The sequence below is a fragment of the Ruditapes philippinarum genome, unplaced genomic scaffold (assembly GCF_026571515.1).
Source record: "Ruditapes philippinarum isolate M1 unplaced genomic scaffold, ASM2657151v2 ctg973_1_1_1_1, whole genome shotgun sequence".
In the NCBI taxonomy this organism is placed as follows: Eukaryota; Metazoa; Mollusca; class Bivalvia; order Venerida; family Veneridae; genus Ruditapes; species Ruditapes philippinarum.
Window position 1 is genome coordinate 1 of NW_026865621.1, and position 116,065 is coordinate 116,065.

A 116,065-nucleotide genomic window follows, 5' to 3' on the forward strand; every position below is an offset into this window, starting at 1 on the left:
ATTTCCTTGCATAAAGCCATATATATATATCCCTCTGTTTTGAATAGTATGAAATATGTTTCTGTCAATGCAGTACAAATGGTTTAGTTCGCAAGTCCGAAGATAACATTCAATACACAAAAATATCTTGTTCAAGCACATTTTAGTGCAACCACTTCACGTCCTGCCCCTTGCAAAGAAGATTTTTAAGTTTTTGCTATACACATTTAAGGAAAATCATTGTCCAACGGGGCTGGGCCAATTTTGACCCCAGGGCTTTTTACTATATTCATATTGGGAAAATCAATGACCCCCTGGGGCAGGGCCAATTTTGACCCTAGGGCTCTTATTTGAACAAACTTGGTAGACATCCATTAGAACATGTTTCATGCTATATATCTTAGCTCAAGCACTTTGGGTTCTTTAAAAGAAGATTTATAAGTTTTTACTATATGCATATAGCAAAAATAAATGACCCCCTGGGGCGGGGCCAACTTTGACCAAAGGGCTTTTATTTGAACAAACTTGGTAGACACCCATTAGAAGATGTTTCATGCTAAATATCTTAGCTCTAGCTCTTTGGGTTCTTTAAAAGAAGATTTTTTAAGTTTTTACTATATACATATAGGGAAAATCAATGATCCCCTGGGGCGGGGCCAATTTTGACCCTAGGGCTCTTATTTGAACAAACTTGGTAGACATCCATTAGAACATGTTTCATGCTAAATATCTTAGCTCTAGCTCTTTGGGTTCTTTAAAAGAAGGTTTATTAGTTTTTACTATATGCATATAGGGAAAATTAATGACTCCCTGGGGCGGGGCCAATTTTGACCCCAGGGCTTTTATTTGAACAAACTTGGTAGACATCCATTAGAACATGTTTCATGCTAAATATCTTAGCTCTAGCTCTTTGGGTTCTTTAAAAGAATATTTTTAAGTTTTACTGTATGCATATAGGGAAATCAATGACCCCCTGGGGCGGGGCCAATTTTGACCAAAGGGCTTTTATTTGAACAAACTTGGTAGACATCCATTAGAAGATGTTTCATGCTAAATATCTTAGCTCTAGCTCTTTGGGTTCTTTAAAAGAAGATTTTTAAGTTTTTACTATATGCTTATAGGGAAAATCAATGACCCCCCGGGGCGGGGCCAATTTTGACCCAAGGGCTTTTATTTGAACAAACTTGGTAGACACCCAATAGAACATGTTTCATGCTAAATATCTTAGCTCTAGCTTTTTGGGTTATTTAAAAGAAGAATTTTTCAAGTTTTTACTATATGCATATAGGGAAAATCAAAGACCCCCTGGGGCGGGGCCAATTTTGACCCCAGGGCTCTTATTTGAACAAACTTGGTAGACACTCACTAGAAGATGTTTCATGCCAAATATCTAAGCTCTAGCTCTTTTGGATTTTTAGAAGAAGATATTTAAAGTTTTTTCTTTCGGTTGCCATGGCAACCAGAGTTCTGCATGGAATTAAATTCTTTGAACAATTTTTAAAGGTGACCCCCAAAGGAACATTCCTGTGAAGTTTGGATGAAATTGGCTTTGTGGTTTATGAGGAGATGTCATTTAAAGTAAAAGTTTACGGACGGACGGACGGACGCCGGACGAAAAGCGATCACAAAAGCTCACCCTGTCACTTTGTGACAGGTGAGCTAAAAATAGCTCTAATTTGAATTTTATGAGCTTTTGTTCTTTATTTAACTACGGAATGAAGCTCATAAATATCAAATGTTTGCTCGGACGGACGGACGCCGGACGAAAAGCGATCACAAAAGCTCACCCTGTCACTTTGTGACAGGTGAGCTAAAAAGGGGGAAAACCTGAATTCAAATACCAACAAGTGAAAAAGAAATTTACCCACACATTTTACAGTTTTATGAAAAAAATATCAATTCAATTTAACATGCATGGTACATAGCAGAGACAAACTATAGAGATAGCTTTTTGTCTTCAAGCTGATACAAGTCAGATGCTGTTAAGTCATGGTTCTGGTTGGGAAGAGCATGAGGCATTTTAGGGGAAAATATACCTATTTTGGGCTAGGGGAAACAGCCTTTATTCGGCTGTAAAATACAGTGAAAAAAATCACTGGACTCAATAATTTAACGCTATATGGGCAAAAGTGTTAAAATCTATTTTTTGCGCTGACTAGCTGATTAGATTGAAAAAGCATGTTTATTGATAACAAGTAAGCAATGTGACATACCTAATTTGCTTTCTGCCCTTTTCTCACCAACTATCACATCCTTTATACGTTCCTAAAATTGAATTTGAATTACGTTTGAAATTCTTAAAACAAGATTGCATTTGTGAAAAATGCTATGCCACCGCATCAATACAACACTAAATAGTAATGTAGGAACAGAATATTTTTGTTTCTATACAAATGAAGATTGCCATAATGCATAGATCACTGACCTATCTAATTCTTATTATTAGAATAGTGGTTAAATCTATAGTTATTCAAATAAAAGATCAGAGTAGGCATCTATCAATGCAGTTGAGTCTAGTGAATTTGGTGGTGAAGGTCATATTTCACATGGCCAAAATTCCATGACTGTGCATCAAAGGACAACACAGTAAGACACTTTGTCAAAATCTAGGCCAGCTGATATCAAAGTTCACTTTACATCTTAATCTGTGCAAATGGTTCAAATTTCATAGCTGCACATGAAAGGACAAAAAAGTAAGTCACATCATCTGATATCAAAGTTCAATTTTACAAATAAAAATGTGCACATAGTCCAAATTTCATGGCTGTACATCAAAGAACAAGAAAGTAGGTCACTGTCCCATTGGGCAAGGCAAAATTTTATACCAAGGGTTTAATTCAAACAATCTTGATACAGGTCCACCCAAACAACATTTCATGTCAAATATCTAAGCTGTAGCTTTCTCCAATTCAGAAAACATTTGTTTAAGTTTCTGTTTTTACTATGTGTACATAATGGAAATCAATGCCCTCGGGCAGGGCCAATTTTGACCCCAGGGCTTTAATTTGAACAATCTTGGTAGAGGTTCACTACACAATGTTTCATGCAAAATATCAAGCCCTTGTCAATTTCGAGAAGATGATTTTTTAAGTTTTTACTATATACATAAAAGGAAAACCTATGACACCAGGGGCAGGGCTTATTTTGGCGCTAGAGGCAAAATTTGAACAACTTTGGAAGAGTACCTATAGATGATATCATATACCAAATATCAAAGCTTTAAGCATTGTACATTCAGACAAGAAGGTATTTTAGTTTTTACTATATATAGTGAATAGTGAATATAGTGAAAATCAATGACCCTTGAGGCGAGCCAATTTTGACCCAAGGGCTTTAATTTGAACAATCTTAATAGAGGCCTACCAGACAATGCCTTATGCAAAATATCTTTGCTCTAGGCCTTGTGGTTCTTTACAAGAAGATTTTTTTTAAATTTATTCTTATAATTCCTTTTGGTTGCCATGGCAACCAGATTTCTACATGGAATGAAATTCTTTGAACAACTTTGGAAGCCCTTCATCCAAGGATCAATCCTACAAAGTTTGGTTGAAATTGGACTAGTGGTTTTTCACAAGATGATTTTTTTAAGTTCACTCTTTAATCTATAAAACACAAAAACATACACACATACATACAAACACACACACATCGCAGATGCTGTGGTGGCATAAAAACATGCTTTCTCCTTGAAATTGCAATGCTATTATTCATGTCATTAATGATCTTAAAGATGGATATTATAAAAATAAAAAAATTTAAGAAGCAATCTAAGTAGGTAGTAAGGAGCATCCTCAATGCTTATCATTAACAAAATTGTATTGCAAAAATATTCTATGGCAGGTTAAAAAGAATTAATGTCAAATCCAGAGCAACATACATGAATAATACTTCAATCATTAAGGAACAACATTCAAATTGAAATTATTAAGTGTACTTACTTTAATCCAACTCTTCTTTTGCAATTTAGAATTTTAAGAACTTCCCAAAACAAGTAAAAATGTGAAAACAATTAATTTTTCAGTTTGATAGTAAAGTTACCTGTCTAAGATTAATGGCCTGATATGTGTCTGAAAGTGTTGTAATGTTGTCTTCTGGCTCTTTTGCATATTCCTTCATTTTTTCTTCATATGATTGTTGTGCTGCAGACACCATGTTCTTTTCGTCAACTTCCATGTCCAATTCATCTGCAAGCACATGTGTACAATTGTTGTCAATAATCAAATTTCTTCCTGATTTCTGTTGTCGTTTTTATTATACACATATGAAATATTTCATTTACATAAGTAAATTGCACTTACTACAGTGTTTCTGCCAGCTCTGATTTATGGAGTATCTTTTTTGACCCCCTGTATTAAATTTTAGGGATCATTTCAAATTCTTATAGGTCATGCCAATAAATTGAACAAAAATGTAAAGAACAACAGATAACACTTTATAAGTTTTATTTTCTAAGGCACTTTACTTCTTGCCAGAGAACAGGCATCTTCCTTTGGATTCTTTTCATTTGTTCACTGCCTGAGCAAACTCAAAGTTCTCAATATCTGGACCAAAACTTATTCTCATCAAAATATTAAGTCTGTTTGAAGACAACATGTTTCTTCCAGAGCCTTTGATGGTTATCTTGATACTGAAACCCCTTTCACCTGTGGCAGTCTTCAGTGGGGCCAAGACTGCTACCATTGCAAGCTTTACTAAATTGGGAAAAATGGTAGGATGCTGAACACTCAGAAGTTTCATGATAGACTGCAGAGTGTGACATGGATATCTTTGCTGTACAATAAGGTCCTTACACTTTTCCCACTCTAGTAAAGCTTCAGTGCCATCAATAAAAGGTTCTACCCCTGTGTCAGAATTACAAGTACCATAATAGGACACCAAGGTCTGCATCTGACTAGCTCCATACTCTTTTCTGTCTTCTAAAGATGGCAAGGAGAGACACAATACTGCCATATTTGACATAATGTTGTTTGCCTTAGCTAGAAACCTTCTTTCTATCTCTATAATCAAAACTGTGTACGAATTTTCTTAAATTGCTGTCGAAAAACTGGTGTGTCAGTGACTCTGACTCCCTTAAATTCTGTGAGTTTCTCAGGTGAAGCAACTGACATTAAATTAGACAAGTGACTACCATCATTCATCTTAAGCCATGTAAGTTGTTGCACAACACTTTCAACACTGGGTCTTACTATGGCAAGGTCAAGATTATCCTTTTGTAGGAACATGCTGAGTTGTGTAACATTTGGAATACATCCATGAGTAAATATGTACATGCAATAAATGTAAAAATGGTTATTTTTTAAAAGAACCCCTTTGCCACATTGTCATTTTTTGATTCCATTTCAGATTCAAGTAAGTTGCAAGAGAACCCCATGTTCTATATACAGCTTCTAAGGCAGCATACATTGAGAACCATCTCACACTGTGAAGCTCTTTATACTGTAACTTGAATTTCTTTAACCTTCTCCCTACTCGGAGCAGACCTCTTGAAATGATAAAAGATATCAGACAAAATTTTCTGGGAATCTTTTATGTATGCTACCTTATCAGCTGCTTGGCTGGTACACAGGGCAAGCCTATGTACTATACAGTGAACTCCTATGACATATGGTGAAACTTTTTGTTTTACCAATGCCATAAAACCATTCTTAGAACTAAAGCTCCATCAGAACCTACAGAAGACATTTTCAAACTTAACATTATGCCTGTCAAGTATTGATTGAACATTTTTGAAAATAGTATCTGCAGTTCTATCTGGAATTTGTACATTGTCTACAAAAATGTCTTTCAATGTCAAAGTTTTCAAAATTTAACTGATTTTGCATAGAGAAGTAGTTTCTTCTCCTTAGAAATATCACAGCTTTCATCCAGCATTATAGAAACATATGGACTAGAAGAAAGTGTGTCATCTAAAGAATCTTGGAGAACACTGGCCATTGCATTTCTTCAGCAGCGTAATCTGAGCTTTATGTACCAACCTTAAAAAGATGAAGAACAAAAATTACTTTGCATTTTTTAATTTTAAATTACAATTTACTGTAAGTCATAAAAATTAACCCCAAGAGAACCAACCCCATTTTCTATTTACAGCTTCTAAGGCAGCATACATTGAAAACCATCTCACACAACAGTGGGTCTTATCATGGCAAGGTCAAGATTATCCTTTTGTAGGACCATGCTGAGTTGTTATAAAAAAGTATTAATTTTGTTTTCATTGAACTGATTATATAAAATAAAACTTATAAATATTTTTGCTATTTTAATTGTTTTATTTTTCTCTTTAATTCTACCGTACACATTGTATTTATTTCTACATTCTAATTTTTGTATGTTGTTTCATTTGCACAGAAAACTAGTTACTCTTTTTTGTGAATAAAAAAATATTGTTAAATATTGTTTTTTTGGGGTTTTTTTTTTTTTTAAGTTTATTTTGTCAATTTATTCACCTGCACCCAGTTGTATAAACGTTGGTTAAATTAACCCTGGGTTAAACGCTAACCGTGGGTTAAATTTAACCAACTTTGGTTAACTAACCAATTTGGTTAGTCACTTGTATAAACCGAGATAACCAAAAGGTTAACTAACCAAAATGGTTAAAATTAACCGCTGGTTAAACTAACCAATACTAGTCCCGACATGCAATAAATTCTATATCCGGTTATGTCATTTTCGCGGAATATGTCAAAATTGACACATGGTTTACGCTTCCATTTTTATTGCAATCGAATATTTTCATAGTAGAGTTAAAATCGGTTCAAGTTTAAATGAAGATGTTAATTGTCACCACACTAATTACATATCATCATTAAACAAATGCACAAAATATAACTTTTACGTAGGATGAACTTGTTTATGACCTCGGAACTGGTGTTTAGGTATCAAGTATACCACGAATAACTTGCATGGTTGCTTTGGGCTTGTTTACAAATTAAAATGTACTGCAAATGAGCAAATATTCGCTGATATAATGTTATAAATCAAAATCATCCGTCAACTGGGACAGAAAATGGTTAGAATGTAACTAATTTCATACAAGAACCACTCAATGCAGAAGTATTGACGCATATATTTTCTATCAGATTCGTACCTAAAACGTTCGAACCCAAAATATTTTGTGTAACAGCAGATGCAATTTTTGAATGATTTTGTCCCAAACTACTCTCTGTATTTTTACTATATAATATATGAAACTTCTGTTTCAGTTACTAAATACCATATCAGTCACTTAGGGAAATCTTGTTGCATATGCCAAAGCTATGTTTCATGAAATAAGAGCTTTTAAAATACTGAAAGTTTACCATATTATAGCAAAATAAACAAAAAAATAAAAGTCTACTTATTGCTAATTACCCTCCCCCCCCCGAATACCCCCCTCCCCCCCCCAAAAAAAAAACAACAACAAAACAAACAAAATATATGAAAAACACATAAATGAAAACAAAATCATTTTTGCTTTCTTGTGACTGTATGGCTGACATCCTTTATTTTAAACATTCAACATGTTTTACCTTCAATTCTCCCTAGTCACAACACTCAAATGCAAAATTGACTTGGTTCCCAGCAGTAAATTTACTAAACAGAGGAGAAACTAAATGATAAATAATTATAAAAAAATGTCATCTTGAATTTACCATAATTAATTAATTTATGAACTATCAAAAGTGACTTTTAATTTACCTCTACTTCAATTTTGAATTATTTTTATTGATGTTGTTTAGGAATTCTAAGATCTTATATATTTATTACTTATACATGGATCTTGTAAATACAAATACTTAACACTTAATGAATGATTGGAACCTGTCACTGGCCAACATTATACTAGTCCAGTACCTTTAGGAATAGGCTATATGTCATTGAAGTAGGTAAACCAGGGTTTCAATATATATACATAATGTAATGAATAGTGTATGACTGTTACCCTAAACAATAAGTTATATATAGTTTAATAAGTGCATAGTCTATATCTGGTTAAAAATGAAAAAGTGTCCAAATATGTTTTCTAGAGTTCTATCTATTGTTAAAATATTATAATTTTGTAAAATATTTTCATCTACATTGAAAGTCTGAATAAATTATTTAATAAATAAAATACATCCTCATTGAACAATGGAATAATGGTCTAAATCTCTCTCTTCCTCCCTCTATTTACTGCTTATTTATTAACCCCCTCCCTCCCCATCTAAGAAATATCAAGAGTAACAATGGGGATGAGATATTGAATAATATCTCCACATGGCCATTTCCAAGGTATAATGCTAAATATGCTTTAATAATGCTTTTATTCATCTGAGTTCAATCATAAATATATTTACTTTCATAGTTTACATTGTGTAAAGAAGAAGTATTTTAGAGACAAAGCAGTTTAATTCAATATAATAATAATAAAAGAAATAGACAAAAGTACATGTAATTGTAGAATCAAAATGTATTTCTGTTTGAGTACACATAGAATATAAATATTAATGTTAAGAATTGCCTTTTTCCCCTTCAGTACTATATTGTGTCACATTAAATCAGACCTAAAGCAGCTTCCTATCCAAAATATTTTCAATACTTTATAAGTGAGAACAAATATCCCGTTGTTCAGTTAAATTCTGAAGAATGTGTCAGTGTGATTTTAAAATATATGAGCCTAAATTTAGTTAATCTGAGAAATATATGAGCCTTAATTTAGTTAATCTAAGAAAAGACCTTTATTGGGAAAACATTGAGGCTATTTTGGGACATTTTAAAAGTTAAAAGTTAAAAGGTTGATAAAATAACTTTATAATTTGTCATATATTGTGTGTTAATTCATGATCATGAATTTACAGCTCCTGTATAACTTTCTTTAAAAACTAAATAAAAACAGTTTGATTTTCATCAGAAGATGACATTGTTTCTTTTCCCTGCTACTAGAAATAAACAAGCCCTTTATCAACCTTTGATGAGAAGACAAATTGCCTAAGTCATCATTTTGGAAATTTTGCTGATAAAATTAGGAAAAAGCAAGTTTTTCAACAGGGAAATCTTCCTAAATTATTGAAAAAAAAATTATTGTACTCTACCAAAAAAACAACAACACACTGTGACACCTATGTCTGTAACGATACCGGAATGAACTTAATCAATAACTAACTTTATTGCATTGGATATTCCAAATTTCAGTTTGATTAGGAATTTTTTTAAAGATTGGGAAATAATAAGCATGATTATATGTTTTACAGTATTTTCATTTTGGAATCTGCTTGATAGAGCTAAAATAATTATCAATGTATCTGGAAACTATTTAATACACATTAAAAAACTTTTTGACTAATTTTACACAAGATGAGCCAAAATATTTTAAGGACACCAGCTTAGCAAAATGTACATTGTCCTAGGATTATAAGAAAAGTAAAAATTCAAGTTTTTAGTAATATTTTTTATGACAGTTGTGAACAACTGATGATTGATTTTTCTGTATCATCACCATATTTCACCATATTTCTACTGTATGACTAACGCAGTAAAGCTACAGTCTCACTTACTTCCCGCCAGAGCACAGGTAGACGTCCGGGGTGATCCGGGAACAACTGGGGTACATCCGTAAATCTGTCGGCAATGTCCTGGATGATCCGAGAACATTCGACCCCGGATAGAATAAAATATTTAATATCACTGGGGTGGTTCGGGATGATCCGGGAAGAAATGCTTTGCCAGCTTTATCCTTAGCTCTGCTCTGTAAGTGTGACCGCAACAATAATTTCATCCCAGATCATCCCGGTAACTTACCGGGATGGTCCTGGGCTCTGCCGGGAGTAAGTGAGACTGCAGCTTAAGGACTTTTTGCATATTTTGACCTCTTTTAGTATGGTGGCTGATATGTTACACTTTTGCATGTTGCGTTGTTGTTTATCGCCTTTTTTTCCTGGGCGCTACAAAACATGCCAGATTGTGGCACGTTGTCCCCATGTCTCTTGGCTTATAACAAGGGAATGGCTTCTTACTGTGTTATCGCATGGCTTAATCGAGTCGTTGTGGCCAGCAACAAAGCAGATTAAAGCCTCAATAAGCTAATCTTTCCATCTGAGCCAAGCGACAATGTGTCATGGTGCCACACACTGCGAAACAACCTGCCAATTGGCTTGTTTCGCTAGTGACATGACAATAAGATATCAAGGCCTGACGACAGAGCAATCTAGACTTTTTGGTTTAGGAATAATAATTTTTAAAAAGCAGAACAGTGCATGAAATATGGAATGAACAAAATATATTCTTTTATATGACTTCGTTCCTTTGTTTTGCCAACTTTCATATCAGATAATGGTTTTATACACAAAACACAACAAAAACACAAAAAAGTCATGCAAACTGTTTAACTGACAGTGACACAAAAAGTTAAATGCATTATCATACCTTCTTCATCATGATAAGTTCAGCAAGAGAATTTTCTAAGGTGATATATCCTGTCAGTCTGTAAATCTTTAATAATTCATGTTGTTATTGACAATTACACGAAAACGCACACATATGTGTTGATCGAAATAAAATGTACTGATCAATCACAAAGTATACAGCCTCATGTTTGTCTTTCCAGGGATCTCCCGCTGCGTACTGGTCCAGAATGACTTCGTAATTTTATTTATAATTGTCCTTCAAGTTTATCCTCAGTATTAACCTAAGCATGATCTTCATTTAATCGGTTTAAAATGACATTTTGTATCATGACTTATCCGAATTATCGACACTGACAGCTGATTTTTAAAACTGTTTATCTGAATATCGTTGCCATCTTATACAACCGATAATAGTCTATTTCGAAGCAAAAATGAACAAAAGTTGAGACGAAGCGTACAAACGGCAGCCATTTTATTTCTGGTTAACATTTGGTTAAAATTTAACCCACCTCCTATAGGTGGGTTAATTTAACCAGAAATTTACGCTGGTTAAATTTAACCAAAATTTTATACAATTGGTTAACCAAAGTTTAACCAAAAAGTTAACCAAACCATGGATTTAACCCAGTGGTTAAAGTTAACCAACGTTTATACAATTGGGTGCTGTATATCATCAACAAAATTACACCCTTGTAATTTTTGCAACAGCGATTTATGATGTTGATGTTGTAGATGTTGGCGGTATACAGATCTCATCACCCCTATAGCTGCTTCATAGTGCTTAGAAATGAAGCTAGAAGTCTGTTTTCTCATTCTTCTCCACAAGGCGTGGCCTCCACAGCGGCTCTGTGCTGATTAGAGGATAAATGTCTTACATGCGTACAATGGCGAAAATTTGTGCAACCAATTGTAAAGGGTTTGTCTTTGCCCTCACTGATGCAAATGTTGCGTGTCATTTTGTTACTTTCATACAAAAGCCATGGATATTTTTTTAGCCATTCCTGATGAAATTCACGATCATTCTTTTTTTGTACTGTATTGTTTTTCTTTAGAGGGATTTAAAGGTCATCGGCAACATTATTTTTATCTGATACTTTTTTTGGGTCATGGACAACCAAATTTTGCGTATTTTTCGTGAAGAAATTAAATTGGTCAATCTCCTCTGCTTTGGAGCAGATGACATTTTCCAGCAAACAGTTAATTCGTTCAACAAATGACGACAACAAAGTAAATAATTTTGTCTGGGCGCTTTCATTATATGCAGTATTGCATAAATGCAAGCGTCTATCAACTAGTTGAAATGGGCCAAATGCCGGACCACAGACTTGGTAAATTTCATTTCTCATGAAAATCATAGTCAAGCCCAAATATTCTGTACAATTTTATATGGAATTGACAGTTTATAGTCTATATATATGACTCGCATTGAAATCAGCGATGGTGTAATTCTAGCACCACAGTACAAGCTATAACTAAATTTCATTGTAACATGGCCGAAAATAGTGCGCAAAAAACGCGCTCTGGCAGAAACACTGCTTGTTATATAACAACATTCAATTTTACATGTGATTTATCTTAATTTTAATTATATTTGAACATTTACTATTATTATAATCAGCATGTTTTATCATTATACCCAAACAAATTAATTTCAATGGCATAGAGTAATTGTTACAAATCTGCATTTATGTTATTAAATGTCATTAAGGTATGTTCCCTTAAACTTCATTAGATTTTAAGCCATATTTAAAAAATTTTTTTTTATATACATGTACACTTCAGCCTCATTAAAACGCTCATATTGGGGTCCAATGTCTCAACACCGCGTTCTAACGAGGCTCTCATTAGAACGCTCATTGCGAAATTACCGCATTACCCCACCCACCACATGTATAAATATAACGCTGATTTTTTTGGTGTACGGACATAATCCCCTTCGGACAAAATCCCCTTCATGTATTTTGTATATCCGGACATAATCCCCTTCATGGGTGGACATAATCCCCTTCATGTGTGAAATTTTGAAGTGGACAAAATCCCCTTCATAAAATTGCTACCTAGGACAAAATCCCCCTCGGAGGAATTTTCGGTTTATAAAGTGGGTATGAGAGCGACATACTGCATTATGCTGTGTAGTAAATATCTTAATGTATAAATAAGTAGAAAATATTTCAGCAGAAAAGCACATTCAATTAGCAACATTTAAATCACATTAAAATTGCTTTGTTGAAGCATTCATAACAATCAGTCACAGTCTTTCCGAAAGACCGTCGGACCTGACCGGTAAAAAATCAGAAGGTCCGATAAAAATATATGTATTGACGGCCCAACGGTCTGGTAAAAAATTAAGGTTTTATAAAAACCTTACATTCAACATTTTGCAAAGGCCGATCATTTACCTAAATTCAAAATGTTGTCATTAGATAATGTAAGCTCTGAGGCAATGCTTGTCAACTGTTATGAATTCTCATAATGCAAACTTTTATGTAACAACGTAAGATAAAAATATCCGACAACTAGTACAATTAAAAGTCAATAAGCGGCTGCGTAAATTACATAAGCGGCCCAGATGTGAAAGGTCACCCGCTATTAGCTTGTTTACACAGTTGAAAGTGTCAGTGTATTAATTGAAACAATTTACGTCTTTAATCCACAGACTTAGAGTAATGCTAAATTACACATGTGCTCACCTGTTTTTAGCAGCCAATTACGGATATGAAAGATCGTCCAAGATGTTGACAAAAATTAAACTATACTGTGAAGGTGCCAAAATCATTGAACAATTATTAAATCTGTCAACTTAACTAAATTACCAATATATATAATTATGTTTACATACATATGCCAGACTGTTGCTGAAATTTACCCTCTCATTTTGCTAGTATATATAGTCTGTATGGAATTAAAGTTTAAATAGCAAAATCCATTGAATACATGTATAACAATATTTATGTTTATAATTTGATTGCGATGAAAAAAGATAACTTCACTTCGTTGATAATATAATTTTCTTTTTGTACACAAATTTTTTGACTGCTGACACAAATATCAAGTGACTCAAAATGCTATACCAATCAGGTTTTTTTTTTGGTCCAGTAAAATCATGTTTGGTCCAGTAAAAATTTTCAGTTTACAGGACCTACTGTCCAGTAAAACTCTGAAGTCTTTCGCATAGACTGCAGTCAAGTAGTGCAGTGATCTTGGTTTGATTAAATTATCACTCTTTCATCAATAGAAATTGTAACAATGGATAGTATGTATCAGAATTATCAACTTATACAATCAATGAAATAATTATTGGCTAATAAAAATGTTTTTCATTCAATTTAAAACAATTAAAGAAATTGCCTAATCAAATATGTGTTATGCAGTTGATAATTGACCATAATTTTAATGAAAACTTCTAAAATAAATAAAGGTTAATTATTGATACAGTGTAACTTCCGAATTCCGGAACTTCTGCAATCCGGAAACTTCTAAAAACAGAACAATTTTTTTGGTCCCGATTTTTCCCCTTCTATTTTCTATTAATAAAATACTTCTGAATTCCGGAACTTCTAAATTCTGAATTCCGGACGATATATTCGTAAAATTAGAGTCAAATCAATACAATTTTACCTCCAAAATCCGGAAATATCCAAAAGGTGTGAAATACATTGTAAATCGAGAATGTTTACCCTGCAGGAAGATTTAATCTCCCTATCGATTGTTTACCAATTAGCGGTGATCGTGTAATTTGACACACGTTAAAATCACAAACTGTGAAATGGCATATTTGAAGTGATGCGGTTAATTAGAGTAATTTACGGCGGTCAGTTAATTTGAAGTGTTTATTAGCGGATTTAATGATAATTAGTTTGGACAATGTATGCATCAAATGTCTTTAGGGATTTTATTGCATTTGATGCACTAATTAATTAACTAGCATCGGAAAATATGTAAGTTTATGCAATTAACAACATTTCTACAAACTGATAGAAATTCAAAGGGATTTGCAGTATTAAATAAAGTGTTATATATAAATGTTTTCTTTTCCTTCACATCTTTATTTTGATTAAAAGACTATTTTATATGATATTACAGTAATGGCCACATTTTCCTTGACATTTAGTGGCTTAGTCTTGTCCACATTATCCGAAACCTCTGAACTCCGGAAACCTCTGAAATCCGAACTTTTTGACAAGTCCCATGGGTGTTCGGTTTTCAGAAGTTACACTGTACATAATTATAAATAAAAAAACCAAAGTTCATTATTCATCAATTTTTAGGGATTATAATAATACATTATTCATCAATTTTTATGGAGCATAATAATACATTAGAAACCTATGAAACAAGGGGATTTTGTCCAGTCTTGCAAAAAAATGAAGGGGATTATGTCCATCCATGAAGGGGATTTTGTCCAGGTAGGTGAAGGGGATTTTGTCCGAAGGGGATTATGTCTGACATTCGATTTTTTTACTTACTGTTCAATGAATATCGACATTTTTTTTGTCTAAAACCATTCAATGATGTAAACATATATTATATTCACAAATAATACTAATTATATTTAAAAGAAACGAAAAACTTTGGAAAGAAAATTATAAATCATAAATGTAGTGTAAACAGCCATTACTGTAATGACGTTTGATTAACTAGGGGACACAACTAAAGCTGGACTGTAAATAACACTGTAATTTACAGTCCAACTTTAGTTGTGTCCCCTAGTAAATCAAATGCCAATTACTTCCTATCATGGCCGCTCTATTTACATTGCAGGATTTTAAATTGATTTTGGGCTTGTGGGTTATTTAATTTAGCGAGGTTTACATGTCAAAGATATGTGTGTGAATTTTAGTTTATTTATACTCACCACCGGTTGCCAATGTCACAGTTATGATATGAATTTGAGATTTTGGAAACAATTTGAAGACAGGTAAAACAACAAAAGAGCGGATAAAAGCTTACCTAGACATGTTTTTCACACCTTTGGCGCTCATAAATGTCCTAATAACAATTGTTTATTGTACTTGACTGTCAAATTGAGCAAGCGTTATAGCGCGCTATAAATCAAATCTAAGTCTACTTAAAAAAAAAAAAATTTTTTTGGGGAAGTTTTTTTTTTTTTTTTTTTTGGTGGGAGCCAAGGTCTATGAGCGCTATACTGGGATTAGCGTTATAATGAAGAGCGAGTTATCGAGGCTACAGTGTATACTAGAATTTTAACATATCTTACCTATTTCAAAAGGAACCCACTTTGTTATCTCAAATTCGTTTCTACCAGGAGAGCTTGATCCTTCTGAATCTTTAAAAAAAAATAAACAAATAAATATTATACAGTTTTATTAAATATTCCAAAACTGATTTGGTAAACAGTTGCAGGAGAGAGTGAAGCTCGACTAATCAAATACTGGAGGCAGTAAGGTATATAAAACTATGAAAAACAAGAGCCCGGTTTGAGCCGGGTGATGCTCCCCGAATAGGTTTTGGACGCAGAAAGAACACCTCTTGTAGTTTCAGAGTTATGTCCCTGGAAAAAGTTCAAAGTGCAATAATTCCAAAATAAGGCAAGGCAGAGTTACTGTTCTTTGCACTGCACTTCTAATCAATGTGATCTATCAACCTACAAAGTTTCTTGATGATACCTCTTATGATTTCCGAGTAATGTCCCGCACAATTTCAAAAAGTAAAAATAAACAAAGGGCAATAACTCCAGAATTAGGCAAGGCAGAGTTATGATTCTTGTGCACTGCACATCTACCCATTGAGATATATCTACCTACAAAGTTTCATGTTGATATCTCTTATAGTTTTATACAGCTATGTCCTGGACAAGATTTTTCTAAAAGGGGAGATAATTCAAAAATGAGGCTTAACAGAGTTATGGTTCTTTTGCACTGCACCTCTACTCAATGAGATCTATCTACCTACAATGTTTCATCTTGATACCTCTTATAGTTTTAGAGTTATGTTCCGGACAAAGTTCAAAGTGTTAAAATAAACAAAGGGCAATAACTCCAAAATTAGGACAAAAAGAGTTATTGTTCTTATGCACTGAACATCTTCCCATTGAGATCTATTCACCTACAAAGTTTCATGTTGATATCTCTTATAGTTTTAAAGTTATGCCCAGGACAAGATTTTTCTATAAGGGGAGATAATTAAACAAGAGGGCCATGATGGCCCTGAGGTCGCTCACCTGTATAAAGGCCCCCCCCACCCTCCCAACGTTGCAGGGCCAATTTAACCCAAGGGCTTTTATTTGCACAAACTTGGTAGACACCCATAAGAAGATGTTTCATGCTAAACATCTAAGCGCTAGCTCATTGGGCTTTTTAAAAGAAGATTTTTTTAAAGTTTTTACTATACACATATAGTTAAAAACAATGACACCCCTGGGGCCGGGCCAGTTTTGACCCCAGGGCTTTTATCTGAACAAACTTTGTAGACATTTACTAGAAGATGTTTCATGCTGAATATCTTAACTCTAGCTATTTGGGTTTTTTCAAAGAAGATTTTAAGTTTTTGCTATACACATATAAAGAAAATCAATGACCCCCGGGGCGGGGCCAATTTTGACCCCAGGGCTTTTATTTGAACAAACTTGGTAGACACCTATTAGAACATGTTTGATGCTAAATATCTTAGCTCTAACTCTTTTGGTTCTTTAAAAGAAGATTTTTTAAGTTTTTACTATATGCATATAGGAAAAATCAATGACCCCCTGGGGCGGGGCCAATTTTGACCCCAGGGCTTTTATTTGAACAAACTTGGTAGACACCTATTAGAACATGTTTGATGCTCAATATCTTAGCCATAGCTCTTTGAGTTCTTTAAAAGAAGATTTTTTAAGTTTTTACTATATGCATATAGGGAAAATCAATGACCCCCCGGGGGCGGGGCCAATTCTGACCCCAGGGCTTTTATTTGAACAAACTTGGTAGACACCCATTAGAACATGTTTCATGCTAAATATCTTAGCTCTAGCTCTTGGGGTTCTTTAAAAGAAGATTTTTTAAGTTTTTACTATATGCATATAGGGAAAATCAATGACCCCCCGGGGCGGGGCCAATTTTGACCCCAGGGCTTTTATTTGAACAAACTTGGTAGACACTCACTAGAAGATGTTTCATGCCAAATATCTAAGCTCTAGCTCTTATGGTTTTTTCAAAGAAGATATTTAAAGTTTTTTCTTTCGGTTGCCATGGCAACCAGAGTTCTGCATGGAATTTAATTCTTTGAACAATTTTTAAAGGTGACCACCAAAGGAACATTCCTGTGAAGTTTGGATGAAATTGGCTTAGTGGTTTATGAGGAGATGTCATTTAAAGTAAAAGTTTACGGACGGACGGACGACGGACGGACGACGGACGGACGCCGGACGAAAAGTGATCACAAAAGCTCACCCTGTCACTTTGTGACAGGTGAGCTAAAAACCGGGCAAAATAGAGTTATGGTTCTTTGACACTGCACTCCCCCTCAATGCCCTCTACCACTGTATGAAGTTTCAACAAATTATCTCCAAGGGTTTTCAAGTTATGCTCCGGACAAGACAACGGACGGACAGACGGAAGGACGGACAGACAGACAAGGTGCCGACTATATGCTCCCCCGAAATTTTTCGGGGAGCATAAAAATCAATTATGATATAAATATATTTCTTATGACAAGAAATTATAGTTTTAAACATCAATTCCAAATTCAAGGGGGAAAAATTCTGGAAATAGTCACCCTAGAATTAAGAACCTTGTCACACAACATGTATGCAATGATAAGAAATATATCTTTGAAGTTTGAAGTAGATACCTTGAAAAGTAAAGAAGTAATAATATTTCTTAAAGAAAATTCTACGTTCAAAGGAAGATAAATATTGCTTCAAGAGTTAAGAAACTTGTCACATAAGATCTGGTTGATGATAAGGAATATGTATTTTAAGTTTGAGGTAGATACCTTTAAAACTAAATAAGTTATCGTAAAAAATTAATTTTTTCAAGTTAAAAAAAATCTAAGTTAATGGGAAGATAATTCTTGCACTATTGGTGCTAGAGTTATGAACCTTGTCACATATGATGTGGTTAATAATAAGGAACATATATATGAATGATGAAGTTGATCCCTTAAGAAACAAGAGCCATGTCAACATGGCCATCCCCCGCCGAATGTGTTTGCTCATTGGAAGAATGTATATGTAGTACAGCAGAATAATTCCATTTTAAGGATGTAGGAGCGTTTATATTAATTTTGTAAAATGTTTTGATTGTCTTAGTATTTCTCATGCTGAGAGACTATTTCATATCATTGAAAAATATGCAAAGAAAAAGATGGGTCACCGTGATTTTTTTTTAGATATGCCATGTTTTGTCAAACTACCGTAATGGCAAGGCTTGAAAAATTGTTCAGTCCTTCATATTAGGGTATATTTATATATTTTTGACTGATTCAACTAAAATACAACAACTGGAACTGGTACAGATTTATTTCACAGCTTTATACAATAGTTTACACTATTAAACAGATTAGAGATCATAAAACTAGTAGAATGTTTGAAAAATTCATCAACAAAATTAAATAATCTGTATCTGCTATAACTATTAAAAACACTGTTTTCCGTATATGGGTAGTATTTAAAAAATCTCATTTTTTTCTTAAAAAACTATTTTTATATGCGTGTTATTAAAGTATGATGTGGACAATGACTTTACCAAAAGTTTTAAATAATCAAATTGATATGTCACCGTGGAAATTTTTTCATTATGCAGACTAAAAGAGTAGCACTTTTATTTACAAAATTTACTTATTTAAAGGTGAGACAATTTAACTTTACCATCCAAATAAGAGTTTTACTTAACATTTGGATTATATCAGTTAAAATTGTTGTTACATTTAAATATTACAACCATAACAACAGTCAAATATATGTTTCAATTTTAATTTTTGCTTCTTACAGACATAATTAAAGTATACCCCACCCACTTTTTAGCATAAAAATCACTTTTCACAAAAAAATAATCAAGACTGCTTATAGGCAGCATATTTCACTTTTAATTATGGCATGGAGAAATGATGTATATTGTAAGGCTATTTGTCCGTCTGTCAGTCTTTTTGTCTCCCTTATTGTCACACCTACCGTAAATATCTCAATAGCTAAAAAGGCCTAAAAATTCGCAACTTAGCAAAATAGTAGCTTTGATGTAGGGAGAAAGATTTTTATGCATTTAAACTATCTGTTCTTCAACTTAGCAGAAAGATGGCTAAATGTATGGCAGAAAAAAACTTATTGTACTTATATGTATGTCTATTTGCACATCAGTCTGTTTTTTGTCTTTAAGTCATACCTAAATATATTGATGGTACTGAGGCCTAAAAATACAAAACGTAGCAGAAAAATAACCCTCGAGCTAGATATTCCAGTCTGTACCTACAGTCTGTGTAAGATCCTTATAATATGCGCCCTTAACAAAGTGGAAAAAACTTTAAATAGAATATAATGATCACAGTGTTTCGACAGAATTCACTAAATGTCACATTAGACACTGACAACAAAAAATGCCCAATATCCTTCAGGAAATAAATAGTATAATCCTTGTAAGTAGATTTTGTAAATGTTCAAGAATTTCATTTACTATAAATGAGATTGATATAGTCAGCAATATCTGTAATTATTCTTTCAGATTTTGTTACTCGAACTTTACCATAAGACACCTCTGACAATAGCCTTCTCAAACCATCAGTTCCGTTACGTTTATATACAATACATAAATGGCAAAACTTGAGACCACTTCCAGCAATCAACCTTGCAATACCCTTGCTGATTACTTTCTTATCAATTATTGATTGTAAAGACGCGATGTTTCTGGAGATATTGCAGGCATATTCATATGATTGAACTGCTTTTTCTAAACTAAATGACAGTTCTGTTTTAACATTTTCATCTGAATGCACAGAATTTACCAAAGTCGGCAACGCAATAACATCTTCTTGTGCATTGTGAGCAGTATATGAATTCCCAAGTAAATTCTGCACTGATGCCCTCTGCTTGTAAGAGATCAGGATATGTTTTTTTGAAAATTTTTAACCTGTCCATAAAACCTTGTACACACTTCTGAAGGTAATGGTATTTATTGCAGTTGTACACAGCATGCAGGAGAACTTTGCAGTTAAAGGATTTGATGTTATGTCCTACTAATATTACTGGTAAACTGGAAGACTTCTGCAAGAAATCAAAGAACCTGTCTAGAGCTTCATTTATACACATGTAATCAATTGGTTTGCCTTTGTAGAACATGGACTGGCCAGCTATGGACAAACCTGTCACTTCTTTTGCCTTTTGTGACATTTTCCTTTGTGGCATTACATATGTAGAAAATGTACTGGAATCATGTACAGCTGCTATCTGAGTAATATGTGATGTTCGTTCTGAAATAGACAAAAAAAGTGATAAAAGATAAGAAATACAAATTAACAAGGGCAACATTGTCACAATATACCCCTGTCACAAAAGCTTTTCAATATAAATGAAAGACAACACAATCATGTTTAAGATTGGCTGTGTGCCAGGCTCTAAGCTCATAGATAATTTCAAACTATAAAGAATTATGTTATATTTATTAAGCTGCATACTGTCACAAACTATCAAACAATGTGTAAATTTGTTTACCTATTCTGAATAAAATAATACAAGAGCCCGGTTTGAGCCGGGTGATGCTCCCCGAATAGGTTTTGGACACAGGAAAGTACACCTCTTGTAGTTTCAGAGTTATGTCCCTGGAAAAAGTTCAAAGTGCAATAATTCCAAAATAAGGCAAGGCAGAGTTACTGTTCTTAGCACTGCACTTCTAATCAATGTGATCTATCAACCTACAAAGTTTCTTGATGACATCTCTTATGATTTCTGAGTTATGTCCCCGGAAACTTTAAAAAGTAATAATAAACAAAGGGCAATAACTCCAGAATTAGTCAAGGCAGAATTATGATTCTTGTGCACTGCACATCTACCCATTGAGATATATTTACCTACAATGTTTCATGTTGATATCTCTTATAGTTTTACAGCTATGTCCTGGACATGATATTTGTAAAAGAGGAGAAAATTAAAAAATGAGGCTTAACAGAGTTATGGTTCTTTTGCACTGCACCTCTACTCAATGAGATCTACATGTATCTACCTACAATGTTTCATCTTGATATCTTTTTTTTTTTTTTTTAATTGCGTTTATTTAAGATCGCCGCCGGAAAGCCCATATGGGCGACCGTACACTCAAGTCGGGTCATCCTAAAGCGTCCCGCCGAGATTTTTCGTCGATTTTTTTCCAGCTTTATTGGTGGAGGAAGACCCCAGGTGCCCCTCCGGGCATTATTTCAGGCACGAGCAGGCACCTGGGTAGAACCACCGACCTTCCGTAAGCCAGCTGGATGGCTTCCTCACATGAAAGATTTCGACCCGAGTGAGGATCGAACCTACAGTGGTGAGGGACCTGTGATCTCAAGTCAGCGACTTTTTTGATATCTCTTATAGTTTTAGAGTTATGAGTTATGTTCCGGACAAAGTTCAAAGTGTTAAAATTAACAAAGGGCAATAACTCCAAAATTAGGACAAAAAGAGTAATTGTTCTTATGCACTGCACATCTACTCATTGAGATCTATTCACCTACAAAGTTTCATGTTGATAACTCTTATAGTTTTAGAGTTATGCCCTGCCCCCCCCCCCCCCCCCCCCCCCCCGACAAGATTTTTCTATAAGGGGAGATAATTCAAAAATATGGCAAAATAGAGTTATGGTTCTTTGACACTGCACTCCCCTACCACTGTATGAAGTTTCAACAAATTATCTCCAAGGGTTTTCAAGTAATGCTCCGGACAAGACAACGGATGGTCAGACAGACGGACGGACAGACAGACAAGGCGCCGACTATATGCTCCCCCGAAATTTTTCGGGGAGCATAATAATGCTTGCGACAGGCTTGCATAATGTAATTTTATTCAACAATAAATTCAGTATTGAACTTATACTCATTCAATTATGCTTTATATAACAAGAAATTGTTAGGCCTACACTCTTGTCAACAGTCAAAACAGTCAACCTTAAAAGACAAATCAACAAAGTGCTACAATTCAAAACTTCTGGTACTCAGACTGTTGACTTTTTTCATATCACAAGTAATTTTGTTATATTGTATTTTGGAATGCCTACCTGAAAAACTACCATATGCCTTCCCACTCCCTCTTTTCTGCCACCCAGCATCCACACTGACTTCAATTTCATTTTTCTGTCTACATCGAAAAAAACGTAAAATCATAGCAATACTTGAAATTGATAGCTTATGTAAAACATGTTTCATAACATATAAAATCAGTGAATTCTGAAATGTAAGAAGAACAAAAGGTTTAACTTAAAATCATAGTTATGTGAGCTGCAACCTATTACTTTATTGTTTAGAAACTATACAAGAGCCATAACCATACATGGACAATGCTTATTATAATAAAAAAATGTTTTAGAGAAATCAAATTCATAAATAAATGACATAGCTGAAATTCAGTAATTTAACCTTTAATGTCAAGGTCATTTATATGTCAGTAAATTACAGTTAAATTAACATCAAGGTTTTTTCCTGAATTATGCTGTTTCTGAATATGAAGTCAATACATTCACAAATAACAAAATTATAGCCAGTTACAGCGAGAACAAGATAATTTTAAATAATTTGACCAGTCAAGGGTAATGAATGTCTGGTTTCAGTCAACTTATAGGCATTGGAGAAATTAACAGGAAGTTAACTGTGTAACAATTAATCTCTTACTCTCAAATTCAAGTTAACTTCCTGGTGCAAATACTTCTCAGTCCTGGCTTTGGCAACATCCTCTTATGCCTGTCCAGCTTCATTCTGTCTGAAAATAAAAATGTTTTTATGTTAAAACAACTATGTTGAAAAGAATAATTTGTTTATTTTCATAATTTTAATAAAGGACATAATAACATTAACTACCAATGTTATAAGTAATATATGTGCAGCTAAAATGATTCATTTCAACACTACTACTATTAAACCTGTGTAGCAGGATGGAAACAAAGGATGCTCCCCAAATTAAACACACAGGAGATTAGTAAACTGTACAAAATTATTACTCTTCATTGTGATTAATATTTGCATGTATACTTGTTTACTTATACATGTTGTATACATGTACTATAATATGGTGGTTAAGTTTCTGTAAGTGGTTGCCTGTAATAGTCTGGGCAAAATTTACAGTTAGAAATGTATAAAACTGGACTGGACAAAAATTACAGCTAAAAAATGTATAAACTTGCATATCTTTTAAAAAAATTCAGTGGATCAGATCATGATACAGTCATATTAATATGAACAGTTCCTCTTGGTAGAGTTATGTTTCCTATAAATATCCAATGAGTTCCACTGGAACTGTTCCAGTCATTGGTTGCTTCCTGAGAAGTAGCCATAAAAAACAATCTTAAATCTAAAAAGGCTTGAATGGGCATATATTTGTGTAAAAGTACTGCACTAAAAAAAGATTCTACTATGCCCAGCTCTCTTTGGTCCTAAGGAAATCTTCCTATGACTTTTTTATAATATCAAACAAGCAGATACTCTGAAAAAAATTCAGATGTTATTGGTAGCATAAAAGCAATGTAAGTATTTAACATCCACATAAGTCAACAAAAACTAAGTTACATTTCATACAGTACATGTACCTACCTCCTAACAAGCAAGGAATGGTTGACAGGTGGAATGTTTAATGCAGATAAAATACTGTTTATCTGTCTAACACCAACTCCAGAATGTGCCATAGCTGAAAAAATGAAAAATAAAAATTGTATAATTATGTACTAAATTAAACAACTGAAATAACACTAAGCAATTAATAAATTGGGTATTTTAAACTAAATGGTACTTTGAATAATAATGACAGCTTTGCTTTTTTTTATTCTATAACAAGGCCTGTGCGACAAGGTTTGCATAAGGTTAATACATATTTATTATTATCTTGATTAATTAAATGAATAGTCAATACTAATAATAGCCCATTTTCAAACATGGCAAATGTGCACTAACCATTGATTAATGCCACAGTCTTATGATAAATTTGGAGTGTATGGGCTACATCATCATGATTCCTGAATATTGTCTTAAAGACGCCATGTGATATAAACATGTGTATGCAAAAATCATTCTGGTGGGGGGAAAAAAACCACAACAACTATGCTGTTGACTAGACTGTACATGTAGCACTGGCTTCATTTAGGCAGGGCTATTTTCACAGGTTAGGGAAGCTGGCCTTCCATTTATTTTGGGGTAAATAAAAAAGTATATAATGGTATTTTTAAAAGGAGAACAAAAAACTTTTTATTTATTACAAAGAAATAACATTGTTTATTTTATTTTTATTTAAATAAGGCCAAAAAAATAGAGTTCGTTATTACACTCCCAGGCATTAGGTGAATTCCCCAGAGCTAGAGTCACAGTACCTGTGCTCGACCAGCCTGATGCTTGACCAATACTTCTATTTGTGTACGCTTTATGCATTTAAGTGGAAAAACCCTGGGAGTTTGTGTGTGCTTTTTGTACCTGACCTGTAACCTTTACACCATGTACAAGTACCCCAAGTTTGGTAGAAGATTGGCCATTTTGCAGACAATATTAAATAGTACAAAAATACATTTCTAGCACTAGCAGTAACACTGAAATAATGATAATTTAGGACAAATGTGGACAATACATTGTTAAATTGCCTTTACTCTTATGATTCCAATTGATTTCCATAGGAAAGGTGCCCAAAATTCATCAAAACCCTGCTTTCCATAAAAGACAGGGGCTATGAACTGATGAACATGTAAACAAATATGGCAGCTGTACGGAAACAAATCGGGAAGACGCCACAAGAAGCGTAGACCATTTGAGCCGAAACCAACATAATGCGTTTGTGACCAGCATGGATCAAGACCAGCCTGCGCATCCACACAGACTGATCAGGATCCATGCGTTTGGCTTACCAACTCTATTACAAGTAGAGAAACTGATAGCGAACAACATGGATCCTGATCAGACTGCACAGATGCACAGGCTGGTCTGGATCCATGCTGGTCGCAAGCCCGTTATGTTTGTTTTGTCGTGTCACGGCTCATTTGTATATTACACACTTAACTATGTTTGCAGAGTGACTTTAGTAAGAAAAATATGAAAATAAGTAATCTCAAACAACCCAGTATATGTTAATTCCAAAACTCTTATAAACACTTTATTTGTCAATGTAAAGCATTTCCTTCATATCATATTTGCTCTCATATTTACATCTACATGTATAGACGGAAACAAGACAACTCACCCCCAGACGATTCACCCCCAAAAAACCAAGACAACTCAACCCTCAAGACAGTTAACCCCCAAAAATAGATAAGACAATGCGCCCCTCATGTTTATTGTTACAAAAATCAAAAAGTCATTTCTTTTGGAGGAAATAAAGATATTTATTTTTATTTAATAGACTTGATATTTTTATTGTTTATATAATGCAAACATGTACAACTGTCTGAAGGAATAATTTAATTATCCATTATCTTAAAGTGCTGAAAAACATATTGTTTATTCTACATCCACTCTTTCAACACCTTGCTTTATAATCAATTAAGGATGAAAAAAAAAAGTGTTAAGGGATAAAGGGCTATTAAAAGTATACAAACATCCACTCAAAATGTCATATTTCACAAGAAAGCATGTCTTGAATGGCTTCTCAAAAAAATTTAATTGGTCGCGCGTGCACAAAATTTATTTGTAGATAATGTGTCATACTCATCCAATGAGTTGTTAGAATGAAAGAGATTAAAGAGCAAATGATTATCACATGTTAATATCTTTGATATGTCATCTTATATTAATATAGTTGTTTGATAGCACTTAAACAAAATTAAGCCGCGTCATGACAAAACCAACATAATGGGTTTGCGACCAGCATGGATCTAGACCAGCCTGCGCATCCGCGCAGTCTGATCAGGATCCATGCTGTTCGCTTACCAACTCTATTACATGTAAAGAAGCTGATAGCGAACAGCATGGATCTTGATCAGACTGCGCGGATGCGCAGGCTGATCTGGATCCATGCTGGTCGCAAACCCATTATGTTGGTTTTGTCGTGACACGGCTCAAATTAAGACAAATTTATGGTGAATTTGTAATTTTTACAGTTTTTATGTAAAATAATATGTAAAAATATTAACACATAGTAACAAATATTATTTTGAAGTAATAAATTATAATAATTAATTTAAATATGACTAAATATTTTATGAATTTTAATTAAAATTATGTAAAGAAACACAAGAAATTTGTTTATTGCATATTCTAATTTTAAGATAACTTTCATCAAAATTTAAATTAAAGAAATGGGGGGTGAATTGTCTGTGTCATTTTTCCAATAATGTGGGTCGAAATGTCTGGTGGGTGAATTGTCTTTGATACCTGAAAAATATAGTGGTTTTCTACCCTATATACAACTCTGTGGTAAATTGTATCCTGACCTGTGTAATTTAAGCTTCAGCTTATTGTGAGTTTTAAAAGGGCTAGCTTTTGTCACAAAAATATTAAAAATTTAGAATGAATATTAAAATAACCATTGCAAACCAGTTCTATGAAGTAAAGGGTTAATTGATAAAATACAGTTATTTTGAAATATAATTTTCAAAAACACAACTTACCAATTGCAAGCTTTGTGTTCATGTCGTAGACTTTCCCATGCTTACGACCAGTGTGCACACGTTTGACTTTGCCGCACTTCTGACAAGCGATGTCAAGTAGACTGGCAAGCCCAAAGTTCTTACTGTTTACTGTGTTTTCCAGATATAAAGGGCTGGCACAGGCAAAACATGACTTTAAACCTTCAGATAATGTGTCAAGTTCCACAATTCTCCTTCCAGTTTTCCAGGCTTCCTCTGTTGTAAAATACTCGTATTCCACCATGTCCACATCTATCAACTTTTCCTGAACCCTAAAGTCCGATGGCTATGTATAATTGTGATCATAAGATCTTCTTTCGACTATCGGCACATGTTCTAAACATGGTGTTACCTGCTTAAGATTACGTTTATGAAATCTTCCGCATTTCTTTCGAGAGGTATTTCGTACTTCGTCTAAAGTAGCCAGAAACAAGGAAGTCAATGTAGACAGGCGCATGTTTGGGTATTATTATTTTAAAACAAAGCGCCACGGTGATGCATGTACCGTATATCGTTATTTGTTGTCGTAAAAAAAATTCAATTGATAGGAACATTTATCTCTTCAAATTTAAATGGGTATCACACCTGAATAATTAAAACATACTTGCCTGTCTAATATTATCGGTAGAATATCTTACACATTAAAAAAATGGTTTACGACATTGTTACTGAACTACCGTAATTTGTAAACGCTCCTACATCCTTAAGAGGTCCTTTGGTAATGAAAACTGATGGCTATAGTGATTACAGATTTGAAACCTATGTGAATACTGATGGCTGAAAATAACAAGAGCGATCAGTAATCACATGTGTCGCCTCATGATGGCCAATTTCATGTTGGGACAAATTTTGTGACAGAGGGACAGACAGATGGACAGTGCACAACTAGACTTGGTACTGATCATTCCTGTAAAGTTTGGATAAAATTGCACCAGTAGTTTATGAGGAGTAGTCCGGACAAGCTTTTGCGCATCTGGCAACACACAGAAAAAAACACCTTTTTATCAAAGGGCCATAACTCGGCCAAAAATCATTCAACTGGAAAACCTGTGCAATACGCACAAGGACTTGAGCTACAGATCAATCCCGTAAAGTTTCATTGAAATTGCTTTAGTGGTATAAGAGAAGTAGTCCGGACAAACTTTAAAATTAAAAATTATTAAAGGGCCATAACTCTGACAAAAATCATTGAACCAGAAAATGCTGACAATATGCACAACTAGACTTGGTACTGATCATTCCTGTAAAGTTTGAATGAAATTGCACCAGTAGTTTATGAGGAGTAGTCCGGACAAGTTTTGTGACGGACGGACGGACGGACAGACAGACGGACGGACAGACAGACGACGGAGAAGTGATCCCTATACGTCGCCACTACTCCGTAGAGGCGACACAACAAAGGGCAATAACTGAAAAACTAGAACTATCGCTAAATGTGATTAATACCCCCACAAGTCTGCTTCGGAAATGAGGATGTTACTAGTCACAGAATACCTTGTAAAAGAATTGAAACATAGAGTTATGGTTGTGGGCAATTAAAGATAATTGTGGTTCATGTATGTTGCATTTCCTTTCAATGTGGTTGGCCATTGATGAAGTTAAATTGAATTACTCTGTAATAAGTCCAGAAAGACAAAGAAAAAGAACAAAGGGCAATAACTCTATAAATACTGAAGATAGAGTTATAGTTCTTGTGCACTGCACTTCCTCTTATTGTGCTTGACCATTGTATGAAGTTGTTTTGAATTCCAACCAGTACGTTTTAAGTTATGCTCCGGACAAGGAAAAGTATCAAAGGGCAGTAACTCTGTATTTTGTCAAAATGGAGTTATGGCTCTTGTGCACTGCACTTCCTTTGAATGTCCTTGACAACTGTATGAAGTTGTACTGAATTCCAAACAGTAGTTTTCAAGTTATGCTCTGGACAAGGAAAAGTAACAAAGGGCAATAACTCTGTAATTAGTCAAGATGGAGTTATGGTTCTTATGCACTGCACTTCCTCTCAATGAGCTTGACCATTGTATGAAGTTATAATGAATTCCAACAATAAGTCTTCAAGTTATGGTCCGGACAAAAGAAAGCAATGGAAAAGTAACAAAGGGCAATAACTCTGTAATTAGTCAAGATGGAGTTATGGTTCTTGTGCACTGCACTTCCCCTTATTGTGCTTGACCATTGTATGAAGTTGTTTTGAATTCCAACCAGTAGATTTAAAGTCATGCTCTGGACAAGGAAAAGAAACAAAGGGCAGTAACTCTGTAAAAAGTCAAAATGGAGTTATGGTTCTTGTGCACTGCACTTCCTCTCAATGTGCTGGACCACTGTATGAAGTTATAATGAATTCCAACAATTAGTCTTCAAGTTATGGTCCGGACAAAAGAAAGCAATGGAAAAGTAATAAAGGGCAATAACTCTGTAATTACTTTAGATAGAGTTATGGTTCTTATGCACTGCACTTCCTCTCAATGTGCTTGACCATTGTATGTAGTTATATTGAATTCCAACCATTAGTCTTCAAGTTATGCTTCGGGCAAAAAAAAGAAGGCAATTGAAAAGGAACAAAGGGCAATAACTCTGTAATTACTTTAGATAGAGTTATGGTTCTTGTGCACTGCACTTCCCCTTATTGTGTTTGACAATTGTATGAAGTTGTTTTGAATTCCAACCAGTAGTTTTCAAGTTATGCCACGGACAAGAAAAAGTAACAAAGGGCAATAACTCTGTAATTAGTCAAGATAGAGTTATGTTTCTTACGCACTGCACTTCCTCTCAATGTGCTTGACCATTGTATGTAGTTATATTGAATTCCAACCATTAGTCTTCAAGTTATGCTCCGGACAAGGAAAATGCAACGGACAAAAAAAAAAGCAATGGAAAAGCAACAAGAGCTGTCCGTAAGACAGCGCGCTCGACTTTTTTAGTGCTTGCCTATAATACAAAACATTGACAGTTAAGGGCCATAATTCAAATAAAATCTTTGACAGAATTACCTTCTCCTGGACATGTTTGGGAATCATGATTGTAAACAAGTATTCCAACTTTCAAATTAATATCTCAAACAGTTCAGTCAAAAAGTGGACTGGTACTAAAAACTTAACCAAGATTCTAAGTCGATAAAAGGCCTTAATTTTTAAAACAAATCCTTGACAGAGTTACCTTCTCTTGCGTACAGATGGGGGTAATGATGTGAAATAGCATTAAAAGTTTCAAAGCAATATCTCAAAGGGTTAAGGCAATAAGTGGATTTTACCCATATTCAATGTATTTTCTAAGTCAAAAAGGGGCATAATTCTGTCAAAAACCTTGACAGAGTTATGTCCTCTTGTCTGTTGATGAAGGTCGTGATGGTAAACAAGTATGGTCAGTTTCAAAGCAATACCTCCAATGGTTTTGAAATAAAGTGAGGTGGTACAAAAAACTTAACCAAGCTCAATACACTTTCTAAGTCAAAAAAGGGCCATAATTCTGTCAAAAACCTTGACAGAGTTATGTACTCTTGTCTGTAGATGGAGGTTATGATGGTGAACAAGTATGGTAAGTTTCAAAGCCATACTTGTAATACTTCTGAAATAAAGTGGGGTGGTACGAAAAACTTAACCAAGGTGTGACGCCAACGCCGACGCCGACGCCGACGCCGACGCCGGGGCGAGTAGGATAGCTCCCCTTTTCATAGAAAAGTCGAGCTAACAAAGGGCAATAACTCTGTAATTACTTTAGATAGAGTTATGGTTCTTGTGCACTGCACTTCCCCTTATTGTGTTTGACAATTGTATGAAGTTGTTTTGAATTCCAACCAGTAGTTTTCAAGTTATGCCCCGGACAAGGAAAAGTAACAAAGGGCAATAACTCTGTAATTAGTCAAGATAGAGTTATGGTTCTTGTGCACTGCACTTCCTCTCAATGTGCTTGACCATTGTATGTAGTTATATTGAATTCCAACCATTAGTTTTCAAGTTATGCCCCGGACAAGGAAAATGCAACGGACGTCTGGACCGACCGACCGCCCGACCGACCACCGGGTGACTCCTATATACCCCCCCAAACTTTGTTTTTGGGGGTATAATAATGCAGGGTAGGTTATCATTCTTGTGTGCTGCATCCCTCCTCAGTAAAATCTATCCACCTATGAAGTTTCAAGTTGATACCTCAAATACTTTTTGAGAAAAAAATTGAATTGAAAAATTAAGTATGAAAAATAACAAAGGGCAATAACTCAAAAATTATAAAAGGTAGAGTTATCATTCTTGTGCACTGCACACCTCCTGAGTGAGATCTATGCACCTATGAAGTTTCATTTTGATATCTCAAAGGCTTTTTGAGTTATGCTTTGGACAAAAATTAATTTTGAAAAATAACAAAGGGCAATAACTCAAAAATTATGCATGGTAGAGTTATCATTCTTGTGCACTGCACTCCTCCTCAATGAGATCCATCCACCTATGAAGTTTCAAGTTGATACCTCAAATACTTTTTGAGATAAGCTCTGGACAAAATAGTATGAAAAAGAACAAAGGGCAATAACTCAAAAATTGTATAGGGAAGAGTTATCATTCTTGTGCACAACATTCCTCCTCAATAAGATCTATCCACCTATGACATTTCATGTTGATATGTCAAACACTTTTTTTGAGTTATGCTCCACTCAGGTGAAAAATTAAGTATGAAAAATAACAGAGGGCAATAACTCAAAAATTATGAAAGGTAGAGTTATCATTCTTGTGCACTGCACACCTCCTGAGTGAGATCTATGCACCTATGAAGTTTCATGTTGATATCTCATAGGCTTTTGGAGTTATGCTCTGGACAAAAATCAATTTTGAAAAATAACAAAGGGCAATAACTCAAAAATTTATGCAGGGTAGAGTTATCGTTCTTGTGCACTGCACTCCTCCTCAATGAGGTCTATCCACCTATGAAGTTTCAAGTTGATAACTCAAATACTTTTAGAGATATGCTCCGGACAAAAATGTCGGACGAAAGGACGGACGGAAGGTCGGACGGACGGAGACTATTTCTATATCCCCCGCCGCCTTTTCGGCGGGGGATAATAAGGAAGTAACAGTAAAAAATAATATTTTTAAGGAAAACTCTAAGTTCAAGGGGAGATAAATCTCAAAATATTGGTGCTAGAGTTATGAACCTCGTCACATAAGATGTGGTTGATGATAAGGAACATATATTTGAAGTATGAAGTTGATCCCTTCAGATATAAAGAAGTAACATTAAAAATAATATTTTTTAAGGAAAATTCTTAGTTCAAAGGAGATAAATCTGAAGATATTGATACTAGAGTTATGAACCTTACCCTATAAGATGTGGTTGATGATTATGAACATATATTTGAAGTTTGAAGTTGATACCATAAGAAATGAAAAAGTTATAGAGAAAAGTATTTTACTGCACCAAAAATTTAATCTGAAATCTGGACGCTGACGCCAGGGCAAGTAGGACAGCTCTCAATATACTTCGTATTGTTGAGCTAAATAAACAACTTAATCTAATCATTATCAATTCAAGAAATTTTGCACAATCACTCATATGAAAGTCAGCAATGCAATGCATAAAAAAACTAGAAATGTGTCCATAGGATACCGGTGCCCACACTCTCCACCGATTTTTTCAATATTTTTCGGGCTAAATGTGTCATAAGTTGAAAAATAAATATCTTCTGCTAAGTCAAGGGCAATAACTCTGGAAATACTAAATAAATCAAGCAAAACCCCAGGTGCACCACTACACATGCTGACAACACTTCCTGTTAAGTTAAATGACTCTAGGTTAAATACTTTTTGAGCTATGCACAAGTGAAACCCCAGGTGCACAACTTCACATGCTGAGCAACATTCTTGTAAAGTTTCGTGACTGTTGGTCAAAAACTTTTAGCTATGTACGACACAAGTTGAAACTTGCAAATGTTTACTAAGTCAAGGCCAATAACTCTAACAAAAAATAATAAATCCACAAGTGAAACCCCAGGTGCACAACTTCACATGCTGAACAACATTCCTGTAAAGTTTCATGACTAAGTCAAATACTTTTTGAGCTGTGTGCAACACAAGTTGAAAATTGCTAATTTTTACTAGGTCAAGGGCCAAAACTCTACAAATATTAAATAAATCCACATTATGTTTCTAGGTCAATTTTTTTTTTTCAAACATGAGCCCAAGTTGAAAACTGAAATTATTTTATTAAGTAAAGGGCAAATACTACAAATCCTGAATAAATCCACAAGAAAATCCCAAGGTGCATAAGTACACATGCTGACCAACATTCTTGTAAACTTTCAGGCCTACAGGTCATAAACTTTTGAGTTACGTGCAGAATTGGGAAGTCATTTTGAGTAGATTTTCAAGTTTAAATTGATAATATTGCGAGGTTAGGTAATATTTAAATTACGTAAGCTTCTTGCTTAGTTAACAATATGATAAAGATAATTAAGTATTACTATTATTAAGTAACACCATGGATAATTACCATAATTATTGTTCCATTTTCACTTACATTTATTGAGGTCAATAACACATGTGTACATGTATAATTTTAGAAATCATAACACGGGAGGAGATATTTACACTGAATGTCATGCCTTAATACCTCACAAATAGTTATTAAAATACCTGTTTCAACGAAGCACACCGATAATTGTATTCATCTTCACTTCTTTGTTTTGAAATACGCATTTATTTTACAAATTTCTCAATTTTCTTGAGCATGTCGTCCTTTTTTGTCATACTTCCGGTTTAGTTCTGTTTATAATCTCAACTCGAGGTCAGATTGATACAGATGTTTTCTGAGGCAAAGTTGTTGAATGGACTGATTGATATGGATTATTTAATAATTTGAATCGTATATTTGTTCTCAGAATGAAATATTATGACAAACTTCGTTCATCAGTAAGACCGGTGTACACAATGTTGAAATATATGATTTTTCCAGCATAACGGAAGGATGTAAAAGTAATATCCGTACTGTAAATTAAACTTTTATCTTAATCAGCTAATTTTTGCGAGGAAAATACAACATTTTTTGTTCACTTTCGTTTCTTTGTGCAATATCTTACACAATAAAATGTGCAAGTTTATGTCAAGAACTGAAATATTTTACATTGTATTTCGGAAATGACACAGTCTCCTTACTGATGGTGTTACGAAATTAATGGAAGAATCCATTATTGAATGGGGAAATCAACTTCACTGTGGCTCTCAAATTTGTGTTATTCTGCTTGAATTAACATTCACATTCAACAACATTTTCATCTTTAATAGAAAAATCCTCATAACAATGTCTGTTGAGACAAAAAATACAAGATACACTTTCTCAATTTATCCCTAAAAAGAAAGTGTATATACCCTTGCAATAAAAAAAACCCCTTTAACCCCCATAACAGAGACCAATTTTCAACTCTAGACCATAATTTGAATACACTTGGTAGAAACCAACAAGCTAATACCTTGTGAGAAATATCTAAGCTCTAGCCCTTTCCATTTTGCAGTATAAGCCCTTTTAAGTTTTTTTCTTTTAGTTGCCATAGCAACCAGAGTTAAGCATGGAATGGCATTCTTTGAACAATCTTGATAGAGCTTCATACAAAGAGTATTCCTGCCAAGTTTCATTAATATTGGCCAAGTGGTATTATAGAAGATGTCGATTGAATAAAATGTGGACAGACCCTGGACGCATTTGATTGGCCATCCTAAAAGCTCACCTGCACTATGTGCAAGGTAAGCTAAAAAACAACAAGAGAAACCCCAGGTGCACATCTTCACATGCTGAGCAACATTGCTGTAAAGATTTATGACTCAAGGTCGAATACTTTTTGAGCTACATGAACACAAGTTTAAAATTGCAAATCTTTACTAAGTCAAGGGCAATTTCTCTGACAAACAGAATAAATCAACAAGGCAAACCCCAGGTGCACAACTTCACATGCTGAGCAGCATTCCTGTAGAGTTTCATGACTAGGTCAAATACTTTTTGAGCTATGTGCGACACGAGTTGAAAATTGCAAATTTTAAGCAATAACTCCACAAATACTAAAAACATCCATAAGAAAATACCCAGGTGCACAACTACACATGCTGAGCAACATTCCTGTAACAAGAGCCACCGCCGGGCGGGGGCAACGCTCGACTTTTTCCTTTTTCTAAAAGCAAACACAGAAAGGTTGGAACATATCTTAACGTTTCCTTTTTATAAATTTAGTCGGTCTGTCTTCTCACATTAGTTTTGTTTATCTATTTTGTGTGTATATATATATATATATATATATATATATATATATATATATATATATATATATATATATAAAAAAAGTATGTTTTGGGAAATGCAGAGTACAAAGTTCGTTAATTTTTATACGTTTATTTCTGTTTTTTTATACATGAGATCCACACAAGGAATCGAACTTCTTTTTTTGTAAATTTCACTTGTGAATGGAGGGAAATTCAGTGTAAACAGAAATAAACGTATAAAAATTAACGAACTTTGTACTCTGCATTTCCCAAAACATACTTTTTTTATACATGAGATCCACACAAGGAATCGAACTTCTTTTTTTATATATATATATATATATATGAAACACGCAATTCTATAAATAGAAACACGCAATTCTATAAATAGTAACACACAATTCTATAAATAGTAACACGCAATTCTGTAAATAGAAACACGCAATTCTATAAATAGAAACACGCAATTCTATTCTAAAAATAGTAACACGCAATTCTATAAAAAGAAAAAAGCAATTCTATAAAAAGAAACACGCAATTCTAAAAATAGTAACACGCAATTCTATAAATAGCAACACGCACTTCTATAAAAAGAAAAAAGCAATTCTATAAATAGAAACTCGCAATTCTAACAAGAGCTGTCGGTAGGACAGCAACGCTCGACTATTCTTAGTGCTTGATAGTAAAAAAAAATGCTTGATACAGTTACCTTCTCCTGTTTACAGGTTGGGGTCATGATGGTGAACAAGTGTGCAAAGTTTCAAAGCCATATGTCAATGGACTTTGAAAATATTTGAGGTATAACAGAAACTTTAACATAAATTCTAAGTCGAAAAAGGGGCATAATTCTGTCAAATGCTTGATAGAGTTACCTCCTCATGTCTACAGGTTGGGGTCATGATGGTGAACAAGTGTGCAAAGTTTCAAAGCCATATATCTATGGACTTTGAAAATATTTGAACTATGACAAAAACTTTAACATAAATTCTAAGTCGAAAAAGGGGCATTATTCTGTCAAAATGTTTGATAGAGTTACCTCCTCCTGTCTACAGGTTGGGGTCATGATGGTGAACAAGTGTGCAAAGTTTCAAAGCCATATGTCAATGGACTTTGAAAATATTTGAACTATTACAAAAACTTTAACATAAGTGGTTACGCCGACGCCGACACCGACGCCGACGCCAACGCTCGGGTGACTACAATAGCTCTACTTATTCTTATAGAATAGTCGAGCTAAAAATAGTAACACGCAATTCTATAAATAGCAACACGGACTTCTATAAATAGTAACACGCAATTCTATAAATAGCAACATGCAATTCTAAAAATAGAAACACGTAATTCTAAAAATAGAAACACGTAATTCTAAAAATAGTATCACGCAATTCTATAAATATTAACAAGCAATTCTAAAAATAGAAACACGCAATTCTAAAAATAGAAACACACAATTCTATAAATAGATACACGTTGTTGTTGTTGTTGATGATGATCATGATGATGATGATGATGATAGATATCTATGTATATATATATACACACACACACCAATAAATATATAATTATGGTCATTTAATGCACAAATCTAAGAAAATTCAATAATTTAACCTTCAAGGTCAAAGTCATTAAAGAGCCCAAGTAAATTTGGGTTTGATAAACAACAAGGTCTGGTCCTTAAGAATGTTCTGTTATAATATTACGTTGATCCCTTCAATAATAGCAAAGTTACTTTCATGTTATAGCCAAAACAATGAAAATTTCAATAATTTGACCTTCAAAGACAATGTAATTGATGAGTGAAGGTCAAGGTCTATCGGGTTATTTTAAAGAGTTATCCTTGAAGATTATTATGTTCAAGTTTGAAGACAATCCATTCAAAAATAACAAAGTGACAGCCAATAATAGCCAAAAAATGAAAATTTCAATAATTTGACCTTCAAAGTCAAGGTCATTTATGAGTGAAGGTCAAGGTCTGTCTGGTTATTTTTAAGGGATATCCTTGAAGATTATTATGTTCAAGTTTGAAGACAATCCATTCAAAAATAACAAAGTTACAGCCAATAACAGCATGAACATGCAAAATTTGGAAATTTAATCTTGAAGGTCAAGGTCATTTATGGATGAAGGTCAAGGTTAGTGTGATCTACTGAAAGGTCTTGTCCCAAGGGTTGTTGTGGCCAAGTATGAAGACAATACACCAAGAAATAAAAAAAGTTATGATCCAGGTACAAGTTTGCGGACTGGAACGGCAACGGCAACGCCGACCTGACTATAACAATACCTCCACTTTTTTTTTCAAAAAAAAAGTCGAGCTAAAAATTCATGACTCTAGGTCAAATACTTTTTTAGCTAATGTGCAACACAAAACGTTAACGGACGGACAGATGGAAGGACAAGGGTAAATCTAAATGGGGGCACAAAAAGACATTGCCATGTCATTGTCAATTATTTGCCCTTAATCAGACACTTTTCAAATTAAAGGACAAGTTACTTGAACAAGAGGCCAATTACCTCAACTTTCTTTTTTTAGTTTTAACTCTTTTTGCAAAAATGCAAAATTTTATATAATTTTTTTATGTAGTTTTCATTCTGCTATATGTTTTTATGATATTCTAGAATGCAACTTTAATTTAGCAAGAGCCACCGCTGGCCAGAGGCACTTTTTACTGTTTATAACAGCAAACAAATAAATGGTTTCAACTAATCTTTTTAAAACATTATATATACATTTTTTTCTTTTATTTTATAGTCATTTAAGTTTCAGTCAATTATAGCAAAATCCGTGAAAATTCAAATATTTCACCTTGAAGGTCAAGGTCTTAAATGAAACAAGGTCACTTTGAGTTTGACATAGTTGAAGGTCTTACCCTCCACCCTCCCTATTGATAGCCAATTAGTCATGTGGCCAGGTTATTGTGACTGACTCTGGACCTAGTGATTATGATGGCCCTTATATCACTCACTTATTATTAAGGCTCAATCTTTATTTCATGGATATTTGGACTGGAATAATATCCTCTAGAGTTTAAAAAGGTTTGTCCATATTTGGGCTGTGTGACCTAGTTTTTGACTCTATGTGATCCATATTCGAAATTGACCATGAAATCATTATAACAACATTTCTAACCAATGTCATGGAAAACTGGACTGAAACAGTAGTCTTTAGTGTGTTAACATAGATTTTTTTTCCATAATTGGGCTTTGTGACCCACTTTTTGACACTAGGTAAACCATACTCAAACTTGACCTGAAATCATAATAACAATCTTTCTGACGAGTTTCCAGGAATTTGCACTGTAACAATAGCATCTAGTGTGTTCAGAAGGATTTTCAATATTTTGACTATGAGACCTAGATTTTGACACCAGATGACCCATATTTGAACATGACCTAGAAATCACCAAAACAACCTTTCTGTTTGAATCAAAATTATAGCCTCTAAAATGTTAACAAGGTTTTTCCATATTTGGGCTGTGTGACCTTGTTTTTGACCCCAGGTGACCCATATTCAAATTCGACCTAGAGATAATCATAACTTTTCTGACCTATTTCCAAAATATTTGGACTTGAAGAGTAGCCCCTAAAGTGTTAACAAGGTTTTTCCATATTTGGACAGTGTGATCTTGTTTTTGACCCACAGAGAACCATATCTGAACTTGACCTAGAAATCATCCAACCAACATATCTGACCAATTTACGGGATATTTGGATCAAAACAATAGCCATTAGGGTGTTAACAAGATTTTTCTATTTTTAGCTCCTGTGACTTTGTTTTTCATCTGAGATGACCCAATTGTTCCAACTCATCAAAGAAATTACTTAGACAAACATCCTGACCAAGTTAGGTGACAATAGAGGCAAAAATGTGACAACTAGAGTGCTAACAAACTAAATATGGACTGACGATGAAAGACAGACATTCAACAATCCTAAAAACTGACCCTTAGCTATCTCAAGACAAGAGCGACCAGTAATCACATGTGTCGCCTCATGATGGCCAATTTCATGTTGGGACAAATTTTGTGACAGAAGGACAGACAGACGGACAGTGCACAACTAGACTTGGTACTGATCATTCCTGTAAAGTTTGGATGAAATTGCACCAGTAGTTTATGAGGAGTAGTCCGGACAAGCTTTTGTATATCTGGCAACGGACTGACAGACAGACGGACAACGGAGAAGTGATCCCTATATGTCGCAATACTCCGTAGAGGCGACACAAAAATGTCCTAAAAATTATAATCAGTGTTAAGTATTGGGGACAACAATGACGACAGCAACACAACTAAGACATGACTGTAAAATACATCTAATTTTTCTTTAAAAAAAGTTGAGAAAAGAATTTTTTTTATTCAAATTGCATAAAACAAAATGTGTTTTCAATTTACAGTACCTGATTCTTCAAACACATTTCGAAAGTCCATCATATCAGGAATCATTTTTATTGATACGGGTTCATTGACCTCTGCTGACATCAGTTCTGTAATTCTATTTAGACTATTTGTTGTTGTTTCCTGTTTAGCCACAGATAGTACTGATCTTATTCCGTCCACAGATGAACACTTGAGTGGAATACTTGTTTCTTCTTCTTCACTTGATGCCTCATTAGTGGTAGCTGTATAAAAAATATAAACTAACTTCAAGTCAAACAGAATCATTTCTGTTACTATTATATAATTATATAATCAGATACAAAGACCATAGTTCTTTATAAGAATTGGTTCAAAATAAAAGAATTCTTACTTGATAAAAATTTTGGTATTTACTGTATAACATAGCTGTATTTAACTTTAAAATCAGAGGTTTTTTTCCCTTATATAAGTGGTACCGAATAACAGACCCATTCACAATCACGAACGTTCTTTCAAAAATTTTCAAAATGGGTCCAGTGGACTCGTTCACAATTCTGCAAAATTCACATTCTACATAAATTAAGCTTTTAATTCCCTCTTTTTCCTAATTTTTCTACCATTAGTGATTAAAATCTCAAATTTGTCTCTGCGTTGATGTATTGTTTAAAATTAAAACCTCATCTTACTGCCAATATTCAAATTGAAAGCTGAGTTGCTTCCTATTTGATTTACAGATATTTTTTTTATTATTATTCAATATCCAAAATGGCAACTATATGTTAAACCAGGGTCTTTCAATTAGATAAAACCCAAATTAATGGGAATTTTGCAGCAGTAATTTTGATAATTTAAACTTTGTGGACAAAGATCTTTCAAGCTGAATGAATTAAAATAAGTCTTTCAGTCTTATGGGTACCGAATAATGAAAGACATTTTGCAGTCAAATGTTTAGAACATATTCTGATCAAGTTGTACATTGCAAACATATCTGATATAAATATGAGGTAAACATCCTGTTATAGTGTACTAACAGATGAAAAATGCTCTCAAAGAGTTGTAAATTCTTTGTGAAATATCTAAAAAAAGAATCATTTGGGTAAATTTTTATTCTTAAGAAAAAAATTCACAATTTTTTTTTCACAATTGTTAGGGTACCAGACCCATTTACAATTTAAGGAAAAAAAAAAACATTGAAGATTTTTAAATACTATCTTTTCATCTAAGCATTAACTTATTTTGAAAACATAAAAAAATCATTTATGATTCAAAATCATCATTATATACATTGTGTAAATCATAATGTCCTTAAAATGTGGTCAAATAATTTCATAATTATCCCTACAAAGCAAACATCTTTCTTGCGAGAGATCATGAGCACAAATCATTACATATATATCTCTGAAATGCAAACATCTCACTAAATGCTACCTTTAAACTATAATTAATTCTTCATTTTCACAAGTTGTTAGCAATTAAACTCAAAAACTAAACGAAGCAGAAGAAAACTGAACTGCAATGAAATATATGAATGTATATTGTAAAACACTATTTTTGAAATGATCGTTTTATGTAAAAAATCTGCAAGCATTCATAAATTCTTATCTAATGCCATATTTATCTATTTTTTACTCACTTTGTTTCTTAAACTAGAGGTAGTGGAGGACAAAGAGAAACCACAGGTTACCACCTAATACTAGTTAAAATAATTTATTACAGTCTACAAGCTTTGATCAAATATGACTCACCTTGTTCTTGTTTAAACTTGATACCTTTTTGATTCAACTCGTTCAGCATATCTTTCAATTCCACAAGAGTTTCTAAAAAAAAAAAGGATTGTAATTATATACTTTTATGTATTGTTCACAAAAGGTTTAAAAAGTCATCACACACTTAAATAAGACAAGAGCAATCAGTGATCACATGACTGTGTCTTCAGTTCTCATGATAGCTGTAACTCGGCCAAAAATCATACAACCTGAAAAATCGTGTAAGTCCTTAAGCTACCCATCAATCCTGTAAAGTTTAATTAAAATTGAATTAATGGAATAAGAGAGTCTGAACAAATTATTTAAAATTAAAATCATCAAAGGGCCATTACTCAAGACAACAAGAACCTGTTGATGCTCCCAGAGGTTTTGGACACAGGAGAGTATAAAACAAGAGCACCGCTAGACAGAGCATTATATGCCCGAAAGTGGTTTTTTTTCTTCTTTTTTCTTTTTTAGTTAGGATGAAGCATTTGTAAGACATGAGAATTAAATAAAGTATTACCTCCTTCAAATAGCAATCGTCCTATGAAGTTTGAATATTGTGGGCCAAATGGAACTTAAGTTATGCTCTGGAAACCAAATTGATAACGGACGTACTCACAAAGACTTTTCCTTTGATCTTTTTGGCCATTTTTAGTCACAAAAGGCTTTAAAAAGACACACAAGTAAAAATGGAATGAATAGGATCAAAGAGAATTTACTGTTACCCATTTTTCTCCAAGTCACCCAAGTATTTCTGGGTTTGTTCGAACAGATGGACATAGCCTTTTACTATATCCCCCTTTTTTCATTGAAAAGGCAGGGGACAAAAAGTCTATGAGATGGAGCTAATCAAACACCATTGGCTACAAGGAGAGTCTGACAATTTAGTAAACTAATTTTGATTGGTCTTCGTTTGGTCGGCACTAAAACATTATTCATTTCATTAATCAATACAAACATCGTGTGATGTAAGAACTGCTGCCCTGACAAACAATCAAAGGTACTGTCAATGTACATTGTCTTTGCACCTGTCGACACTTTGTTTTGCACGTGGATATATTGAGAAGGGTAAATCTTTATAGTGACTCTGTAAGTTTATATTCTTCATCAACAAAGGGAGATGTTTGATTTGCTGAACATAACTTTCCTTTACATCGGCCAATGATTAAAAAACTGAACATTATTATTGAACATCCATTGCAACATATAAATTGGATTCATTTTGAAAGTTTTTTCTGTAAACATTATGTCTTTGTTTCTTTACCAACAAGTTCTAAAAATGAGCCTGCATCACCACTAACAGATCTCTCGAAAAACTTTTTTTAGTTACTCAACCAGAAATCGAGTTGATTTTTATGTACAATTTTTGCAACCATTTTTGTTCAACTTACGGCCGCTTAAATATATACGGTACTCAGTAATACAGTCAAACTTGTATAAAGCGACCGTATTAGGGAAACACCCAAAACGGTCGCTCAATGAAACTGTCTCTTAAGACAAAGCATCATATACTTGAACTGTGTCCAAAGAACAAGGATGCCCCCACTGACAACATATATATGGAATATAGTGAAAAAATCAACAAAGGGCCATAATTCAATTAAATTTGGTTGCAGCAAAAATTCCTTCCTTTATTTCCATCTACACATTAAGGTTGTTCATCCCTGGAAGTTTAAGCAAAATCTGCCATCCGGTTTAAGACGAGTTGCGTTCACCAAATTTCTTTATGGTATATAGTGAAAAAATTAACAAAGGACCATAATTCTGTTAAATTTTGTCGCGGAAAAAATTCCTTCATTTACTAGCATCTACACCTTAAGGTTGTTCATCCCTGGAAGTTTAGGCAAAATCTGCCATCTGGTTAAAGAGGAGTTGCATTCACAAAATTTCTATATGGTATATAGTGAAAAAGTCAACAAAGGGCCATAATTCTGTTAAATTTGGTCGCAGCAAAAAATCCTTTCGTTACTTCCATCAACACATTAAGGTTGTTCATTCCTAGAAGTTTAAGCAAAATCTGCCATCCCGTTTAAGAGGAGTTGCGTTCACAAAATTTCAATATGGTATATAGTGAAAAAATCAACAAATGGCCATAATTTTGTTAAATTTGGTTGAAGCAAAAATTCCTTCCTTTACAACCATCTACACATTAAGGTTGTTCATCCCTGGAAGTTTAAGCAAAATCTGCCATCCCGTTTAAGAGGAGTTGAGTTCACAAGATTTCGGGACGTACGGACTTCATTTATGTAAATGTTGAATAATTTGTACTCTCCGATAATCTAAATGGATGCTTATGTAAACTAGAAATGTGTCATCATGCCACGGATGCCCCCGCATGCAGCCAAAATTTCAGATGGTGCATTAATTTTTTTTTTCATTTTAAGTTCAAAGCCCTTAAAACTTTTCAATGTTAACACAAACCATTTTCATACAATGTTCAAGGCACTGAAATTATTCAGTCTTAACCTTTTAACAAGATTGCATTTGAGAAAAATGCTATGCCACCGCATTAATACAACTCTAAATAGTAGTGTAGGAACATATTTTTTTTGTTTCTATACAATTGAAGATTGTCATAATGCATATCTAATTCTTATTATCAGATTAGTGGTTAAATCTATTGTTAACTCAATAAAAGATCAGAGTAGGAATATATCAATGCACTTGAGTCTAGTGAATTTGGTGGTGAAGGTCATATTTCACACAGCCTAAAATTTCATGACTGCATCAAAGGACAACATGTAATACACTTTGTCAAAATCTAGGTCAGCTGATATCAAAGTTCACTTTTAATTTTGACACTAGAGGCAAAATTTGAACAACTTTGGTAGAGTACCTATAGATGATATCATTTAACAAATATTAAAGCTCTAAGCCTTGTACCTTCACACAATAAGATTTTTTTTATTTTTTACCATATGTATATATTGAAAATCAATGACCCCGGGGCGGGGGCAATTTTGACCCCAGGGCTATTATTTGAACATTCTTGCTAGAGGTTCACTTCACAATGTTTCATGCAAAGTATCTAACCTCTAGCATTTGTCAATTGCTAGAAGAATTTTTTTTAAAGTTTTTACTATAAGTTTTTACTATGTAAATATGAGGAAAATCAATGACCCCCGGGGTCGGGCCGATTTTGACCCCAGGGCTATAATTTGAACAATCTGGGTAGAGGTCTATCAGACAATGCCTTATTCAAAATATCTAAGCTCTAGGCCTTTTGGGTCTTTACAAGAAGGTATTTTAAATTTTTACTATATGTACATATAGTGAAAATCCATGACCCCCGGGGCAGGGCTGATTTTGACCCCAGGGTTATAATTTGAACAATATTGGTATAGGTCTACCAGACAATGCCTTATGCAAAATATCTAAGCTCTAGGCCTATGGGTCTTTACAAAAAGGAATTTTAAGTTTTTACTATATGTACATATAGTGAAAATCAATGACCCCCGGGGCGGGGCAGATTTTGACCCCAGGGCTATAATTTGAACAATCTTGGTAGAGGTCTACCAGACAATGCCTTATGCAAAATATCTAAGCTCTAGGCCTTTTGGGTCTTTACAAGAAGATTTTCTAAATTTATTCTTATAATTCCTTTTGGTTGCCATGGCAACCAGATTTCTGCATGGAATTAAATTCTTTGAACAATTTTGGAAGCCCTTCACCCAAGGATCAATCCTGCCAAGTTTGGTTGAAATTGGACTAGTGGTTTTTCACAAGAAGATTTTTTAAGTTCACTATATAATCTATATAACACACACACACACAAACAAACGAACAAACACACACACACACAGGTGAATCGCTATATGCCACCGCATCGCAGATGCTGCGGTGGCATAAAAATAGCATATTGCATATTTGTAGCCAAAATAATGGCTAAAAGTATGAGTGCTGAAACTGAAAGGTCAAAATTTTTCCAACATTCAGGAAAGATAAGTTTGTCTAAAATCATTGAACCACGACCAAATTCAAACTTAAACTGCTTATTCCTAAGATGTATCTATATTATTTTCAAAGTGAAAGGGACATAACTCTGCCAAAAAATCATCAAACCATGACCAAATTCCAACTTGACCTGCTCATTCCTTTGACATATCCATATGTCAAATTTAAGTTGAATATGTAACACTGTTGGGTAGATAATGAACAGAAACTGTAAATTTCATATTATTTTCAAAGTGAAAGGGGCATTACTCTGCCAAAAATCATTGAACCATGACCAAATTCGAACTTGGCCTGGGCATTCCAAAAACATATCCATATGTCAAATTTGAGTTGAATGTGTTGTACCTTTGGGGAGATAATGAACGGAAACTGAAAATTTCATATTGTTTTCAAAGTAAAAGGGGCATAACTCTGCCAAAAATCATCGAACCATGACCAAATTCAAACTTGACCTGTATTTTTTCATGACATATCTATATATCAAGTTTGAGTTGAATGTGTTGTACCTTTGGGGAGATAATGAACAGAAACTGAAAATTTCATATTATTTTCAAAGTAAAAGGGGCATAACTCTGCCAAAAATCATCGAACCATGACCAAATTCGAACTTGACCTGTATTTTCTCATGACATATCCATATGTCAAATTTGAGTTTAATGTGTGCAACCGTTCTTAAGATAATGAACGGAAACTGATGATGATGGAATGACAGAATGACGGAACAGGGTAACACTATATGCCCCGGCCATTACATGGCAGGGGCATAAAAATAACTTTCTGATATTTATTGAATCCAGAATTTTTTTTAACTTCTCCGTTGTTTTTCCTTGTCTCCAACACGAAAACCCTATTAGTGAAAATGTTTTCTGTTGTGCATTTTTTTCATTTGAAATAAACAAACTATACCTAATTGTTAGAATTAATTTAATAGCTGATCAAGTTCAAGGTGAATTCAATGCAGTCAAAATGTCAACAAGCAAAGCGTATACACCATCTCAGTAGGGGCGGAGCGTTGCATTGTTTATCCGATTTTATTGGATAATACACGTCACGGGTATACTTAACTTGGGAAATAGAGTCCTTCACACATTTATTTGTTGTGTTTTGACTGTTGACACTTGTGACATTATGAGGCAGCGTTATCTAAAAACACAATTACTTGACAGGTAAAAATTTTCGTATAATTAAAAGACGATCTCAATTATGTGACTAATTAGCGGTTGCTGGTCGCGTTGAGCAAAAGTCCCTTAATACATTAAAGATATAGAGAGAAAATGATTGAGGGGATTTATAGCAGTTGTTTAAGACAAAAGACCCTTAATACATGTGGCCGTATGGGCAAGTTAGACTGTACTTTACAAAATAACATTAATTTGCATTAAAAACCATTTTTGGTTAAAATATATACAGTTCTCAGTAATCCTTTACAAAATAAAATTAATTTGCATTAAAAATAATGTTAGGAAATACACAGATATCTATTGATTGGTAAGTAAACAATCATTACCGCTAATAAGCATTCAAGTTTTTGGCATGGATGGGGTAATGCGATAATTTAGAGGTATTTACACAATGAGTGTTATAAACAGTTCCCGGTTACAACAAAAGTTACGATTCTATAGCACTGCACTTTTTCCCAATGAGATCAATCTACTTACATAGTTTCATGTTGATATCTCTTATAGTTTCAGAGTTATGTCCCGAACAAAGTTCAAAAGTGAAACAAGAGGGCCATGATGGCCCTAAGGTCGCTCACCTGTATGTAGGCCCCCGGAGCGGAGCCAGTTTAAACCCCAGGGCTTTTATTTGAACAAACTTGGAAGACACCTATTAGAAGACGTTTCATGATGTACACACTTATAATGAAAAACAATGATCTGCCCTCTCCTACCCCCGGCAGGGCCAATTTTAACCAAGGGCTTTTATTTGAACAAACTTGGTAGACACCCATAAGAAGATGTTTCATGCTAAACATCTAAGCTGTAGCTCATTGTGTTTTTTTAAAGAAGATTTTTTAAGTTTTTACTATACACTTATAGTTAAAAACAATGATACCACTTGGGCGGGGCCAGTTTTGACCCCAGGGCTTTTATTTGAACAAACTTTGTAGACACTTACTAGAACATGTTTCATGCTTAATATCTAAACTCTAGCTATTTGGGTTTTTTCAAAGATGTTTTTTAAGTTTTTCCTATACACATATAAGGAAAATCAATGACCCCCGGGGCAGGGCCAATTTTGACCCCAGGGCTTTTATTTGAACAAACTTTGTAGACACTCACTAGAAGATGTTTCATGCTTAATATCTTAACTCTAGCTATTTAGATTTTTTCAAAGAATACTTTTTAAGTTTTTGCTATACACATATATAAGGAAAATCAATGACCCCCTGGGGCGGGGCCAATTTTGACCCCAGGGCTCTTATTTGAACAAACTTGGTAGACACCCATTAGAACAAGTTTCATGCTAAATATCTTATCTCTAGCTCTTTGAATTCTTTAAAAGAAGATTTTTTAAGTTTTTACTATATACATATAGGGAAAATCAATGACCCCCTGGGGCAGCGCCAATTTTGACCCCAGGGCTTTTATTTGAACAAACTTGGTAGACACTCATTAGAAGATGTTTCATGCTAAATATCTTAGCTCTAGCTCTTTGGGTTCTTTAAAAAAAGATTTTTTAAGTTTTTACTATATGCATATAGGGAAAATCAATGACCCCCTGGGGCGGTGCCAATTTTGACCCCAGGGCTTTTATTTGAACAATCTTGGTAGACACTCACTAGAAGATGTTTCATGCCAAATATCTAAGCTCTAGCTCTTTTGGTTCTTTAAAAGAATATTTTTTAAGTTTTTACTATATGCATATAGGGAAAATCAATGACCCCCTTGGGCGGGGCCAATTTTGACCCCAGGGCTTTTATTTGAACAAACTTGGTAGACACTCATTAGAAGATGTTTCATGCTTAATATCTTAGCTCTAGCTCTTTGGGTTCTTTAAAAGAAGATTTTTTAAGTTTTTACTATATGCATATAGGGAAAATCAATGACCCCCTGGGGCGGGGCCAATTTTGACCCCAGGGCTTTTATTTGAACAATCTTGGTAGACACTCACTAGAAGATGTTTCATGCTAAATATCTAAGCTTTAGCTCTTTGGGTTTTTTAAAAGAAGATATTTAAAGTTTTTTTCTTTTGGTTGCCATGGCAACCAGAGTTCTGCATGGAATTAAATTCTTTGAACAATTTTTAAAGGTGACCACCAAAGGAACATTCCTGTGAAGTTTGGATGAAATTGGCTTAGTGGTTTATGAGGAGATGTCATTTAAAGTAAAAGTTTACGGACGGACGACGGACGACGGACGGACGGACGGACGGACGACGGACGGACGCCGGACGAAAAGCGATCACAAAAGCTCACCCTGTCACTTTGTGACAGGTGAGCTAAAAATGAACAAAGGGGAATAACTCCAAAATTAAGCAAGGCAGAGTAACTCTTCTTGTGCACTGCACACCTTCTCAATGAGATCTTTCAACCTACAAAGTTTAATTTTGATACCTCTTGTTGTTTCATTGATTGAGTTATGTCCCAGGCAAGAAAACGGGACAAACGGATATCTGGACAGACATCCTACCGAATAGGGATAAAGGGCCATTTCTATTGTTATTTTCTTTTGTTTAATAGAGGGCCATGGCTCCTTATTCTATTGTTAAGGAATGAATTCTATAGTTCCCTTTTGTTCTGTTTACAGTTAGATGGCCCCCTATCTTTATTCAGTATTGTGCGGACAGACATCTGGACAGACGGGTAAATCAACATGTATATGCAGGAATTTACTGGATGCATTGGATCCTGCATCAGAGCCAAAACACCATTTTTGGGGAAGGGGCCTCAGCCTTTTACTTGTGGAAAATATGCATGATTTTGGCATACTTTAAGAAAAGGGGTCTCAAATTAAACACAAACTTTTAACAAGTTCTTCAAAAGAGAAAAGCAAAAAGCACTGGGAAATACTAATAAGGCAGTAAAAGACCTTAATTCAACACCATCATTTAATTTTGTTCTTAATTCTATGGGAAATGTCAAAAGACTGGGGAATTTTGAGGACAAACTGGGGAAAAAAAGAGGCTAGTTTGGTTGGGGAAGCAGCCTATATTCGGCCTCTACAAAGAAGGGTTTTTTTGCCCTGTGCATCATATACCTACAAAATACCATCCTGCAAAAAAATAAATTCTGCGTACACATGGCCTCAGAAATGTCTAAAGTAACTGTCATTTCCTCATTTTAAAATAAATTCTTAGTACCATGGGCACACAAAAATTGTTCAGAATTACTCTTGTTTCGTATTTTAACAATATCTTAAATATTTTGTTGGGGGTGAAGGTCCTGTGAATCACCAATGGGTATTTATAGTAACACATCAGTTTATTGGCTAGTTGTCTGAATTTAAAGTACCAACCGATCATTATTGAGGCCAAAATTAAAAATAGCTTTGTTTGCTGTCTCCCAACCAACCCTAGATAAACACTGCGCTCCAAATAAATTTATTTGCTCTTGCCGACCATTTTTTGTATATTTCTATTTGTCCCATCCACTGAATGCAATAAATCAATGTGTATTTACTCGAAGCATAAATGGACAGTCATGAAAACACGATCTCTAAAACACAACCTTGAGAAATCTGATTACTGCTGGGGTTAAGTCTTTACAGTTGATGGTTATTATTATTTATATTGCCTATTTTGTGCTTATTTTTTTTAAACATTGATCTCAAAATTTTTTAACAGGAACAAATTGTAATTTATGAAAAGTAAACATCTGATTTTATTGTTTCTGATATATTTCCGATTGTTTGTATTATTAAAAATATTAAAATACAGTCGACTTCGCTTATAACAAACTCAATGGGACATTAAAATACCATTCGTTATATCCGAAGTTTGCTAAAAGCGAAAAAACAACAACTTTCCTTGATTTGTGTGGGCGGGCAAATTTGCCGGGAAAAAGCCATAACTGTCACCGGTCCCCAATGATATCGCTATATTACGGCAGCGGTTATTTGATGCGGGACATTTTATTTAACAATATATTATGTACATGTATTTGAATAATTGTAGACAAAATTTTCAAATTTTATATGCATAATTTATACATTTAATTACATTTTATATATTAAATCCAAACAAAATTTTGAACCACATGAACGAATCTACATATATATGTATTAATGCATTGTTTATAAACAGCGTTTTTTTCCCCTACTTTGGGAATGGTGCCGGTACCAGACTGATTGGGAAAAAAATGCGTTATTTTAACTAAAATTGGGAATTTTTTTAATGCATTTTTTCAGCTACAAATGAGATTAGACATCATGAATAAAGATAGCTAACAGCTTCCACTGTCCAGATAGGACTATTGAGTTGTAATTTATATGAATATGTTGGATTTAAATGATTTTAGAAAAATCACTTGGCCTTGTGGGCATTTTGAACAGCCATTTTGGGAATTTAACATTGGAAATTGGGAATTTTAATGTCTATTTTCCATTGGGAATGGTACCGTTTTAGGGTAGTAGTTATATAAAGAAAAAAAACACTGATAAAGCACGGATTACAGAACTGGACACGCGAAACCTGCACAATTCGCGTATTCGCGGCGAACTCTCATGCTTTATAACGCGAGCGAATTCGCGGCAACATGAGACGGCGATTTTGCCGTGAACATTTGCCGTGATTCGCGGGGAATAATACATGTTCATTTGTATAATAAATGTAGATCTATTTATAATTGTACTCTGTGAACTTGAAACCAGATATACATGTATTAGTACGAAAATTAATTAGTAGATCTACATGAAGTTGTATCAAGAAAATCTTGTAATTTGCTAAAATGCCCTTTCTCTATTTATCTTTGATGCCAACAGCAAATAATTAAACAAGCATTTGATAGTATTGCAGGCAATACAGTAGTCCCCTACCGGTCCCTCAAAAAGTTCTTTAATTGTCATACACTCCTGTGTATTGCCATTTATAATGAATTTGAGGATGAAGTCTGTATTTGAAAATATCGACCACAAAACATAATAAAATAAGTTTGTCTATATCACAGTAATGTGTTAAGTTTCCATGCTTAGTAAGGAAATTATGTTTATACGACCTTGTCATATTATTACGATGTGGGATTTTAAAGTAAATCCTATAAGGAATGAAGAAGTTGGAGTGAAAATACCAGTTTCTCGAAAAAAATCTAAGTTCAAGGGGGACATAATTCTGGAAATAGTCTTGCTAGAGTATTTAACCTTCTCAAAAATGTCGAGTGATAATAAGAAACATATATATGAAGTTTGAAGTAGATACATTAGGAAATAAAGAAGTTATTTAAAAAAGACAACATTTTTTCCCCTAAAAAATCTAAGTTCAAGGGAGGTAATACTGATATTTTTTGTGCTAGAGTTATAAACCTTGTCACATATGATGTGGTTGATGACCAGAAACTTATATTTAAAGTTTGAAGTAAACACCTTAAGAAATAAAGAACATATAGTGAAAAAGCTGAAAAATTTAAATCAGAAATCTTGAAATTCAGGCTATTTGTTGCCATAGCAACCAGAATTTTCAACATAAGAAGAAAAGAAAAAGATGTGCATAATCTCCAGACTGCCATCTACCCATATTTCAAGTTTCATAAAAATATTTTCAGTACTTTTTGAGTTATCACTGGATCCAGTTTATGTGTTAAATTTGCCATATTTTCAGACTATTTGTTGCCATAGCAACCAGAATTTTCAACATAGGAAGAAAAAAAAAAGACGTGCATAATCTCCATACTGCCATCTATCCATATATCAAGTTTCATAAAAATATTTTCAGTACTTTTTGCGTTATCGCGGGATCCAGTTTTGTGGACGGACGGACTGACAGACTGACAGACAGACGGACAGACAGACAGACAGACGGACAGACGGACGGAGGGTAAACCTAAAGTCCCCTCCGGTTAAACCGGTAGGGGACTAATAACCACGGCGAAATCAAATAACACCGTTAAAAACTTTCAGTGAATGGCGGAATCATGACCTCAATGTATAAATGCGACGCAGTACAAGTATGCGGCAGGTAAATAGTGTACATGTACATGTTTAAAAATATTTTTTAGGGGGGATACATATTGAGTTTAAAGTAGAGATATAAATATAATATATGTGTAAAAAGATATTTAGTTACATAAAAAGATACATAATTGATACGACATTAACTTGTTCATTTTTAAATGTATCCCCATATTGAAAACGTTACATAAGACATAAATTCAAGCATGGTCAAATTACCGATGTGATAAACTAATCCTGCGTAAATATTCCCATACGACCTGGAAGAGTTATAGTGGATCACCGGGACATTTCGTTCTCTCGGGTGATCATTACTCAATTTATTACACGTCTGTAAAAAATAACACACGCAAGATTTGTCTCCTATAATTTCTGAATGGCGGATATTTGCACCCCTGTTTTAAAAATGTTAAAATATTTAATTGTTAGTTACCGAAAATTATCGCCGATTGTTGAAATTCCATAGCGCTAAAAGACACAAAAACACTCGCGCAAAAAGAAGCATCCATAAAAAAAAGGAATATAATGTTTCCATTGTTAAATAATAAATACAAAATCTACACACGAAATGACCTCTGACAAATGACTGGTTGGCTCTTCTGAAGAATCTGTGAATCTTTGATGTTTACACACCTGTAGTTGTTGCCGAATCATCAAAGAAATGCCGACACTCAATTGACTTCCACCTCTTTTTTATATATCAGAAAAAAACTGTCATTTCTTTTTGTCAAGGAATGATTACACATGTTTAATTATGCTCAAGTAAAAAAAAATGTTGGATATTGATTGTGTCAATTATTGACATATTATTAATCGTAAGTGCATTTTGATTGTGATATTTTATTTACATTTTTATGATCTTGAAGATATTGTGCAATACTTGTGTCTGCTATCAAAACAATAATGCATATGAAAGGACCACAGCTTCCAAAAAATTATTTTTTCGGTCAATTTTATGACAGAATCCCCGCTGCTACCAGAAATGTTTTATTGCATGGGCTCAGTATTTAATCTGTGACGTCAGTCATAAACAAACGAACATGTACCCCAAAGCACATTAAAATTACCACATGGTAAACTAGTGACCATATAAATGCTTTACAAATATTCATTAATTGAACAAAACAAGAGCTGTCGGTAGGACAGCAACGCTCGACTATTCTTAGTGCTTGATAGTAAAAAAAATGCTTGATACAGTTACCTCCTCCTGTTTACAGGTTGGGGTCATGATGGTGAACAAGTGTGCAAAGTTTCAAAGCCATATGTCAATGGACTTTGAAAATATTTGAACTATTACAAAAACTTTAACGTAAATTCTAAGTCGAAAAAGGGGCTTAATTCTGTCAAAATGCTTGATAGAGTTACCTCCTACTGTTTACAGATTGGGGTCATGATGTTGAACAAGTGTGCAAAGTTTCAAAGCCATATGTCAATGGACTTTGAATTTATTTGAACTATTACAAAAACTTTAACGTAAATTCTAAGTCGAAAAAGGGGCATAATTCTGTCAAAATGCTTGATAGAGTTACCTCCTCCTGTCTACAGGTTGGGGTCATGATGGTGAACAAGTGTGCAAAGTTTCAAAGCCATATGTCAATGGACTTTGAAAATATTTGAACTATTACAAAAACTTTAACGTAAATTCTACGTCGAAAAAGGGGCATAATTCTGTCAAAATGCTTGATAGAGTTACCTCCTCCTGTCTACAGGTTGGGGTCATGATGGTGAACAAGTGTGCAAAGTTTCAAAGCCATATGTCAATGGACTTTGAAAATATTTGAACTATTACAAAAACTTTAACATAAGTGGTTACGCCGACGCCGACGCTCGGGTGACTGCAATAGCTCTACTTATTCTTATCGAATAGTAGAGCTAAAAATGTTTAATCCCGTTTCCACACCTTAATTTGATACGTGCTATTATTAGTTAATTCAACTTAATTGCCGCGTGCATGCAGTACTACGTGACGTAAGGAAAATATCCTTCCCTGGTTGGTCGCTATTTATGTAAATACTTTAAATAGTAACACCCTAATTTTATGCACAGAATGCCCTCATGAATGATCACTCGTTACTTTACATATTAAATGTGTGATTTAACTCCGATTTTATTTTTGTTATCGAGGGAATTTTTTGGGTAGAATGCCCTGGCCGATTTGGCGGAAATAAAAAAAAATCTGATTTGCATCTTGCTACTCATCACCTACTCATTCATGCACCTGGCATTTTTTACTCGTGAAATTGAAGGTAAAGAATGTCTCAATTTCAGGCTGTCCAGCACCTTCTGACAAAAAATTAGGGCAAATTTTAGGGCAATTTTTAAGAAATTTTAGGGCTAAAATTAGGAATTTTAGGGTAAGTAAAAGAAATTTTAGGGCTAAAATTTGAAATTTTATAACTAAATTATGGCCCCAAAAGACCATGATATGGGCCCAACTTTGCATATTTGACACAAAAGTAAGTAACTCACAAATAATGCTCTAGTTCAGTTATAACAAACTGAAACTACATTAAAACATAACTAGAATAAAAACAATTTTAAAGTTATGAGTATCCCGGAACAACCAATTAGTTAAACTGTTATTTGCCAATAGTAAATGAAAGGAGAAATAATGCTTTAAATTTATTCTAGCTATAAATGCATAACAAATTTATCAACATTAATTCATTTTAAGGTTGGTACATTTTGAACAAATCTTGATCTTTCATAAAAAACGATAAAATGATATGATCCACTCAGGTCATTCCCGGAATATTTTAACCTAAATTCAAACAGCAGGGTATTCACCACTGAAGAATTTGTTAAAGATAAATCAGGGCTACTAACAATTGTAGAAAATTTCACAACAGAGTCAATCTATTCAATGATTCTTAACAGTTATTTTCCAGATTAAAAAAAACATACACTAAATGTTATAACATATTTACAGTACATTCATTGCATTGGTATGACTAATGTTAATGTGTACAAAAAGGGCAGCTGAAGGTGTCACTTCTTAGTATGGTAAAAGCATCCAATCATTACAGCCAGTTTACCTTACCCACTTTATAATATTACCAAATATGAAAACTTGTCTGGATCTGCCAGCTGGTATCACTTAAAAAAGATCTATTCTACAGTCATCACTTGAAAAGAACTTAAATTTGATAACAAATTAAGATTTTATTAAAAAGGTCCCCTACATAAAGTCTGATAAAATTTAGTGGAACCTTTAAATACACCTAAGACTGAGGTAAATGGTAAAACTCCGTAGCAAATAAAAGATAATTATAACTTGCTTGGAATTTTTTTTAACTCCATTTTAAACAAGTGATTATATTGATATAGTCAAAGTCGGACAATTTTTATTGTTCCATTTAAAACAAACATTTTTGATAACATCTAGCAATTAATCAAGTATAGCATTTCTGCAAGAGTTAAAAACAACTTGTGACTGCAATTTAGTCAGACATGACATCTGCTCCTGACTGACTGTGTCAAAATTCAGGTTTTTATTGAAAAATGGTTGTTACGGGATATGTTATAACAAAAGATAAAAAAATAGGAATTTCAGTGAAAAAATAGGGCATTTTTAGGAATTCCCTTTGAATTTTTCATTTTTTTTAGGAATTTTAGCCAAACTGAAAAAAATTAGGATTTTTTAGGAATTTTAGGGACGCTGGACAGCCTGCAATTTAAGTGATAAAACTTTTACTATTTTCAACAATCATAATTAGCGTATTAGACGTAATAATTAGTTACACCTGTGAATCGGTGCTAAATGTCGCTTTGCATTGTTCTAAAAATAGAATATGTGCTAAAGTAAACAATGGATTTTAATTACATTTGTATTATTATCAAAATAACAATTGGACAATTTGTTATTGTGCGTTCTTTGATGTACAGTCGAGACTGCCTTAACGACCCCCTGAATTAGACGACTCCCTGTCATATGCGACGCTATTTTTTGCCCCCGACGCAATTTACTATTAATTTAGACTGAATTAAGCGACTCCCTGTCTTACGCGACAAACGACTATGAAATCCGGGTCCCGATCCGCTTTTCAGACTGTTTTTACCGACTTTGAGACGCTACCCAGAAAATTTATACACGAAAGAGTTATCGTTCGTTATCTCGCGCGATGTTATTTGTGACGAGATTCAATTTGTTTACAAAACATGGCGGCTGAAAAAAGCAAAAAAAGAATTGTTTTAACACTTGAACAGCGTGTTAAGGCCCTAGAAATGCTGGATCGGGGTAAACCAGCGTACAAAATTGCTCAGGACTTCGGTGTTGGCAAAACGCAAATTCAAAATTTACGCAAAAGGAAGTTGGAAGTTTTATCTGACTTTGAAAACAATGTTCCTGGTGAAACAAAGAGACGTCGATATCTCACAGGAAATGAGGAAGTTAACACATTAACTTATGAATGGTTTAAAGATGCTGTTAATAAGAGAGTAAACATCACAGGGCCATTAATACAGGAGCAGGCCCTCAATTTTGCAGCAAAACAAGGAAATACGTCATTTAAGGCCTCGAAAGGTTGGCTTGAGAGTTTCATTAAGAGACATAATATTTCATTTGGGTCTATGAGTGGTGAGAGGGGCGATGTAAAGCAGTCAACAATTTCTGAATGGACAGACAAATTACCTACATTTATATGTGCAAACTATAAACCAGAAAATATTTTCAATATGGATGAAACGGGTTTATTTTTTCGTGACAGTGGACGTAAGACTTATCGATTAAAAGGTGATGATTGCGCTGGAGGGAAAAGATCAAAGGAGCGAATAACAGTGGCTTTGTGCTCTAGTTTGACCGGCGAGAAGATTAAGCCTCTTGTTATTGGTAAATCTCGTAACCCGAGGTGTTTTGGTAGAATGGACGTGAAAAGTTTGCCAGTTGATTATTTTTTTAATAAAAAAGCGTGGATGAACAGTTACATTTATGAAGAATTCCTGAAGTCACTAAACAGAACTAGAAATGTGTCATCATGCCACGGATGCCCCCGCATGCAGCCAAAATTTCAGATGTTATAATATTTAGTTCCAAAATTTGTTTGCACAAATTATTGTTTTCATTTTAAGTTCAAAGCCCTTAAAACTTTTCAACGTTTACACAAACCATTTTCATACAATGTTCAAGGCACTGAAATTATTCAGTCTTAACCTTTTTGAAAATAGCATATTTCATATTTGTAGCCAAAATAATGGCTACATACATTTCCACAAAAGTATGAGTGCTGAAACTGAAAGTTCAAATTTTTTCCAATATTCAAGAAAGATAAGTTTGTCCAAAAATCATTGAACCATGACCAAATTCAAACTTAAACTGCTTATTCCTAAGATGTATCTATATTATTATCAAAGTGAAAGGGACATAACTCTGCCAAAAAATCATCGAACCATGACCAAATTCCAACTTGACCTGCTCATTCCTTTGACATATCCATATGTCAAATTTGAGTTGAATATGTAACACTGTTGGGTAGATAATGAACAGAAACTGTAAATTTCATATTATTTTCAAAGTGAAAGGGGCATTACTCTGCCAAAAATCATTGAACCATGACCAAATTCGAAATTGGCCTGGGCATTCCAAAAACATATCCATATGTGAAATTTGAGTTGAATGTGTTGTACTGTTGGGGAGATAATAAACTGAAACTGAAAATTTCATATTATTTTCAAAGTAAAAGGAGCATAACTCTGCCAAAAATCATCAAACCATGACCAAATTCAAACTTGACCTGTATTTTCTCATGACATATCCATATGTCAAATTTGAGTTGAATGTGTTGTACCGTTGGGGAGATAATGAAGAATCTGTGAATCTTTGATGTTTACACACCTGTAGTTGTTGCCGAATCATCAAAGAAATGCCGACACTCAATTGACTTCCACCTCTTTTTTATATATCAGAAAAAAACTGTCATTTCTTTTTGTCAAGGAATGATTACACATGTTTAATTATGCTCAAGTAAAAAAAAATGTTGGATATTGATTGTGTCAATTATTGACATATTATTAATCGTAAGTGCATTTTGATTGTGATATTTTATTTACATTTTTATGATCTTGAAGATATTGTGCAATACTTGTGTCTGCTATCAAAACAATAATGCATATGAAAGGACCACAGCTTCCAAAAAATTATTTTTTCGGTCAATTTTATGACAGAATCCCCGCTGCTACCAGAAATGTTTTATTGCATGGGCTCAGTATTTAATCTGTGACGTCAGTCATAAACAAACGAACATGTACCCCAAAGCACATTAAAATTACCACATGGTAAACTAGTGACCATATAAATGCTTTACAAATATTCATTAATTGAACAAAACAAGAGCTGTCGGTAGGACAGCAACGCTCGACTATTCTTAGTGCTTGATAGTAAAAAAAATGCTTGATACAGTTACCTCCTCCTGTTTACAGGTTGGGGTCATGATGGTGAACAAGTGTGCAAAGTTTCAAAGCCATATGTCAATGGACTTTGAAAATATTTGAACTATTACAAAAACTTTAACGTAAATTCTAAGTCGAAAAAGGGGCATAATTCTGTCAAAATGCTTGATAGAGTTACCTCCTCCTGTCTACAGGTTGGGGTCATGATGGTGAACAAGTGTGCAAAGTTTCAAAGCCATATGTCAATGGACTTTGAAAATATTTGAACTATTACAAAAACTTTAACGTAAATTCTACGTCGAAAAAGGGGCATAATTCTGTCAAAATGCTTGATAGAGTTACCTCCTCCTGTCTACAGGTTGGGGTCATGATGGTGAACAAGTGTGCAAAGTTTCAAAGCCATATGTCAATGGACTTTGAAAATATTTGAACTATTACAAAAACTTTAACGTAAATTCTAAGTCGAAAAAGGGGCATAATTCTGTCAAAATGCTTGATAGAGTTACCTCCTCCTGTCTACAGGTTGGGGTCATGATGGTGAACAAGTGTGCAAAGTTTCAAAGCCATATGTCAATGGACTTTGAAAATATTTGAACTATTACAAAAACTTTAACATAAGTGGTTACGCCGACGCCGACGCTCGGGTGACTGCAATAGCTCTACTTATTCTTATCGAATAGTAGAGCTAAAAATGTTTAATCCGTTTCCACACCTTAATTTGATACGTGCTATTATTAGTTAATTCAACTTAATTGCCGCGTGCATGCAGTACTACGTGACGTAAGGAAAATATCCTTCCCTGGTTGGTCGCTATTTATGTAAATACTTTAAATAGTAACACCCTAATTTTATGCACAGAATGCCCTCATGAATGATCACTCGTTACTTTACATATTAAATGTGTGATTTAACTCCGATTTTATTTTTGTTATCGAGGGAATTTTTTGGGTAGAATGCCCTGGCCGATTTGGCGGAAATAAAAAAAAATCTGATTTGCATCTTGCTACTCATCACCTACTCATGCACCTGGCATTTTTTACTCGTGAAATTGAAGGTAAAGAATGTCTCAATTTAAGTGATAAAACTTTTACTATTTTCAACAATCATAATTAGCGTATTAGACGTAATAATTAGTTACACCTGTGAATCGGTGCTAAATGTCGCTTTGCATTGTTCTAAAAATAGAATATGTGCTAAAGTAAACAATGGATTTTAATTACATTTGTATTATTATCAAAATAACAATTGGACAATTTGTTATTGTGCGTTCTTTGATGTACAGTCGAGACTGCCTTAACGACCCCCTGAATTAGACGACTCCCTGTCATATGCGACGCTATTTTTTTGCCCCCGACGCAATTTACTATTAATTTAGACTGAATTAAGCGACTCCCTGTCTTACGCGACAAACGACTATGAAATCCGGGTCCCGATCCGCTTTTCAGACTGTTTTTTACCGACTTTGAGACGCTCCCCAGAAAATTTATACACGAAGAGTTATCGTTCGTTATTTCGCGCGATGTTATTTGTGACGAGATTTAATTTGATTACAAAACATGGCAGCTGAAAAAAGCAAAAAAAAAGGAATCGTTTTAACACTTGAACAGCGTGTTGAGGCCCTAGAAATGCTAGATGGAGGTAAACCAGCGTACAAAATTGCACAGACTATTTTGTTGGCAAAACGCAAATTCAAAATTTACGCAAAAGGAAGTTGGAAGTTTTATCTGACATTGAAAACAATGTTCCCAGTGAAACAAAGAAACGTCGATATCTCACAGGAAATGAGGAAGTTAACACATTAACTTATGAATGGTTTAAAGATGCTGTTAATAGGAGAGTAAACATCACAGGGCCATTAATACAGGAGCAGGCCCTCAATTTTGCAGCAAAACAAGGAAATACGTCCTTTAAGGCCTCGAAAGGTTGGCTTGAGAGTTTCATTAAGAGACATAATATTTCATTTGGGTCTATGAGTGGTGAGAGGGGCGATGTAAAGCAGTCAACAATTTCTGAATGGACAGACAAATTACCTACATTTATATGTGCAAACTATAAACCAGAAAATATTTTCAATATGGATGAAACGGGTTTATTTTTTCGTGACAGTGGACGTAAGACTTATCGATTAAAAGGTGATGATTGCGCTGGAGGGAAAAGATTAAAGGAGCGAATAACAGTGGCTTTGTGCTCTAGTTTGACCGGCGAGAAGATTAAGCCTCTTGTTATTGGTAAATCTCGTAACCCGAGGTGTTTTGGTAGAATGGACGTGAAAAGTTTGCCAGTTGATTATTTTTTTAATAAAAAAGCGTGGATGAACAGTTACATTTATGAAGAATTCCTGAAGTCACTAAACAGAACTAGAAATGTGTCATCATGCCACGGATGCCCCCGCATGCAGCCAAAATTTCAGATGTTATAATATTTAGTTCCAAATTTGTTTGCACAAATTATTGTTTTCATTTTAAGTTCAAAGCCCTTAAAACTTTTCAACGTTTACACAAACCATTTTCATACAATGTTCAAGGCACTGAAATTATTCAGTCTTAACCTTTTGAAAATAGCATATTTCATATTTGTAGCCAAAATAATGGCTACATACATTTCCACAAAAGTATGAGTGCTGAAACTGAAAGTTCAAATTTTTTCCAATATTCAAGAAAGATAAGTTTGTCCAAAATCATTGAACCATGACCAAATTCAAACTTAAACTGCTTATTCCTAAGATGTATCTATATTATTATCAAAGTGAAAGGGACATAACTCTGCCAAAAAATCATCGAACCATGACCAAATTCCAACTTGACCTGCTCATTCCTTTGACATATCCATATGTCAAATTTGAGTTGAATATGTAACACTGTTGGGTAGATAATGAACAGAAACTGTAAATTTCATATTATTTTCAAAGTGAAAGGGGCATTACTCTGCCAAAAATCATTGAACCATGACCAAATTCGAAATTGGCCTGGGCATTCCAAAAACATATCCATATGTGAAATTTGAGTTGAATGTGTTGTACTGTTGGGGAGATAATAAACTGAAACTGAAAATTTCATATTATTTTCAAAGTAAAAGGAGCATAACTCTGCCAAAAATCATCAAACCATGACCAAATTCAAACTTGACCTGTATTTTCTCATGACATATCCATATGTCAAATTTGAGTTGAATGTGTTGTACCGTTGGGGAGATAATGAACGGAAACTGAAAATTTCATATTATTTTCAAAGTAAAAGGGGCATAACTCTGCCAAAAATCATCGAACCATGACCAAATTCGAACTTGACCTGTATTTTCTCATGACATATCCATATGCCAAATTTGAGTTGAATATGTGCAACCGTTACTAAGATAATGAACGGAAACTGATGATGACGGAATGACAGAATGACGGAAGGAGGGAAGGACGGAATGACGGAAGGACGGAATGACGGAACAGGGTAACACTATATGCCCCGGCCATTACATGGCGGGGGCATAATAAAAATGAAAAGTCAAAACAGAAACATTTTACTATTTGTCGACAACGCACCTTCACACCCCAAGATCAACTTGAGTAATATCAAAGTACAGTTTTTGCCGGCCAATACAACGTCTGTCACACAACCAATGGATCAGGGGATAATCCAGACAGTAAAACTCAAGTTCAGAAAACGTCAGGTAGGTTTTTTTTCCGACATGAAAAATCACACACACATTATTTGAAGGCTAGGAAATCAATTTTAATTCTGCATGTAATAATTTCCTTTTTTGATTTGCAATAGAAATCTGCTTTTAATGTATAAATGCTAGTGTTGATGTCAGGTGGATAATTATTTTTGTCTTATTGTCAAATTTAATCTGCTTTTCTGTAAGGCAGCATACTTTTAAGGTATCAACATGCGTTTTAACACATTTTTCTTTGTACATTTCAGTTACAACATATGATACGCGGTATGGAGCAACATCCAGCTATGCAGGGCAGTGAGCTTCTGAAACAAATAACAATCTTAGATGCAATTTACTGGCTCAGCAATTCATGGTCAGAAGTCGAGGGAAGCACAATTGTAAAATGTTTTTTAAAAGCTGGATTCAGTTTTGATTGTGATTATACAAATAGTTCGGGCAGTGCTCTTTCTGTTACTGGTGTTGATGCCAATGACGATGAGGATGATGATGTCCCGTTAGCAGTAATGCAAATGTCGCACGAGCTTTTTGGGTGCGATTATAAAGACCTCATCAGAATTGATGAAGAATTGTTAACATGCGAAATACAAAATTCAAACTGGGATGCACCAATTGAAACTTTACTTTCACAATTTATGCCAGAAAATTGTGCTTTCTCTACCGGCATTGATAGTGAGGATGATGACAGTGATGACAATGATAATGATTCATCAGTAAATGTACCGACTTACTCTGAGGCTTGTGACTATGTTAATAAACTTAAAACCTTTGCGGTCAGTTTAGGAAATCAGACACTGGTTGATAACATTGTCAAATTTTATGATGAGCTGTGCAACTAGATCTTGAACAAACCGAAACAAACACAGATTACTGATTTCTTTGAAAAGAGAACAGTGTAATTTAATATTTTAAGTCACCATGAGATATGCATTTAGTATGAATTTTAATTAGTGTTACCAAGAGACAATAATTTTAATATGAATTTTAATTAGTGTTACCAGAAGAAAATGCATTTAATGTGAATTTTAATTAGTGTTACCAAGAGACAATGCATTTAATATAATTTCTATTAGTGTATAGATAGCTGAACTTTATCCAGTGATACATTTTATTTTTTTAACTCCCTTTAACTGTCCTTTTTAATGATCTTAAAGTAAACTGGTAACATTTTAATGTTTTCAATGGTTTTATTGTTTTATCAAATTACATTGTACTGTATTTTAAATGTTTTATCTTTTTAAATGCAATAAAAGAAATAGTTTATAGCCAATTATCACTCTTATCTTAATACCATGTATGTATTTCAATGAAATAAGTCAATACTTAGCTATACATGTACATATCCATGTACATTTTTAAACCAATGTTGGCAAATTTGGCAAGACTGTTTTAAGAGACTCCCTGTCATATGTGACCTTTTTTCTTGTTTCCCAAAGTAGGTCACTTAAAACAGTCTAGACTGTAGTACCAATTACCTTAAATTGTAATTTCAATCTCGTTTTATTGTTAACTAATTTTCACCAGCACCCGATTGCTTTGTTTTAGTATACAAAATGTATACGCTGTACATGTTCAAATGCTAAATATTTATAAATATACATGACATTTACAAGATTTTTTTAAAGTTTTCAAAATTAAAGACCACTGGAATGACCAAGTAGTACTTTCTAATACAATTATTGCTGAAGATTCGCTGTAAATTACGGCGATACATCGCGGCGATTTTTCGTGAACCGCCATGAAATTCGGCGAACTTACACGCGGCGATGTCATAGACTACACTCGCAGCATAATGCGACTTTTGCGGGTTTCGCGTGTCCAGTACTGTAATATTACAATTAAGATCCGTGATAAAAGTTACATGTGAAAGAAATCAGTTATTTTGGATTGTTTTCTATTCTCATTCAAAGCTTCATAACCAAATGCCTCAAGCTCTGAGCAACACTTGTACAGTTTTTCATCCGGCTCGCGATCTCCCAAAAATTTTCGGACAGTATCTATGGCACTAAAAAATTCACAGACAGACACTGGCTGAATTTCTTGTACGTCGCTGTCATCGCTGGACGACTGGGTGTCTTGATCTTTTGAATGTTTCATTCTGATTTGATTCACAATATCAGTTTCAGACGGATTTAATCTTGTTTCAAGTGAATTATCAACATTTACAAAATCATCTGCTGTAACATTTTCAGGCAAGGGAATGTTTTTTCGTAACTGCATCCATGAATCACGGAGTTCTGAGAGGGGCAGGTCATCGTTTACATTTTCAATGAGCTGAGCCAATGGTATGTCGTCATCAAGGTCATTTTGTTCTATGAAACCAGCTCTTTTGAAACAATTAGCAATTGTTGTAGCGGAAAGTCTGTCCCAGGCAGAACTTATAAAATCGATTCCACGCCGAATCTGAATCTGTACATCTTGCCTCTTTTCGTAACATCTGGAAAATTAAATAATTAAATTATACGAGGGTTGATCAATATATTCATGGACACTATTAATAACTTAATAATTAATCAAGATATTATAAAGATTTTTTGCTATTTAGGAGAAGAATTTAACACTATTCAAATATATTGTGATTTTTTAAAAACAAATCTCATTTTATTCATTATATGTATCGCCATAGCAACCCTATACCGTACGAACGCCGCAGCTCAAAAAAAAGTTATATTTACCATTTTGAAATACTTAAAAATTGTCCTTATTTTGGCGTGCTTCTTTAAAATATGAAAATGACGGCAACGTTCTTTTATATCGTTTATAGAACATTTAAAAAAGCAAGCGTCGCTACGATTTCTTTCGTTTGTTGGAGATGTTAATGGAGACAGGGGTGTGTCACCAGAGAGGAGCATGACGTTGTTGGAGCAGAGGGCAGTTATTAAGTTCTGTGTAAATCTTGGTATGACGCCAAAGCAAATTAAGAAAACATGGAAATTGTATCTGGAACAAAAAAGTGTCTTATTCGTTAGTTTATAAGTGACACACACACTTCTGTGAGGGTAGAGAAGAACTTCAGGATGATAAGAGATGCTGCAGACCAATCAAAACTTGTTGCGATGCGAACGTTATGCGAGTGAAATTGAAGGCAGAGTTAAAGGGACACAAGTTAACCGGGTTCCATGATTTGCAGTCCATAGCATTGTCTGTGTTGCGTTCATTTGATACTTCATTGTATAAGAACATTTCCAGTCGGTGGGTACACAGGCATGAACGATGTGTAGAAGTTGGTGCTGCATTGTTTTTGAGAAGATGTAACGCCGACGTCACGACGTAACGTAAGTTGCAAATGAGCTGCGGCGATCAGCTTTACATGTATTTCTGAAAACTGTCATTTCGGATAAAATGTATGGAATATTTATCTGAAACTTAAACATCAAATTGATAAATAATTGAATAAATGTCAAATATAATTATATTAACTTTCCTTCCCCAAAAAAACAATTTATGGAGTGTGTCCACGAATTTATTGATCAACCCTCGTACTTGCGGTTTGCATTGCATTTAGATAAGCTTTTAAACACTTATTTTGCAATTTTTTGTAACTGTTTAGTTAACATTGCATACAGAAAATCGATTTTTTGGTAATTATCGGGCATTAACAGCTTTTCATTGTAATATATTTTATAATTAGTTAGGGTGCGAAACTTACCGTAACAAGTAGGTAATTATGTTGCGTCTATACAACTGTTTAAGACATCGAATGACTCCTTGATCCATCGGCTGTAAGATAGAGGTCGCATTTCGAGGGCTCGGCGCAAGACTATTCTAACTTGTATTTTGAAAAATTTTCAGGAAATGGAAAAAATATGTTATTTTATTTTGATTTCATTTTTTGAAAAAAAAATCACAACCAATCTTATCAAAAAATAGAAATAAGTTGTGTACATGTTCATTTTTTCAAGAAAAGTGTAAAATATGCATTTTATTGCCTACATGTTAACATAGCCTAGTATTGCACTAGAAAAGCTACTTTTTCCAGAATATTTATTGTGCAAAACTATTCTATCTTGAGTTAGAATACTTTAACACTATAAAGTATGTCCCTTTGATTCCTAAATCTCGTGCAAAACTATTCTATCTTAAGATAGATTACTTTTGCAATAACTTGAAAGTTAAGAATATCTTTTATCTATCAAGTTAGAATATCATGTTTACTCGGGCGGTTCTAAGACCATAATATAAAGTATAATTTGATATTGTTACATATTTGCATAATTATCAGTGATTTATACCCTACTTAAATATATAGTTGGTACTTGTAAGTGTTAGCAACCTCATACAAACACAAAAATTGGATAATAACTTTCATTCTAGTCATATCTTTTGTGTTAATACAAATTCTTAAAAGTGAAATCTGCAGATTCTTAATATTAATCCTCATGTTGAGGCAAAAGCTTTTGTTGCAAGTTTTTTATATGCATGACTCAGGATTACTGACTGCAATGACACAAATAATGAAATGATGAACATGATTATGGTACTTTGTGCTAGAAAGCATTGTGCATGCATGCTTGGGCTGTGAATGCATCCTTGTTGATGCACAATTAAAGGACTGCTTTAACCTCCATTATAGGAATTTTAAAATCCTTTAAAGCAGCACGCCTCCAGATTAATGCTAATTTTCATGAAAAATTTGAAAATGTGTTATAGTAAAGTAAAACATTGTGAAGTGAAAAAAGAAAATAACTTTCACATTGTAAACAGTACTTACAACCCATGTTAATTACCAAAAAGAGGTCAAAATATGCTAAAATAGCCCTTAATACTGCATTAGTAATGCAATAGAACTAAGGTTGAAAAATACTGCGAAATCGGTCATAATTCGCACATAACTTGGAACTTGAAATCTTTTTACTGAATACTTTTGTTCGGTTTGGTTTTATTGACATATTTTGGTTCATCTTCAGGCATGCAGCTTTAAGTCTCTTATTATTTTAATTTAAATAGGTATTGGTAAAAAATACATGATGTTATTCAGAATTATTTACTAACACATTAGACATTTCACAAATTTAAAAGATATAAATCATAATATCATTAATTCAATTAATAGTAAAATTGTTCTGTGACTATAATTTTACAAATATAATATGATTTTGCATAAAAAAAACAAATTTTCTATTTATTCCATCCTGTTTTATCAGTTTTAATCTTTTTTTCCTGACTTTTGCCAAATAACGACATGCGCTCTCATTAATGATGTCATAAAATCATGATGTCACATAGTTCTTATTGAAAAATAATCCTGTAAACTTTTACTCATAATGTTACATTTTTGAATTGATATGACTATGTAGATAACTAGATATTTATGTGTTTTTTGTATTCAAGCACCTTTTACTCATAATGATGTGTATTTTGATGGTATTTCTATATATTTTAAGTTATATTCTTTTCATCTGCATTCAGATAGGTCTGGCTACTGTGTTACTGTTAATGATATTTTATAATTTCACTGTCCACTGAAAAGCATGTAATAAAGGTAATATTGTGAGAAATACACTTAATTATAAGTATAATGTGATATATGATTAGAGGCACTTAAATATTTGCACATATGTTAAAAATCAAACAAAATTAATGAAATACTGTAACAGAATTATTTTTTGAATATAAACATAATGTGATAAAGTAATATATATGATGATACACAGAAAAAAATCAAAATGGCTTAAAACCATTAAAAACATATGAAATAAATGTAAAATTTGTTTATTTTACATGTAAGATCATAAAATATTTCATTTTATTTGTGAACACCAGCAGTGTTATACTTTCACTTGTGGCTGTGTCAAAATATTGCATTAGGTGTTCATTTTATAAATTTCTTAGAAACTGACATTTTAAAAGTGTATTTTAATACAAAACACAAAATTTAATGATACTCTTTAGAACTTTAGAAGATATTTTAGCAGTAATTAATTGTCATAATATTGTAGTATTACTTAATTGTCATAATGTAAAAGAATGTGCTGCTTTAAATAGTAAAAACAATCCTTATTTCAAGAAATAAATCATCAAAAACAAAATATTTTTTTACTATTAGTAATAAATGTTGCTGAAGATACATAAATTCAGTGAAAGTTCTGGAAGTTTTCAAGATTAAAAATTTCAAAAATTCAACATTCATAAGCACATAACTCTGATTAAATTGTATTTCTAAATTATAAATCTAAATGTACTATAAAGTAGACTTTTGTAAATACAAAGAAAGAAAACAATTATGTACAGGCTTGAAAACTTAAATCATGCTATTTGAACTGGAATAATAAGAATCTTTAGGAATACTGATTAAAATTAGCTTCTAATTAACACTAACATTAGGATCTGACGACCACCAATTGGTTGTCATCTTGTCATAACCTTTCGAACAGCAAATCATCGGCAAGCTTTCACAATTTTGAAAGCGATGTGGTTTCTAACTTTAATGGCTGGTAAACCATTACTGAGTAGGTCATTTTCACAATTTTGAGAACAAACATTGTATCGTCCAGATAGCCGGCAGGTAAACTGGCAAAACAACAATGTCCATTAAAAATTTAGTCTTTAATTTCCAGTTTTTTTCACATGACTTCAACAAATTGTTTTCTATCAAAGATCAATAATACGGCACGTATGTTTTACTTGAACAGAACTTTGACCTAGTGACCCCAAAATCAATGGGGGTCATCAACTAGTGATGACCAATCACTATGTGAAATATGAAGACTTTGTGATACATACTTTTCAAGATAATCAGCGGAAACCATTTTGACATTTTAAGGTTCCTGTGACCTTGACCTTTGACCTAATGACCCCAAAATCAAAAGGGGTCATCTACTAGTGATGACCAATCACTATGTGAAATATGAAGACTTTGTGATACATACTTTTCAAGATAATCAGCGGAAACCATTTTGATATTTAAGGCCCATGTGACCTTGAAATTTGACCTAGTGACCCCAAAATCAATAGGGGTCATGTACTAGTGATGACCAATCACTATGTGAAATATGAAGACTTTGTGATACATACTTTTCAAGATAATCAGCGGAAACCATTTTGACATTTAAGGCCCCTGTGACCTTGACCTTTGACCTAGTGACCCCAAAATCAATAGGGGTCATCTACTAGTTATGACCAATCACTGTGTGAAATATGAAGACTTTGTGATACATACTTTTTAAGATAATCAGCGGAAACCATTTTGACATTTAAGGTCCCTGTGACCTTGACCTTTGACCTAGTGACCCCAAAATCAATAGGGGTCATCTACTAGTTATGACCAATCACTATGTGAAATATGAAGACTTTGTGATACATACTTTTCAAGATAATCAGCGGAAACCATTTTGACATTTAAGGCCCCTGTGACCTTGACCTTTGACCTAGTGACCCCAAAATCAATAGGGGTCATCTACTAGTTATGACCTATCACTGTGTGAAATATGAATACTTTATGATACATACTTTTTAAGATAATCAGCGGAAACCATTTTGACATTAAAGGTCCCTGTGACCTTGACCTTTGACTTAGTGACCCCAAAATCAATAGGGGTCATCTACTAGTTATGACCTATCACTGTGTGAAATATGAATACTTTACGATACATACTTTTAAGATAATCAGCAGAAACCATTTTGACATTTAAGGTCCCTGTGTCCTTGACCTTTGACCTAGTGACCCCAAAATCAATAGGGGTCATCTACTAGTTATGACCAATCACTATGCGAAATATGAAGACTTTGTGATAAATAGTTTTTAAGATAATCAGCGGAAACCATGTGGTCTACCGACGGACAGACAGACCTTCGAAGGGGGGCATAATAAAGTCTAAATAGCGTTTGGTCTGTTTTTGTAGGAGATGCACTGCAAGGGAGAGTGTTTGTACGGCTGCAGATGTCATGCTAATCTTGTGGAGTTCCCCGACTATGCCTCCAATAATAAATGACCAGATATTTGTGCCCAATGAACTGAGCCAGAAGCACAGAGAAATCTAGAACTGTTTACAGTCTTCACGAAAAACTTTAAAAAGCACAGGACATTCGGGCCAGTAAAATATCAAATTTTACTGGACCTGGTGATTTTTAGCCGGACCAAATACATAGATAGGTAAAAAATTGATGGAAACAGGAAAACACTTTATCATGCTTCCCTTGATAATTTTGAAAGAAGCATAATATGTCTTGTATTCTGGGCCATATGTTGACAGCTTTGAAAAATCTTTAAGGACCAAATGTTTAGGCAAAATTGACTAGAATTGAACATGAACAAAGCAATTTGCTTTAAACAAATCACTTTCACACAAAATATTTACTTAACTCAATAATCACAAAATCATAGCTAAATAATGACCATAATAAACAATGGTTTAATTTCCGTAACTGTACGGTGCGGTACGGAAAATATCCAAGAAAAAAAAATGGCGGCCTCCATTACTCAATACAATTTAGACATCTCTCGCTGTGTTTTGAACAATTAGGACAGAATTGATGGGTTTCATTTGCAAAAAAGGCAAAAAGATCAATCTTTTAGAGAACCCTGCTTCATTATTTTGATGAATTTTTCTTATAATATTTTTTCATGACAAAAAAATCTACTGGTCCGTCGGACCACCAACCTTGCAATAATCACCAGACCGATGCTAAATTTAGTGGCCTCGGGCCTCGGACTGGCGTTTATTTCGAAGACTGGTTTACAAAGTAAAGGATTGTATGTTCAGTTTGTGAGCGATGCATAACAGTCCACAAGAAAGGTTCCCCATAGATGCCCTATATAAATGAATACTGTGAACCTAAATTTATTTCCACCATAAGGACTGTGATTTAACTGTGTACTTGTTTGAAGTTTCCGAGCAACGTTTGAAGTTTTATTTTCTGGCTGTGTTACATACTGGCTATTAGTGAAGTGAAGCAGACTTTAAACTGTTGATGTATAATGATGCCTTTTGTTGTTCAGTAGTTATTTTGCAGATTATAAATGAGTATTCTAGTAATCCTGTCACATGTAGAATTGTTGAGTAAATGTTAGAATTTGTTGTTTATGTTATATGTATGTTTATCAAAAAAAACAATTCTTCTTGTATTGACAAATTGGAAGATTACACAAACTGATATAAAAAGTAAGACTTCTCAATTTTAGAATATTTATTCACATTTTTTCAAATAGTCCTATCACAAAATCAAACAAAAAGTATTTATGAATTTCAAAAAAAAATCCCTTCCTACCTACCCAACTCCAAAAAGGGTCGGGAGACAGCAAACAAAGATTATTCTTTTAAAGTGGCCTGAGCACTCGCGTTTCCAAAATATTATTTCAGGAATGCTTTATTCGGAGCACCGTTATCTATGAAAGTACTTTCAGTTTAAACAGTGATTTTTTCCCTGCATTTTACAACCGAATAAAGGCTGTTTCCCCTAGCCCTAAATAGGTATATTTTCCCCAAAAAATGCTACTATTTTTCCCCTAAAATGCCCTTTGCACATTTTTCACTAGAACCATGACTTAACGGCAGCTGACTTATATCAGCTTAAAACAGAACACTGTCTCTACAGATAGCCCCTGCATGAATCATGGATGTTAAATTGAATTGAAATTGAATATTCTAAAATATGTGTGGGTAAACCATTCTCAGTTGTTAGAATTTGATTTTCCCCTTTTTTTATTTATTGCGCTATATTTTCCCCGTCAGAAAGCCACAGGATGTTTTGAAAATTGAAACAAGATTGCATTTGAGAAAAATGCTATGCCACCGCATTAATACAACACTAAATAGTAGTGTAGGAACAGATTTTTTTTTGTTTCTTTACAATTTTGAAGATTGTCAAAAAGCATAGATCCCTGACCTATCTTATTCTTGTTATCAGATAAGTGGCTAAATCTAATGTTAACTCAATAAAAGATCAGAGTAGGAATATATCAATGCACTCGAGTCTAGTGAATTTGGTGGTGAAGCCTATTTCACACAGCCTAAATTTCATGACTACATCAAAAGGACAACACAGTAAGACACTTTGTCAAAATCTAGGTCAGCTGAAATCAAAGTTCACTTTACATCTTAAATTGTGCACAGGGTTCAAATTTCATAGCTGTACATCAAAGGACAAGAAAGTAGGTCACATCATCAAAATCTAGGTCACCTGATATCAAAGTTCAATTTTACAACTGAAACTGTGCACAACTATGTCAAAATTTCATTGCTGTAAATCAAAGGACAAGAAAGTAGGTCACTGTCCCCTTGGGCAAGGCAAAATTTTTACCCAAGGGTTTAATTCAAAACAATCTTGATACAGGCCCACCAAAAAACATTTCAAGTCAAATATCTAAGCTTTAGCTTTCTCCCATTCAGAAAACATTTGTTTTATTTTCTGTTTTTACTATGTGTACATAATGAGAATCACTGCCCCCGGGCAGGGCCAATTTTGACACCAGGGGAAAAATTTGAACAACTTTAGTAGAGGACCTATAGATGATATTATATAGCAAACATCAAGCTCTATCCCTTGTTCCTTCAGACAAAAATTTTTTTTTTTTTTACTATGGTACATATGAAAATCAATGACCCCGGGGCGGAACCAATTTTGACCCCAGGGCTATAATTTGTACAATCTTGCTAGAGGTTCCTTACACAATGTTTCATGCAAAATATCTTAACTCTAGCCTTTGTAAATTGAGAGAAAATGATTTTTTTTAATTTTTTACTATATACATATAAGGAAAACCTATGGCCCCCGGGGCGGGGCTAATTTTGACACTAGAAGCAAAATTTGAACAACTTTGGTAGAGTTCCTATAGATGATATCATTTAACAAATATTAAAGCTCTAAGCCTTGTACCTTCAGACAATAAGATTTTTTACTATATATATATAATTATATTTAAAATCAATGACCCCTGGGGCGGGGGCAATTTTGACACCAGGGCTATAATTCAACAACAATCTTGCTAGAAGTTCACTTCACAATGTTTCATGCAAAATATCTAACCTCTAGCATTTGTCAATTGCTAGAAGAAATTTTTTAAAAGTTTTTACTATAAGTTTTTACTATATACATATAAGGAAAACCAATGACCCCCCGGGCGGGGCCGATTTTGACCCCAGGGCTATAATTTGAACAATCTTGGTAAGGGTCTACCAGACAATGCCTTATGCAAAATATCTAAGCTCTAGGCCTTTTGGGTCTTTACAAGAAGGTATTTTAAGTTTTTACTATATGTACATATAGTGAAAATCAATGACCCCCGGGGCCGGGCCAATTTTGACCCCAGGGCTATAATTTGAACAATCTTGGTAGAGGTCTACCAGACAATGCCTTATGCAAAATATCTAAGCTCTAGACCTTTTCAGTCTTTACAAGAAGGTATTTTAAGTTTTTACTATATGTATATATAGTGAAAATCAATGACCCCCGGGGCGGGGCCGATTTTGACCCCAGGGCTATAATTTGAACAATCTTGGTAGAGGTCTACCAGACAATGCCTTATGCAAAATATCTAAGCTCTAGGCCTTTTGGGTCTTTACAAGAAGATTTTTTAAATTTATTCTTTTAATTCTTTTTGGTTGCCATGGCAACCAGATATGCATGGAATGAAATTCTTTGAACAACTTTGGAACCCCTTCACCCAAGGATCAATCCTGCCAAGTTTGGTTGAAATTGGACTAGTGGTTTTTCACAAGAAGATTTTTTAAGTTCACTATATAATCTATATAACACACACACACACAAACAAACAAACAAACACACACACACACACACACAGGTGAATCGCTATATGCCACCGCATCGCAGATGCTGCGGTGGCATAAAAAAATCACTGTTAAACAATGGCAAAACAGACTGACTTACAGTTTATGGGTTGGGGGTGGTTTGAAAACGAGATGATGGCGAGCCTGTCTCGTTGACTGTAACTTAAGTGTGTACATCAACCCAGCAGTTCACAAAATCGAAATGTGACAGAACATTGCAGTCTGTCTGGTTAGATACAAATGGCTAGAACTACAGGAAGAACAAATGTTTTGTAACACTTGCATATTACTTTCAGTTTAGACAATGGCAAAACAGACTGACTTACAAAGTTTTGAAACGAAAACAAGATGTAATGTTTTGTAACACTTGCATATGGCCAAGAGTTTGACAAACCCATTAACGAATTTATTAACTTTCAAAACTCAACATTAATGCGTCATTAGGACTCTTAAAATCCACACAAAGAGCCTTCAAGTCCTGAACATGTGTTCTTATTTTGCAACCGCTAATAAAGCTGTGCACGATCAAAGGAATGAAGAGACTTCCAGTAAATTTAATCATTAAGTCAACCAGTTACATACCATGTACACAATGCAATCCGTAATTGCATGTCCGAATAAGTTAAACTCGAAATCAGATCTATTTTCAACAACACATGAATGTATTTTAGTACACATTATCAGTGTAAATGGCAACTATCAACAATTGATTTTACGATTTTATAGCAAACTAATCATGTTTTTTTAAAGTTTAAACCCTTGAATAGTGTCCAGTTTTAGCAAGTATTTTCATTGCAATATTGCAGTAGGCTGGAAAAATCAGCAATGGAGTTTGACTTCCGGTTTCACTTTATGGTGACTTTATGGTTTATACATAAGTTTAATTAACATTTATTTGCTAATAAAAGTCTGTTTTCAGATTTATTCCAATCACTTATTGTATTTCTACTGAAAAATTAACAATTATCATGGAGCATCAGTATTTGACAGTCAAATTCTGTTCTCAGTTTTTGGTATTAATTGAAAATTTTACAAATTTCAGCCGGCCAAAAAGTGTTTTTAAACGGTCATTTCGGCCGGCGGCCGGCTCTTATTGAAAACCCTGAGTATAAGGGGCATTACTCTGCCAAATATCATTGAACCATGACCGAATTCGAACTTGAACTGTGCATTCCTTTGATGTATCCATTTGTCAAATTTGAGTTGAATGTGTAATACCATTGGGGAGATAAAGAACGAAAACTGAAAATTTCATCAAGGGGTATAACTCTGTCAAAAATCCCCATGACCAAATTCGAACTTGACATGTATTGTCTTATGATATATCCATATGTCAGAATCAACAGTGGCCATTTACAGCACAATGACAACCTCCCTGCCAAATCTGAGGTTACTAAGCCAGTGCATTGCTAAGTTATGTATTCTACATGCTTCAAATGTCAAAATCAATACATTGCGGACAGGCATTCTTAAACTTTTGAGCAGACAAACTTATTATAGTAAAAATTCCTATGACCTTGACCTTCGACACAGTACACTGAAAATCAATAGGGGCAATCTATTAGTCATAAACAACCTCAATACCAAATATGAAGACTGTTGACCAAAGCATTCTTAAGCAATTGAGGGGAAAAGCTTTTTTAAGTCAAGGTCCCTGTGACCTTGACCCATGACCTCAAAATCAATAAGGGTCATCTAATTGTCATGATCAACCTCCATGCCAAATATGAAGACTGTAGGTCAAAGGAATCTTAAGTTATTGGGCGTACAAGCTTTTTTAGTCAAGGCCCCTGTAACCTAACTTTTGACCCAGTGACCTTAAAATCAATAGGGGTCATCTACTAATCATGACTAACCTCCATGCCAAATATGAAGACTGTAGGTCAATGTAATCTTAAGTTATTGGGCAGACAAGCTTTTTTAAGTCAAGGCCCCTGTGACCTTGACCTTTGACCCAGTGACCTCAAAATCAATAAGTGTAATCTACTAGTCATGACTAACCTTCGTGCCAAATATGAAGACTGGGTCAAAGGAATCTTAAGTTATTGGGCAGACAAGCTTTTTTTAGTCAAGGCCCCTGTGACGATGATGGCTGAATGACGGAAGGACGGACAGACGGAACAGGATAACACTATATGCCCCGGGCATTTTATGGCGGGGGCATAAAAAACTAATGTACCTTTGTAGACATCTTCTAATGTTTTCACTTCAACACCAGATTCCCTTAGCTGTTTTAAATACTCCTCAGCATCACTTCCTGCATCGTCTTTTTTCTTATATCGTTCAATAAGCTTTTTAACTTGTTGTCTGTCCTCTTTGGCAATGTTGTTTGAAAGATGATAAAGACAATTGATAAGATCAATCCACATTGTAAGAAAATCATCTGGATCTAGAGACTGCAACGCAAGGGTAGCATAGTTTACCCTATCACTTTTTAAGCGATTGATATACATGATTTCATCTTGACTAAGGTCATCATCACAGGTAAGCAGAAGAACAGATGCCAGAAGAAAAACATCCCAGTTCTTATAGTCTGAACAAGACTCTTGTGCGTAAAGGCATATGTAAAATTTCTCATCATTATTTCTGATCAGACTTTCCTTCTTTCTTTCAAGAAATTCTGACAGGTCCTGGTCACCCAGCTTTGCCTTCAGTATCCCGCACAACACGATACGCCCTCCATGAAACAGAAGTTTTATGTAACGAACAAATCTCTCTGGTGTAATTTTGAAATATTCCTGAAATTCTAGAATAAAATGAGAGATTTGATTAACCCTTAAATATTTCAAACACAAGAAGCGCCGCAATGCGACGAAAACCAGATTTTCAACAACCAAGTTTTGATGTGACAGCAATCAATAGGTCAAAGTGCACTGAAGTTATTGTGTAGAAGCTGAAAATTATACTGTAAGCAAATGACCTTGAACTTGCTCCCAGATATCCTAGTGGCCATCCAAAGCTGCCACTCAGCAAGTTTGGTGTCAAAAAATCAAAGCAAATTCAAGTTATTGAGCAGAAACCAGAATTTCTATTTTTAGTTACAGTGACCTTGACCTTGATCACAGACACCTGGGTAGCAATCCCAAGCTGCCTCTTGATATAAGCTATCCATATACCAAGTTTGGTGTCAATATGCCAAAGCAAACTCTAAAGACTTATTGAGCGGAAATTGAATTTCTATATTTAGTAACAGTGACCTTGACCTTTATCACAGACAACACGTGGGTAGCAATCCCAAGCTGCCTCTTGATATAAGCTACCTACACACCAAGTTTGGTGTCAATAGGCCAAAACAAACTCAAGTTATTGAGCGGAAACCAAAAGTTGACGCCCGCCCGCCTGCCCGCCCGCCAACTTTGGCATTACAATAACCCGTTTTCGTTGAAAACCTGGTTAAAAAGGAAAGACATTTCAAGTTTTAAGTACATGTACAAAGAAATGGTAGATGGCAATTTTATTATTATTTAATTCAACACCAAAATAATAGTAATACAGTACTGGACACGCGAAACCCGCACAATTCGCGTAGAACCCTCATGCTTTATAACGCGAGTGAATTCGCGGCAACTTGAGATAATTCCTGCGAAATCAACTCGCGGCGATTTTGCCGTGAACATTTGCCGTGATTTGCCGTGAATAATACATGTTACTTTGTATAATAAATGTATGTTGTACTCTATGAACTTGAGACCATTAGTATTAAAATGATAGACATGTACATGTATGAAAATTAATTAGTAGATCTACATGAAGTTGTATCAAGAAAATCTTGTAATTTTTTGTAATTAAATTATTTTATTGTCGACCAATCAACTTGCATCTTGCTACTCATCACCTACTCATCTCAAGCACCTGGCATTTTTTACTCGTGAAATTAAAAGTAAAGAAAGTCTCAATTTAAGTGATAAAACATTTACAATTTTCAACAATTATAATTAGCGTATTAGACGTAATAATTAGTTACACCTGTGAATCGGTAATAAATGTCGCACTGTATTGTTCTAAAAATAGAATATATGCGAAAGTAAACAACGGATTTTAATTACATCTGTATTATTATCAAAGTAACAATTGAACAATTTGTTATTGTGCGTTCTTTGATGTTACAAGTTCCAATTACATTTTGTAATTTTAATCTCGTTTTGTTGTTAACTAATTTTCATCCAGCACCTGATTGCTTTGTTTTCAATACAAAATTTATACGCTGTTCACTGTACATGTTCAATTGCTATTTATAAATATACATGACATTCACAAAAAATTTTCAAACTTTTTACTATATGTATATAGTGAAAATTAAAGACCCCCGGGCGGGACCAAGTAGTACATTTACTTCCTAATACAAATATTGCTGTAGATTCGCCGTAAATTACTGCGATACATCGCGGCGATTTTTCGTGAACCGCCATGAAATTTGGCAAACTTGCACGTGGCAATATTTTACCGCGTAAAGTCCCGTCGCGTCATAGACTACACTTGCGGCATAACGCGACTTTTGCGGGTTTCGCGTGTCCAGTACTGTACAATGGACAAAACAGAACAATTCTAAATACTAACCCTTTGATCTTCTACTCAATTCTTTAACCTTAAATATAAAAAAATTAACATTAATTTCAATGCCAACAAGAATTTGTAACAGAGTTACCAACGTCCCCCGCCCCGGGAGTTTTATATGTAGCATAAAATTGTGCTATTTCAAAAGATTGAGGTATGGACCTCAGGACATTCAGTCCAAAATTATGATCAATGCTAGATCTGCAAATGCAACAATAAATTTATTAAAGAAATAAAATGAAACACGGAATTTAAAAATCTATCATGTTAAGCTTTGACCTCTAAGTGTGAACTTGACCTTGGAGGTAGGGGAGCAGGTGTTGTGCATGATTATTATTGTGACTATTTGTGCCAAGTTATTTCAAAATCCCTTGAACTATGAAGAAGTTCTAGATTCAACACAAAATATACCCTATAACAGACTATGTTAATTTTTGACCTCTAAGTGTGACCTTGACCTTGGAGGTAGGGATGCAGGTGTTGCGCATGACACATCCTCTTATTATAGTGACTATTTGTGCGAAGTATTTTCACAATCCTTTGATCTATGAAAAATTATAGACCCGACACAAAATATACCCTGTAACAGACTATGTAAGTATTTGACCTCCAAGTGTGACCTTGACCTTGGAGGTAGGTGACCGGTTTTTGCGCATGACACATCATCTGATTATTGTTAACAATTATGGCAAGTATTTACAAAAGTCCTTCATAATAAGAAAGTTATGGACTGGACACGACATATACCCTCAAATAGACAATGTTGACCTTGAATGAACAAGTACGACCTTGACCCTGAAGGTACGGGTCTGGTTGTTGCGCATGACACATCGTCTTATTATAACAAACATTTGTGCCAAGTTATCTCAAATTCCTTTGATAAATGACAAAGTTATGGACCGGACACGAAATATACCCTGTAACAGACTATGTTAATATTTGACCTCCAAGTGTGACCTTGACGTTGAAGGTAGGCAACTGGTTTTTGCGCATGACACATCGTCTGATTATTATGAACAATTATGGCAAGTATTTACAAAAACCCTTCATAAGATAAGAAAGTTATGGACCGGACATGAAATATACCCTGTAACAGAATATATTAATATTTGACCTCCAAGTGTGACCTTGACCTTGAAGGTAGGTGACTGGTTTTTGCGCATGACACATCGTCTGATTATTGTGAACAATTATGGCAAGTATTTACAAAATCCCTTCATAGATAAGAAAGTTATGGACCGGACACGACATATACCCTCAAATAGGCAATTTTGACCTTGAATGAGCAAGTGTGACCTTGACCCTGGAGGTAGGGGTCTGGTTGTTGCGCATGACACATCGTCTTATTATAATAAACATTTGTGCCAAGTTATTTCAAATTCCTTTCATAAATGACAAAGTTATGGACCGGACACGAAAGTGTGACGGACGTACAGACGGACGGACGTACAGACGGGAGAGACAAAGTGAGGTTTGCCGACCATATCATTATGGGGTCATCAGTTTTTTTGTTCAACATGACTATGTGAGGTTTACATTAGATGTACAGCCAGAGGTGACGTTGTGAGGAACAGATGGGACGGGGGCATTGTGAGGTTTGCCAATCATTCTTTAACAAGTTACATTGTTACAAAACCAGGTTTTCATTTCTCATGGCTTGTCTAAGGGCATGTTTGTTCTTCGCAAGGATCCATATTTGTATTCTTACATTTAAACACAAAATTGAGTGAAAATTGATTTTCTTCTTTTTTTAATTTCAACAATCATCTTGACCCAGTTGACCTTAAACACAACTTGGTGCTTTAGTTTTATGAGAGGATGTAATATATTGACTTTCATTAACATTGTTCAATCCAAAGTTAATGACCGAAAACTGAATACCTTATTTCATTCTAAGAAATAGTCACCTTGATATTGACCCGACTTATCCCAATATATGTTTAAATATAATATACCAAATTGATCAAGTCATTTTTGATATTGGATTTTCCGTTGGGAAAACCTGGTTAGAAAGTGAGGACAATGCCAATTACCTAGGCAAGTTCTATGTAGCATCTTTATTTTTGACCATTTACTAAAACATGAAACACATTAATCTTTAAACATCTTTATTCAGTTATCTTTCAGCAACAGCTGTACAGTTACTATTTACTTGAATTCACATTGAAAACATTTACAAAAGTTGTGCTAAGGTGTCAGTTTGGTTACTTCTACACTCATACATGGTATAATCACACCTGGCTAACTAAAAATCTAGACTCAGCTCATTTTTTTTAAAAATTCAGTGTTTACAAAGCATAAGTAAGAAAGACATTTTAAGATGAATTTTCTTTACGGATTGTGAATATAAAATTCTATGTTGCTAAAATGTGAATAAATGTTATTGAAGCAGTTTCTATTCAAGATTTTTTAAGGAAATACCATACTAAATTCATAAATACACTCACTATCTGACAGATAATTGAGAAAGAAAATATATACATGTATTCAAAATGAGTGCATCATTTTTGATTGGAAAAGCACAACCATCAAACTTAATGGGAAAAAGCAAACTAATACTCTAACAAGAAATCCTAAATTTGTTTGCCAAAAGCATTTTAGTTATTTATCTACCTTATAGGAATGGGCAATTTTTAGGTCATGTTACCATTTTCCAAAATGTGTTTAGAAAAAAATAACTTTTGTTTGAAGGGCCAAGACAGTGTGAATATTACTCTCTAAATCTGTTTATGGTTTCACCATTAAATTTAAGAACAAGATCTGATGGGAGGACAGTGTGATCGACTATACTTAGTGTTTGATAGTATAATACAAAAAGTCCTAAAATGGGCATAAATCACTAAAAATGCATGACAGAAATATGGTTCTTGGTATGTGACCTCATATTATCCCCCATACAGATATTTGAAAACTGAACATTGCGTCAAACACACGCTAAAAATTATATAAGCATCTTAAGTACCAGACATGGGGTAATCGTAATCGGTAATTTAATTTAATTTAATCGATTACAATTTTTTGAGTAATCACAGTAATCAGTAATCATAATTTTTTTCCTGTAATTTAATCATAATTTTACTTAATTACATGACCAATTAATCAGTAATCACAATGATTACATGTATGATTACAATACATGTTAAGCTAAAAAAAATTGCTGAACAAACATACATATAAAGGTTAACAAGAGGGCCATGATGGCCCTGAGGTCGCTCACCTGTATATAGGCCCCCCAACCCCCCCCCCCCCCCCCCCCCCCCAACGTTGCAGAGCCAATTTAACCCAGAGCTTTTATTTGCACAAACTTGGTAGACACCCATAAGAAGATGTTTCATGCTAAACATTTAAGCTCTAGCTCATTGGGCTTTTTAAAAGAAGATTTTTTTAAAGTTTTTACTATACACATATAGTTAAAAACAATGACACCCCTGGGGCAGGGCCAGTTTTGACCCCAGGGCTTTTATTTGAACAAACTTTGTAGACACTTACTAGAAGATGTTTCATGCTTAATATCTAAACTCTAGCTATTTGGGTTTTTTCAAAGAAGATTTAAAGTTTTTGCTAAACACATATAAAGAAAATCAATGACCCTCGGGCGGGGCCAATTTTGACCCCTGGGCTTGTATTTGAACAAACTTGGTAGACACCTATTAGAACATGTTTGATGCTCAATATCTTAGCCATAGCTCTTTGAGTTCTTTAAAAGAAGATTTTTTAAGTTTTTACTATATGCATATAGGGAAAATCAATGACCCCCCGGGGCGGGGCCAATTTTCACCCCAGGGCTTTTATTTGAACAAACTTGGTAGACACCCATTAGAACATGTTTCATGCTAAATATCTTAGCTCTAGCTCTTTGGGTTCTTTAAAAGAAGATTTTTTAAGTTTTTACTATATGCATAAAGGGAAAATCAATGACCCCCCGGGGCGGGGCCAATTTTGACCCCAGGGCTTTTATTTGAACAAACTTGGTAGACACACACTAGAAGATGTTTCATGCCAAATATCTAAGCTCTGGCTCTTTGAGTTCTTTAAAAGAAGATTTTTAAATTTTAACTATATGCATATAGGGAAAATCAATGACCCCCGGGGCGGGGCCAATTTTCACCCTAGGGCTTTTATTTGAACAAACTTGGTAGTCACCCATTAGAACATGTTTCATGCTAAATATCTTAGCTCTAGCTCTTTGGGTTCTTTAAAAGAAGATTTTTTAAGTTTTTACTATATGCATATAGGGAAAATCAATGACCCCCCGGGGCGGGGCCAATTTTGACCCCAGGGCTTTTATTTGAACAAACTTGGTAGACACTCACTAGAAGATGTTTCATGCCAAATATCTAAGCTCTAGCTCTTTGAGTTCTTTAAAAGAAGATTTTTTAAGTTTTTACTATATGCATATAGGGAAAATCAATGACCCCCGGGGCGGGGCCAATTTTCACCCCAGGGCTTTTATTTGAACAAACTTGGTAGACACCCATTAGAACATGTTTCATGCTAAATATCTTAGCTCTAGCTCTTTGGGTTCTTTAAAAGAAGATTTTTTTAAGTTTTTACTATATGCATATAGGGAAAATCAATGACCCCCCGGGGCGGGGCCAATTTTGACCCCAGGGCTTTTATTTGAACAAACTTGGTAGACACTCACTAGAAGATGTTTCATGCTCAATATCTAAGCTCTAGCTCTTATGGTTTTTTAAAAGAAGATATTTAAAGTTTTTTCTTTCGGTTGCCATGGCAACCAGAGTTTTGCATGGAATTAAATTCTTTGAACAATTTTTAAAGGTGACCACCAAAGGAACATTCCTGTGAAGTTTGGATGAAATTGGCTTAGTGGTTTATGAGGAGATGTCATTTAAAGTAAAAGTTTACGGACGGACGGATGGACGACGGACGGACGACGGACGCCGGACGAAAAGCGACCACAAAAGCTCACCCTGTCACTTTGTGACAGGTGAGCTAAAAAGTACCAGTGTCAATGCCTACTAATTGTCTTACGTATCACAGTCACCCAGGTCAGATTTGATGACACCTGTGTTTTAATAAGGTGATGAGAAGCTGTGAAATTATAACAATGGCCTGGATCGGTATATTATCACTTATTGAGAAGACTTTACAGGTTCAGTAAAGAGCAAGTATAAGCTGCAATTACTGACAAAAGTGAGATATGGTTATATTTTCTGTTACATTTTGGTATTGTTAAGTCCATGTAGAAGCAAAAAGTACAAAAAGATTTTCATCATATCGAAAAGAAAGCAATACACAAGCATGGCAGGAAATATGCCTGCTGTTTTTAAATACTTCATATTGCCAGAAAAAGTTCCTGATGATGGCAATGTGAGAGCTAAATGCACACTTTGCGTTTAATATATATCATGTAATCAGTAATCATAAATGTAATCTGATTACTCCTGTCAGTAATCAGTAATTTAATCAATTACAATGTCAAAATGCCAGTAAACAAATAAACAATGGAACATTTTCAAGATACAACTTGATAAATGAAAACAGTATTTGTTGTGGTGTTGTAATAAATAATCATCCTGTCAATAATTCCCGCCCCCCCCCCCCCCCTCACCCCCTTATAATTATCAGGTCACTAATTGTCTCTCCTCCATATAATCATCCTGTCACTAATTTTTTCCCCTCTGAATTATCAGGTCACTACTAGTCTCTCCTCTACATAATAATCATGTGACTAATCCCCCTCCCCTTAATCATGTCAGTAGTTGAATTATCAAATCATTAATTATTATTTTATAGTCTCCTCTCCTTATAATCATCATTTCACTTATTTTCTTTCCTCATCTTAATCATCATATTACTTAACTTCTTTTTTATTGTATCTCGTTTTCTTTTCCAAATCACTCCACCTTTATCTTTACTTTTCTTCATTACTTTCTCAATCCTTTTCTGGCCTGGAAGAGTATTGGTTCTGAAATCTTCTTCAAACAAATTGTGCAGTTCTGCTACTTCCTCATTTGACCATTTCTGACGAGTACTGTTTTGAGGCTTTTTCCTTTTTGGCCTACAATTCAGTTCTTCCTCATCAGAACTTTCCTCCTGATTAAGTTCAAGGACTTCATCGTCACTGTCATCCATTCTGCTTGCCTCCATAAGCGTGAGAACCTCGTGTGTTACATTTGATTGCTCTGGTTTCTCAAGTGATGCTTCTGCCTCAGGCCTCGCCAACGATGTTCCTTGCCCTTCGTCATCCTGGAATATATCTGAAAAGACAAAATTACTTCATTTTTTAACAAGAGCTGTCACAAGAGACAGCGAAGCTCGACTAATAAAATATTGGACGCAGTAAGGAGGACAAAACTATGAAAGAAAAATCAATTATGTATAATTATGTATTAAGTTATAGTAAAAAAATAACATTTGTTAACATAAATTCCAAGAACAAGGGGAATAATTCTAGAAATAGTCATGCTAGAGTTATGAACTTTGTCACACAACATGTGTGTAATGATAAGAAATATATATTTAAAGTAGATACCTTAAAAAGTAAAGAAGTTATAATATTTCTTAAAAAAAAAGCCTAAGTTCAAAGAGATATCAATCTGTCAATATTGCTTCAAGAGTTATGAACATTGTCACATAAAATGAAATTGATGATAAGGAATAAGTATTTGAAGTTTGAGTTAGATACCTTTAAAACTAAAAAAGTTAGAGTAAAAAATAACATTTTTTCTAGTAAAAAATCTAAGTTTATGGGGAGATAATTCTTGCAATATTGATGCTAGAGTCCTGAACCTTGTCACATAACATGTGGATGATGATAAGGCACATATATTTGAAGTATGAGGTTGATCCCTTAAGAAATAAAAAAGTTTCAGTAAAAAATAGTTTTTTTTTAAAGAAAAATTCTAAGTTCAAGGGGAGATAAATCTGAAAAAATTGGTGCTAGAGTTATGAACCTTGTAACGTAATATGGGGATGATAAAAAGGTACATATATTTGAAGTATGAGGTTGATCCCTTAAGAAATAAAAAAGTTACAGTAAAAAATAGTATTTTTTAAGAAATTCTAAGTTCAAGGGGAGATAAATCTGAAAATATTGGTGCTAGAGTTATGAACCTTGTCACATAAGATGGGGATGATGATGAGGTACATATATTTGAAGTATGAGATTGATCCCTTAAGATATAAAGAAGTTACAGTAAAAAATAGTATTTTTTAAGGAAAATTTTAAGTTCAAGGGGAGATAAATCTGAAAATATTGGTGCTAGAGTTATGAACCTTATCACATAAGATGTGGTTGATGATACGGAACATATATTTGAAGTTTGAAGTTGATACCTAAAGAAATGACAACAAAGTTATAGGGAAAAATATTTTACTGCACCAAAACTTTAATCTGAAATCTGGATGCGGACGCCGACGCGAGTAGGACAGCTCTCCATATACTTGGTATAGTCAAGCTTAAAATTAAAGCACCTAGTAGGAATGGTAAATTCTATACACCCCCCCCCCCTCCAAAAAAATTAAGGGACCCCTGAGGCAGGCCAGTACTGACCCTAGAGATTTTATTTAATAGGTCTTCTGGCGGATGCTACACACCAATAATCTAAGCTCTGGTGGTTTCTGATAAGAAGGATTTTTAAAAAGTCTTTTCTGTCTTGTTGCCATGGTAACCATAGTTCTGGATGGAATGGAATACTTTGTGCAACTTTGTTAACGTCACACACAAGAAACATCCCTGTAAAGTTCCATCATGATCTGCCTTTCAGAGATGATGTTTAAAAAATGTGACCAGTCAATAAACCAAAAGTGATCTTAAAAGTTTAACCTGAGCAAATGCTTACATGAGTAAACTACCATGTCTTTTCTACACTGCTTCCCGTAGGATGCATGAGCTTTAGTAGTCTTGAATATGCAGTGTCATGTTTCATTCAAAATAAGCTTTTTTGAATCTTTTAGAAAACAATGTTGGCAATCAAGACATTTTTTGCCTATTTCAAAATTAAAATTAAGACAGCAGGAGTGACCGCAATATTTCTCCCCAATAAAATCTTCCTACCAATTAAAGTTCAAATATATATCTAGATATGTTCCAGGCAAGAAATATGGACAATTTTAACTTGTTAACTAATAGACAGACTTTTGTCTCATTTCCTTGGGTTTACAAGGTTTCACCAGAAGGCCTACCTTCAATCTGTATGTCTTGAAGTCTTTTCCCTCTGTATTTTGAAACCAATCCGAGATCCTGTATCAGAAGGATTTTAGCAACATCAACACGCTCTAGCACATCAGATGTCTGCCGGTAATGAATTCTGTGAACATTCATGGTATGCCCCAAGTGATCCATGACCCACTGTCTTTCACCTTCTGTGGTATCCAAAACCTGAAGTCAGTCAAATAAATGGGCTTTTCAAACAATTGCAAAAGGAGAGAATATATATAACAAAATATTGCCTATGGTACTAATTCAACTCGATATTGGTTACCATATTTCATATAGAATATGTTTACATAAAAAAGCGAGTTTTATTTGTATACATGTATTACCAATGAGTGAATGTAAATAAAATACCAAATAATATACATATTCCAGATCAATTAAACTGCACTTTGTCAATTTGAAATACGTCTATTTTGTGACCAAAATCACCATGAAATTTAAGAATTGAAACCAACTGAAAACCTATGCACTTGTGAGAATAAAAAGAACAATTTGAAAAGAAATTTAGAAAATATTCTATAAAGTTTATAAACCAGACCTTGTCAATGGTGCCAACATCTTCATCTGATACTTCGGCCACCTGGTTGGACTTATCTCCCGGGTCAATGGTGCCAACATCTTCATCTGATACTTCGACATCCTTGTAAGACTTATCTTCCAGGTCAATGGTGCCAACATCTTCATCTGATACTTCGGCCTCCTGGTTGGACTTAATTCCAAGGTCAATAGTGCCAAATTCATCTTCATCTGATACTTCGGCCTCCTGGTTGGACTTATCTCCGGGGTCAATGGTGCCATCTTCATCTGATACTTCGGCCTCTTGGTTGGACTTAATTCCCGGGTCAGTTGTAACAACGTCATCCACACTTGATACTTCGGCCTCCTGGTTAGACTTATCTCCCTGGTCAATGGTGCCAACATCATCATCATCTGATACTTCAACCCCCTGGTTGATCTTCTCAAGTGCCCATTCTATGTCCTCAAAGAACAACGCTAATGTGTTGGGCTTCCTTTTTAGGCTCTCTGAAAAAAGAATGTCAACAGTATACATAAGCATTCTCTAGTACACTGTTAATACATATTTAAGTACTAATACAACAAGAGTTCTAATCAAATTATCAAGTATCTAAAATCTTAATTTGTTACTTGAAAATGCATGGGCCAACACAAACTATTTTGTCAGCAATTTAATAGTAAACTATTCCTAAAATCAGTGTGCACAAACCTTAAACATTTGAAAATAAACAAAAGTTAGATGAAACATTAATGCTTGTCTTAATTTAAGCTTTTCTGTCATGGTAAGTCTATATGCATTACAGTGTATGAAAAAATTATTAAGGTACTGCTATACACTGTTGTTTCGAACTTGTCTGGACTGGGAAATATCATTTGAAACAAAGGGATTAATCCGATATCAATTCAACAATTTATTAAAAATAATAAAACAAATCTCTGGGACCGAAAAAATAATTCGAAATTATGATTAATTTGGTTAATAGATGTTCGAAACATCAGTGTTTATCCAAATGACAAAGCTAACGTAACAAACAACTGTAAGATGCTGAAGACAGCACACCAAAGAAAAATAACAACAATAGTTTTTAAGTTTGATTTTCTTTCGACTCCATAACACACATTGTCATGAAACCTCAACAGTTAGGAAACCTCTCAAGATGATAAACAAATTCACCCCAGAAAAAAAAACAGTAGTTTTAATTTTTGATTTTTTATCTACCCCATTACATGCGTGGACATCAAACCTCATAGGCTATTGACATTAAAACTCTCAAGAACATGGACAAAGTAACCCCAGAAAAAACTTAATGAGCTTTGGACACCAAACCTTTCAAGAACATGAACAAAGTAACTCCAGAAAAAACGTAATGAGCTATGGACATCAAACCTCTCAAGAACATGGACAAAGTCGCTAATAAAAAAAGTTGTTTTTATGTTTGATTTTCTTTCTACCCCATAAAATGCATGGACTTGAAACCTAATGGGCTATGGACATCAAACCTCTCAAGAACATGGACAAAGTAACCCCTGAAAAAACATAATGAGCTCTGGACATCAAACCTTTCAAGAACATGGACAAAGTAACCCCAGAAAAAACATAATGAGCTCTGGACACTAAACCTCTCAAGAACATGGACAAAGTAACCCCAGAAAAAACTTAATGAGCTCTGGACATCAAACCTTTCAAGAACATGAACAAAGTAACTCCAGAAAAAACCTAATGAGCTATGGACATCAAACCTCTCAAGAACATGGACAAAGTCGCTAATAAAAACAGTTGTTTTTATGTTTGATTTTCTTTCTACCCCATAAAATGCATGGACATGAAACCTAATGAGCAATGGACATCAAACCTCTCAAGAACATGGACAAAGTCGCTAATAAAAACAGTTGTTTTTATGTTTGATTTTCTTTCTACCCCATAAAATGCATGGACATGAAACCTAATGGGCTATGGACATCAAACCTCTCAAGAACATGGACAAAGTAACCCCAGAAAAAACATAATGAGCTCTGGACATCAAACCTTTCAAGAACATGGACAAAGTAACCCCTGAAAAACATAATGAGCTCTGGACATCAAAGCTCTCAAGAACATGGACAAAGTAACCCCATAAAAAACTAAATGAGCTTTGGACATCAAACCTCTCAAGAACATGGACAAAGTAACCCCAGAAAAAACATAATGAGCTCTGGACATCAAACCTTTCAAGAACATGGACAAAGTAACCCCTGAAAAACATAATGAGCTCTGGACATCAAAGCTCTCAAGAACATGGACAAAGTAACCCCATAAAAAACTAAATGAGCTTTGGACATCAAACCTTTCAAGAACATGGACAAAGTAACCCCATAAAAAACTTAATGAGCTTTGGACATCAAACCTTTCAAGAACATGGACAAAGTAACCCCAGAAAAAACGTAATGAGCTATGGACATGAAACCTTTCAAGAACATGGACAAAGTCAAAGTCGCCTATAAAAACAGTTGTTTTTATGTTTGATTTTCTTTCTACCCCATAAAATGCATGGACATGAAACCTAATGAGCAATGGACATCAAACCTCTCAAGAACATGGACAAAGTCCTAATAAAAACAGTTGTTTTTATGTTTGATTTTCTTTCTACCCCATAAAATGCATGGACATGAAACGTATTGAGCTATGGACATCAAACCTCTCAAGAACAGGACAAAGTCGCTAATAAAAACAGTTGTTTTTATGTTTCATTTTCTTTCTGAAAATGGACTAGTGGTTTTTCACAAGAAGATTTTTAAGTTCACTATATAATCTATTATAACACACACACACACACACACACACACACACACACACACACAACACACACAGGTGAATCGCTATATGCCACCGCATAGCAGATGCTGCGGTGGCATAAAAACAGTTGTTATTTGATTTTCTTTCCACCACATAACAAGCATGGACATCTAATGAGCTTGTAACAAGTGTCCGAAAGTAAAGAGCTTTCAAAATCTCAAATAATTCAAACATCAGTTTCTTTAACCCACTTTTATGAGCTCATGGAGTCCGTGGATGACAGTCATGCTTATTAATAGTTTCGACACAATGAGAAAAAAACAAGGCAAAATTTGCGGGGCCAAACATTTTGAACAAATTCATTTTTTCTGTTATAACTTTACATGCATAGATAGCTATATTTAGCAGTTTCTCATATTTACATGAGTATGTGGCATGGCTTAAATTAGTTTAAATGTAAGATGTAAACAATTCTGATCTACATGTAAATGAAACAGGCTGGCATCTTTGAATGATAAATTTGTAGATCTATACTCAAAAGCTATAAAGTAAGTTTGGTCATGTCACTTAACCTGTTTATAAGCCCTTACCTTGATAATTCATTCAAAATCTGGCCTTCCATATAACCATTCATTTCCATAAAAGTGGTCCCACAGCCGCAAAAAATTCATTAAATTTACATAGATTTTAAGCAAAAGCACTAAACCAAAAATCAACAATATCAAAACAATGTTTTGTACAACTATATCTACAATGTCAAGAGCTTCCATTTTCTACAAAATCTCACAAGCATGTGAATGTTAAAATAAAATGGCTGAACTTCCTGTTCCTAAAGAATCATGGGAAATGTCCATAGAATTGTGGGGTTTTTTTTAAATAATTTCACTCTAATTATACATAATTATGTTGAAGGTTGTGTTTAACTGTGGACAGATGTACTTTCAGGTACCTATGTCAGATGAAAAGTAAACTCCATGTTTCCATATCAGGATCAGCGTCGGGAAGATTTCAATGCCAACGCCCTTTCAGGTACTTACATAAGATGAAAAACAGAATGTTAAAATGCTATTTCAAGTCTCAAATCCATCAAACGTAGCTTACTATTTTACTTTACTTTTAATTTTGTCATGGAGTCCACATCCAATGGGCTTCTAACTTAAGTTCAAAAGTTTAAAAGTTTAAGTTGCTTATGAAAAACAGTTGTTATTAATGTTTGATTTTTTTCTACCCCATAAAATGCATGGATATAAAAACTTAATGAGCTATGGACATCAAACCTCTGAATAACACGGACAAAGTTGCTTATGAAAAACAGTTGTTATTATTGTTTGATTTTTTTCTACCCCATAAAATGCATGGATATAAAAACTTAATGAGCTATGGACATCAAACCTCTGAATAACACGGACAAAGTTGCTTATGAAAAACAGTTGTTATTATTGTTTGATTTTTTTCTACCCCATAAAATGCATGGATATAAAACCTTAATGAGCTATGGACATCAAACATCTCAAATACATGGATAAAGTAACCCCAGAAAAACAGAAGTCCTTATGTTAACTTAGATTTTCTTCTACCCCATTACATGCATGGACATGAAACCTCATACGCTATGGACATCAAACCTCTCAAGAACACGGACACAAATGGAAAACAGTAACTGTGGTTTTTATGTTTGATTTTCTGTCTACCCCACAAATAGCATGGACATAAAACCTTTATGAGTTATGGACATCAAACCTCTCATGAACACGGACAAAGTCGCAGAATGAAAACAGTTACTGTTGTTTTTATGTTTGAATTTCTGTCTACCCCATAAAATGCAAGGACATGAAACTTTAATGAACTATGGACATCAAACCTCTCAAGAACATGGATGAAGTAACCCCAGAAAAAAACAGGAGTCCTTATGTTAACTTAGATTTTTTTCTACCCAATTACATGCATGGACATGAAACCTCATACGCTATGGACATCAAACCTCTCAAGAACACGGACACAAATGGAAAACAGTAACTGTGGTTTTTATGTTTGATTTTCTGTCTACCCCACAAATAGCATGGACATAAAACCTTTATGAGTTATGGACATCAAACCTCTCATGAACACGGACAAAGTCGCAGAATGAAAACAGTTACTGTTGTTTTTATGTTTGATTTTCTGTCTACCCCACAAATAGCATGGACATAAAACCTTAATGAGCTATGGACATCAAACCTCTCATGAACACGGACAAAGTTGCAGAATGAAAACAGTTACTATTATTATTATGTTTGATTTTCTTTCTACCCCATAAAATGCATGGACATGAAACTTTAAGGAACTATGGACATCAAACCTCTCAAGAACATGGATAAAGTAACCTCAGAAAAAAACAGAAGTTCTCATGTTAACTTAGATTTTCTTCTACCCCATTACATGCATAGACATGAAACCTCATAAGCTATGGACATCAAACCTCTCAAGAACAGGGACGCAAATGGAAAACAGTAACTGTTGCAAATTTAAAGCCAGAGACATCTATAAAAAGTGATTATACTTTGAATAAAATCACTGTTAAAAGTTCAGATGCACATCATTATATCACTGAGGCTATTCCCTTGAGATATATTTTTTTCGCATCTGAACTCTGAATAGTAATTCTAATAGTAATACATGATAAAATCACAGTTATCACAGAGTTATGAACCTTGTCACACAACATGTGTGTAATGATAAGAAATATATATTTGAAGTCTGAAGTAGATACCTTAAAAAGTAAAGAAGTTATAATATTTCTTAATGAAAATCCTAATTCAAAGACAGATAAACCGTCTTGACAAAAAACTTTAAAAAGCACAGGACATTCGGGCCAGTAAAATTTCAATCTTACTGGACCTGGTGATTTTTAGCCAGACCAAATACATAGATAGGTAATAAATTGATGGGTAAAGGAAAACACTTTATCATGCTTTCCTTGATAATTTTGAAAGAAGCATAATACTTCTTGTATTCTGGGCCATATGTTGACAGCTTTGAAAAATCTATATTTGGTCCAAATGTTTAGGCAAAATTGACTAGCATTGAGCATGAACAACGCAATTTGCTTCAAACAAATCACTTTCACACAATATTTACTTAACTCAATAATCACAAAATCATAGCTAAATAATGACCATAAGTTTTAATAAACAATGGTTTAATTTCCGTAACTGTACGATGCGGTACGGAAACTATTCAAGAAAAAAATATGGCGGCCTCCATTACTCAATACAATTAAGACATCTCTTGCTGTGTTTTGAACAATTAGGACAGAATTAATGGGTAAAAATATCAATCTTTTAGAGAGCCCTGCTTCATTATTTTGATGAATTTTTCTTATAATATTTTTTCATGGCCAAAAATCTACTGGCCCGTTGGACCACCAACCTTGCAATTATCACCGGACCAATGCTAAATTTAGTGGCCTCGGACTGGCGTTAATTTCGAAGACTGGATAAATCTGTAAAAATTGCTTCAAGAGTTACGAACATTGTCGCATTAAATGTAATTGATGATAAGGAATAAGTATTTGAAGTTTGAGGTAGATACCTTCAAAACCAAAGAAGTTATAGTAAAAAATAACATTTTTCAAGTAAAAAAGTTTACGGGGAGATAATTCTTGCAATATTAGTGCTAGAGTTATGAACCTTGTCACATAAGATGTGGATGATGACAAGGTACATATATTTGAAGTATGAAGTTGATCCCTTTAGAAATAAACAAGTATCAGTAAAAAATAATATTTTTTAAGGAAAATTCTAAGTTTAAGGGGAGATAAATCTGAAAATACTGGTGCTAGAGTTATGAACCTTGTGGCATAAGAAGGGGATGATGATAAGGTACATATATTTTAAGTATGATGTTGATCCTTTAAGAAATAAAGAAGTAACAGTAAAAAATAGTATATTTTGAGGAAAATTCTAAGTTCAAGGGGAGATCAATCTGAAAATATTGTTGCTAGATTTATGAACCTTGTCACATAAAATGGGGATGATAATAAGGTACATATATTTGAAGTATGAGGTTGATCCCTTAAAAAAAAGAAGTAACAGTAAAAAAAAGTATTTTTCTTGGAAAATTCTAAGTTCAAGGGGAGATAAATCTGAAAATATTTGTGCTAGAGTTATGAACCTTGTCACATAAGATGTGGTTGATGATAAGGAACATATATATGAAGTTTGAAGTTGATATCTTGAGAAATGACAAAGTTATAGTGAAAAATATTTTACTGCACCAAAACTTTAATCTGAAATCTGGACGCGGACTCAGACGCCGGGGCGAGTAGGAAAGCTTTCCATATACTTCTTATAGTCGAGCTAAAAAGTATGACCCACTAATTTCATAGAAATACCATAAATTGAATTTCAAAACATTTTATTATGAAAGTGTATTTTTAAACAAATTTAGCTTTTTCAATCTGAAAGATTATTTTTGGCATGTCTCGGTCCGAAAGAGATTTTAGAATTTAAGAAGTACTGGTAATTACATACATCCAAATATCTGTGTTGAATTTGTATAAAAAGCTTGTACAACCTAACTGATGATTGCCAGGATCAATGCTTATCCAGATCTCAATGTCATGAAAGTTGCAAAAAGAAATCACATCTACAAGTGATTCTTCACTGTAAATCCTGAATCCGAAATACTCTTTGTGTGTCTCATTAATTGGAAGTATTTTTGACATGAAAGAAACACACTTTACATCATTATAAAGTAAATGTCCCATAACCAATTTTAAATAAAACACACGTGGTTCTGCAGTAATGAATAGTTCGACAAAAGGCACAGTTGTCGCCATTTTTTCCTCACTGTAAATCATGCGACCAAAGTTGGAAAAAACGTGTACATCTTTGATAAACAAAAAATATAGCAGAAAATATTCCTATCAAAACGACAACAATTAAAATCAAAATTGTCAAAATCGCAGAATTCACACGTGTCTATGTCATGATCGATCGTGTTCCTTTCGTCAAGCCTTTTCCTGCGAAAAAAAAAACCCGGATGATTATTTATTACAACACCACAACGTCTTCATAAAAATCTAACCCTACAAGTTCACAATCAAACAAAATCAGTGGTAATTTACCTGTCATGTCGTATTTTCATTTGATGTACAGAGGCCTGATGAACACAATCCGCCATATTTTTGAACTACGAAGTGCGCATGCGTGCGCATGTGCAAACCAGCGCGGTTATTCTCCGGAATTTTCCGGAATCACCGAAAAGCTACGAGTTTGTAGGAGTTACGCCCCTTCCAAAATTAAACAATTTTACGGTCGTGTCCGAAAAGGAAGTCCATATGCACAATAAAGGACAAAGTTGCGGGGTTGTTTTAAAATTGATGCATGACCTCAGAAAGGCATAATAAACTGAAAATCATAAGATGCTTGTGGGGTTAACCCCACATGCGTCTTTTAACCCCACAGTCATCAAATGGACAGAAAAATAACAGCACAATCCCTTCCGCTAGGAGCGGACAGACGGACAGACGGACGGAGCCTATTTCTATATCCCCCTTTTTTCTTCGAAAAGGCGGGGGACAGTAATTATTTATAAACAAATAAAATACTGAGAAATATTGATGAAATAATTTTTTTCACACTGAGCAGAGAAACATATTTTCTGTATTTTGACTGGTGTTTTGCGGGACTAATTATATATATTCCATGTCTAATTTTATCAGACAATATTGATCTAATATACAATATTTTTAAATTTAGGTGAATTGTCAAACTGAGGAACATCAGCGATGTCTGCGACCAAAACCCTTTTTGCACAGATAAAATTTACTTCAGCGACTATCGTAAGAAAAGTCATCATTGACAATCGCACGACAGGTCATAAGCAAACGTAGGATGACCTCAAGATTGTGTAGGATTACTTACAACTACCCGTGACCTGTCATGCGATCACCTACAACTTGTCCTACGACCATCGCACGATAACTCAAGGTTACTCAAGATTATCAGTGACTAGTGGCAATTTGTAAAGAATGTCGTAAGATTGTCGCACTTCCGAACAACGACCGTGCGACAATTTTAAGACCTTGTAAGATCACTAGCGACCTGTTTGATCGCAAGGAGGTTTTTGAGCAAGCTAAAAAACCTCTCTACTACTGAAATTGGATGTGGGACCTAAATAAGATAACCAGCAACTGTCAAAGATCATTTATGACCGTCATAAGACGTTTTAAAGATTGTCCACGACCAGAGGTCACTGGTGATCATGAACTGGTCTTCACTGGTAGTAAGCTCTAATGTGACTGGGGCTTTACAGCTACTATCCCACACATTGTAGTCTGGGCGCTTTTTAAATAAATTGTCATCAAAAGATAAAATTTCACCACAGGCTCATACATTTATACGAAAATAGATAAAATATATGTAACTGCTGAAATAAAGCTTTATATGAAAGAAAGCATTTACCTTTTCTTGAAGGTGATCACATTCTGTTTTGTAGTGGAGAAACTCATCCAGTAAGCTCTTCACTTTAGCATTCTCTGTATCTACATTTAGTCTTTTGTATTCATTTATTCTTCGTTCAAAGTTTTCACTAGACTGCGAGTCAACAACTTCAACCACTCTCAACAAGATAGCTTTGATTTTTGCCCACATCTTTTCATACTCTGCCTCTGACAATTTGGCATCTGCTCGATGACCAATTATCTTATTTCTGACATCTCTCAATCGAAGAAGATCAGCACCAAGGCTTTCGTCTTTTGGGTGTGGTTTAGTTTCCCAATCATGCTGTGGTTTTGGTATATTGTCTTTACACAAATTTAGTATAAGTCTTACCAAAAGAGAAATATCGAATCTCTCTAGATTTAAAACTTGACTGGAAACAAGATTATAGTCAGGTCCGTTTAGGACATGTCTTTTCAAAAGTTCCCTCAATTTATTTTGCTGCTCTAGAGATGAGAGAAAGCCTGTAATGTCTTCACTTTTTATCAAATATTTGAACACTTTAAATAACACCTCTCTTGTCAGGTCTGTGTACATAAGACTAGTTCTAATGTAATATGTTCTCTCTTCAGATGTTTCACACATGATGAATTAGAATTTAAAGTGAAATAAGTGTCTGATATACATTCTTGTCACCAAAAGTTCTGAAAAAGTTTAAATGAAACATAATTATTAGAAGATGCATGCACCAGCAACTAGTAGATATGCATTCACCCATTCAGCAATGGGGAAAATTTTAGTCTTGCTTTTGTTTATTTTTTTATTTTTTTTGCTTTAAAAAAATTATATACACTTTTACAGATTCTCTCATAAAAATAGCTTTTCTGATATACAACATGTCAAAAAGTTTTAAGGAATTAAATTAATTGATAGAGCCATGTTTGAATGTTATTTTTTTTATTTGCCTAATAACGTGTCAATGACTTGCCCATGCAGAAAATGATAGAGATATGCTAACAAAAATCGGATGCTGCCCGCCCAGCCTTCTGCCTGCCAGGAAGGAAACAAACAGGCATATTAACATCTAAAAAAATAATGTTTGAAAAAAAAAACATAATAAAGTAATACAATGTAGCAACTGGAAAATAAAGGGAGGTAAATAAATACATATATATATATATATTGGGAGGAAACATATTAATAAATTCATACATTGTAATCTCCCTTTGTAATATAAATTATAAACTTTATATAAGGGTTTTGAATGAGTCAGTGTGACCCTGACCTGAGGTAGTCCAAAACTGCGCTTTGCACATCATCTCAGTAATATAAATATTTCTATTGAATAGATTTAATTTCATTATCTATTGATGTGTCTAAAAGAAACAAAGCTGACACAAAATTTCTGAAATTGATACAAAATGATTAAGTGTAACCTTGTCCTGAGGAAGATCAAACCTGCAGTCTGCACATCATCTCATTATAGCTAACATTTCTGCAAAGTAGTTTGAATTTCCAGTCTATGCGAAAGACTTCTGAGTTTTACTGGACAGTAGGTCCTGTAAACTGAAATTTTTTACTGGACCAAACATGATTTTACTGGACCGAAAAAAACCTGATTGGTATAGCATTTTGAGTCACTTAATAAGTGTCAACAGTCAAAAAATTTGTGTACAAAAAGAAAATTATATTATCAACGAAGTGAAGTTATCGTTTTTCACCATAATCAAAATGTAAACATAAATATTGTTATACATTGTATTCAATGGATTTTGCTATTTAAACTTTAATTCCATACAGACTATATACTAGCAAAATAAGAGGGTAAATTTCAGCAAAAGTCTGGCATATGTAAACAGAATAATATATCGGTAATTTAGTGAAGTTGACAGATTATTTGTTCAATGATTTTGGTACCTTCACAGTACATTTTAATTTTTGTCAACATCTTGGACAATCTTACATATCCCTAATTCGCTGCTTAACACCAGTTGAGCACACGTGTAATTTAGCATTACTCTAAGCCTGCGGATTAAAGACGTAAATTTTTCCAATTAATACACTGACACTTTCATCTGTGTAAACAAACTAATAGCGGGTGACCTTTCACATCTGGGCCACTTATGTAATTTACGCGGCCGCTTATTGACTTTTAATTGTACTAGTTGTCGGATATTTTTATCTTACGTTGTTACATAAAAGTTTGCATTATGAGAATGCATAACAGTTGACAAGAATTGCACGAGCTTATATTGTGTAATGACAACATTTTGATATGTTTTGAATTTAGGTAAATGATCGGCCTTTGCAAAATGTTGAATGTAAGCTTTTTATAAAACCTTAATTTTTTACCGGACCGTCGGGCCGTCAATACATATATTTTTATCGGACCTTCTGATTTTTTACCGGTCAGGGCCGACGGTCCGACGGTCTTTCGGAATGACTGAATTTCCTTCCACAAGTTCAAATCAAAGGGCTGCAAGCTCTGTGGTATTTTCTGATCTTTGCAATCTAAATCATACTGACTATCTGTATGTATTTTCCTATATAGTTTTATTTTTAAATACTATAATTCATCTTACACAGCGACTGCGTTAAGATTTTTTTCTATAACAGTTTGAGATTGATACATATGGAATTTTGCATGACTAGAGTTGCATCAAAAATCATTTTTTATGCCACACTTTATCCTTGCATATCGTGGCTACTTCCTTAAAAAAGACAATTCAAAAAAAAAGTTGCCTCGACTAGGATTTGAACCTTAGGCCTCTCACACCCTAAACGAGCGCGATACCCCTGCACCACGGTGAAGTAATACGTAATATGTAGCCTAAATAAAAACAAATACATAATAATTCTAAATTGAGAATTTCCATTTCGTGTTTGTAATCCTTATTAATTTCGAGGTATTTTGTTCACGTCATAAACCTATTTAACACTGATAAAAATAATTTAGCGAAAATCTTCTCGCCAAAACGGTCCGACATGTATATATTCCACTACTCGGCAGTCAGATTTATTTGTATACTACGCCCTGGAGTATTCAGTAATCGATATAGCTAAAAATAGCATTTTCATTGATTAAAATGATATTCATCTGCAAAATTTGAGATTGTAACCTCATATTTCTATTGACTAATCTGAACTTTCAATGCACTGTAATTCGTTAAATGCCTACATTAAAAATTATTCTGTCTTTTAAATTGCTGGTTTTTTAAGCAGTTTTGAGTGAGAATTTACTTTCAATGTTAGGTCTGTTAAGGAAATTTTGTGTTTAGACCGTGGATGTTAGCTATGTATTTACTGATCTTGCGATCAGAAATACAAAAAATACAAAAACCTGACAAGAAAACCTGGTAACAGGCGGACAGACGGACAGACAAATCGGACATTCCTTACATTTGTATTCTTGATGGGTATTTTTACTGTGTAAAAAAAGTACCGCAAATACATCAAAATTCATTAAATAATAAAACAAGAAACATGGCAATGCCATGAAACCAGGTTTTCAATTATCACCATTGTAGATAAATATGTTGTATTTGAAATACAAATACAAGCAACAAACAATGTAACTATGTGCAATGTAAAACATGAATAATGTAGGAGGAATTGCCAGAGAGGAAGTGTTCACTATAATTATATTCTGTATAAGGAAAAAAAAAACAAAGGGCCATAATTAAATAAAAAATTATTCAAATCACAAAACCCCGACAATGTGCGCCAGGGCACTGGATGACAAAGCTACTGTGAAAGTTTGAACAAAATCCGTTGAGAAATGTAGGAGTTCAGCACAGAAAATTTTTTTTTCACTATATATTCTGTATAAGGAAAAATAACAAAGGGCCATAATTAGGTCAAATATTACCCAATCACAAAACCCCGATAATGTGCGCCAGGGGCACTTGAAGACAAAGCCTCTGTGAAAGTTTGGTCAAAATCTGTTGAGAAATGAATAAGTTGAGCATGGTAAAATTGTTCACTATATAATCTGTATAAGGAAAAAAAAACAAAGGGCCATTATTAGGTCAAATATTATCCAATCACAAAACCCCGATAATGTGCGCCAGGGCATTTGATAACAAAGCTTCTGTGAAAGTTTGGTCAAAATATGTTGAGAAATGTAGGAGAAGTTGCGCATGGTAAAAATTGTTCACTATATAATCTGTATAAGGAAAAAAAAACAAAGGGCCATAATTAGGTCAAATATTATACAATCACAAAACCCTGACAATATGCCCTAAGGCACTTGATGAAAAAAGCCTCTGTGAAAGTTTGGTCAAATTCCGTTGAGAAATGTAGGAGGAGTTGCGCACAGAAAATTGTTCACTTATAATATATCCTATATTGGGAAAAAAAAAACAAAGGGCCATAATTAGGTCAAATATTATCCAATCACAAAAAACCCCGGACAATTACGCGCCAGGGCACTTGATTGACAAGCCTCTGTGAAAGTTTGGTCAAAATCCATTGAGAAATGTAAGAACATTTGGGCACAGAAGAAATTATTCACTAATATATCCTATATTGTGCAAAAAAACAAAGGGCCATAATAAGGTCAAATATTATCCAATCACAAAACCCCGACAATATGCGCCAGGGCACTTGATGACAAAGCCTCTGTGAAAGTTTGGTAAAATTCATTGAGAAATGTAGGAAGAGTTGGGCACAGAAGAAATTATTCACTATATATTCTATATAAGGAAAAAAAAAAGGGCCATAATTAGGTCAAATATTATCCAATCACAAAACCCCGACAATATGCGCCAGGTCACTTGATGACAAAGCTTCTGTGAAAGTCCATTGAAAAATGTAGGAGGAGTTGCGCACAGAAGAAATTGTATATGCCAGCCCGCCCGCCGACATACCTCAATCTAATAACCAGTTTTTTCCTTCGGAAAACCTGGTTAAACACCCAACAATACATACGGAATGAGTAGGATTGGTAGTTTTTGGGTATTTAGTACCCAACATATACCCTCTCGACAGACATAGCGCGACTTTATGCTCACCCTTCATGAGCAAATGCATGAAACTTTAATCACAAGCATTGAAACAGGTAATGGCTCCATTGCCACCAAAACGATGAGAGCTTTCTCGTATAGTTCTGTAGATTTTGCCGGACCATATTTTACTTAACAAGGACATGGAAAAGCAAGACAAAAGCGATACTTGTGTTTGTTCACATGTCTGTCTTAGAGGGCAGTGCATTTGGAGATAGCTTTTGGATTAGATACTGACTCATTTTTTAATGCTTTCTAAAGGAATATTCCCTAGACAAAAGGGTTTTTCCCAGAAGAAAAGTTTTAAGATAAGAACAAAAATTTGTAGGTTTCTTATAATGGTTATTTTGAAATTTAACCCCGGGAAAATGGACAAACAAAAAGAGGGGGCCCTGATGGCCCCGAGGGGCGCTCACCTGTTTTATAGGGCCCCCCCCTCCCCGGGGCCCAAATTTTTTAAACCCCAAAGGGGTTTTTTTTTGTTTTTTTAAAAAGACCCCCTTTGGGAAAACATCCATAAGAAGATGTTTTATGTAAAAATCTAAGTTTAGCTATTGGGTTTTTTAAAAAAAAGATTTTTTTTAAATTTTTACTAATAACAATATAATTAAAAACAAGGAAAAATCGCAATGCGATGCAAAACCAAAGGGTTTTCAGCAAAAATATTTCAAAAGAAAACTTTTCATGCAGGTGGCATCTGTTTTAAAGTGAAACACCCGCAACCGTCCCACCCAAAATCACAAAACCCCGATGATATGCCACAAAGGACTTTGATGAGAAAGCTTCTGTGAAAGTTTGTCAAAAGTAGGAAGAGGTGTGCAAATAAGAATTTGTTCACTTTATATTCTATATATTTGGAACAAAAACAAATATATTTCTATATATAGGGAAAAAAAATAAATGGCCATTATTAGGTCAAAACATTATCAAATCTCATAACCCTGACAACATGCAGCAAGAGTTGATGACAAAGCTTCTGCGAGAGTTTTTGTCAAAATCCCTTGAGAATTGTAGGAGTTGCGCACAGAATTGCGGCAGTAGAAGAAAAGTTCACTATATAATATTCCTGTATAAGGAAAAAAAAACAAAAAAGGGCCATAATTAGGTAAAAAAATTATCTAATCACAAAACCCCACATAAAGTGCTATGGCACTTGATGACAAAGCTTCTGTGAAAGTTTGGTCAAAATCCGTTGAGAAATATAGGAGAAAGTTGCGCACTGTAGAAATTGTTCACTATTATATTCTGTATAAGGAAAAAATTTACACAAAGGGCCATAATTCGGTAAAATATTATCCAAATCACAAAACCCTGACAATATGTGCCAGGCACTTGATAACAAAGCTTCTAAGAAAGTTTGGTCAAAATCTGTTGAGAAATGTAGGAGGAGTTGGCGCACAGAAAAAGAAATTGTTCACTATAATATTCTCTATAATGAAAAAAACAAAGGGCCATAATTAGGTCCAATATATACCAATTGCAAAACCCTGACAATATGTGTCAGGGCACTTGATGACAAAGCTTCTGAGAAAGTTTGGGTCAAAATCGTTGAGAAATGTAGGAGGAGTTGCGCACAGAAGAAATTGTTCACTAATATATTTCTATATAATGGAAAAAAAAAAAAAGGGCCATAATTAGGTCAAATATTATCTAATCGGCAAAAACCCCGACAATATGCGCCCAAGGGCCCACTTGAATGAACAAAGCTTTCTGTGAAAGTTTGGTCAAAAATACGTTGGAAATGTAGGAGGAGTTGCGCAAACAGAAGAAATTGTTTACGCCCGCCCGCCCGTCCGCCCATCCGCCCGCTCCGCCCGGCCCCGCCCGCCGACATAAACCTTTCAATTTAATTAACCAGTTTTTTTTCCTTCGGAAAACTGGTTAACAATGACACCCCTGGGGCAGGGCCAGTTTTTTGACCCCTGGCTTTTATTTTAAATCAAACTTTGTAGATACAGTTGACTCTAAATAAGTCAAAATCGCTTTACTCAAATTTCCGCCTTTAGTGCGAATAATTTCTAAAAGTCCCTCAAAATTTCCTTCTTTATCTTTGTATTTTAAAAAACTCCGCTTAGGTCAATTTTGAACTTATTACGGAGACTCCTGTTTAGTCGAAAAGAAAAAAATTTGGTCCCTGCAATTAAAAGTCAAACATTTAAAAAAAAAAAAAATTATTTTACACCTCAACAAGTCGAAGTGTGAAACAACCGTCTTGATAAAGGTCGGCAATATCAAGGTGAAGTTGTCACTCTTGATTTAACGTTTCATAGTAAGTTTTAAATTGGGCCTGGTCATCATGGTTTTATTAAATCGGTCCGTAAAAGTGGGCTTTAAAATCCGGGCTTAATTTGGTTTTAACGTTAGATAACTAAATTAAAATTTAATTACATTTCTTAAAAAGAAAGTTGACTCATGCCAAGTCTGACGGGTTTATTCAAATAACAGCTTAGGTATTGATGTGTTGTTATCAACGTAAAGGACATTTGTTTAATTAATTATCTGTCATATTTGTACTTCCGGCTTTCACGATAGTTGCTAATTTCGTTTTCGTCCGATGATGAAATTAAATCAAATGTAATTGTGTGTTTTCTGTTTCACTATTAATATACATGTATTAAATTTTGAATGATATATTTTTGTTCATTTTATTATAATTTGCAGTTGTAAGTGATTTTACCGTCATTTCAATGGTTAAATATTGCAGCATTGCCGCTAACAACAATAACAAACCTACTCCTTTGCACATTCAATCAGGCACATGTAAATATACATGTAATGGTGGTAGTTCCACGTTACTCGAATTCCGTTTCTCTCGAAGTTAAATGCCCAGTCCCTTGGATTTCGAGTTACCGAGAGTCAACTGTATTTACTAAAAGATGTTTCATGCTTAATATCTAAACTCTAGCTATTTGGGTTTTTTCAAAGAAGATTTTTAAGTTTTTGCTATACACAAAAAAGGAAAATCAATGACCCCCAGGGCGGGGCCAATTTTGACCCCGGGGCTTTTATTTGAACAAACTTTGTAGACATTGATTAGAAGATGTTTCATGCTTTATATCTAAACTCTAGCTATTTGGGTTTTTTCAAAGAAGATTTTTAAGTTTTTGCCATACACATATAAGGAAAATCAATGACCCCCTGGGGCGGGGCCAATTTTGACCCCAGGGCTTTTATTTGAACAAACTTGGCAGACACTCACTAGAAGATGTTTCATGCCAAATATCTTAGCTCTAGCTCTTTGGGTTCTTTAAAAGAAGATTTTTTAAGTTTTTACTATATGTATATAGGGAAAATCAATGACCCCCTGGGGCGGGGCCAATTTTGACCCCAGGGCTTTTATTTGAACAAACTTGGTAGACACTCATTAGAAGATGTTTCATGCCAAATATCTAAGCTCTAGCTCTTAGGGTTGTTTAAAAGAAGATATTTAAAGATTTTTTCTTTTGGTTGCCATGGCAACCAGAGTTCTGCATGGAATTAAATTCTTTGAACAATTTTTAAAGGTGACCACCAAAGGAACATTCCTGTGAAGTTTGGATGAAATTGGGTCAGTGGTTTATGAGGAGATGTCATTTAAAGCAAAAGTTTACGGACGGACGCCGGACGAAAAGCGATCACAGACTGGTAAAATTAGGTCTCATCCCATTAAAATCTATATTAGTTGTGCCAACTTTGGTTACTGAGAAAAGAAAGTGTTCTAAAAGAAAACTAGATACTGCAAGAGTACTTACTTATTTGGAAAAAAAGAAAGTAAAAAGTTGTAATGAGAAAAATGTTGGTGCAGATGATAGAAATTTAGAATTGAGTGAAGGTGAGGTTCTTTGAAAGGTTTGTATGACAGGAAATGAGGAACTGACATGGATTGGCTGTGACAATTGTGAGAGGTGGGTCCATTATGAGTGTGTAGGAAAGAAACAGCAAAAGTTAATTGACAGAAGTTTGAAGCAAAAAACCAAATGGCTCTGTAATACATGTTTATTTGAGGAGTAAACTTATTGTGCCATTTATTGGGAAAAAATATTGTAAAAACAAAAATTTAAGATAATGTAAAATGCATTGTCATGTATGTGTTTACTACTAGCAGTGTGTTTTTTTGTTTTTTAAGTGTTTTCCTTCCTGTTAAATGTTTATTGTATATCTGGAAATAAATGTTGTACACTATATAGTACACTAGTAAAAATGTGTATTGTAAATTCATACATACTTCCTGTAAATGTGCCTAAAAAATTCTAATTTCCACTAACTGATGTTAATTAACTTATAAAATGTGTTCAAGATGAAAAATTACCCTTTTCTATAAGAACAAGAGCCATGTCAACATGGCCATCCCCCGCCGAATGTGTTTGCTCATTGGAAGAATGTATATGTAGTAGAGCGGAATAATTCCATTTTAAGAGGTCTTTTGGTAATGAAAACTGATGGCTATAGTGATTACAGATTTGAAACCTATGTGAATACTGATGGCTGAAAATAACAAAGGGCAATTACCGAACAAGAGCTGTCGGTAGGACAGCACGCTCGACTATTCTAAGTGCTTGATAGTAAAAGAGCCTTGATAACGTAAAATTTAGAGCTTTGATAATGTTAAATTTTGTAAGTTCACAAAAGCGCTAATTTTTTTTTATAAATTCATGTTTATAGGCCTTAGAGACAGTCTAATTATACAGTATTTGCTTGACTATTCGGAAGGTAATGTCACAAGGGTGTTTTATTGAGTATAATAATACTAATTACCTATGAATACATAAAATTGACAGAAAAGGTACAAAGGCTTGTTATTAAGATGTTTTATCAAGTAAATCACTGCTTTATTATTATGAATGCATATAATTGTCCCAAAAAAGGCACAAACCCTTCAGTAATTATAGAGATAACAGCTTACAAGCAAAACTTTACCATGAATTTCTAAGTTGAAAAAGGGGAGAAAAATCAGCCTAAATGCAAGATAGAATTATGGATCTTTGTCAGTGACCTACAATTGTGACCCTAAATGCATATGTGAAGTTTTAAATAAATATCTTTAATAGTTATTGAGATATGTAAAACTTGCATGTAAACATTAACCAAGAGACCAAGTAGAAAAGGGGATATGAATCAGCCTTAATGCAGGATAGAGTTATGGAACTTGGTCAGTGACATACAATTATGACCCTCAAATTATGACCCTAAGTACATGTGTAAAGTTTCAAGTAAATATCTTTGAAGACCTTTAACCTTTAACCAAAATTTTCTAAGTTTCAAATTTAAGGGGCAAATAGTTCTGCAAATATTGCAGGCAGAGTTATGCAATTTTGCAAACTGATGTACATTGTTACTATAAAAAAGTATTTTAAATTTCAATTGAATATCTCCAGCAATAATTGAGATATTTGACTTTACAAAAAAAAAAAAGTTAAAAAGGGGCATAATTCTGTCAATATTGTAGGCAGAGTTATCCAACTTGTCAATCTGATGTACCTTGTTACTATAAATAAGTATTGTAAGTTTCAATTGAATATCTCAAGAAATAATTGAGATATTTGACTTTACAAAAAATTTTAACCAAAATTTCTAAGTTAAAAAGGGGCATAATTCTGTCAATATTGTAGGCAGAGTTATCCAACTTGTCAATCTGATGTACCTTGTTACTATAAATAAGTATTGTAAGTTTCAATTGAATATCTCAAGCAATAATTGAGATATTTGACTTTACAAAAAACTTTAACCAACGCAGACGCCGACGCGGACGCGGACGCTGACGCCGGGGCGACTACAATAGCTCTCATATTCTTCGAATAGTCGAGCTAAAAATAATGCAGGGTCACAGGTTATCATTCTTGTGTGCTGCATCCCTCCTTAGTAAAATCTATCCACCTATGAAGTTTCAAGTTGATACCTCAAATACTTTTTGAGAAAAAAATTGAATTGAAAAATTAAGTATGAAAAAGAACAAAGGGCAATAACTCAAAAATTATTAAAGGTAGAGTTATCATTCTTGTGCAGTGCACACCTCCTGAGTGAGATCCATCAACCTATGAAGTTTCAAGTTGATACCTCAAATACTTTTTCTCTGGACAAAATAGCATTAAAAAAAAACAAAGGGCAATAACTCAAAAATTGTATAGGGAAGAGTTATCATTCTTGCGCACAACATTCCTCCTCAATAAGATCTACCCACCTATGACATTTCATGTTGATATCTCAAACACTTTTTGAGTTATGCTCCACTCAGGTGAAAAATTAGGTATGAAAAATAACAAAAGGCAATAACTCAAAAATTATGAAAGGTAGAGTTATCATTCTTGTGCACTGCACACCTCCTGAGTGAGATCTGTGCACCTATGAAGTTTCATGTTAATATCTCATAGGCTTTTGGAGTTATGCTCTGGACAAAAATCAATTTTGAAAAATAACAAAGGGCAATAACTCAAAAATCATGCAAGGTAGAGTTATTATTCTTGTGCACTGCACTCCTCCTCAATGAGGTCTATCCACCTATGAAGTTTCAAGTTGATAACTCAAATACTTTTAGAGATATGCTCCGGACAAAAATGTCGGACGGAAGGACGGACGGAAGGTCGGACGGACGGAGACTATTTCTATATCCTCCGCCGAAATTTTTCGGCGGGGGATAATAACCGTGTGTGCGGAACCGAGTCCACTATTTGTTGCATTGGCCCATTCATGTTGATTATAATCAAGCGTGCCTAGAAGTATGACCTACTTTAGATACAGTCACTTTTTCAGGGCAAAGTATGTATTTTTCAAAATAATATCAATTATCACAAGAATTTTGAACTTCGAAATAATTATCCTATTTTTCCTTTAAAAAGAATGCGGAACCGGGGACACTGACTGTAGTGTAAGTTTTTTAAAATCTTGTAAAAACTGTTGAAAATCGTTAAATAGACTGTTGTGAAATTTTCTACAATTTTAAGTGGCCCTGATTTGTCTTGGAACAAATTTTCCATGGTGATTACACTGCTGTTTGAATTTAGGTTAAAATATTCCTGGGAGTGACACGAGTGGGTCATATATCGTTTTTATTGAATTTCTAAGAAAGATCATGACTTGTTGAAAATGTACCAACCTTACAAAAGTGTTGATAGATCCATTAATAGCGGCCGCATGAAATACCCAAATATACCCAAATATAGCAATATCTATTTTTGTTTGTATAAAATATAGATTATAATGAGAAATAAATAAATACTTATAAAATAATACGACTTAGCCTGCTATAACTAGGGTTGGATATCGTTAAGAACGAAACGATACGATACCGATACTCGTGAAACGATACAGTATTTTATCGATACTCGATACTTGAAAGTGTATGTTTGAGCAGCCCTATTCATTATGTGATCATTATTGCTATAGGTATTTTATTTTGATTTGTTTTATAATGAAATAAAAATTATAGTCAAGCTTCTTTGTGAAATTGCTTACTATATTCTATATTCCTTGAGCAGTCTTCGGCTTAAACGAGTCAAATAGAGTACATTGTTTCAGTTGTAAATTGTGTTTCAGTCTCAGGTGTTTTATTAAATTACTGGTATTTCCACCTTTCCCAAGGCAAAACATTTGGCAATAAATGCAAACATCACTCCTTCTTTATGAGTGAAATGTGCCCAGACCAGAGACCGCTTTGATCGAGACCCCAACAAAATATTGTTGACATCAGCAACGACATGTATAAAATTCGAATATTTTAATGAATATTGCAGAAATGTTTAATAGCAAGTAACAATAATTTTTGGGAATAAAAACCAAATAATACATCAAAAAGTGATCAACAAATGCTGTATCAAGAATTTGAATTTATGCAGCATGTTATTATAATGGTTTTTGTAAATACGAATATCGCCGCTACCATGTGCACTCAGTAGTGATCTCCCTTGACTTGCACTACCGACATTTCGTACCATAGCCAATTCGCATTCTTTTTAGATATTATTGACATAAATAATCGTTAATTTTATTCATTTCCCTTTGTTTTTTTGTAAATATTCTTTGCTTTTAATTTTGAAAATACCGTTAAAAATACCGGTACTTTTTTAAACGGTATGTACCGGTAAATTATGAAACGGTTTTCGGTACGGTCTAAGTACCGGTTATCGGTATCCAACCCTAGCTATAACTTTCAATCATTCCGTTGAAATGGGAAGTTAAGATGTTGTAAGAAAATATAGTTGTCAGGGTTCTCACTAGGACTTTAAAACATGGAGTCCATGGACTCCCAACCCTGAAAAAGTTGGGAGTCCTGCTCCAAGAGCGCGTTGCAATTAATATGTTTACAGATAAGTCATTTAATGCTCACAATAGCATTGCTGATATTCTGAATCTTCAAGAGACTTTCAAAGTTTATAGTTATTCAAAACAAACTCTGAACTACATAGTATAATTATTGTTTTGTTGTTAATATTTATTATGAAATTATTACATTATAATGCATCAACATATGGAAATCGTTTTTTTTTTTCACTTTTATACCAAATCAAATTTTACTCTGGTTAAATAAGTCCACTTTAAAGACAAAAAGTTTAAATTTTAAAAAAACGTAAATGTATTTACAGACTGCCAGAAAGTTGAAAAAAACTGTCAGACATTCGGTCTAACAAACCATGAAAATCTGTCGGACCGAAAAGAAATGAATCCCGGACAATCCCCCTCCCGGATGATTCCCCTTCCATATTATTTTCACAACCCGGACATTTCCCCTCTCGTTATTTTAATAGGGTGGACTTTTCCCCTCCCGTTAATTTTACAGGACGGACAATTCCCCTCCCGTTATTTTAGCAGAGCGGACAATTCCCCTCCCGTTTTTTTCACAGAGCGGAACGTGACATTATACGGCCCTTAATCATAACCGCCACTGTGTATAAAAAAAAATCTATAACCATTCTTATTAAAGATGACAGTTTTTACTCTTAACAACAAACTGTTAAAGATCGGAACTTTTAAGAAGCATTATTTCACAAAAGGTGACATTATACCGCCTTTAATCATTGCCGCCGCTGCTTAAGATAAACAAACTGTCAATAAAAAATCTTTAATCAATGATGCCCTTAATTAAATGTGTCCTTGATTGCAAAACCAATTATTTACAATTATTTTACCGCTGCAGAAATCACGGTGCATATCCATATCGGTACCCTCTTTGCGAAATCTGCTCAAACGGTACCCTCTTTGAACATGCACAGGTCATTCTCTGCTAAAAACAAATCAGCAATGGATAACAATCAAGTAAAATTTCATTGTAATAAGGAAAGGAAGTATGACACGTAGAAAAGATGTATACCACGGAACACTTTAATGTTTTATTTATGTGCTGATTTGTCATGTGCCCGTTTTTCATGTACTGCAACTTCAAAACATAAGCTACAAAAAATCGACATGTCTTGCCTTTAAAATAAACAATATTATAACATGTACATGTTCAACCACAGGGGGCCCACACAGTGTTTGGATGGTATATACTGCTTGATAGTGACCTTAAAATGAGATTTTAGTCATAACCTTATAATATGTATATAAATATAGACAAGGGGCATTACTCGCTAAATAGAGAATTTTCGACACCCTCAAATTCATGCGAGATTTTCCACTAATTAAATAAAACAATTCCAAAAACTATACTGCGTTGCATAGCTTATATAATCCACAATTGATAAACACTAACTCTATTTTGATTCCCTTAGCCCATTTTAAGAAATTTATTCAAAACCGTTCACTTCTGTCACAAAATTGCTTAGTCGTACGAGATGTCGCAACACCAAATTCCACGGGTAAAATATCAATTTTAAAATGAGGAGGTACAAATAAACGCATGCAAACAATAACACAACATAGTTTTTATTACCTACCTGCGCAAATAGTCGTGAAGCGCTCTATATTAGTCTGTTTCGAACGAAATCTTCAAATCAGAGCAGAAATCTGCTTCGACGTAGACATCTTGGGGAAACCCCGGTCACATGACCAGCCGGTGTATCGAGACCTTTCATTGGTTCGGTAGGAACTTTGTTTATAACGACAACCAATGAAAGGTTTCCATACACCATGACCAGAATTTCCAACATGTATTCGCCGAAGCATAAATTCTATCACCAAAATTATATTTTTTTCTTACAATAATACATTTTTGTCTATTAACTTACTACTATATATTATAAGAATGTTCTAGGAGGGATTTGAAGGTCCTTTGTGCCTCCCTAGCAGTTGTTAGTGCACCTGAGCAGTCCTTAGCAGTCCGACAACTCTTCAAAAACATGAATTTTATCACTAAAATGATATTTTTTCTTAAAATTATACATTTTTTGTCACTAAACATACTACCATGAATTATAAGAATGCCCCAACAGTTATTTTAAGGTCCTTTGTGCCTCCCTAGGAAATATTTATAGGTCTTTGTGCCTGCCTAGCAGTCCTTTTCGCACCTGAGCAGTCCTTAGCGGTCCTGCAACTCATCGAAAGCATAAATTCTATCACCAAAATTATATTTTTTTCTTACAATAATACATTTTTGTCTATTAACTTACTACCATATATTATAAGAATGTTCTAGGAGGGATTTGAAGGTCCTTTGTGCCTCCCTAGCAGTTGTTAGTGCACCTGAGCAGTCCTTAGCGGTCCGACAACTCTTCAAAAACATGAATTTTATCACTATAATGATATTTTTCCTTAAAATTATACATTTTTTATCACTAAACATACTACCATGTATTATAAGAATGCCCTTACAGGTATTTTAAGGTCCTTTGTGCCTCCTTAGGAAATATTTTAAGGTCCCTAGCAGTCCTTTTCGCACCTGAGCAGTCCTTAGCGGTCCGGCAACTCATCGAAAGCATAAATTCTATCACCAAAATTATATTTTTTTCTTACAATAATACATTTTTGTCTATTAACTTACTACCATATATTATAAGAATGTTCTAGGAGGGATTTGAAGGTCCTTTGTGCCTCCCTAGCAGTTGTTAGTGCACCTGAGCAGTCCTTAGCGGTCCGACAACTCTTCAAAAACATGAATTTTATCACTAAAATGATATTTTTTCTTAAAATTATACATTTTTTGTCACTAAACATACTACCATGAATTATAAGAATGCCCCAACAGTTATTTTAAGGTCCTTTGTGCCTCCCTAGGAAATATTTATAGGTCTTTGTGCCTGCCTAGCAGTCCTTTTCGCACCTGAGCAGTCCTTAGCGGTCCGGCAACTCATCGAAAGCATAAATTCTATCACCAAAATTATATTTTTTCTTACAATAATACATTTTTGTCTATTAACTTACTACCATATATTATAAGAATGTTCTAGGAGGGATTTGAAGGTCCTTTGTGCCTCCCTAGCAGTTGTTAGTGCACCTGAGCAGTCCTTAGCGGTCCGACAACTCTTCAAAAACATGAATTTTATCACTAAAATGATATTTTTTCTTAAAATTATACATTTTTTGTCACTAAACATACTACCATGAATTATAAGAATGCCCCAACAGTTATTTTAAGGTCCTTTGTGCCTCCCTAGGAAATATTTATAGGTCTTTGTGCCTGCCTAGCAGTCCTTTTCGCACCTGAGCAGTCCTTAGCGGTCCTGCAACTCATCGAAAGCATAAATTCTATCACCAAAATTATATTTTTTTCTTACAATAATACATTTTTGTCTATTAACTTACTACCATATATTATAAGAATGTTCTAGGAGGGATTTGAAGGTCCTTTGTGCCTCCCTAGCAGTTGTTAGGGCACCTGAGCAGTCCTTAGCGGTCCGACAACTCTTCAAAAACATAAATTTTATCACTAAAATGACATTTTTTCTTAAAATAATACATTTTTTGTCACTAAACATACTACCTTGTATTATAAGAATGCCCTAGGAGGTATTTTAAGGTCCTTTGTGCCTCCCTAGCAGTCTTTTGTGTATCTGAGCAGTCCTTAGCGGTCCGACAACTCATAAAATTTTCACCCAAATCATATTTTTTCTTAAAATTATAATTTTTTTTTCACTAAAAATAATACCATGTAATATAAGAATGGCCTAGGAGGTATTTTAAGGTCCTTTGTGCCTCCTTAGCAGTCCTTAGCGGTCCTTAGCAGTGTTTAGTAGGACCGGTAAAATTAACAGGAGGGGAATTGTCCGCCGTAAAAAAATAACGGGAGGGGAAATGTCCGGGTTGTGAAAAAACATTCAATTTTACTTGGAGGGGAATCATCTGGGAGGGGAATTGTCCGGATACCAAAAGAAATCTGTCGGACCAAATAAAATTGATCAAAATCAAAGAATAACTTGTGTTTGTATTTCTAAGACACTTTTTGTTTTTAATTTTTTCGCCGTAAAAATCGGCACATTCCTTACAGCGCATTTTCATCTCCTCCCTATCATACACCAACGATTCACTGTCTATTCTTTTTATCCTTTCACTGCTGTTCTGCGCATTCCTCTGACGTAGATTTTTGATTTTTCCATGGTTTGGCACCTTTAGCGACGCCATTTTGTATACATGCGGCTTGGATAAAAGCTGGACAGTCGGACCGATCCGGAATAAAAACTTGTCGGACCTGATCAAAATTTATCGGACATGTCCGTCGAACCGACGTATTTCGGGAAGTCTGGTATATTCACTGTTGTACAGCGTCCACCGGATATAGCCCCTAAAAACACCGGAAACGAAAGTAGAAAGCTGTACACTGAGTACACCTAAGGTAATGTTTTAACTTATTTCTTCATCATAACTTCATCGATTTTTCCAAACTAAACAGTTTTGTGAAGCTAAATGGTTCTTGTTTAAGAGAAATATTTGCTTTTGTCTGCAAATTGAATATTTTGTGTTATCTTTGCGATAAAATGTATTTGTTGATATGTGCGACAATGTTGATATTTACCACTAAATCAAGCCCAAAACGCGTTTGCTGTATCAAAATTCGCCATTGAACACAAACTAGTATAGTCCTCCCTCAACTTAGATTTGAAATACCACCCTTCAACTCAATCTGCTTTTAACAAAATATGCAAAAAACGGCCTTGCCTTGTGTACAGAGTCTAGCAAAGAAAACAAATTTAAGTGAACGGGGTGTTGTAGTTTAATGTACAGGGTTTAGTAGATGTGTACGGTGTCTAGCAGTCAAATATTTTTAAAGTATAGTCTTTTATATTATTTTTAATTGGAAATAATCTCATTTCAGACTAAACATGGGTAGATTAGAGGACGATACAGAGGTATTTGGTAAATAATTTAACTTTTTTGTGTTTTTGAGCCTAACAGTATAGCTAACTTGAATTTGTATGGTCGTGCCATCAGCTGAATAGTGTCCGTCTGTATTTATGAGACATGTTGATTGAGGAGTCTTCTACCCAACTCGCTGAATGGAAATGGTCCGAATGGGGATTTATATATATACACATATACACATATATCTAGCCTACACATAAGACATGTGGTTGATAATTGATCAGACAATTAAAAGATTATGCACGAGTGTCATTTTCTACAAAACGCACTGTCTTCTATAAAACAGTTTTAGCCGCCTTATATAAGCTATTAATCGACTCAAAAGATACTGGTAATAATATGCCGAATAGACTCTAAATGTTTCATATCACTCTGCACCCTCTGTACATTGGTATGGCATTGTTGAATTGAAAACATAAAATACCATTATTGTCATCATCGTCATCATCATCATTGAATAGTCATCATTATCATTATAATTTTTAGAAAAAGCAGCAACATAAGCGGCAGCATTGTATTTATTAAACAATATCGAAATCACAAGTGAGGTCACCCGAGTTTGACTGCAAACAATATGAAAGACTTTATAGCCACAAAAGATAAATCTAATGATTAACCTAACTAATCAAGGCGGATATTTTATCAAAGCTCATTAACATATGTTTGTATTTCAATAAAGTCTTAAGACCAGTGAAATAATAACCCAATATAACAAGTTTTGATCAAGCATAACCCAAACATGGTTTGAAATTGTTTAGGACAAATTATAGAATTTGCTGTACATAATATTCTACCACTATGGAATGAAATTGTGGTCTTTTGAGTTTTAAGATTTCCCTGTTAACTTTTAGTCACGATTAGCAGGACGGAAACTGTTTACTGCAATTAATATACATGTTGCGTAACATGTTTACAATTTAAACATTTTCATCTTTTATAAAATTAATAGCATTCACTTCACAATCCCTGCTCCCGACATTAATCGTTATTTCTTCATCAGCGTACGTGTATATGCTCTGGTACTGAATTTATTTTACAGAAAATGACATTCGCTTTCCTACTACACCCCGTACAATCGCTAACAGTTTTCCATCTACACCCCGTACACATCCGTGCTAGACTCTGTACACAAGGCAATGTCGTTTTTCGCAAATTTTGTTAAAAGCAGCCCAAGTTGAAGGGTGAAAACTCAAATA

The 116,065-nt window shown here is 34.2% G+C and overlaps 4 protein-coding genes across 4 annotated transcripts; 1 reads left to right on the forward strand and 3 right to left on the reverse strand.

The window, feature by feature from the left end:
• Positions 1 to 2,142: 2,142 nt before the first annotated feature.
• Positions 2,143 to 97,361, reverse strand: LOC132729769 (uncharacterized). Its single transcript, XM_060715590.1, has 8 exons — positions 96,688 to 97,361; positions 78,771 to 78,798; positions 76,393 to 76,959; positions 41,375 to 41,446; positions 39,671 to 39,892; positions 15,556 to 15,624; positions 4,018 to 4,163; positions 2,143 to 2,244 (listed from the first exon to the last, which is right to left on the reverse strand). Exons 1-8 carry the CDS (start codon positions 97,306 to 97,308, stop codon positions 2,143 to 2,145), a joined length of 1,827 nt encoding a protein of 608 aa, XP_060571573.1. The 5' UTR covers positions 97,309 to 97,361.
• On the reverse strand, positions 20,010 to 27,290 carry LOC132729765 (uncharacterized). Its single transcript, XM_060715588.1, has 4 exons — positions 27,029 to 27,290; positions 24,036 to 24,129; positions 22,511 to 22,590; positions 20,010 to 20,735 (listed from the first exon to the last, which is right to left on the reverse strand). The coding sequence occupies exons 1-4, from the start codon at positions 27,288 to 27,290 to the stop codon at positions 20,248 to 20,250; spliced, it is 924 nt and encodes a 307-aa protein (XP_060571571.1). The 3' UTR covers positions 20,010 to 20,247.
• LOC132729767 (tigger transposable element-derived protein 4-like) lies at positions 62,186 to 63,947 on the forward strand. Its single transcript, XM_060715589.1, has 2 exons — positions 62,186 to 62,481; positions 62,736 to 63,947. Exons 1-2 carry the CDS (start codon positions 62,272 to 62,274, stop codon positions 63,324 to 63,326), a joined length of 801 nt encoding a protein of 266 aa, XP_060571572.1. The 5' UTR covers positions 62,186 to 62,271; the 3' UTR covers positions 63,327 to 63,947.
• LOC132729775 (uncharacterized) lies at positions 84,349 to 95,465 on the reverse strand. Its single transcript, XM_060715595.1, has 4 exons — positions 95,349 to 95,465; positions 87,491 to 87,975; positions 86,919 to 87,114; positions 84,349 to 84,991 (listed from the first exon to the last, which is right to left on the reverse strand). The coding sequence occupies exons 1-4, from the start codon at positions 95,353 to 95,355 to the stop codon at positions 84,552 to 84,554; spliced, it is 1,128 nt and encodes a 375-aa protein (XP_060571578.1). The 5' UTR covers positions 95,356 to 95,465; the 3' UTR covers positions 84,349 to 84,551.
• Positions 97,362 to 116,065: the final 18,704 nt, after the last annotated feature.

Bases quoted from the DNA above. Each gene is read 5' to 3' on its own strand.
- LOC132729765 (XM_060715588.1), bottom strand. From the start codon at position 27,290: ATGGTGGAATACGAGTATTTTACAACAGAGGAAGCCTGGAAAACTGGA. The intron at 24,130-27,028 runs GTAAGTTGTGTT...TCATTTTTTCAG, and splicing joins GAACACAAAGCTTGCAATTG to CTATGGCACATTCTGGAGTT. The intron at 22,591-24,035 runs GTAGGTACATGT...TTTTCGATGTAG, and splicing joins CATTCCTTGCTTGTTAGGAG to ACAGAAAAATGAAATTGAAG.
- LOC132729767 (XM_060715589.1), top strand. From the start codon at position 62,272: ATGCCCCGGCCATTACATGGCGGGGGCATAATAAAAATGAAAAGTCAA. The intron at 62,482-62,735 runs GTAGGTTTTTTT...TGTACATTTCAG, and splicing joins TCAAGTTCAGAAAACGTCAG to TTACAACATATGATACGCGG.
- LOC132729775 (XM_060715595.1), bottom strand. The intron at 87,115-87,490 runs GTCTGGTTTATA...GACTGACTTCAG, and splicing joins ATGTTGGCACCATTGACAAG to GTTTTGGATACCACAGAAGG. The intron at 84,992-86,918 runs GTAGGCCTTCTG...TTGTCTTTTCAG, and splicing joins TCAAGACATACAGATTGAAG to ATATATTCCAGGATGACGAA.
- LOC132729769 (XM_060715590.1), bottom strand. From the start codon at position 97,308: ATGTGTGAAACATCTGAAGAGAGAACATATTACATTAGAACTAGTCTT. The intron at 39,893-41,374 runs GTGAGTCATATT...TTTTTTATACAG, and splicing joins CAAGTTTAAACAAGAACAAG to CTACCACTAATGAGGCATCA. The intron at 15,625-39,670 runs GTACTGTAAATT...TTTTTTTTAAAG, and splicing joins AAATGTGTTTGAAGAATCAG to ATTCAGAAGGATCAAGCTCT.